Genomic DNA, 120961 nt, shown 5'->3' with positions numbered 1-120961 from the left:
TTAAAAAAACATTACCTCAACATGTTCCTATTGACAGTATTCTGGCAAAGCCTTACCATAAGACTACATATAAGAGAAAAGTCATCCTATCTCACAAAGGGAATATAATAGGGGTTAGATAAACACAATTTTGAATGATCTTCTCACTAAGGCACACTGATATCCACTGGAAACGCTCTTTCAACCACTAATCCTCTGCTCATACCACATGCAGATAATCAACCGTTTATACTCGCTTATTTGACCATGCTAGTGAAATCCCTGTTAACCATTCCCTGTTTTATTGATGATAAGGTTTAGTGGGTAGCCTTTATTATAAGTCTATTTTTATTTTACCTTTATTTAACTAGGTAAATCAGTTACGAGCAAATTCGTATTTACAATGACGGCCTAGGAACAGTGGGTTATGCCTTGTTCAGGGGCAGAACGACAGATTTGTACCTTGTCGGCTCAGGGAGGCTATAGTCTGATTCTATCAAGGAGACAAATGGGTATAGCACATATAAACACACACTTGAAAACGGATAGCATCGAAGTATCAGACTGTGAGAATGGTTAAATACTTCTGTCCTGTATTGGTTCTAAGAATAATTTAGTTCCTCGATAATGGCCCATGTTAATTGGATTAGTTGAGCTAATTGTTTAGCGCGTTAATCCGTCAATCGTTGCGGATCAGTCGTTAATATATACAAACCAAGGGTGTATCAATCGTTTTGTTTGTCCACTAATCTAACGTAGACCAAACATAACTGGTTTCGAGACATTTACATACATACATTTACATACATATTGAGAAACATTTAGGTCAATTGCATAGCATAGGACATGCAAAATGAAAGCTCGTCGGGGATTTGAACTCGGGACCTCACGCACCCAACACGATAAACATAACCTTAGACTACCGCGATGTTAAAAGTTGTAAAGAAGCAAACCGGTAGTCCAAATAAAAATCATAGTTAGAACGTTGTAATGTCACTTTGACGCGCGCTTAATCTGGACATCAATCACGGATCTGCGCAATTTCAGCGATTTAGGGAGGTCAAATTATCAAGGATATTCTCATTGTTCATGGGCTGTTTACAAAATAGGCTTTCAGATATCATATAAACACAGAGATGCAACATGCATTTTATATTATTGTAAAATTGTTGAGAATATTTTACTGGCAAAGGTTATGTTGTCAGATTGTCACACAGATAAGATTAGCATGTTGTAGAAATCTTCAAAATACTTTAGGTCAGTGCTAGTTAATAGAAGTGTTGCATGTTAATGAATGGCTTTATCCCGCTTTAGCCTACATGTCTAACACTTTGTATGGCTGTAGTTTAATCAGTCATGATTAATGGCACATAGGCTAACCAGTATTATAACAACAACATCATAAATGTAGGGGCCATCTTTTGAAATGCATAGGCTATATATATAGGATAACTGCTAATATGCATATGTTACAATTCCATCCCCGTGAATTCACAAAATTAGAATTTGATCCGTGAAGCTGTGTTCATTCCATGGGTCATTCACAAATCGCCAATTTAATGGGGCGTGGCTATCGAAGTGGCGACATAAGAAGACTCCCTGGGGCTGAGGTCACACCACCAGTGGCTTGTATCTTATAGTAGGGCCATACCTCCAGACTCATAGGCTAAATAAAACAATACTATCACTGGATAATCACATCGGACTACTAAAAGAGTCGTTTGGAGCTTATTTTTTTAAAACATTTTAGGCAGAGGATTCACACATTTGTTTACAATGAAATTCCACATGGATTTATTTCTATTGACATTTATTGTGAACGCGAACTGCTCTGCTGCTATATATTGGCTGTAAGTATTCCATTCGTATGTAGCTATAGGTCAAATCAAATCAAAGTGTATTGGTCGTGTAGACAGGTGTTATAGCAGGTGCAAAAACATGTGCAGTTGAATGTCTAGAAAATACAATACAAATACATAAATGGCCTAATAAAAAAACGAAAGAAATCAAGAAATGTCAGAACGAGTCCAATTAACAATCCAACGTAGATATATTAGAGTGAGCAGTGTCAGAATCAAGAATAGGACTATAGCCTAAATATAAATACGTGGTGTGTATAGACAGTATATAATTTGGAAAATAAAATTATATGTACAGTAGTAGGTGTATTATGATGAGAATACAGAATATAGCCTACAGTGAGTAAATAACAGTATATAAACAGTATATGAAGTTGCCAGTGTTCAATGTCGGGCTATCTATTCAGAGCAGAGGCCTATGCTACTCTGCTACCTTGTTTACATACTGTTTTACCCACTTCTTATGTATTATGTATATACTGTATTCTGGTCAAGGCTCATCCTATATAACTACTGCAGTACACACCAGTTATATTTATATACTGTCCATAATGTCCAATGCTCGTTCTAATGTTTCTATATTTCTTAATTATTATTTTATTTTGGGGGGGATTTGTGTGTATTGTGTTGTATTTTAGGTATTACTGCACTGTTGGAGCTAGAAACATACGCATCTCGCTACACCCGCAATAACATCTGCAAAATATGTGTAGCCTACGCTACCAATAAAATTGTATTCCATTTATTGAAAAAAAATCATGACTTGTATTTGTTAAGTTGATACACCTATATGCCATGTCAAATAGCTGATGAGTTTTGTATCTTTTCAGTGGACTTACTGTAAATGGGAGTTCTTTAGGCTGGAATCAAACTAATCATTGCAAGCTGCTCGACGCGTTGGCCCATGAGCAATTGCAACTTTGTCGGCGAAATATCGAGTTGATGCACAGTATTGTCCATGCCGCCAAGATTACCAAAAATACATGTCAGAACACCTTCGGTGACATGCGGTGGAACTGTTCCTCTGTTGAAAAAGCCCCTCGTTTTACACCAGATTTAGCAAAGGGTAAGCTAAAGAACATTTGGAAATGTAGGCCTATCTTGAAAATGTTATAATATATTGTGGCCAATTAAATTGTGTGATTTGGGATTTTCTGTGACTTGGATTAATTTAACTGTATTGCAGGCACCAGGGAGTCTGCGTTTGTGTTCTCACTAGCTGCTGCCGTAGTGAGTCACTCCATCGCCAGAGCCTGCTCTTCTGGAGAGCTCCCCAGCTGCTCGTGCGCCCCAGCCCCTGCTGAACAGGCCGGGCCCGACTTCAAATGGGGAGGATGTGGTGATAACCTGCACTATGGTCTCCAAATGGGATCTGCTTTTTCTGATGCACCGATGAGAAACAGCAGATCTGGCTCTCAGCCGTTCAGACTGATGAATTTGCACAATAATGCAGTTGGAAGACAGGTAATGGTTGAATTTTATTTTCACGATGACATGAACAGTTGCATACAGGTGCATAATTACTCACAAGTTATTGTGCCATTGTTTTTCATGGAACTCCTGTTTGGCTAACACTTAAACAACATATTATATTCTATAATTAATATTTGCAAAACGTGGCAACACATTTTAATATTATTTTTGCTCTACTTTCAGGCACTTATTGATGCCCAGGAGACCAATTGCAAATGCCATGGGGTGTCTGGGTCCTGCTCTGTCAAAACATGTTGGAAGGGCCTCCATGATATTAATCACATTGCCATGGATCTCAAATCCAAGTACCTGTCTGCCACCAAGGTGATCCATCGTCATGTTGGGACAAGGAAGCAGTTGGTCCCCAGAGAGTTGGATTTTCGACCAGTGAGAGAGAGTGATTTGGTCTATCTGATCAGCTCTTCGGATTACTGCACATACAATGAGAAGCATGGCTCTCTCGGCACACAGAACAGGTATGACTTTGTTTCTCTCAATGTAACAGTGGAAATTGTCATTTTTACTATACCTTTGACACTTCGAAGGTCAAACTTAAGTTGATTCTCTCCCCCATTCATATTTTTGAGTTATATAGTGAGGTTTATTGATTGGAACATCATTTTTTTGTCTCCAGACAGTGCAATAAGACATCCAACGACAGTGGGAGTTGCAATATAATGTGCTGTGGTCGCGGCTACAATGCCTTCACTGAGAGAATTGTGGAGAGATGCCAGTGCAAGTATCACTGGTGCTGCTACGTCACCTGCAAGAGGTGTGAAATGACAGTGGAGAGATATGTATGCAAATAAACTTTGCATAGAGACACTTGAGTAAACATGAAGCACTATTTTAACCACCATATCTTGTCAAGCTGTGCTGGCCCAGGTCACCTGACCCAACTCCCCGTGTAGTAGTACGTAGTCTGCAGGCTATAGTACAATAAAAAACAAGAGGAACAACTCACATACAATACCAAAGATAAACAGATGGATCTGGACTCCTCTGTTACCTGTTTTAAAGAGACTGGAGGAGGGCACTACTGTGAAAAATATTGTGTTACTTGAAGAGAAAATGTGATTGATTGGGAGCTGTTAGCTATTCATGCTTGATTAGTAACATGTTCCTCAATAGAAGATTAGTTGAATTGATTACAAAGGAGGTACCCTAAATGCAAACCGTCCAGTCAGCTTTAAGTTGTTCAACTGACACTGAAAAGCTTTTAACAATAAACATCTTACTCATTAACTAAATTGCCAAATGTGAGGCAGAATAGCTGATTGATCTAATTTGAATGTCCATTTTAGTCAAAAGGGGCTAATGCCATATACTCCTCAGTTTAGGTATATTCTGATCATAGGCATACATAATACATTTTAGCTGTATTTTTTGTTTTTATTAATACATTAGGCATGTTGATGTACATAAGTGCAATTTTATATGTATTTCTATTAAAAAACTACACAAAAAATGTTACATGTGTCTTGTTAAGTTTTAACCATCTGTGTATGAGACTGCCAATGGCAGGTGTTGCTAAACTTGTAAGCCTAATTTGCCTTTGGCAAACCAAATAGTAATAGTAGTATTTATGCAACAGAGGCTGTAGTAACATGACACAATAGCAAATCCACACTTTCATTCTTTCTATCAAATGTTAGGCTCATGCCGTTTATACCATCCACGGTGGCTAAAAGGTCGATAGTGGTACTTCAATCTCAGGGAAAGATTTAAGGCAAGTGCCACAGCTGCCTCATCATTATTTATTTTAAAGATTGATTACTATTATAAACAAGAAGATTACATGAATACTGTCAAACAAAATTATATGGAATTGGTCAGTGGTCGAAGGTTATCTTTCTGTGTTGGAGTATTTCATATATGATTGATGGTTGCAGCACATAGGTCCTATTTGGTGGAAATGTGTGGACAAGTATTTACAATAGGGCTGTTGTTAGTCTTTCACATGTTTTGAAACCCTCCCATGCAGCCATGGAGACTATTTACAAAATAAACAGGTGTTTAAATTCTTGCTGCCTCCAAAATTAGCTCATGTTTCCATTTAGCCTGCCGTGTTGAGGAGCTAACTACAGAAAAAAAACTCAACAGTGTGCAATCATTGATTCAAATTGAATAGAATTGTATAGACTGCAGTACGGTGGAAAGGGTAGACTTACTGCCTAATTAGCTTTGCCTACACTAGGGGAGGGGGATGCATTGACATTGAGAGGGACATGATGTACATTTGCTGCAATGAACTTCACTAGGCACTATTCCATTATACTGTTTCAAATGACTTACTAGTTTTTCATTGACTGGTTAAAAAAAATCACAATTCATCTTCATGGGACTTCCAGAGGACCACTGTCCCAGAGTAAAACATAGGCCAGGGAACCAGTAGATTAATTGCACTTGTAGAGCCTTGTTTATAGTGAGCCTCTTATTTCCTCCCAGATGACAGAAATGGAAAAAAAATGTTTTGATGTTTGTTTGAAAAGTGGGGTAGATCAAATAAAATTGTATTTGTCACATGCCTCGAATACAACCAGTGTAGACCTTACCGTGAAATGCTTACTTTATAAGCCCTTAACCAACAATGCAGTTCAAGAAATAGACTTTAAGAAAATATTTACTAAATAAACTAAAGTAAAAAATAAAATAAAAAGTAGCACAATAAAATAACAATAACGAGGCTATATACAGGGGGTACCGGTACCGAGTCAATGTGCAGGGGTACAGGGTAGTCGAGGTAATTTGTACATATAGGTAGGGTAAAGTGACTATGCATACAATAGATAATAAATAGCGAGTAGCAGCAGTGTAAAAACAGAGGGGTGGGGTCAAAGTAAATTGTCCGGGTGGCTATTTGATTAATTGTTCAGTCGTCTTATGACTTGGGGGTAGAAGCTGTTAAGGAGCCTTTTGGACCTAGACTTGGGGCTCCAGTACTGCTAGCCGGTATAGCGCCTTATTGTCGGATGCCGAGCAGTTGCCATACCAGGCGGTGATGCAACCGGTCAGGATGCTCTCGAAGGTGCAGCTGTATAATTTGAGGATCTGGGGACCCATGACAAATCTTTTCAGTCTCCTGAGGGGGAAAAGGTGTTGTCGTGCCCTCTTCGCGACTGTCTTGGTGTGTTTGGACCATGATAGTTTGTTGGTGATGTGTCTCTTCATTGTCTGTGATCAGGCCTACCACAGTTGTGTCATCAGAAAACTTAATGATGGTGTTGGAGTCATGTTTGGCAATGCAGTCTTGGGTGAACAGGGAGTACAGGATGGGACTTAGCATGCACCTCTGAGGGGCCTCCATGTTGAGGATCAGCAAGGAAGATGTGTTGTTGCCTACCCTTACCACCTGGATGTCCAGGATCCAGTTGCAGAGGGAGGTGTTTAGTCCCAGGGTCCTCAGCTTAGTGATGAGCTTTGTGGGCGCTATGGTGTTGAACGCTGAGCTGTATTCAATGAACAACATTCTCACATAGGTGTTCCTTTTGTCCAAGTGGGAAAGGACAGTGTGGAGTACGATTGAGATCACGTCATCTGTGGATCTGTTGGGGCGGTATGTGATTTGGAGTAGGTCTAGGGTTTCCAGGATGATGGTGTTGATGTGAGCCATGACCAGCCTTTCAAAGCACTTCATGGCTACAGATGTGAGTGCTACGGGGTGGTAGTCATTTAGGCAGGTTACCTGCTTTCTTGGGCACAGGGACTATGGTGGTCTGCTTGAAACATGTAGGTATTACAGACTCGGTCAGGGAGAGGTTGAAAATGTCAGTGAAGACACTTGCCAGATGGTCTGCGCACGCTCTGAGTACACATCCTGGTAATCCATCTGGCCCCTAACAATAGCCAACACTTAAATGTAGTCTATCTATTATTAGGCCGTATTCCCCAAGTAAGTCAAAATTGCCTGACAATAGGCAGATAGGTACAGAGTTTGAAAAGGCAGACTGTTTTTGAAGTGGATTATGTCTAAGCATCTTGTGGTACTTATAGGTCTGGTGCTTATTATTATATCCAGTCAGGATGTGTGTTCAATGTATTGTAAGTTAAATCAACTTTGAATGCATGATCGATACATTCATTCACGGTTTCATAATTTTTATACAGCATAGTGCATTCGGAAAGTTTTCAGACCACTTGATTTTTTCCACATTTTGTTACATTACAGCCTTATTCTAAAATGTATTAAATAAATGTTTTTCCTCGTAAATCTACACACCATAACGCATCATGTCAAAGCAAAAACAGTTTTTCTGAAAATTTTGCAAATATATATATACAAAACAGAAATACCTTATTTACATAAGTATTCAGACCCTTTGCTATGAGCCTCGAAATTGTGCTCAGGGGCATCCTGTTTCCATTGTTCATCTTTGAAATGTTTCTACAACTTGATTAGATTCCACCTGTGGTAAATTACATTGATTGACCATGATTTGGGAAAGCACACACTTGTCTATATAAGGTCCCTTCTTTTTTTCTGAGTTACCAGTTGTCTTGAAAGCACCATAAATCCAGAGAATGCCAGACTTTGATGACAACATTTAATGACAAATTTTGCCCACGAGAAGGACTACTGAGCTACCTTGCTGTTCAAGTGAGCAGAGCACAACGGAGAGTCCAAAAATGTCTTGTATGTTGCTGCATAAATTATGTATTATGCTAGTGAGACGTATACTGTAGCTAAGAAAGTAATACTAAGTGTATATTGTGTAGTAAGCTGTTAGTAGCCCATGTGCCTCACCCAAATAATTTGGTCCCTTTCCTCCTCATAACTTAGCCTACTGTTCTGACTTGGTGGTGCACATGTAGCCTATAGCCTGCTTTAGAGAAATGTCATTATCAAATATTGTAAGCGCTTTCATTCTCTAATTATATGCCACTCTTATTTATTCTATGGTTCTGACTTGGTGTACAGGGAGAATACTGTAAGAATGGGCCATGTTCTTAATTCTGTCATTTTACATTTTAAAAAGTGCTGAAGAAATAGTTTTATTGACTACATCTGTCTTAGCTCGCTCATTGATGTTTTAATCAAAATTATGGATTGCCTCTTATCTGTTTATCATTATTTTATGCCATAGTTTGTACATCTCAATCGTCAGTAGGAACAACATTTGTTCAAGCAAGTCAGCTATGTTTTTAAAAAAGGCAGTAAATGAGGCTGAATGAACTTTTTGGCTGCCAGACAATTAAGTCTCCGTTTATAGCCAATGTAGCGGTGGTTAGGATTCACTCCATGGTGCTGAAAAGAAAACTCTGCTGTTGAGACAGATTCATTTAGGCCCTAACAGTATGTGGGCACCGGTTGTCACAATTATAGTGCAATTCATGTATTGTGTAATGTTGTTTTATGTAGTGGCTTTGCTACATGCTAAAATCGCCACTGCAAGTGTGGCCTTAGAAATACGGACCAAAAACGAATTATGTCCATTAGAGGACACACATGCATTGCTGGGTCTCAGGAGGACGTTTGTCAAAACAGCCATTGAAAACACAGCAAACTTCTATACGCTCATAAATAAAGTGAGCGTAGAATAAATACGGAAGCCGATAGTGGTCATTACATCCAAAACGTTGTAAAAAAAATGGCAGCCGTAGAAAGCACTAGCATGTCATTAATGCAGTCAGAAGAACCGCTTAAACTATCTGATTTATTAGATCGAGGATGGAAACTATATGAGGAGGTGGACACCACAAATGATCCCATCGCAGCCACCCATATCCAGGTCAAAATCAAGCATGGGATAACGCAACTTGAAGTGGCAACGCGAATGGTGGCCCAACTCGACTTGTTCAGGTGACGTTACTAACGTCGTTAGCGCTACCTAGCAGCTACCAAACTACACAGACTGCTTCTCTAGCAATGACGACTAGCCAGATTCACAGGTATCAAATTGTGAAGACAGCTAGATAACAAACAGATTACACCGTAAAGTTGTTTGACCGTTTAGCTAGCTAGCTACTTTACTAGGCTGTCGTAAAGCTAACAACCTAGCTCCAGTAGCAAGCTCACCTAAGGTAAGGCCATGCAATGAAGGTGATGCTGCATGTCCAGTGCGTTCAAATGTGTGTATCAGGAACGTGTCCGTACTCATTCTGGAAACCAATTTTAAGGTGGAACGTCAGTTGAAGGCTCAACAGTTCGCAATGTTTCTCCACATCATAAGCTAGTTCTAATGAATAGTTATGATCATCAAGGTTAATCTTGTTTATGTTTGTTTTTCAGCCGAAATGAGGATTTGGAGGAGGTAGCAACCACAGATCTGAAGTATCTTATGTTGCCTGCCTTCCTGGGGGCTCTAACTATGAAGCAAGTGAACCTGGCAAAACGACTAGACCACGTTCAGATAGCTAGATGTTACTTTTTGGACTTCTTGAAAAGATGTAAGGAGTATAACATATCAAAGTTTGAACTACCCAAAACCATTGAAAACTCAGCTGACATACCAGAAGAAGAATCTGCAGATGGGCCCCCCAAACCTCCAGACTTAATTGCGATGGCAACAGTTAGAGCGGCAAAGATAGAAAGGTATATTAAACATCTACATTTCAATTACAATTTTAACAATTAGAACAATCATTGTTTTGATTGAGCACTGCACAAGTCAAATTTAGGCCAACTGACCTATGCTTGAAGGTCTAGTACCTGTCACGCACCTCTTAAAATATGTTATGTCCCCCACCTATTTAACAAATGAAATATCTGACTTATTCATTTCATAATGGCAATTAATCTGCACGCAAATTGTTCTAACTTATTTATTATACTCTGCAGATACAAACAGAGGAAGGACACAGAGGCCAAGCTATCAGAGATCAAGGCAGCAGTGGACAGTGGGCAGGCAGATGACGAGATAGTCCGAAACTTTTACCTCCTCAATGTGAGGAAATGGATTGCTGTATCCCTGGAGGAGATAGAGAGCATTGACCAGGAAATGGAAATTTTGACCAGGATGGATGTTCTAAAACAGGTACCTGGACTTGAAGATGTAACTAATGCCATTCATTCACCAATGTCTCATTGAAAGAGTATGGTTTTCTTATGCGCTGTATCTTTTCCATGTGCAGAGTTCAGCAGAGCCATTACACTCTAAAAGGCCTCCCATGAAACCCTTCATTCTCACCAGAGATGCTGTTCAGGCCCGGTAGGCACCTGCTCAAACTTATCATTTATTTTCTCCTTCTGCTAATTGCCGTTTTACTGCTCACAAAATAAGTACTCTGTCCAAACTCCCTTGTCAACAGTACATAGCTACTTGCTTAAAATATCACATGAAGTAAATAGTTGATTCATGTGTAATTAAAGGGATATCTAGTTTTTTTAAACACTTTAGACCTCATTGTATGTGTGTACATACATGCATACAATACCAGTCAAAAGTTTGGGCACCTACTCATTCAAGGGTTTTTCTTTATTTGTACTGTTTTCAACATTGTAGAATAATAGTGAAGACATCAAAACTATGAAATAACACATATGGAATCATGTAGTAACCAAAAATCCATATCTCAGACTGGTTATTTCATGAAGCTGCCAGTTAAGGCTTTGTGAGGCGTTTGTTTCTCAAACCAGACACTTTTATGTACTTGTCCTCTTGCTCACTTGTGCACCGGGGTCTCCTACTTTTTCTATTCAGGTTAGGGCCAGTTTGCGCTGTTCTGTGAAGGGAGTAGTACACAGCGGTGTATGAGATATTCAGTTTCTTGGCAATTTCGCACATGGAATAGCCATCATTTCTCAGAACAAGAATCGACTGACGAGTTTCAGAAGAAAGTGCTTTATTTCTGGCCATTTTGAGCCTGTAATCGAATCCACAAACACTGATGCTCCAGATACTCAACTAGTCTAAAGAAGGCCAGTTTTATTGCAGTTTTAATCAGCATGACAGTTTTCAGCTGTGCTAACATAATTGCAAAAGGGTTTTCTAATGATTAATTATCCCTTTAAAAGGATAAACTTGGATTTGCTTACACAACGTGCCATTGGAACACAGGAGTGATGGTTTCTGACAATGGTCCTCTGTATGCCTATGTAGATATTCCAAACAAAATCATCCGTTTCCAGCCACAATAGTAATTTACAACATTAACAATGTCTACATTGTATTTCGGCTCAATTTGATGTTATTTTAATGGACTAAAAATTTGCTTTTTTATCAAAAACAATAATTTCTAAGTGACCCCAAACTTTCGAACGTGTATATGTATATAAACTCACTGTCAACTGCATTTATTTTCAGCAAACTTAACTTGTGTAAATATTTGTATGAACATAACAAGATTCAACAACTGAGATATAAACTGAACAGGTTCCACAGACATGTGACTAACAGAAATTGAATAATGTGTCCCTGAACAAAGGGGGGGTCAAAATCAAAAGTAACAGTCAGTATCTGGTGTGGCCACCAGATGCATTAAGTACTGCATCTTCTCCTCATGGACTGCGCCAGATTTGCCAGTTATTGCTGTAAGACGTTACCCCACTCTTCCTCCAGGGCACCTGCAAGTTCCCAGACATTTCTGGGGGGAATGGCCCTAGCCCTCACCCTCCGATCCAACAGGTCCCAGACGTGTTCAATGGAATTGAGATCCGGGCTCTTCGCTGGCCATGGCAGAACACTGACATTCCTGTCTTGCTGGAAATCACGCACAGAACAAGCAGTATGGCTAGTGGCACTTTCATGCTGGAGGGTCATGTCAGGATGAGCTTGCAGGAAGGAGGAGGATGTCTTCCTTGTAACGCACAGTGTTGAAGTTGCCTGCAATGACAACAAGCTCAGTCCGATGATGCTGTGACGCACCGCCCCAGACCACGACAGACCCTCCACCTCCAAATCGATCTTTTGCTTCGGAGTTTAGGCGTCAGAGTAACGCTCATTCCCTTGACGATAAATGCGAATCTGACCATCACCCCGGTGAGACAAAACCACGACTCGTCAGCGAAGAGCACTTTTTGCCAGTCCTGTCTGATCCAGCGACGGTGGGATTGTGCCCATAGGCGACGTTGTTGCCTGTGATGTCTGGTGAGGACCTGCCTTACAACATGCCTTACAAGCCCTCAGTCCAGCCTCTCTCAGCCTATTGCGAACAGTTTGAGCACTGATGGGGAGGGATTGTGCGTTCCTGGTGTAACTCGAGCAGTTGTTGTTGCCATCCTGTACTTGTCCCATAGGTGTGATGTTCGGATATACGGATCCTGTGCAGGTGTTACATGTGGTCTGCCACTACGAGGACAATCAGCTGTCCGTCCTGTCTCCCTGTAGCGCTGTCTTAGGCGTCTCACAGTACGGACATTGTAATTTATTTCCCTGGCCACATCTGCATGCCTCCTTGCAGCATGCCTAAGGCACGTTCACGCAGATGAGTAGGGACCCTGGGCATCTTTCCTTTGGTGTTTTTCAGAGTCAGTAGAAAGGCCTCTTTAGTGTCCTATATTTTCATAACTTTAACCTTAATTGCCTACCGTCTGTAAGCTGTTAGTGTCTTAACGACCGTTCCACACTTTCATTGTTTATGGTTTATTAAACAAGCATGGGAAACAGTGTTTAAACCCTTTACTATGAAGATCTGTGAAGTTATTTGGATTTTTATGAGTTATCTTTGAAAGACAGGGTCCCGAAAAAGGGACTTTTCTTTTTTTGCTGTGTGTGTGTCTGACCATTGCCACTATATGGCTCATGCACACAACTAAGCCAGCCAAAGAAATCTCAGGATCTTTAACCAAAACAATTGTCTGGATGATGCTTCAACTTGAAAAGTAATTGGAAAATTAGGTCTAACATGCTAAAAAACAAAATATCCCTTTTAATGTGTAATTTTTCATCTCAGAGTATTTGGGGCAGGCTACCCCGGCCTACCTACTATGTCAGTGGATGACTGGTATGAACAGCACAGGAAGAAAAATGCCTTGCCAGACCAGGGGATCCCACGCAGCGCTGGTAGGGTTAAGAGATGTTCATAATAGTGTTCTATTTACAGTTAACTGTACATCAATTGTTTTCAGGAAAACTCAAATAAATGTTCATCAACCATGTTTTATATACACCCTGTCTCATTCACCAAATACAATTTGTCTCCCTTTCAGAGGACTTCGATGCAGAAGAGCGAGAACAAGAAGAGAAAGAGAAGCGGGTTGAAAACGACGATGAGGAGGCCTTGCAGAAAGCTAGAGACTGGGACAACTGGAAGGATACGCATCGGAGAGGCTATGGGAACCGTAAAAACATGGGCTAATCAAACAAAGCAACAGTGCCTGGTCTGCAGTGTTCATCTACTCTCTGTCCCTCTGTAATAAACAAAAACGTTGCTGGTGTCTATGGAAACATGGTCTTTAAGAAAAGGGAGTTTTATACAATCCCAGACAGAAACTGTTTGTCTGTTTATGGTCACATTTTATTCTGATGCTGCAAATCACGGCGTTAATTGTGGCCGTATCAGAGAAATGATTTATTGGCAGCCATTAATATTATCTGCAGGTTCCATATGAATACACAACCAGGTATTTCCACAAGGCGTCGTCTGTCGAGATGGTGCATTGCTATGTTTGAGAAGATTAGAATTTGAATTTGATGATCAATTGATTAACAGCTGTTCCCAAGCGGATTCATATTTCCTGAGAGTATCCAACAGTACTTAGACTTTTGTGAAGAACTTTACAGAGGTGGTAACAATCTATAGTTCCAAAAAACTGCTATTGTATATTGTCATCCACAATGTGTTTAGTGATGGAAAAGGTAGCTTGTGTCCTTATACAGTCTCCTGAGCATTTTGGTTTTGAGAAGAAAAAAAATTCCGATCGGGTGACAGTACAGAATGTCACCTTTTGCTTTGAGGGTGTTTTAATAGCTGTTTTACCGTTTAGAAATTAATTTGAAGTCTTAAGTATTTTTGACAGATTCACTTAGTTTATTCAAAAGTTGAGTATTTGGACCCATTTTTACATTTACATTTTAGTCATTTAGCAGACACACTTATCCGGCGCGACTTAGTGCATTCAACCACGTATCGCAGACAAAGTAAGTACATTTTTGTCAAAGTGTTGTTGTGCAGCTTTTGTTTTGCCCAATAATAACTGGATGGTGACTGGTTTAATTTTCTTTCTAGGTTTACAGATAATGTTTCTGAACATTTCTAAATTAATCCTGATAATGCCATGAATAAGAAAAATCATGAATAATAAGTGAGATGCTGATCAGAGGCTACAACAAAATATGCTAACCTCTCACCAGTAACGGGAGGTTAGCATTTTGGGGGTGTATGATCTTTGTAACCTCACTCATCATTATCCATAATGTCGAAGTATTCAGAAAGATCTATTCTTACAATAAAAGTGACTCCAAAATGGCACAACTCGATCCCGGTCCCTGAATTCACCATTCTGTTCCTATTGGGCAAAACAGCAAATGCATCCCAAGTTTTTAGTAGCTTCATGTAGCCATTGTGTGTGAGGAATATGGGACCAAATACTCAACTTTTGACTACTTTAATACACTATAAGTGAATTTGTCCAAATAGTTATGACTTTTTAAAATGGGGGACTAGATACATACATTTTTTAATTGTACAACAGACCCTCGCTGCTGGCATTCTGTACTGTCGCCTAATATGAAACATTCTCAACTAAAATACTGGAGTATAGAGCCACGTTTAAAATGATTTGCTTCACTGTCAGAATACATATGGAGTATGTACAATATTATTTCCTCTGATGTCCATTGTAACACTGAATAATGGGTTTGTAATACAGGTGTGATGCACTTAATTACAGAGATCCACTCCCTTTTCATCTTGTTTTGCTGAATAGTTTTTTGTTGTTAAATAACTTCCTTGTGACAACCAATTTTCTCTTTTCTCAAAATGTATGGCTGACTCATTTGATTTCTTTCCCACCTCTTACACATGTACAGTTTGAACAGGCACTGATTTTGACAGACTTGGTGGATTCCTTTGTCAGAGTTGATAATGAGTAGTGGTTGGTCTATTTTTTTCAGAATAGCAGGAATTCTGTGTGCAAAACCTGCATGGTTCCCATTGTAACAAATTATTTGAGTGTTTTGTACTTTTCTCATTGTTTCTTAAAGAAGTTGCTTGTGTCAAAAAATATGGATACAGTCCAGAATAAATATGATAAGCTGCAAGCAAATTGTTATTGGCACACTGATATTCACACGCACAAAATGTGCATGAATCAAAATCATATATATTGAACATGACTAATATTGCTCCCATGTAACTTGATATGTGTCTTTTGGTGAAAGCATCAGTTGTGATCTCAAAATGTATTTCCGTTTCAAAGCCAATTAAATCAATATATTGGACATGCTCGCTAAAAGTTTCCTTTATTTGCTACCCATTGGACAGCTGTGCTAAAGTGAAAGCTTCATGTCTCTTGATGTACAGTGATATTTAACCTCAGTCAGTAGCCCAATTTATACCTTGTTCTAACATGTATCCTTTGTCCTGAACTTGTCCACATTCTGATTGTGCCCACATTTCCAGACAGGTGCAGATTATTAAAAGACGCATTACGGTCTGATTGTGATCAGATCTTCCTGACCACCTTCGGAGGTAGACGGGTACACATTATGTCTGGATATCTAACAAGTGTAGACTCACTCTCTCTCTCCTGCACCACCTGTCTCTACCTCTGAATGCTCAACTATGAAAAGCCAACTGATGTTTACTCCTGAGGTGCTGACCCGTGGCACCCTCTGTGATTATTATTTGACCCTGCTGGTCATCTAATGAAAGTTTGAACAACAATTTGACCTTAATGGCCATGTACTCCTGTAATCTCCCTCTGGCACAGCCAGAAGAGGACTGACTACCCCTCAGAGCCTGGCTCCTCTCGGTTTCTTCCTAGGTTCCTGCATTTCTAGATAGTTTTTCCACTGTTCTTCTATACCTGCATTGCTGTCTCTTTGGGGTTTTAGGCTGGGTTTTTGTATAAGCACAACTGCTGATGTAAAAGGCTTTATAATCAATACATTTGATTGATTGATTGGACAGTGAAACCATTTAAATCCATATTTGAAAGGTGGCACCATAGACTTAAGTGTCTTAAAATAAATAAATATTATTTTGAAATAATATCTGTCAAATATGACCTTCTCCCATTCCTCCTCTGGATCATCCAGATGGTCAGTGGCAAACTTCAGACAGGCCTGGACATGCGCTGGCTTGAGCAGGGGGACCTTGCGTGCGCTGCAGGATTTTAATCCATGACGGCGTAGTGTGTTACTAATGGTTTTCTTTCAGACTGTGGTCCCAGCTCCCAGCTTTCAGACTGTGGTCCCACCTCTTCAGGTCATTGACCAGGTCCTGTCGTGTAGTTCTGGGATGATCCCTCACCTTCCTCATGATCATTGATGCCCCACAAGGTGAGATGGAGCCCCAGACCGAGGATGATTGACCATCATCTTGAACTTCCATTTTCTAATAATTGCGCCAACAGTTGTTGCCTTCTCACCAAGCTGCTTGCCTATTGTCCTGTAGCCCATCCCAGCCTTGTGCAGGTCTACAATTTAAACCTGATGTCCTTACACAGCTCTCTGGTCTTGGCCATTGTGGAGAGGTTGGAGTCTGTTTGATTGTGTGGACAGGTGTCTTTTATACAGGTAACAAGTTCAAACAGGTGCAGTTAATACAGGTAATGAGTGGAGAACAAGAGGGCTTCTTAAAGAAAAACTAACAGGTGTGTGAGAGCTGGAATTCTTATTGGTTGGTAGGTGATCAAATACTTATGTCATGCAATAAAATGCAAATTAATTATTTAAAAATCATACAATGTGATTTTCTGGATTTTTGTTTTAGAATCGGTCTCTCACAGTTGAAGTGTACATATGATAAAAATTACAGACCTTTACATGCTTTGTAAGTAGGGAAAACCTGCAAAATTGGAAGTGTATCAAATACCTGTTCTCCCCACTGTATGTATTTTTATGTATGTATGTATGTGTATATGTATATATTTATACGTGTGTGTATGTATGTCTATGTATGAATATGTACACTACCGTTCAATAGTTTGGGGTCACTTAAAAATGTCCTTGTTTTTGAAAGAAAAGCAAAAAAAATATTGTCCATTATAATAACATAAAATTGATCAGAAATACGTTGTAGAGATCGTTAATGTTGTAAATGATTATTGTAGCTGGAAACGGCAGATTTTTTATGGAATATCTACATAGGCGTAAAGAGGCCCATTATCAGCAATCAAGCCAAACCTGTGTTCCAATGGCACGTTGTGTTAGTTTGTCATTTTAAAAGGCTAATTGATCATTAGAAAACCCTTTTGCAATTATGTTAGCACAGCTAAAAACTGTTGTTCTGATTAAAGAAGCAATTAAACTGGCCTTCTTTAGACTAGTTGAGTATCTGGAGTATCAGCATTTGTGGGTTAGATTACAGGCTCAAAATGGACAGAAACAAAGACCTTTCTTCTGAAACTCGTCAGTCTATTATTGTTCAGAGAAATGAAGGCTATTCCATGCAAGAAATTGCCAAGAAACTGAAGATCTCATACAACGCTGTGTACTCCCTTCACAGAACAGGGCAAACTGGCTCTAACCAGAATAGAAAGAAGAGTGGGAGGCCCCGGTGCACAACTGAGTAAGAGGACAAGTACATTAGAGTGTCTGGTTTGAGAAACAGACTCCTCACAATTCCTCAACTGGCAGCTTCATAAATAGTACCCATTAAACAGCTGTCTCAATGTCAACAGTGAAGAGGAGGCTCCGGGATATTGGCCTTCTTGGCAGAGTTCCTCTATCCAGTGTCTGTGTTCTTTTTCCCATCTTAATCTTTTCTTTTTATTGGCCAGTCTGTGATATGGCTTTTTCTTTGCAACTCTGCAGCGGCAGGCATAAACAAGGCTAGTGTGTCATCCGTGGGCTTAGCTCCCTCTAGATGTGGATCTGTCTGAGGCTTCTTTAAGACTATTTAAGAGTATTCCTCTGAACCTTTTGACAGCAGGTGGGTATACAAGGAAAGGTTATGGAAGGAAATGGAAGGAAATGTCTTTGGAAATATCACACACACTGTGACGCACACAGCAAGCATTTATTTCTCAACCGTTATCTGTAAGATTTACTCCCTCTGCATGTGGTTAGACTTTCTTTGTTTGGATTTTGTACTTTTTACTCCGTATTGCGTCAAAAGGAGCCTCCACTTCCCTTGCAGCACAGTTTACAATAGATAGGACAGGCTTCTTTGTGTCCACACAGATTCTTTCCTTTGCTGAGGGTAGGCGAATTCTAAAGGGGCTTGTTGGATCCAATAAAAGCAGCTATTGTATGTAAATTATTCACACAAGAGCATATGACTGACTGTGCAGGGCAGTGGCTAGTGTGAGAGAAATCATTAGCAATGCAAACTCATGGTGTTTTGTCTCACATAGTCACTAATGGGAAAAAAACATTTCTTTACTAATGGCAACTCAATTATATCTTGGTGTGTTTGTGCACTACTTCTACTGAAGGTAATTTTATGCATTTAATAATTTGTTACAACTGTGAAATCTAAATTAAGTGTACAAAAAAACGTTTTTATTTCCCTTTTGTTGTCATGATTTACATGTTGGTGAATAGGTTTCTAAAATTCTATAACTATCCTTAAAAAGCTGTATTTGATGTATTAACATGATTTAAAAGCACCATTTGGGTTCTATTTCGTTTTTCATAACCAGTAACAGCCACACAATAGATTGCTTGTAAAATAGACTACATGACCAAAAGTATGTGGACACCTGCTTGTTGAACATCTCGTTCCAAAATCATGGGCACTAATATGGAGTTGGCCCTCCCTTTGCTGCTATAACAGCCTCCGCTCTTCTGGGAAGGCTTTCCACTAGATGTTGGAACATTACTGTGGGAACATGCTCCCATTTTGCCACAAGAGCATTAGTGAGGTCGGGCACTGATGTTGGGCGATGTGGCCTGGCTCGCAGTCGGCATTCCAATTCATCCCAACGATTGCCACAAAGTTAGAAGCACAGAATAATCTAGAATGTCATTGTATGCTGTAGCATTAAGATTTCTCTTCACTGGAACTAAGGGGCCTAGCCTGAACCACGAAAAACAGCCCCATACCATTATTCCTCCTCCACCAAACTTTACAGTGGCACTATGCATTTGGGCAGGTAGCATTCTTCTGGCATCCACCAAACCCAGATTAGTCTGTTGGACTGCCAGATGGTGAAGCGTTATTCATCACTCCAGAGAACATATTTCCACTGCTCCAAAGTCCAATGGTGGGGAGCTTTACACCACTCCAGCCGATGCTTGGCATTGCACATGGTGATCTTAGGCTTGTGTGCGGCTGCTCGGCCATGGAAACCCATTTCATGAAGCTCCTGACGAACAGTTATTGTGCTGACATTGCTTCCAGAGGCAGTTTGGAAATGAGTGTTGCACTCAAGGACAGACCATTTTTAAGCGTTACATGCTTCAGCACTCAGCGGTTTCGTTCTGTGAGCTTGTGTGTCTTACCACTTAACAGCTGAGCCGTTGTTGCTCCTAGACTTTTACACTTTACAATAACAACAGTTGACCGGGGCAGCTCTAGCAGGACAGGAATTTGACAAACTGACGTGTTAGAGAGGTGACATCCTGTGACGGGGCCATGTTGAAAGTCACTGTGCTCTTCAGTGAGGCCATTCTACTGCCAATGTTTATCTATGTAGATTGCATGGCTGGGCGCTCAATTTTATACAGCTGTCAACAACGGGTGTGGGTGAAATAGCCAAATCCACTCATTTGAAGGGGTGTCCACATATATATATAGTGTATCTGAGAAAATCAGGGCTGCACACTGTAAGAATAAAAAACATGCACATCTTGAATAATAGCTTTAAGTAAAGGTTTTATTTTGGAAATCATAATTAATACTCTAAGATGTACAATATTTCAATAGGGAATTATTTGAAATATTGATGTTTTCTCATTTATATATTGATTTGAATGAGTTAAAGTGAAATAGACCTGAACCCTTTTATTTGTAGGGACAATTTGCATTGTCATGTCATGGTTTTTGTTATTGCACTTCAAATATTATAGAACATTTAATGAAAGTCCTCACTACGACCACCGTCTGTGGTCAGTCTGGCTGTGGGAAGGCAACAGATATACCATGCAGGTTGGTGCCAGTGTCAACATGGCACAATGGTCACATGGGGGCAGTTACACCCTTGCCAGTGACTTTGAGAAAAAAGGTCACATGATGTCTTGTGCAAGACCAAAGACTTGCGCTCTTAAGCCGCACACCAACGTCAGGGCTGGTAGAGAGGCTTGGTTTTCCACTGGACGCACATCAATGTCCATGCTACACCGGCGGGTCAACGTTGTCCTCCACCCTGGGTGCCGCCTATGCCTCTTACACCTCCTGTTGAGCTTGGTAACCTCTCCATCTCTCCAAGTCTCTTCTTCTGGCATGGCAGGAATGACTGGAATGGAATTAAATAGATTTGAAATATAGCCAGCTGGAGAGAGCTCAGTTGCTGTTGGATTTGAAGAATATGGAATTAGTCTTGGGGGATTCTGCTTTTAAAGAATGGATGGCTTTATTGAGATTTCCCAATATCTCAGTCGCTGACCAGTGCTGGTCGGACAGTGTTGTTGACTGGTGAATCGGGTTATGTGAGATCTGTGTTTTTAGTAACAATCCGTGCAATTAGTATTTGTATAAAGAAATCTTGTGGAAATAATTAACGTATGTAAGGCACATTTTTTTATGCAAAATTATCAACAAATGATCAACGTTGTTGACCTATTAGCTTCTACAATGAAATCATTGTAATTCTATCCTTGTTTTTCAGACCTGGAATCGAAAATGAACTGGGCGTCCTTTTATGCCGTCATCAGCGGTGTAAACAGACACTCCACGGGCATCGGTCGCATCTGGCTCTCTGTCCTCTTCATCTTCCGCATCCTGGTCCTGGTGGTTGCAGCAGAGAGTGTGTGGGGCGACGAGAAGTCTGGCTTTACTTGTAATACCCAGCAGCCCGGCTGCAACAGCGTCTGTTATGACCACTTTTTCCCCATCTCACACATCCGTCTGTGGGCCCTGCAGCTCATCTTGGTGTCCACCCCGGCCCTGCTGGTGGCCATGCATGTTGCCCATCGCCGACACATCGACAAGAAACTCTATAAACTGTCTGGCCGGGCCAGCCCCAAGGACCTGGAGCAGATCAAGACCCAGAAGATGAAGATCACAGGTGCCCTCTGGTGGACATATATCATCAGCCTGTTCTTCCGCATCATCTTCGAAGTGACCTTCATGTATCTCTTCTACATGATCTACCCCGGCTACAAGATGATCCGGCTAGTCAAGTGTGACTCATACCCCTGCCCCAACACGGTGGACTGCTTTGTGTCCAGGCCCACAGAGAAGACTGTCTTCACTGTGTTCATGCTGGCTGTGTCAGGGATCTGTATCCTGCTCAACATCGCAGAGGTCGTCTTCCTGGCAGGGAAGGCTTGCGGTAGGCACTTAAGCAATGCTGGAGACTCAACCATGGGGGCATGGATCACCCAAAAGCTCTGCTCTTACTAGAACAAACTAAACGGACCATGGCAGTATAACTCTAATTGGTTACATAACATGCTCAAAGCTCAAGGTAAGGGCCTTAACAACACTCATTAATCTGCTTACTTCACCATGATGAGGTGTCGACACTTTTTCTATACTTGTTGAAATGACACTTCAAATGGATGTGTTTAAAAGGACAATATCAATTTGGATAAAGACACAAGCTCAACAGAAGAGGAGACTGTACGGTAAAAGTACGGTAAACTGATTTATTAACGTGCCCTTAACTTGCAATGCCTCAAATTCAGCTGAATTCAATATACCGTCTTCGGTATGCTCTGCAAGATTCAAGCAACTAAACCATCTCATCATCTATTCTATATCATGATTTAATTCCTGACAGCCTGTTTAATGCGGCATGCTTAGGACAAAGCCTGGGTATGGGTTCAATTGTCCATTGTAAATATTAACCCAAGAAAACTGTCCAAGTGGATAATTTAACCAACATCTGGTGGTTGTAGTGGAGTATTACTAATAACTATGAGGCCATTCCTAAGCACCACTAATAACTACCTCACTTTCATAGTGAAATATCAAGTGGGTGCTTCAAGACATCTGAATGGTGCTTTGAATTCTATGAATGAGACTGATTATGCAAGTGTATAGAGTAATATAGAATGTCAAAGTTTAAGTTACGATGGTAGAACCGAATGATCAGAGAACATGTTTAAATGTCTATCTCATTGTTTTTCTTACCAGTATATACAGGATTGCTGTATAAGGATAATAGATGTTTAGAATTTGTGGTACTGTAAAGTTTTTACTTCATAATATATATAGCATTTTAGTCCCTGTTTTGTTGTATACCATGCCTTCTTATATTGAATGTCTTACACTGGTTTTTATTGTTGTACCTAATAAAATTAGAAATTCCTAATAAAACACTTGAGTTTAATTATGTACAATAGCCACATGGAAATATTATAATGAGCTGGTAGTGAACACAACTATATGCGTATATGCTTGTGAGTGTATTCTGAATGCTTTATGTACAGATAACTGCCAAAATAAAGGAAACACCAACATAAATTGTCTTAATAGGGTGTTGGGCCACCACGATCCACCAGAACAGCTTCAATGTGCCTTGGTAAAGTTGGCATAGATTCTACAAGTGTCTGGAACTCTATTGGAGGGATGCAACACCATTCTTTCACAAGAAATTCCATCATTTGGTGTTTAGTTGATGGTGGTGGAAAACGTCATCTCAGGCACCGCTCCAGAATATTCCATAAGTGTTCAATAGGGTTGAGATCTGGTGAGACACACACACAAACACACCCTTTAAATCCCCTATGCTCCTTTGAGACCTCTCTTTCAGTCACAGAGATCTCTTCTTCTAGGATTGGTAGTCAAAACAATGGGAAACTAGGCATTTTTTTACATGACCTTGAGCATGATGGGATGTTAATTGCGTAAATAAACTCAGGAACCAGATGTGTGGAAGCACCTGCTTTCAATATACTTTGTATCCCACATTTACTCAAGTGTTTCCTTTATTTTGTATGTGGTCTTGCGTTACAAGGTGATGTTACCTTTATGTAATACTTCAGAAAGCCACAGGAGAGCAGCATTAACATATACAACCAAGCCAAAACATTAGGTACTAATGGTTTATAGATTCTCTAATGTTATGGTCATCAATTGACAGTGCCATTGAGTAAGAATTGAAGGGGGAAAAAGTTTAATTCATAGATTTATTTTTTAAACACCATCAAATAATGAAGTCTCGGGAAGATTTCTAAAAGACAGAGGTAGGCTGTAGTTCTCGTGAGCTGTCAGACCGCCTGTGAGGAAATGTCTGAGGCAGCCTCAGTGATTAAAGACTCCAGACAGGCTGGGTAGAGTGCATGGTCCCAGGTTATCAATAGCATAGCCTTGTGAGAGGTCAGCCTCTGAGCCTAAGAAATATTCACCGTTGGGACAGCTGGACCTAGCAGGGGCAAGTGTGAGGGCATTTCTCTTTTTCTAGAGCACGTAAATAGAGACCATATATAAAGTCTATGAGGTGGGAGGTCTGACAGAAGGAAGACATTTAATCACAATGATTTTCACTGTTCGCTATGTATAGCGCCACTAAATGTAGATGTTATCTGGAGTTATTGCTATCAGACACTTTGCTTTTAACAAGCTGGATAAATACAGCAAATGTTGGTCATATGAAGAGCTTCATTCCAAAATGGTATATATCCACTTTCAGAAATGTTGTCAAATTAGCTTTAATTGTCTAAAGAAATTCTGAAAGAAATGTGTTTTTTCACTGTCTAATCAAGGCATGGGGTTCAATAACAGACATGTATTTGTGTAAAATCTATCACTTGATGGTTTCATTTCAAAAAGATAAATAGTCATGTTTTTCGCAAAATACTATACATCCGCCTCACTCTCAGAGAAATAAGTACTGCTAGGTTTTACACAGTCAAATGTAACAAATACCTATATTTTGTGACTTCAATGTAATTATTATTTGATCTGTTTGTAAAACGTTTATATTTGACATTTTAGTAATTTAGCAGATGCTCTTATCCAATGTGATTTATAGTAAATGCAAAAAAAAAAAGGAAAACCTATTGATTAAAAATGGGAGAACAGTAATGTTTTACACACACGAACGTACCCATAAGCAATCATTTCTGATGAAAAAAACACAAATGTGAAAGAACTGTGGATATAACGTTTTGGAAATAAACTCTTCATATGGTTAGCATTCATACTGTGCCTTTCAAAGTGCAGATTTGCAATGTACCATATGTGCTATGTGTTCTCTGTTGACTTATCTGACTTTACAATTTGATCCTTAAAGGGGTATGATTTCATCACTACAATGAACCGAGGTCAGTTTAACCAAACATGGTTTTGTCTCTTTTATCGAAAGTAAATATAACTGCTTCTGTTTGGAAGGATGTCCTCTGCTGAATTTACACCCACCACAGACTGTGAGATTCCTGTCAGCCTGTCAACAATGACACAGTACGTGCCAGTCAATCCCAACCATAACAAAGAAGGGAGGGTCCACCTCTTTCCATTTTCTGATGCTCTCCCACCCCCACACAGCCGCAGGACTTGGAACACTTCACCTTTCAACTCCACCCCCCCACCACCACCACCCCCCCACACACACACATCCCCCTTTAGTGATAGCAAAGTCACTCCCTTCACAGTGAATTATATTTAGAGCCATACCACGCAAGACTTAAGCCCACCCCCATTGGACTACTTACACGCCACTCAGTCGTAAAGAAACACCACTTTAGCAATGGGCTTTATAATTCTCTACAGGGAGTGAGTGCTCTCATCCTAGCTAACTGACAGTGAAAAAGGGTTCTTACAGAGGTCCTATTGGTGGTTACTTTTACAGGACACATTTATGGGGCATAAGTAAGCAGATTCAACAAGAGCTAAAAACTTGCCGAAACCATTTGTAGAAAAGATAGCTTAACATTAGAAGTCTAGTGTCATCACTATCCAAGGACATGGAGACGCCACCACTGGATCTGCAATTTCACTGGAGATAAGCATCATGGGAAGGTGGGTCTTGACACACTGTGTCTATAAAAGTTTCAACTGAAGAAACATACATTGTAAAATCATGTTTATTAGTGGTCCCTGCAGTCATACTGCAAGAGGCCAGTAATTGTGTCATTTCACTGTATCATAATAAAGTGTCTATTACAACTCCAAAAGCAGGTTGGTCAATATTAGTCTCTGAATTTCTGAAATGGTTCAACTTCAAACTGTAATGAGGGAAGACAGCCATTTCAATGTAGTTGCAGTCCAGTCTACTAACCAGGCCAGTGTTGTTATAAAATATTATTTATTGTGTAATAAGAGCAGAATTTAACAGATGAAGTCAGAGATGATTAGATCATGGACTATGATGAATGTTAACAGACAAGTCTTAGATTGAGAAAAGTTATTGGCCATCCACATGTACACTGTCATGAAAGGCTATTAGGTAACAACAGCCTCGTTTTTTAAATCATTTTAAAATCCCTGTGGGGAAACTCATCTGGGAACCTGACCGCAACTTCCAGAGGCAAGTTTAACTTGCATCAGTGACTAGGTGTGTTTACTAAAGTATCCACTCAACCCCTGGGAATGTACCATTAATCTATATCTAGGGAGAGGAGAGTTGCAACCTGCCATATGTGTGTCAGTATGTGTCTTGGAGCTCCTCCATCTGATCTTCAGTGTACACTGCGTGGCAGTTAGCTACAGTGGCCAGGCCACCACCTGCTCCAGGGCATACTCTCTGGGTAGTGAGTACAGTCAGTACTTAGTCTTCATGCAATAGACATTCATACATGATACCTGTATTACTAAAATGACAGGCAGGGGACTATTCACTTTCGGGACTATTAACAGGATCAGTATGAGATACATATGCTGCTCTATAACCTTTTAAATGGGAGACAACCTATTTCAATGATCTATTCCTGATATGCTATTACACATACAACATATAAAGTAGCCTACAATTAAGTTCAACGAGTGTGATGAATATACAGGTAATTGCCAAAATGAAGGAAACACGAGTAAATGAGGGTTCTGGTAGCTCTGTTATGGTGTGGTTTTTTTCCTGGCATGGTTTAGGTCTGCTCAACCCCTTAGAGGGCAAGGTAAACACCAATAAATACACAGATATTCTGAATGATCGCCTTCAACCTATGGAGAATAATTTCTATTCTGATGGATTTCTGAAAACCTGGGAATTTGGGGAAAGTTACCAGAATTTTGCAACCTTGGATAGTGGTCTACTTGATGGGAGGTTTCTCCTCAAGGAAACAGGTGTTACTTTAAGGGTGGATATCCTGTTGTTGCCTGGGGTGTGTTCATTAAATCAAACATGCTAATAAAAACAGAGGAACTTTGAGGAAATGTATTTTTCTTAAGATAATGAAGGGAAAACCCCAAAATATGCATACACACCACCCAGAGCTTTTCTACATTTCACAAGCATGTGGCAATAACCCAGAAACATTACCAACATTACACTATTTTTCATGTTTTTCAGAACTTCTCACATTTTGGGGAAATGTTGAGGATTAGGGCTCCAGCTTGTGAAAAATAAATTGTGTGGAAATGACAAGGCCATAGGTTGGTGAGTCAAATCTGGACATTACTTTCTCTTCAGATAAATTATGGCAAATTATTACCAGGAAGCACCAATCTCACTTATTAGTTGGTCTCTGCATGGTGCATAGACCAAATTAAGGTATTGACAAATGTTTTCATGCTAGAAGAAACAGAACCACATAAACTTGAAGCAGAACCTCATATATGATAGTGAATCCGGTTAATTTACAGGAAACCCTCTGAAACAAATATAAAAAACTGCACCTCAGCCAAAAACTAGAAACAAATGATTGAGTTGGAAAGGTCTGAATAGCCACAGTAAAAATATTTGGCTCTATTTTCAAATGCATGAGTTTACAACCAAATACATTCAAATGAAAATGCATCACATAGATATTTATTATGCCACCCTAGGTGTAATGATAAAGTAATGGCGAGGCATTTTTCTCAAGCTCTCCAAGTTATTATGCAACAGTTTTCAATGCAATTGTGATGTTTGTCTCTTATGCAGTGCATTAGTTTGTATGTTTTTATTCTGATTGCAGGTTCCTGTTTTGGGTCTCTCTGTAGGACTGAGCCTATGAGTGAGCCACTATGGGGGACTGGAACTTGTTGGGCAAGCTGTTGGAGAGTGCCCAGGAGCACTCCACCGTAGTGGGCAAGGTCTGGCTGACCGTGCTCTTCATCTTCAGGATCCTGGTGTTGGGAGCTGCAGCTGAGAAGGTGTGGGGTGACGAGCAGTCTGGCTTCACCTGTGACACCAAGCAGCCTGGTTGTCAGAATGTCTGCTATGATAAGACTTTCCCCATCTCTCACATCCGCTTCTGGGTGTTGCAGATCATCTTCGTGTCCACGCCCACTCTGATCTACCTGGGCCACATCCTGCACCTGGTGCGCATGGAGGAGAAACAGAAGCAGAAGGAGAAAGACTTGGCTGCCATCCACAATGACAAGCAGCAGCTGCTGCCCGACACCAAGCCCAAGAAGCCACCAGTCCGGGACGATCAGGGCCGCATCCGCCTGCGAGGGGTCCTGCTGCGCACCTATGTCTTCAACATCATCTTCAAGACCCTGTTTGAGGTGGGATTTATCGTAGCTCAGTACCTGCTGTATGGGTTTGAGCTGAAGCCACTGTACACCTGTAACCGCTCACCCTGCCCCAACGTGGTGAACTGCTACATCTCCAGGCCCACAGAAAAGACAATCTTCATTCTCTTCATGCTGGCAGTGGCGTTCATCTCGCTGCTACTGAACCTCGTCGAGATGTATCACCTGGGGTTCACCAAGTGCCGCCAGGGCCTCCGGTATAGACGTGCCCAGGCCACATTTGAGGCAGTAGTGCCCTTTGTCCCGAACTATAACTACTTCCCCAGGCACCAACCAGCCCCTGAGCCATACCATGCAGACGAGTACATCTTGACTGAGCCTGACACTGCCTACCACCCCTACAGCAGCAAAGTGGCTTACAAGCAGAACAGAGATAACCTGGCCGTAGAGAGGAACAGTAAACCAGAAGGGGGTGACACCACAGAAAATAAAGGTTCCAGTTCTGCTCCAGGGTCGCCTGCAGAGAACCAACGGCGTCCGAGTCGATCCAGCAAGCACAGCAATAATAAGACCAGACTAGACGATCTAAAGATCTGAAGGACAGTTATGGCTTATTTCCACCACAGGGTTTTATACAGTGGCTTGGCCTACAGATCTAAACTTTTGTGTTTCCACCTGAGGTGGCGGAAAAAAATAGTTGGGCCTTGGACCTAATCTGACTTGGGACCAGAGTGGGACTGTCGGAGATGCATTAAAGCTGGAATTCTTAATGGTGAAACTGCCACGGCTGTTTGCAATATTACAACAAAGAAGTTACTGCAAACAAAAAAGTTTTTTCCCCTTCTGACATCATTGCACACATGATAGCACATCAGCATATGTATTGGAATGTTTTGGTGTATACACAACACAGGTATCAGTCAAAATGCAGCATTAGCCGATTTCCACACCCTAAACATCACCCTGTACCAAAGTAGAGTAGAGGCTTAGGATAATTTTGTTTACTTGCTCGAGGTAAACATTTTACTGCTGAAAACAGAACTTCTCCAACTGAAAAACATCAGATGATTGAGGCATTGACTCAATGCTGTGTCCTAGGTGCAGTGCTACAAACAGAGGTGGGCTCATGTTCTACTTTAGTTATGTTACTGTACAGAGCAATCCCGTGGCCAGCAGACAAGACCCAAGTACGGGGTAAAATGTACTCCCTGGACAAGTGCCATATCTCTATCTGGCTCGGGAGTCTGTATGCAAAGAGGCCAATCAAACTCCAAAGCTTCATTAATTAGTTAGGGCATAAAAATAGTAACTGTTAAGAGGTTTTCTCACATTAGCCAAACATTTGCCACGTAGAGTATAATATTCCAAAGTGTTCAAGGCAAGGTGTTTTATGAACCCTTATTATACTGATTATTCTGACTGGAAATAATGACAAAGCAAATGCTTGTCTGTTTCATATCACTGTGTAATCCTTCGGCAGACCACATACCAGAAAGAGTTTACATGCAGAATGCATTTCATTGATTTTACAACCATGAATAATGAATTGTATTTTTATGAAAGAATTTGTACAAGACATTCTCAATTCTATATGCATCCTTTAATTATAAAGACAGAAAATAAACATAGTACATATTCAACTTTTCTCAAGACATTCAGGACTGAAAATGCATTAAAACATACTATTTTGTCAAGACAATACAATCTAAGCAGGATTAAAATGAAGTAAATAAAAAACTATTCTATCACGATGTTAGGCTTATTTTGTTTAATGAATGGTTATGATTGTTACAATAAGAAATTATTAAATGAGGGGCAATATACAATAGATGTCCAAAAGTATGTGCACTCTTCCAGGAAGGCTTTCCACTAGATTTTGGAACATTGCTGCAGGGACTTGCTTCCATTCAGCCACAAGAGCATTAGTGAGGTCGGGCAATGATGTTAGGCCTGGCTCGTAGTCGGTGTCTGCCACAAAGTTGGAAGCACAGAATCGTCTAGAACATCATTGTATGCTGTAGCATTAAGATTTCCCTTCACTGGAACTAAGGGGCCTATTCCGAACCACGAAAAACGGCCTCAGACCATTATTACTCCTCCACCAAAGTTTACAGTTAGTACTACGCATTCAGGGAGGTAGCGTTTGAGGCATCCACCAAACCCAGACTTGTCCATCAGACTGCCAGGTGGTGAGTCCAATGGCTGCAAGCTTTACATCACTCCAGCCGACGCTCAGTATTGCGGATGGTGATCTTAGGCTTGTGTGCAGCTGCTTGGCCATGGAAACCCATTTCATGAAGCTACTGACAAACAGTTATTGTGCTGACGTTGCTTCCAGAGGCAGTTTGGAACTCAGTAGGGAATGTTGCAACAGAGTACAGACAATTTTGACATGCTTCAGCACTCGGTGGTCCTGTTCTGTGAGCTTGTGTGGCCTACCACTTCGCGGCTGAGTCGTTGCTGCGCCTAGATGTTTTCACTTCACAATAACAGCACTTAAAGTTGACCTTGGCAGCTCTAGCAGGGCATAAATCTGACAAACTGACTTGTTGGAAAGCTGGCATCCTATGACAGTGTCATGCTGAAAGTCACTGAGCTCTTCAGTAAGGCCATTCTACAGCCAATGTTTGTCTATGGAGATTGCATGGTTGTGTGCTCAATTTTATACACCGGTCAGCAACGAGTATGGCTGAAATAGCCCAATCCTCTAATTTGAAGGGGTACTCACATACTTTTGGACATGTAGTGTATATACATTAGCTATGAAGTAAAAATTTTGCCATTACTATGAGCTTCTCGATACTGTACATGTGAACATATGGCAGCAATAAATGGTTTTCCCCTCACTGGCCACATGGTAAACACAGATTTAAAGTGTTTAAGTTGAAAATGATTGCTTATATAGGGTCCTGTGTGGCTCAGTTGGTAGAATATGAAGCTTGCAACACCAGGGTTGTGGGTTCGATTCCTACCAGAGACCAGTACAAAAAAAGTAAGACGAACGTATGCACTCACTACTGTAAAGCCACTCTAGATAAGAGCGTCTGCTAAATAACGAACACGTAAATATCATCACTATCTGAACATTAAGCCTTTGAATGAAACAAAATTGAGGCTGGCGTTGGGGGTGAAATGCAGTGTCAATTAAATGGATTTGTGAACTACTATAATACAGCTGTTCTGTACACTTCATAAAAAACAAATGTATGAGTTTTAATACGAACAACAGACATGAAGTCTCAACTAGTTGTCGTTGACAGTGCCCAATGTACTTGGGCATTCAAAATAGATTACCTGAACTGATGGTGGTATACTACAGTCCTATTAAGGTTCTGTACATACACTAATTGTACAAAACATTAGGAACACCTGTTCTTTCCATAAAATAGACTGACCAGGTGAAAGCTATGATCCCTTACAGATTTCACCTGTTAAATTCACTTCAATCAGTGAAAATGAAGGGGAGGAGACAGGTTAATGAAGGATTTGTAAGCCTTGAGACAATGTGCCATTCTGGTGGTGAATGGGCAAGACAAAAGATTGAAGTGCCTTTGAACAGGTTATTTTAGTAGGTGCCAGGCCAACCGGTTTGAGTGTGTCAAGAACTGCAACGCTGTTGGGTTTTTCACACTCAACAGTTTTCCTTGTGTACCAAGAAAGCCAAAGACATTCAGCCAACTTGACACAACTGTGGGAAGCATTGGCGTCAACATGGGCCAGCTGTGGAACGCTTTCGACACCTTGTAGAGTCCATGCCCAGACAATTTGAGGCGGTTCTGGGGACAACGGTGGGGGAGGGGTGCAACTGAATATTAGGAAGTTGTTCCTAATGTTTTGTGCACTCAGTGTATAATGGTAATTCTATGGGGGAAATGCTCACTGAACTATTTGTGTAGGGGTGAATTAGAAAAAAAACATGGAACAAAAATGCATTGTAGTTATGGTTGTCATCCCTTGTGCTAGCGGCTTCCATGTTAGCAATGTACACTATATAAACTTGTTGTGCAATCTATCAGTGCGGCTGTCAGTCCATGTCTTCCTGTGCTGGGTGCTCATCATAGACATCCTTGACAGCCAGGATCCTGTTGAGCATAATTCCCAGCCTGCCCTTGTCCATGGGGACATCAGAGTACCAACGAGAACTCTCTGCCATACATGTGCCCTCCGGCTGCAGGTAGAATGCATTGCAGCTGCTCCGCACACCATCAGAGCTGTAAGAACACAAAAACAGACTCCACATGTGAATCTAAAAAAGAAGAACTTCTGTTTTATTTATTAATTCCAGACAATGTTCCCTCTAACATTTTGGGGCACCGAGCAAATTTTAGGTCTTGTGAGAGGAAACTTGAATGTTGTGAGAATTTTGTGCAACTTCCTGCACGTTTACAGTGAACACTGAGGCGGCAGGTAGCCTAGTGGTTAGAGCGTTGGACTAGTAACCGGAAGGTTGCAAGATCGAATCCCCGAGCTTGACAAGGTAAAAAAATCTGTCGTTCTGCCCCTAGGCCGTCATTGAAAATAAGAATTTGTTCTTAACTGACTTTCCTAGTTAAATAAAGGTCAAATAAAAGAGGCTGTACCACTTACAGTAGCCAATAGGCTACTGTGGCTATTTGGTCATAATGTAGGCCTACTAACAAAACCATTGGCACAAATCCCATAGAGTCCATGCCCAGGCTTTTGATTTCTACAATACAGTATATGTGGTGTTCAATGCAGTGCTCTGATTGCATGAGACAAAATAATATATTATGAAGGGCTTGAGATTAATGATTTTTTACTTGGTCTGTAACACCATGGGCCAAATAGTTGACTAAACTGCAAGAAACCACTTTACAAAATACAATTCATTATTATTACCAGAGAATTAGACAATTGGCTTATTTGCATATTCAAGCCGGTCTCAAAATAAAACACTGTCACTAATTATGACATAAGCTTTTTTACCTGACTGACTTTTTATAGACAGCTTGAAGTATAGCCTAAGCCTACATGTTTTGTGCTGACCTACACTTATCTAGAACTTGGCTAATAACTCACTAACTTGCAAATAATATCAACAAATGCACACATACACAGCTCCGTGCTCTGATCTGAAAAGCTCATTCACTCCCGGGTGATTGAAAAAACACTCGTGGGCTAACCCGCAAATAATTTTACTCCTTTGCGCTCTAGCTCTGCCTACAACAAAATCAGACTCAATCTTGCAAAATTAGAATTTTTTGGGTTTTGTTGCATATAATGTTGATTCAATAACAGTCTCATTTCTTCTGCACATCAGTCCTGGAGGTGGTGCGTGGCCACCTGCAGCTTCGAGGGAACATCTGAGTCAATGAATCCAACAAATTCCAAATCTTTGACAGCCAGGGACAGTCCAAGGCCTTGAACTGGCATTTTAAACCCTGCTTTGCATACCTGGACAGTCCACATTGCTTACCATTTGGAGAGGTAGAACTCAAAGAATTTGACGGGGCATCTGAGAGGGTTCATCCGGTTCTCTTGTTGCTCCAGCTCAGAAGGCTCATCTCGTTTCCTCTTTCCCAAGCCGACCTCTGTGTGTGTGAACAGAACAGAGTACAGGCTCACTTCACTGTCTGACCCCTGGGCCTTTAGTTTAACAATTGGCTTCAGTTACAGTTATTGCTATGTTAAACTGATGAAGAGGATGTCCGGACAGTTACGGGGATCAGTGTTGAGGTTTCTGATGAAAATAACTGTTTTTATAAAACCATGTCACTGTCATACTTATAAAAAGGTTAATAAAATGAATATTATTTTGCACTGGACAAGGTCTTTCCTACAAAGACCAGGGAACTTTAATGTCTTGAATTTGCCTAAGGTCAGAAACACACATGACTTATTCAACGTTGATGCATGTATGAACTTTACTATGGGCTTTATTTATTGTGCAGCTAGAGACGTTAGAGACTTTCAGTCAGATTCTCTAGTATCATGTTACACAGCTACTTTAAGCTTCCTGGTTTTCCCTTGGCAAACAGTGTTCTAAGACACATACCACAGTGTTCTACCATCGTACACCTCCTATGCTGAGAGCAGCTCTTCAAAAGAACTCCATTCGGTGGTATAAATAGCTGTCAGACACACTGAAAATAGCAGTATGACTGAACCAACCGGGGGGGAGAGACCAACATCCTTCTCCTACATCAACAGCTGCCTCACATATTTGTAATATTTAAGACAAGCACCCATAGAACACAACTGTCAACAGGTGACAGAATGTCACTAAAAGCTTTTTTAATTTTTTTTTTTTTTTTTTTTAAATATTGTATTTTGTCCATCAGCATAAAACTGCAAAAGTAGTGCCAAATGGATCAATTTCAAACTGACCTACAAAGCCACTGAGGAATCTAGCTAGTGACACAGATATGCAGATAATGATGGTCGGGCCGAGTTCAAAATAAACCTGTTAAAACACGTGATTATGTTTCAGTCAGAACATGCCAGTAAACATAAAAACACTGAGGAGAATAGAGGTGTGGGTCTAGGCAAGCCTGTGTTTTAAATAAACAACTGGCACCAGGTCAATTTCACAGACATTTGCAGTGTTATCTTCCAGGCAGTCCAACTCATAAGCAGCATGTTATTTGATTGGTGGAAGCCAATGCAATACAGATGGTTTTAACAGTTCAACTGTTTTTACTCATTTAGCTTCAGTGGAAGTTCTTTGGGGTCAGCAGCACTATGTTAAGGAGTGGTGGTCTCTCCCTATGAAAATTACCCATCATCTAATTGCACTTTAAAAACACACTTTAGTAATAACAACCTAGGTTCTAAGAGTTACTTTAAGACAAAATGTCATCCCATATCATTCCTCAGCAGATAAAAGCAAATGAGTCTACCACACATTGGCCAGGAATACATCCAAATTATATGTACAGCACATTGAGGATGTTTTGGAAAATAACCAACATTCTTACCACTCAACTGGACCTCATAACTCTAAACTATACTTATGTACTCAAAGATAACATTTGAGCTAGTTGCAGTTTGTGTAAAATGCCTCCATACCCTAGCCCTGGTCAGCCCCTTGGAATTCAGCTGAAAGATGGCACAACTCAAGATAGGTGACCCGCTTCCCCCCAGATTGGGGTCACGGTCCAAAGGAACTCGATGTCTCAGCGGTTACTGGGAATGACAACTAGCCCATCTTTCAATTGGCTACGAAGCATACTGACACTTCTCATTCACTAGGCTTCTTAGACCAAAATAATACACAGAAACCACACTAATTGTAAACTCTCACCTTTGCTGGTTCTCTTGAGATGTGATTTGGGGTGGTAGCAGACACTAGATGACTTGACCATGCCATGTGGTGTAGACCTCCTCTTGGCCTGGCGCGTGACTGTAGCGAAGGAGAGCTGGAGGTGCTGCTCCACGGTGGTCAGGCCAAAGGACTTGGTGTTGAAGAACATGAGGGTGTTGAGCAGGACGAAGGGTGAGTACACACCCAGCTGTTTACACTCCCACAGGTGCTCCTCCAGGACACGAGACACGAGACCACCTGCATCCCACACACACAAATACATTACATACACCCCAAATACAACACATACACAATGTGTGAAAAAGAAATAGGAATGTTATTATGAACCCACCGTTAGATGGCAGCCATTTGTTGACAATCTTATTCAGCTCCTGGGCAAAGGTGACATATAACTGGTCTGTGAATATATTCACCATCCGGTTGTTTTCGAGGAGATACTGGAAAATAGACAAGACAATTGCAAACAAATGTGTTGGTTGAACTCAATGTATAAACAAAATTGACATTGCTAAATAAACAATCACCTTTTCTAAAAAATGTAATTACTTAAGATTTGAATAAGGGTATTTAGACAAGTTGCATAGATGAACTACCTGACTGAAACACTGGGACTGACCTGTTGAATACCAAGACATAGGTAAAATATGCTGTCAGGCTTGTAGCACGGTCCTCTGGGATGAACAATGTCTTGGACAAACTGTGACAGGCCATGGTTCAGTTCCTCAGGACTACTCAACAGAAGGTCTAATGGTTTCTCTGTATAGGAGAAACATTTAAAAAAGGTGCTATCGTCAGGATTACATTGAAACTTTACTGCCCATTTTATTCATAGGAGATCAATCAAACTCATAGGAGAGCCATCAAAGAGCCATCTACCAGTTAAGAGATATCTATTAACTCAGCTTTCAGACTACAGCTGAAACATCTTACGTTTTCTGTCATCAGCGTCTGAGTGCTTGCTTTGGGACCATGCCCTCCAGGCTTTGACCCCAAGGGAGCTGTTCAAGCCAGCACCAAGAGGCTGACTGTCCAGGGGATCATGTAAGGTCATCTCTGGCATGGCCTGACGCTTGGGACCCTGTGGCACAAAGCCTATATTAGACATAGCACTGTTAAGACCTGTTAAAGGATAATTACTGTAGTTCTTTATATTTTCCTCAGAGTGCATCATTACATACATTCAGAGTCCAGTTTATTAGGTTCACTCATTTAGTATCGGGTTGTACACCCCTTTGCCTCCATAACAGTCTGAATTCTTTGGGGCATGGAAACGTTGATCAATTGGTATCGAGACCTAACGTGTGCCAGGAAAACATTCCTCATACCATTACACAACCAGCCTATACCGTTGAGTCCATGAGCCCCATCTTGCCTGGTACCATGCTGCTTTTGCCAAATCTGACTGCCATCAGCATGACACCAGAAAACGGGATTGGTCTGACCAGGCTGATCATGAGCCTACTGGAGCCGCCGCTTCTTGTTATTAGCTGATAGGAGTGGAACCCTGTGTGGTCATCTGCTGCAATAGCCCATCCATGACAAGGATTGATGAGTTGTGCGTTCTGAGATGCCGTTCTGCACACCACTGTTGTACTGCGATGTTATTTGCCTGTTTGTGGCCCACCTGTTAGATTGCACGATTCTAGCCATTCTCCTTCGACCTGTCTCATCAACAAGTTGTTTTCCCCACAGGACTGCCACTGACTGGATGTTTTTTGTTTGACGCGAAATTCTCAGTAAACCCTAGACACTGTCGTGCGTGAAAAGCTCAGGAGGCCGGCCTTTTCTGACACTGGAACCTTCGCATGGCACCAACAATCATACCACGCAAAAGCCGCTTTGGTCACTCGTTTTCAATCGAACACTAACTGAATGCCTCAATGCCTGCTTTATTTATTAAGCCACAGCCACGCGATTCACTATCTGTAGGAGCGAACCATTTTCGCGAACGGGGTGGTGTCCCTAATAAACGGTACCGAATCAATTCTTCAACATTTGCAACGATCATTTGGTGGTCTCTTAAGACCACCAAAACCCGAGAAACGGTAAGTCAACATTTTTCAGTAAATATGTCAAATACTCTTACATTTCTGAAGACACTGTCCATTGGTAAGCAGTCCATCTTGCAGGTTTGGTGACTGTTACATGAGCCGCGTGTTTGGGATCATTCCTGCCTGCCGCTAGGGATAGATTTGCTTTTCAACAACCATTTCACCTTTGGGACCCTGTTGCACCTGTCTATGAATGTAGAACATGACCTCTGGTCTCCGGTAAGTCTGACACCAAGTAATTTGTCATGTTTGTGCCAGCTATTTTCAGATTTCCAGCATACCATGTGATTCCTGTGTCTCTCTCACATAAGTCGAGAGTCAACTCTTTTCTGACACTAGTCAAAGTTAGGTCCATAAAAGACTGCCAAAACTAAAGGTTTGTCAATTAGGGAGAGGATAATCAAAGTCCTGCCTATGGGACAGTCAAAGCAAACAGAATGCACTGCTGTTTTAGGCTGTGTATAATTATACCTTCTGAACAGCGACGTTGGAGCTCTGCTCTGGTGAAGTAGCATGTGGCGGCATCCCACAGTCAAAGAGAAAATCAACATTGGGGTTCAGGTCCAGGGAAGCTACAGAGCACAAATTAAATGACAAAATATATATATATCTCAGACATCCCCGTTGTTGAGTGTGTGAGTGAAATTACAGTGAAAGTTTACACATCGCAGACTGCAAAGCAAATTACACCTTTCATATCATGAAGGTTTAACCTGCCTTTGGTGAGCTCATCTGCTGGGTCTTGACCTGGCTCAGTCAGTACATCATCCATATTGACAGCCATGGAGAGGATGTCATCTTGGGATGAAGACTCAAATAAGCTGTAGTCCCTCGGCAACGGGCCTGCTTTCTGATCACTGTCCAGATCTAAAGATAAACAATCATAAAGTTACAATTGTATATAGAACAGCAATAGAGAGTTGACTAAGAAGAGTAAGTGCAGGAGCATTACCAGACAGATCAGAGGAGCCCTTGCCTTTACTCTCCTCTGCTATCATGTCTGCCATGGCCAGAATGTCAGCCTCCAGTGGATCAGACGGGATCTGGAGTTTCAGCTCTTTTATATATTCCACAAGCTTATCGATATGATCCAGTGTGACAGGTAGGAACATGGGGACTGGGAGCTAAGAGAATAAAGAGCAAAACAATAAGCAGACAAATAGGGCAGTCACTCTAGAGAACTATACACTATTGCAGTATTGCTGAGCGATTAACAGAAATTGCATTTATTGTTTGGTTTTTAAACAACTAATTGGCCGACTCAATTAAATGATTAGAATTCCATTTAGTTATTTTTTGTGCGTGTGAGCTCTGATCACAGTTCCTCTAGAGATAAATCAGATCCAAGCCCAAACTGTGCAATACCGTAGGGAGTTGTAGTTTCCAACAGGCCAATATTCTACATAGTTTAGCGCAGAAAACGTTGACCATAATCCATTACGCGCCTACTTGGCCGGTCTGTTTCTCTTTTGCGCCTGCTACATAAAAGAGAGAAGAATGGGCGCCCGAGAGCAGTTGCTTCATGAGGTATCTCAACGTGCACATACATTATCTAAGTGATTGATAGTTGGTATTCAGCAGTCATAAAAGTAATTTACTTTGAAGAACTACTTAAAATTGTGATTGTCAGACAGCATAGGCAGCAGCTCTACCGAGATGAGATTAAAAAAAATAAGTTCATCAAATAAAACAATTGTAATATACACAACTGAAATATTTTATTAAAGTAATGTGAATAAATTGTTAATAAGTGACTCAGTAATGGTAAGTCACTACTATCATGGGACTTAATTGTTTTTATTATTATTGTGATACAGCACTCAACACACAATGCATAGTGCATTTAATGTTTTTAAAATGATAATAATTGAAACCCATGATTATATGTTAATAATCAAACAGAAACTGAACCGACCTCAAATCGCTCAGCACTAGTCTGCAGGCATCCATATCGAACAGATTTGGGTGGATACTAAGAGTTACTCTTGTCTAGACTCTAAATGAATGACGATAACCCTAGAGTCAATTTTGCACAAAACTCAACAAGACCTAGACAAAACCAACTCACCGGCAGAGGCAGGGCCATAGTTATGGGAGTGTATTGACAATACATATTCAAAGGCACAGGAACAAACACAGGCACAGGGACCGGCAACATCACAGGTGGAGAGAGCAAGAAATCATCTGAAACAGACACACAGGAAAACCATGAAGTTGTGTTTTTGCCATTGCTAATGATAATCGTTGTAGGCCTGATTTAACAAAAAATGCTCTCAATATATGAATAGGGATATTTTGTATAAATAGTATAATATTATACTATATAATATTACACTATACAGTAGAAGACTAAATAGAGAGAGACATGGGTTTACATTAACCATTACCTGTCTGGGAACTCTGGGACTTCATCTCAGGTTTACATGTGACACCGGTAGTAGTCATCATGGGTTTACACATGGAGGATTTGTTCCTTTGGGAGATAGGTGGAATGACGGGAGAAGCAGGCTTGGCTACAGCCCTAGTCAGTACTCTTCCTGTGGCCTAAAATAACAGAAACATTAAAAAATATATCAGAATTGGGATGGTCGCTCAGATTTGACTGAAATTAAGCCACATTTTTTTTCAAGCACAATAAATGTGTGGTGGTGAAAGCCATGATTAAATGCATTTAGTTCTCTTTCGGTGGTATTCCCCCCCCCCACCCCACACCATTTGGAGCATCGAGTCAAAAAGCACACTTACTTCACTTGTCTTTGTCGCAGCAGGGGAGGCATAGAATCTGGGGAATTACCTGTAAGCCCAGTAAACATATAGAGTTTTAATAGCCTATTACTGAGAGAGACAAACACAAGTTTACAATTTCACAAAGGCATTCACTGTAACACCAGACAATTACAAAGTGTGCTTATAAAAATCCTTCCCATGTATGGATTGGGTTCATGAAAAATAGTGCGCGTGTGTATGTGCATGCGTTTGTGTACATGTAGCACTGTTGAGCAGGCTCTCAGGCCCCTGCTTGGTGTCTAGGTTGGGCTGGTTCTGTTGGCTGTAGAAGAGCAGGAGGCACGGCTCGTCACAGTAGTGTTTGATCTCTCCCCTCCAGTGGATAGTCTCCAGGAGCTGCCCCTGACGCTTGCATTCATGGCACTTTGCTTCCTAGGAGAACAGACACGGCTCAGAACACCCATACATACATACAGCACACACCGTAGCATGTTAAAAGAGGACACTACTCACACAATTTGAACGCATATCATGCATATTCTTCTGATTCATTTTTTCCCCATGCATGAACATATTCTGCTACCATTCCTATATCAAGTCTAGAATACCACATACAAAATGTACTATGTACAGTGACAGAGTGAACTGAATGCAGCCCGTGTACAAGCAGGCATTTAAAACTTATCAGGGCCAGTTAGATGGCATTGTGATTGATTAGACATACTTTCAGGGACCACAGGAAGTATTTGCTTTTACAATCTTCGCTGCAGAAGTCCCACGTGTTGCCATCCTGTTCCTCTGTGACCGCTCGTGAGCAGGTCTGAGAACAGTATGTACAAGTTATACAGCACAGGCCCAGTTGTTTAGCAAAGTCTTGCTTGTATAGTAGTATGCAACCTTGGTAAAAAAATAAAATAAGAGACAAAACACTTATAAGCCTCTGCCTAGACACATAGGAAAGTGTTTCCATGTAAATAAACAATCTATTAAATCTAAAAAATGCACACAGAAACGCATGCATTATCCTAACCGTCACTGCAGAACGCCTTCTCCACCCCAGAGAACTTCATCTTCTCATGCAGAGGTTTCTCTTGCTTGCAGTGCTCACATACAGAAACCACACCATTCAGGCGCTTGTAGTCCTCACAGCACTCCTTACAGCAAAACTGATATATTGAGTCCTGAAAGCAAATGAAATAGAATGGTGCATGTACTTTTTATTTGAGTAGTCTTGATAAAATAAGTTCTCACTAAACCAGCTGCAAGACACATTTTTGCCACAATGTTGAGACTGGTAAATTAATAAACACGCATGTACAAGGAATTACCTGCCAATCTAAGATTTCTGGTTTCCCATTGAACATGTTATGACAGGAGACACAATTGAAGTAGAGGGCTCCATTGGGAGTGTTGCGCTGTGAAGAAGCAGTGAGCATATTTGTTAAATTGGGGAATAAACAAGAAAATGAGCAGCAATGCATTTTAGCCAAGGCAAACAAAACAACATCACAGGACCAGTATCAAAGACAGACTCAAGAATCGCTCAGAGGTTTCACAAGAACAAAACAACCCCTAATTCATAGGTTTTTAGGTAGAATAAAGGTGAAAGCTTTCAAAAAGGTGACCCTCTCCACATGAAAGCGCTTTAAGATGAGCTTTTATTTTAATGGGCTCCAGAAGTGAGGAGGAGCGCCCCACTGCAGCCGCTTGGTGTGCATTTTAACAAGCATTTTTCTGTTTACAGGCACCTACGGCCAAGCCTGTACATCACACTGTAAATATTAGCTGTTCCTTTTTTAATCACTTTCAGAATCCTTCAGCAAAAATCTCCTTTGAATGATTTTTATTTGAACAACTGAGGCATAAAAAAAATGTACGTTTAAAACAAATCCACATAAAATAACAAAATGTTGTATAACCATCTGGCAGACATGTTTTAATGCAAAAAAAACATACTTAGAGAAGACATGACTAAACACTGGATGATGCATTTGTAGACTTATTTTGTCTCAACTCTATTTAGGGTATGGGGCTATCCTACCTGAAATGTGCTCCAACAGCTAGGGCTACAGAAGACGTAAATGGTCTCATTTGCTTTACAGTAATATGGTTCAGAGGGGCTTCTTTTGCAGAAACTGCAAGTGTCACTGGGAACTGGAAAAGAAGCAAGATTAGTAATAATGAAGACTAATTCAAGCAGACATCACACCATTCAGATTGTGTAAACAAGCCAAGGAGAATAGAATGTACCTGTGTCCCCAGAAGCTTTCACTTTATGTGAAGCGATACAGCACAAAGAACAGAAGTGTTTGGTCATGCCATACTGATCCACCATAGACAGCATGTCAAAGATCTTACACAGAGTCTTACACCACTGGCACGAGAGCACCTTAGTGTTTTTCTGAAATCAAAAGACAATACAGCAACCATTGAGATCAACACCATATCATTTTCAGGTAGAAATATGCCTATAGTACATTCCTCCACCCACCATCTTATAGAGTCTGAGACAGGAGGAGTTACAGAACCTCCTCTGTTGGCCCTCATGCAGTAGGTACTCAGGCCGGGAGGTGAAGGTGTTGATGTAGGTACCACAGGTGTCACAGCAGCTGGTCTTCAGGCCCTTGGTGGCCCGGAAACGGTTGAAACAGGCATCACTGCACATGAGGTGAATCACATTGCCCATGGTTACCTCATGGTTGATCTGAGGCAGGAGAGGGAAGAAATGTAGGACAGGCTCAGAGATCATTTCAATCAAATCAAATCTAACTTAAAATATCACTTCCCTTGGTGTTTACATCAGTCCACCAAAATCTTGTAGCTGGCTGTGATTTATTCTGGTGCATGCTCATAGCATACGAAGACCCACAGCAGCACAAATGACAGAATTCCCTCCTCTATAATCACAGCATGCAGTACATCTAGTTAGAAACATACAAGTCAGTTTTCAATTGTGAAATTATCAACACGAAGACAGTGAAATGTGTTTAGGCATTCTTTGTCACTTCTGGGAAAAGCCCATGGTTTGACAAATCAACATCAACACAGGTGGTCAACTTTAAAGAATGTATACCATAATCACATCATTGTGTGGTTTTGCAGCGCTTGGCATTAAAAAGTGCTTACTTATTTTGAATACATTTTATTGTACTAATTTTCAAATGACTAACAGATGGTGGGGGGAAGCAAACCAGAATAGGTAAGGCTGGTGCCAGCTTTTCGATAAATTGTTGCAAGAGTAGAAGCCTCAGTCTTTAGAATAGCTTCAATAAAGTATGGTTCAATATAATGTACACACAAAAAAAGCCTACTGCATTTTCAAATCAAAGGCATTGTGGAAGTGTAGTCATCCTGTGTTAAATCATCATCCTATTGTCTACTGGAGTTCCCTCCTACTGAAACTCCCTGCCAGTAATGTGTTCAACATGAAGCCAATCGGCTGGGAGCAGATCATTCAAAATGTTATGGTCAAAGCTTTGGTACCTCACGCATGTGGTTGCACACACTGCATCTTTGGCCAGGGGTACTTGGTTTGGGGGGCTGTTTCGGACCCTTCTCCAGCCGGGACTCATATAGGGAAAGACAAGTGTTGTTGCAGAATTCTTGGAAGGATTGTGACTGGCCAACCTGTGCAAGCATGGTGTCCTTACTATTCCCCATGTCCCTAAAAGATACATTTTTGTTGAGATCAAAACAATGTACAAGGTTTACACTTACTTTACTGTGAAACTGGTTATGGATGCACTGTACTTACTGGAAAGAGAAGCTAAAAATACATTCATTGAATATCTATTGAGAAGCTTACCGTTTACAGAAAGCACAAGGCTTTTTCTTAGGGGCTTTCTTGCCAAAGGAGTTAAGGCAGGTGGAGCTGCAGAAGAGCTGAGGCTGACCCCTGCGCTGGTAGGCTGTCTGTCCGCTCTGCAGCATTCCACTGCAGTTGGCACAGAGGACTCTGGTAGGCTGACGAGGGGGTGGCAGCCGGGGTGGAGGGGGTCCACCAGACCTCTGGGTGTACCCAGGGGTAGAGGCAGGACAAGGCGGCTTGGGAGCAATGAGCCGGGGGGACAGGGTGTTGTGGCTCCTTTGGGAGGCCCTGGTGGAGCGTCGGAGGCCTGACCGTGCAGGGTCAAAGTCTGTGTCCCTCGGATCGTCAGCTGTATCGTCAGAGTCGCTGTCTGTTAGCTGGTCTGCAGAAGGATACAATGCATTTAGGGCAGCATGATAATCATAAATAGACATAGTCATACATAATGAGTTATTGAGACTAAACATAAGCAGCTTGTGAAGTAGTGATGTTAAACCTCCATCAGACGTAATGTTTTTCCTCACTTCTCCACGACGAGGACGGCCTCTCTTCCTCCCCTACAATAAATCAGAGTAAATGAGGTTAATTCACTTACTTTTAAAGAAAATGTCTGCAATGAATGGGAAGTAGTTTTTGTACCGTAGTATTTTGACCACTTTGAGAAACTTTTGGATCCTCAATGGCGACCTCAGTTTCAGTTTGTTCCTCAGCTGAAACAAACACAATCATCAGTAACTAAAGGCTGTTCATGACATACAGTGGGGCAAAAAAGTATTTAGTCAGCCACCAATTGTCCAAGTTCTCCCACTTAAAAAGATGAGGCCTGTAATTTATCATAGGTACACTTCAACTATGACAGACAAAATGAGGGGAAAAAATCCAGAAAAATCACATTGTTGGATTTTTAATGAATTTGCAAATTATGGTGGAAAATAAGTATTTGGTCAATAACAAAAGTTTCTCAATACTTTGTTATATACCCTTTGTTGGCAATGACCCTTGACCACTATCCACCCTTGTCTGATCAACACTCCACAACCAGCGCCTCATCGGCTTCCAGTGGTAGTTTTTTATTCAACGAGAGACTGGACGGATGGAAGGGCGGAGGAGGCCGCAGGCACGCGCATCGAAGAGATGACGCACTCGACGGGGTAAGAAGAAACGACTATCAGAGGTAGAGGAGACCGTTCACACGGTCCCAGAACCCACAGGACTGAGTGTTAATTTATCAAGCAAGTTATTGAGCCCTGCCCATGTCTCTTTGCTTAATAAAGGGTTATCTTTTGTGCCTATAACTCAGTGCAACGATTTTGATGTTAAGGTAGACATGTTTAAGTTTTTTTTTTTAGAAACATCCGTTTAAGGGAATATTTAGCTCCCCTAATTCTGACACTTCTATTGAACCAGTAGGTTGCTCTCCTGCACATACTCCGACTCCTTTTAGAAGCAAGAGTTATTTTATACCTCCAGTCAATCGCAATCACTCTATTGAGACATATTGCAGACTTGTGGAAAATGTTGGACTTCTCCTTAAGAATAAACAGGGATCCAAATCTTTCCATAATTACCCAAGAATGAAAAACAAGCTTTGCTTGATTTACAATCTGATACATCAGACCTTATTTGTCCCGCTGATAAGGGTGAGTCAGTTGTACTCATGGATATGACAGCTCATGTACATGAGTGTCATAGACAGCCTCTTGACAACACCTTTTACAAGAAACTTGTAAATGTATCTTGTCTGACCCTAGATGGGTATTTAAGTTCTGGTCAGAACTATTCAACACCCTAAAATTGCCACTTTCTATACTTTGCCGAAATTACACAAGAATGTTACACAACCTCCAGGACGCCCTATTGTAGCGGGCATTGATGCAGTAACGGCCCCTCTATCTACTTTTGTTGACTTTTTTATTAGACCACACGCAGAACAGCTCCCCTCTTTCGTAAAGGACACCAGCAGTATGATCTCTATCATTGAATCTCTTGATCCTCTCCCTGAGTATACCTTATTAGTTACTTTTGATGTTGAGTCATTACACACTAATATTCCAAACGAGGGCGGTATTGAAGCTATGGAACATTTTCTTCTGCAACGTGACCCTAATGAACTACCTTCCAGTGCATGCATTGTAACATTGGCTGAAATAGTACTCACGCATAACTATTTCATGTTTCTAAATGATTTCTTTATTCAGACGAAAGGTACTGCTATGGGATCCCCCATGGCTCCTAACTATGCTAATTTGTATGTGGGTTACATGGAGAAACAGTCTATTTTCCATCCTCTCAAAAATGTTTTCTTGCCTCACATCATGATTTGGAAACGGTATATTGATGATATTTTTGTTCTATGGAGGGGTGATGCAAAACAGCTCCAGGCGTTTCATGCTTTTCTTAACTTCTGTTCTGAGCATCTGAGATTTACTATGCAATCTGGTACACGTCAAATCAGTTTTCTTGATCTTCTGTGAAGATAATGTTCTATACACTGATCTTTACAGGAAGCCTACTGATCGTAACAGTTTGTTGAGGTCTGATAGTTGTCACCCACTTCCCTTAAAATAGTTTGCCCGACAGCCAATTCTGTCGATTCAAAAGATTTTGCAAAAAACAATCCGATTTCGACAGAAATATGGCTGAGACGCAAAGAAAGTTCAAGGAGAGGGGCTACAAGAATGATCAGATTAATATTGCCATTGAGAAAATTCAAAACAAAACACGACCCTTTTCAAGGTCAGTCTCGCAAAAAGACGCATTCTTGCGTTCTAACTACCCGTTATTCAAAGTGCTCTGAACAAATTAAGGGAATTGTTCACAAACATTGGCACATCCTAAAATCCGATGATAGTCTCTCTAATGTGTTTTTGGACCTTCCCTTGGTCGTATTCTCGCGAGGCAGAAATCTCAGAGACCAATTGGTAAACTTTGATTTACCACCCCAAGATATTCCTGAACAATGTCTATTTCCGCCTCTACTGGATGGAAATTACAAATGTAATGGCTGTGCTCAATACAATGGCACTTATAAATGTAGATCCTTCAAACACCCACAAACAGGGAAATCGATCCCAATAAAAGGTGTTATTACATGCTCCACTAAGGCAGTTATTTATCTTATAACTTGTCCTTGTGGTAAAACTTATGTGGGTAAAACAAAACGCAAATTAAAAGTACGTATCTCAGGGCATCGTAGCACCATTAGGTGTGAACACTTTACTTATCCAGTTGCGGCCCACTTCTTGGAGGCAGGCCACTCGATTTCGTCTCTGCGTTATATTGGCATCGAACATGTCACCCTCCCTAGGAGAGGGGGTGACCTTGATAATTTATTGTTAAAACGAGAGGCTGATTATTAACCAATGATATTAGGCCACTCCTGGCCATGATTACAGACACCGGTGTCTTTTGACACTATATAAACGAGTCATCCCGCAGTGTTTGTGATTATACCCTGATGAAGACAGCTTGGCTGTCGAAACGTTGGTATTACATTTTTGTATCTGAGCTCCTAGAGTGTGCGGCTCTCTTTTATTTTCAAGTTTCTACTCCGCTAGCCAGCACCTCGTCTTAATAGGTGTGCGTTTCTTTTTCTTCTAGAATGACAGAGGTCAAACATTTTCTGTAAGTCTTCACAAGGTTTTCACACACTTGCTGGTATTTTGGCCCATTCCTCCATGCAGATCTCTAGAGCAGTGATGTTTTGGGGCTGTTGCTGGGCAACACAGAAATTCTTTGGAGAGAGTTGAAAGTCCATGGGGGCGAGATCTGGAGACTGGCTAGGCCACTCCAGGACCTTGAAATGCTTCTTACGAAGCCACTCCTTCGTTGCCCGGACGGTGTGTTTGGGATCATTGTCATGCTGAAAGACCCAGCCACGTTTAATCTTCAATGCCCTTGCTGATGGTAGGCTTTGTTACTTTGGTCCCAGCTCTCTGCAGGTCATTTACTAGGTCCCCCCGTGTGGTTCTGGGATTTTTGCGCACCGTTCTTGTGATCATTTTGACCCCACGGGGTGAGATCTTGCGTGGAGCCCAAGATCGAGGGAGATTATCAGTGGTCTTGTATGTCTTCCATTTCCTAATTGCTCCCACAGTTGATTTCTTCATACCAAGCTGCTTACCTATTGCAGATTCAGTCTTCCCAGCCTGGTGCAGGTCTACAATTTTGTTTCTGGTGTCCTTTAACAACTCTTTGGTCTTGGCCATAGTGGAGTTTGGAGTGTGACTGTTTGAGGTTGTGGACAGGTGTCTTTTATACCGATAACAAGTTCAAACAGGTGCCATTAATACAGGTAACGAGTGGAGGACAGAGGAGCCTCTTAAAGAAGAAATTACAGGTCTGTGAGAGCCAGAAATCTTGCTTGTTTGTAGGTGACCAAATACTTTTTTCCCACCATAATTTGTAAATAAATTCATAAAAAATCCTACAATGTGATTTTCTGGATCTTTTCTATCTCATTTTGTCTGTCATAGTTGAAGTGTACCTATGTTGAAAATTACAGGCCTCATCTTTTTAAGTGGGAGAACTTGCACAATTGGTGGCTGACAATACTTTTTTGCCCCACTGTAGATATGCAAGCTGTATGTGAACTGTGATGGCTATTTGAAGAAGGGGTTGCAAATTATTTCTCAAAAACATGTAATGTAACCTAAATGAAGTTTTACATTTTACTTTATAATTCTCCAACTATTTCTGTGGCACAGACTTCTGTGTGTCACATTGAGACAAGAGTTAATAAAGTACTAGGAAGGAGAAAGATCCTACAAACAAAAGTTCCTTACTAGTACACATACCTTCACCTGGTGTCAATGGCTGGGCCCAGGATGATAGTGGGGACATACTGCCCCTCACTGGTTGTTCTCGCTCATTCTTTTTGTCTCCTGTGCCTGTGTCTTCTACTTTTGGCACCAATCCAAAGAATGATAAGGCTTCCTCTTTGCCTGGACCATCCTCAGAGTGTGAACCCTCTACGCTGACTATAGAAGGCATATTTGGATCAACATCATCTTGAGAAGGTGCAGAGGGATCTTCTAGTACTATGTCCATTCGCTCCTCTCCAGTCTCTGGCAACAGTGTCCCTGTTAAAGTCTGAGTTCCCTCTGTGACCTCCAGCCTGTCCGTCCCTGGCTCAGCACCCATTTCTGGCCAGGCTTCTGTGTGGCCCTGTCCACTCCACTCATCCTGACTGAGGCCTGTAGCTGGGCCTGAAGGTTCGGGAAGGTCTGAGGGCCCTGGAAGGTCTGAGGGCCCGGGAATGTCTGAGGGCCCGGGAATGTCTGAGGGCCCGGGAATGTCTGAGGGCCCGGGAATGTCTGAGGGCCCGGGAATGTCTGAGGGCCCAGGAACGACTGTGCGGCTGTAAAACTCCTCCACCTGGGCTTTGGACAGTTCCAATGAGTCTGGGTCCCCCAGGATGCTCAGGCTGTCCTGAGTTTTCTGCCTCTCTCTTTCAGATTGGGTGAGAAAGGTTGTCAGCTCATCAAGGTTCTGCTGCTGCTGCCCACTTTGTCCCTCTGTTCCCTGTGAGCAGGTCACCTCCATATCAGCCTGTAGGTCTACATCAGTCTGAGCAGGCAGCAGGCCCATATCGGCGTGCCCAGAAAACATGTCCATATCAGTCTGTGTGGATAGAAGGTCTAGGTGCACATTTTCAGTGGCCATCTGAAAAGAGCCAGAGGTTTCTGGATGCCCTGAGGGTTCCATACTCTGCACCTACATAAAGAAAACAAAAACACAATGGTTTGATTGCAGGTCTCAGATGTCATGTCAATCAAATGTGGTGGTCGCTGGATAAAATTACAGCCATAAGTAGTTTATTGTGGCTCCTCTATTCTAGACAATGAGGTCCCACCAGTGAATGCATCTACTTACCTAAGTACATTTGCTCATTTGCTAACTAAAGTTCGCTACTAGCTAGTTCCACCCATATCAATGTTGCTGCCTTTTGGCGCGCCTCACCTGGCGGCGTCTCCATTTCTGTAATTTAGAATGCTAGTTAGCAAGCTGGCTATCTGGAAATCTATCTAGCTACATGTTTGCCCATTATTTGCTACACATAATGCATATCAATACTAGCAATACGGTAGACATAGCTTGCTGCTCGCAAGAGAGGCGTATATTTATGACTCTGCAAAGAGACCGGTACTGGCTAAAGTTAGCTAGCTTAAAATAGGCTATCTGCTAATGTTACGAACCTAACGTTTCCTTACGCAATCTAGCCATCAAACTAATTCAATAGCTGGCTAATTACAATATAGTAACTTTATTACAAGATACTAATAATGATGATTAAACAAATAATTATAGACTTCAACAACATATAGTGAATTTACCTGAAAATATTAAATGTTACTGTAGCTAAAATGTTGCATACAAGCGCCACCAAACTGCAGTCTAGCGTGCGTGCCTTATTGGCTAGTTTCAAGCTACAACTTATTCTGCTATGGCGGCCTGAAAACAAACGTTAGAGGTGCATGCCGCCACCTACTGTACTGGAGTGTGTGGTCAATCACAGGTCACAGCCTTTAGAATAAAATAAAACATACATTACAATTAAACAATACCTATTCCTGTACTACCAAGAAAATAATAAAGAGCCCTACTAACTTCTAACAAACCCTCCCCCATCACCCAAATCCCTTCCACCCCCCTCCAACCTCAATTATCATCATCAATCTTTGTCTTTCTTCCACGTACTTACAATACAACAGCACATGCTTCACAATTTCATTATCCATGCACTCCAGACACAAACCGTTTACATGCTTGCCAACCAGATCACAGGAGGTTGGTGGCACCTTAATTGGGGAGAACGGGCTCGTGGTAATGGCTGGAGCGGAATGGTATCAAATACATCCAACACCTGGTTTCCATGTGTTTCATACCATTCCATTAGCTCCGTTCCAGACATTATTATGAGCCGTCCTCCCATCAGCAGCCTCCACTGGACCACAAGTTCAATGTACACTGAACAAAAATATAAACTCCCATGTTTCATGAGCTGGAATAAAAGATCCCAGAAATTTCCAAACGCAGAAAAGGCGTATTTCTCTGAAATTTTTTGCACAAATTTGTTTACATCCCTGTTAGTAAGCATTTCTCCTTTGCCAAAATAATCCATCCACCTGGCAGGTGTGGCATATCAAGAAGCTGATTAAACAGCATAATCATTACAATATGATCATTGACAATCAAAGGACACTCTAAAATGTGCAGTTTTGTCACACAACAAAATGCCACAGGAGCATGCAGTCATTCTAAAGACTGACTGCAGTAATGTCCCCCAGAGCTGTCGCCAGAGAATTTTATGTTTGTTTCTTTATAATAAACCATCTCCAATGTTGTTTTAGAGAATTTGGCAGTACGTACAACCGGCCTCACAACCGCAGACCACGCCAACCAAGGACCTCCACATCCTGCTTCTTCACCTGGGGGATCGTCTGAGACCAGCCACCAGGACAGCTGATGAAACTGAGGAGTATTTCTGTCAGTAATAAAGCCCTTGTGTGGGGAAAAACTCATTCGGATTTGCTGGGCCTGGCCCCCCAGTGACGTGGGCCTATGCCCTCCCAGGCCCACCCATGGCTGTGCCCCTGACCAGTCATATAATATCCAATAATTAGGGCCTAATGAATCTCTCGATTGACTGATTTCCTTATTTGAATGTTAAGTCAACTTTCCTATTCCAACTTTAGGTATTTTTAAACATAAATAATCAATCAAATTTAAGAGGGAATAAACTGTGTTCAATAGCGGATAAAAACAAAGAGGAGCGAGCTTTCAGGTCACGCGGCCCAACCACAACAGTACACTTCACTCTACCCTCGTTCTGAACAGCCCTACTTCTTCATTTCTCAAAGGAAAAACATCAACCAATTTCTAAAGACTGTTGACATCCAGTGGAAATGATAGGAACTGCAAGCAAGTGCCTTAGAAATCTAGATTCCCATAGAAAAGAGAGTGACCTCAAAAAACATTCCTGGATGGTTTGTCCTCGGGGTTTTGCCTGCCAAATAAGTTCTGTTATACTCACAGACATAATTTTAGCCGTTTTAGAAACTTTACCAATTATATGCATATACTAGCTTCTGGGCCTGAGTAGCAGGCAGTTTACTTTGGGAACACTTTTCATCCTGACGTGAAAATAGTGCCCCCTAGCCTTAAGAAGTTTTAAACAGGCAGTCCAATTCTGATATTTTTTTTCACTAATTGGTCTTTTGACCTAACTGATAAGCACTGATAAAGATCTGACGTGATCTGTCAAAACACAAAATTAGTGGGAACAAAAATCTGAATTGGGCTGCCTGTGTAGATGCAGGCTACCCAATGAAGCAAAACATATAAATTAGGTCTATACCTCGTTTAAAGGCCCAGTGCTGTCAAAATGTTGTTTTTCTTGTTTTTTTTGTATCATATTGTACAACAGCTGATGAAACGAATGCTGTAAAAGTGTGAAAACATTTAATACGTGTTATTTCCTGATTGAAAATGCAATTTACGCTTCACATAGGTGGAGTTTCAGCTTGCTTGGTGACATCACCAAGGAGGTAAATAAGTTTATAGACCAATAACAAAGGAAGTTCCAAACCTCACTGGCAATTAAAGCTAGTTTTCCTACTCAGACCACTCCCAGACAGTCCTAGCATAATTCTTGCTTTTGTTTCTTTTAGACCATTTTATTGGAAAACTATTACAGTAAGGTACTTAATTGTTACCCAGAAATTACTTGACATTCCTATATAAAACAGCTGCATTGGGCCTTAAAGCCCTTTTGTCTACTTGGTCTACAATTTAATTCCCTCCCACACCTGAATGGGCTGGGACCCAACAGAAGTCATAGAGATGGAAAGAGGTCTCATCTTTGTATCCATGCAATTATGGCATCTGCGATAGCATGGACAGGACATTTGACGATATCTTCATAGTAGTCCTTTCATCTTTTGTGTTTGAAAAGTGTAAGGCTTATATAGAGTACCACAGTATGAGTCATAATAACTATAAAACCTAGAGGTCAAACAAAGGGGATTTTAGAAACACTTAAAATAAGGACACTTAAAATAAGGTCTGTGTTTCGTGTAGGCTTAACCTGGCGTGATGTTTTGATAACTGTGTTAATACCTCTAGGACAAGGTGATTTATCAATAGATTTGCCTGCATTTACCCCCAAAGTTAAATAAATGCTAATTAGCTGCTAATGTGGCAATCACAAAAAACTGCAAATAAAATTATCTGGACAAGACTGACGAATCGAGGCAAAGGTAAGAATCTCTGGATTAACTATCTAATGTTAGCTAAATGTAATAATGAATAAATAGGCTACATTTCTTTAAATGGACAATTCTGTGAACTGTCTGTGCAAGTTTTAAATTGACACAATACCTGTTTAGCAAAAGTGTCAGCTAGAGATGACGTGGAGGAGCTTGTAGGGATTTGTAGTTTTGCATGATGTCTACGTTGACGCTAATTAGCATTTTCAAATCTGAGAGTAGAGCCATATTAGCAATATTAGTAGGTCACCTTGTCCAAGAGAGATTTACATGGTTATCAAAATGTCAGCCTACACGAAACACAGCCCTTATTTGAAGTGTTTCTAAAATCCCCTATGGGAAAAATGAATGGTGGAAAAACGACTGGAACCATATCCCTGTTTTGAGTCCTGAACCAAATCTTGTCATTTATATATTGTGGACACTAGATGGCGATAAAGCCATTTACAAACCATAGATCCCAATTTGAAGAAGACAACACTGCTTTCTGATCATTGGTTGTTGCTCCCAACCAACAGGAATCCCCACCCAGTTGACTACTTTAAAATGGGGGAAGCCCTCAATGGCAACTGCTAAAACAGATTATATCCTATTTGATTATACATATCTACAGCAGAAACGCACTGTCACACCCAGTCTTGCAATTCTCCATAATAGACCTAATGCCTCCAATAGTAGATCACTACTATTAGTTACCAGAGGATAAACTACACAGTACAGACAAAGAATCTGAGCATAATACAATTCTGATAGGTTAAGCTTCCACCACCCACTGAAGAGCAATTTCCATTGCCAACAGTTCAAATGAGTATGCAGACAGGCCATCTGTTAAGTCTTCTACAGTATTTCTGCACATCAAGTTCAGGAATATAAACTCCTGCTCCCGTGTGTCCACTATCAGGATCCTTGGAACCATCTGTAAAACCCAGTTCACCTATATCACTGATTTCTGACCAAACATTTTCAAACAAGGTTAAATCAACAACAGGGGTGGTGAGTAACCCCAGACGGACATCCCCAAGCTACAGCTTTCTCAGAAAATGTGCACCCAAGGGGGGCACTAAGACCGAGTTTGGGAAACTCTGCTCGAGAGGGATACATGTTAGGTCAAGTGTGTCAGACTCATTCCACAGAGGGCCTAGTGTCTGCAGGTTTTCACTCCTCCCTTATTAAAAAAACTTAAACCTGCAGACAGGAGGCCCTCCATGGAATGAGTTTGACACCTCATGCTATATGTAAGCATAGCCTACTACAGGGGTAGGCATTTTATGTTTTTTATTTCATAACCTGGAAGACGAGTTGTTGAATTTATTGAACTGATCAATTAGCTCAGTTGGTCAAGTGTGGTGCCTAGTTGGAACAAAATCCTGCGGAACTCCAGGGTTCAAATCCATCTTGGTTGTTCTGTTCATTCACTCGGCATATTTGCAAAACAACTCATTCATTCAAATAAACATATTTGATGTCTATGACAAACAGATTTTTTTATGATAACTTTATTTCATTTCAAGACGTTTGACATTCACATAGTGTCACTTGTGGTAGGCACAGGCAGATCATAAACAACATAACATTTCAACTGATTAATTTTCCTTCAGAACCCCCCCCCCCCCCACAAAAACAGACAGTACACAGACTGTAGACAGTCATCATATAAATGTGTTTAAATGAGAGTACTGTAATTAAGACCATTAATTGGAAACAATGCCATTACATTTACAAGTTATCTTAAGTCGGCCTAAATACATTTGTGCTACGAGTCATCTTAAAGCGTAAACAGCTTAAAGGTGAAATAAAAGGTCACATAATATAGTTTCACTGGTAATAAGAACACCATTATCCTATGTATTGCATCAAGTAGATAAAAATCTGACTACAGATGTCTACTGCATAACTGATAAAGCCCATAGACAATGTCTCTTTATTTCTAAATGTGAGTGTAGTCTACAACAATCTATCATGAGAACTGTGACATTTTAAATGGCAATTTCCCTGCAAATATTTAAGACTTTCATTTAGTTGACTTGTTCACAGGTAAATTTAACTTCCCACTCAAGAGTCACTACTAATGCAATGTAGAGTAAACTGCTAATTTTAAACAGTAACACTTGCTCTCCCATGAACATGCTCATTACTAGATCAATATTTTTTTTAACTGCAAAGTAGCTACATATCGACCATATTTTATGATATTGTGCTGTCAAGTAATGCTTTAAAGTGACATTTATATTAACCTTAGCATCTATTATAACAAGGAATATCATTTTAGAGGACTATAATATAACTGCAAGGTTTGATTTTACACACAGATGGCACTGAGGAAAAACGCTCAAATACAGTAAATACAAACCATGTAAAAGTTGCTCAGCTGTCCTTTTCCTGACTCATTTTGAAAATAAATATGTATAACTGCTCATGTAAAATAGAAATATCTATACTACACAAAGGACATTGGAGCAGATTTTTTTCCAATCAATATCTGACCAAAATCCTGCATTTTACAGTCCACCACATCAAACCTAGAAATAAAGTAACACATTCAGAGCCAACTGTGTTGCATTTGGAATAATTAGTTCTTGTCATAATTTATCCATGCCCATGCATCATTTCATGCTTAACAGCATTTCAAAAAAGTCTAACAATATATAAAGGAATGTGTAGCAGGATATACACTACCAGTTACGCACGTGAAAATGTTTTTTCTGCAGTCTCACAAATATAATCAAACATAACAATAATTTCCTGTTAGAAAACATTAGAAATATAACATTTACTCTGACAAATATTTAGTAATCCCTTTGCAACTCAATTAAATTTACAATATCAAACAAGATAATATAAATCATAAGACAGTTATGTATATTCTTCTGTATATCAAATGATATATACATGAACTTAATTTCCTTTAAAGACTCAGACATTAGTTAGAAACTAAATATTGCACAATGTCCTCATTTGTGGTTGCCTCAACAACAACTATACAATTAGTTTTTAGTTTGTGTCCTGAAAGTGATGACTTGGCAATGACAGCATGCTCTTGTTCCCTCAGTCATGATATTTGAAGGCAAAAAAGTAAGATGTCATAAAAAAACTGAAATGTAGAATTCCAACTATTCAGCACTCTCTTGGGCCTTTAGTAAGTAGTGGTCCCATTGTTTTCAAAAGCCCCCCTTCCATAAAATGACCAGAAATAAATTGGCCACATCCCTTCATTACAAAGTAAACCTAGAGATACAATAACAGTGGTGCCTCTTTCATCTCTCCATTCTAGGTTCCATTCATTGCATAATTATGGATGAGCAAAGTTAGGGTCTCATATACAATTATTCATCCCATCTACATGCACCGGTATCAAGCAATGATTGACTTCCATTGTTGGCTTCAAGTGACTACCCTGGAGGGTGCTCCCTATATATTCCACACAGGTCAGCTGATCACTCTCACCCCAATTTGAAAGACCGGTGTTTCTGAAAATTAGCTGAGAGATTTATGGCTGCATGAGAAAAACCACTCTGGCACTTTTAGAAGCAAGATGCTTGAGCAGGTTCGCTGGTGTGCAGATGACAGGACAAACTATGAATCTACAAGATACAACTGGAATTTATACAAGTATATTTCTACATTTGGTTACAGTGAACAGGGTTGGCTTAGGATCCTTTCCTGTTACTTGACCAGGTGGAGAAATAACAGTAGAAAATAGAGAGGATAGTGAACAGAGACTTAATGGCTTTGATAAGAGGGTTAAACCCACAGTGGATCCTTCACTTGTTTGTCTTAGCTTTCAACTGAGCACACTTGGCATGGTCCAGCCGGGCTTGAATGTCTACAGGCCTCTCAAAGAAGCGCACAAGGACAGGCTCGTTGAGCAGGGATGCCAGGATCTGCTCAAAAGCGAATGACCACTCGACCTCCTGTGGGATGGAGCCTGCCTCCTGAGTGATGGGACTGCTAGGGGTGTCAGAGCTGCTCTCAGGGGTGCTGGAAGCCTCCCCGTCAGGTAGAGCCCCCTCTAGGGCAGCCTGGATGGGGCTAGTGCTGAACTTCTGTGGACTGGTGGGCTCCTGGAGCCTGCGCCCTACTTCTTCCATTCTCAGCAGAAGACTGGTGACTCGAGCCACAGCACGGTACAGAGACTCTTCCTCTGGGTCACTATGGAACAGGTTGTAGAGTGTTTTGGAAAACTGGATAAACTGAGCCTGACAAACAAAAAATAAAAGAGATGGATTAAATGAAGACTTTTGCATAAAGGAATGACATGTGTATTCAATTGTTCAAAGTTGACCTGTTCAAAAGATAACTATATCATAGTCACCAGATTGACTTCATGTTAACCTAGATAGTGGTGTATTCACCTGGTTTATTCTGGGTAAATCCTTAATGCTCTCCTCTTTCTTTAGTATCTCATCTTGCCATTGTTTCAGGTAGGCCTGTAGATCAACTTTCCCTCTGCCTGTGGGAGTGAAACAGAAAGCGCAATGTGTTTTCTGACATTCTGTCAAAATTAGCAACATTGTGAAGCTTGGTAAAATATAAAGAGAACTGCCAATTAAAATACCTCTTTCAGGGCTTTTTCTGATCACGCCATCTTCTGGAAGGTCAGACACTACATAATAAGAATGGAATACATTCACATCAAAGGAAGTCATGCAGTAACTGTAAAGTACATTTTGCCATTCTAAACCATAACCAGTGAGCAATTATATCATATATACAGTTGAAGTCGGAAGTTTAGACACCTTAGCCAAATACATTTAAACTCAGTTTTTCACAATTCCTGACATTTCATCCTAATAAAAATTCCTTGTCTTAGGTCAGTTAGGATCACCACTTTATTTTAAGAATGTGAAATGTCAGAACAATAGAGATTTATTTCAGCTTTAATTTCTTTCATCACATCCCCAGAGGGTCAGAAGTTTACATACACTCAATTAGTATTTGGTAGCATTGCCTTTAAATTGTTTAACTTGGGGCCTGCCGGGTGGCGCAGTGGTCTAGGGCACTGCATCGTAGTGCTAGCTGTGCCACCAGAGACTCTGGGATCGTGCAGCCGGCCGTGACCAGGAGGTCCGTGGGGCAACTCACAATTGGCTTAGCGTCGTCTGGGTTTGGCCGGTAGGGATGTCCTTGTCTCATCGCGCACCAGCGACTCCTGTGGCGGGCCGGGCACAGTGCACGCTAACCAGGTCGCCAGGTGCACAGTGTTTCCTCCGACACATTAGTGCGGCTGGCTTCCGGGTTGGATGCGCGCTGTGTTAAGAAGCAATGCGGCTTGGTTGGGTCGTGTATCGGAGGACAAATTACTTTCAACCTTCGTCTCTCCCGAGCCCGTACGGGAGTTGTAGCGATGAGACAAGATAGTAGCTACTAACAATTGGATACCACGAAATTGGGGAGAAAACGGGGTAAAATTCAAAAAAAAGAAAAAAAAAGAAACAAGTTTTAATGACTCCAATCTAAGTGTATGTAAACTTCCGACTTCAACTGTAAACCTTTGGTACGTTTTGCTGTCGACTAACCAACCGGTCAACAAACGGTAAAGTGTTTTCGAAACGTGACCAACAGAAAATAATATGCATACATACAAGGAATGGTCATTTTTCATTAAGAGCTTAATGAAAACATGCAGCAATAGCAAGCCTATGTCTTACAGTGAAAAGGATATAGGCTATTATTAAACATGCAACTGGTGTAATGAACCAGCTAATAAAACATGCAAAATGCAATTAGCGACAAAACACTGTTCTAAACAGAGCACTTAATGCGAGCGGCTCCATATGTCACAGAGATGAAAATCTCAGTTAAACGTAGAAAAAGGGGGAATCTAATAACGACGATGGGTTGCTAATATGACGAGGATTGTGACCTTGGCTTCTGGACAACAAAATATGAATACCAATAGAACAAATGCTGGTTAATGGCATTAGCAAGTATTTCTTAAAGAATTGCCTCCACATTTCTATGGTTGGATTTTGGATAGGCTGCTGTGAAGCAAGTTAAGACATTCCTCATTATTTGTATTAAAGTAAAACTTTAATGTTTCAAACAATTATAATGTCACAAGCTCACATTGTAAAGTTCAGGGTGACACGTTGCTAGCCTACCTACCGTTGACTATAGCCTATGCACTCGAATGGGAGGCGCGCTTTAATTAGGAGTTGAGATTGAGAAATAAAAATTGTAGCTTTTTAATTGTGGCTTTTTTTTAACCCCCCCTATTTATGCCCAATTTCGTCATATCCAATTACGATCTTGTCTCATCGCTGCAACTCCCCAACGGGCTCGGGAGAGGAAAAGGTCAAATCATGTGTCCTCCGAAACATGACTTGCCAAACCACGCTCCTTAACACCCGCAACAATGTGTCGGAAAAAACACCGTTCAACTGTGGCGCCCAACCCACCCCAAGTAGTCGCAATGAGCCGGGTAAAGCCCCCCCCCCCCCCCCGGCCAAACCACCCCCTAAAACCGGACGACGCTGGGCCAATTGTGCGCAGCCCTATGGGATTCCCCGGCACTGCCGGTTGTGAAACAGCCTGGGATCGAACCCGGGTCTGTAGTTTAATTTTTTTTTTTTCACCAGGTAGGCAAGTTGAGAACAAGTTCTCATTTACAACTGCGACCTGGCCAAGATAAAGCAAAGCATTTTGAAAAAAAACAACAGAGTTACACATGGGATAAACAAACGTACAGTCAATAACACAATAGAACAATCTGTATACAGTGTGTGCAAAATGTTATAAGGAGGCAAGGCAATAAATAGGCCAAAAATGGCAAAGTAATTACAATTTAGCAATTTACACTGGAGTGATGGATAGTGCAGATGAGGATGTGCAAGTAGAAATACTGGTGTGCAAAAAAGCAGAAAAACAAAAAGTATGGCGATGAGGTAGGTAGTTGGTTGGATGGGTTATTTACAGATGGGCTGTGTACAGCTGCAGCGATTGGCAGGCTGCTCTGACACCTGACACTTAAAGTTAGTGAGGGAGATATAAAAGTCTCCAGCTTCAGTGATTTTTGCAATTTGTTCCAGTCATTGGCCGCAGAGAACTGGAAGGCTTTAGGGATGACCAGTGAAATATGCGTGCTACGGGTGAGTGTTGCTATGGTGACCAGTGAGCTGAGATAAGGTGAAGCTTTATCGAGCCAAGACTTCATCCTTGAGAGCAATTTCCAAACGCCTGAAGGTACCACGTTCATCTGTATAAACAATAGTACGCAAGTATAAACAACGTGAGACCACATATCCCTCATATTGCTCATGGAGGAGACCTGTTTTGTCTCATAGAGAAGAAAGTACTTTGGTGCGAAAAGTGCAAATCAATCCCAGAACAACAGCAAAGGACCCTGTGAAGATGCTGGAGGAAACATGTACAAAAGTATCTATATCAACAGTAAAACGAGTCCTATATCGACATAACTTGAATGGCTGCTCAGCAAGGAAGAAGCCACTGCTCCAAAACCTACATAAAAAAGCCAGACTACGATTTGCAACTGCAAATATCGTACTTTTTGGAGAAATGTCCTCTGGTCTGATGAAAGAAAAATAGAACTGCTTGGCCATAATGAACATCGTTATGTTTGGAGGAAAAAAGGGAGGCTTGCAAGGCGAACAACACCATCCCAACTGTGAAGCACGGGGGTGGCAGCATCATGTTGTGGGGGCACTTTGCTGCAGGAGGGACTGGTGCAGTTCACAAAATAGATGGCATCATGAGAAGGAAAATTATGTGGATATATTGAAGCAACATCTCAAGACATCAGTCAGGAAGTTAAAGCTTGGTCGTAAATGTGTCTTCGAAATGGACAATGACCCCAATCATACTTCCAGAGTTGTGGCAAAATGACTTAAGGACAACAAAGTCAAGGTATTGGAGTGGACATCACAAAGCCCTGACCTCAATCCTATAGAAAATTTTGGGCAGTACTGAAAAATTGTGTGTGAGCAAGGAGGCCTACAAACCTGACTCAGTTACACCAGCTCTGTCAGCAGGAATGGGCCAAAATTCACCAACTTATTGTGGGAAGCTTGTGGAAGGCTACCTGAAATGTTTGACCCAAGTTAAACAATTTAATGGCAATGCTACCAAATACTAATTGAGTGTATGTAAACTTCTGACCCACTGGGAATGTGATGAAAGAAATAAAAGCTGAAATAAATCTCTACTATTATTCTGACATTTCACATTCTTAAAATAAAGTGGTGATCCTAACTGACTTCAAACAGGGAATTTGAACTAGGATTAAATGTCAGGAATTCTGAAAAACTGAGTTTAAATGTATTTGGCTAAGGTGTATGCAAACTTCCGACTTCAACTGTAGGTCTGTAACAGTTTGGTTCTAGAGTGTCTCCCCTTTGAAGAGGGGGATGACTGCGGCCGCTTTCCAATCTTTAGGAATCTCAGACGCTACGAAAGAGGTTGAACAAACGAGTAATAGGGGTTGCAAAAATGGCGGCGGATCATTTTAGGAAGAGAGGGTCCAGATTGTCTAGCCGAGCTGATTTGTAGGGATCCAGATTTTGCAGCTCTTTCAGAACATCAGCTGTCTGGATTTGGGTGAAGGAGAAGCGAGGAGGGCTTGGGCCAGTTGTTGCGGGGGGTACAAAGCTGTTGGCCGGGGTTGGGGTAGCCAGGTGGAAAACATGGCCAGCCGTAGAGAAATGCCTATTGAAATTGTCGATTATCGTGGATTTCTCAGTGGTGACAGTGTTTCCTAGTCTCAGTGCAGTGGGCAGCGGTACTCTTATTCTCCATGAACTTTTGGAATTAGTGCCACAGGATGCATATTTCTGTTTAAAAAATCTAGTCTTTGCTTTCCCAACTGACTGTGTGTACTTGTTCCTGACTACCATGAAAAGTTGCATATCGATGCTAGTGCAGTACACCACAGGGTGTTTTTGTGCTGGTCAAGGGCAATCAAGTCTGGAGTCAACCAAGGGCTATATCTGTTCTTAGTTTTACATTTTTTGAAAGGGGCATGCTTATTTAAGATGGTGAGGAAAGCACTTTTAAAAGAATAACCAGGCATCCTCTACTGGACGGATGAGGTCAATATCCTTCCAGGATACCCGGGCCAGGTCAATTAGAAAGGCCTGCTCGCAGAAGTGTTTTAGGGAGCGTTTGACAGTGATGAGGTGTGGTCATTGAACCGCGGACCCATAACGGATGCAGCCAATGAGGCAGTGATCACCGAGATCCTGGTTGAAAACAGCAGAGGTGTATTTAGAGGGCAAGTTGGTCAGGATGATATCTATGAGGGTGCCCATGTTTATGGATTTGGGATTGTACCTGGTAGGTTCCTTGATAATTTGTGTGAGATTGAGGGCATCTAGCTTAGATTGTAGGACGGACGGGGTTTTAAGCATATCCCAATTTAGGTCACCTAGCAGTACGAACTCTGACGATAGATGGGGGACAATCAATTCACATACGGTGTCAAGGGCACAGCTGGGAGCTGAGGGGGGTCTATAACAAGCGGCAACAGTGAGTGACTTTGTAGTGATGCCTCAAGCACTGCAATGCAGTGAGTTAGACCGCGGCGCCACACGGGAGGCGTCAAAACAGTTAACACGTGATTGCATTTAGAACCTTTAAGCAATTTGTTACGTAATGACTGGCCTTAAAAAACACATTTCATTCCAGTACCCTCTTTTTAAAGAGCTGCTCTCACCCTGGATGACAGGTGATAGGCTATTCTGCTCCTCAAACTAGACTGTATGCTGTGCACGTGTGATAAACAACACAAGAGATCCATATAGCACATTGGGGAGCTATGAAACAACAGAAGACCATTCATTTTCAATGAAGGAAGCAAAGTGGGCAGGGGACCGTTGGGAAATGTGAGCATAGAGTGTGAACAGGGCAGGACCAAAGTTGGGAAAAGTTCACTATAGTTTCCAGCCCCTACTGGATTGGCTATTGAAACCTAGCACTAGCTCACCTGCTTGTTAGCACCAACATGAGTGCGAAGCAAGCTTGGCTATCCGAATTTCGCATTAAAAAGGATCTTGGCCGTAAGATAAATTTGTGTTAGCCGTCATGTAATACCACTAAATTATGCAAATTAACCTATAGACCGATAAGCATCACCGGTCAAATGTATTTTCGGCAGCTAACCAATTGTACACAACAAAAGACCCACATTTAAGACATTGTTAAAAGACAGACAGATGAGCATCTACCAAAGAGAAAAGCACAGAGATGACTAGAGTGAAATGGTTATAGCAGAGAAAGAAAAGAGCAAAGCAAGCTGACCAGTCAATCGACTCAAGTGGGATATGTCGTCAGTCATTGGAACAAAGTGAGGCAGTCTTTGGGCCTTTGATTGGAAAGGACTCCCTGTGAAAGCTGGAAGAAGACATTGTCTGTGAGAGCATACAACATTACAGTAGGGACAGACGTAAGGAACAGTTAACAAAGAGATTAGTTGGTGAGTAGAAGAGTAGCACAAAATATACAGTACAGTTGAAATTAGAAAGGCACAGTGTGCAAGAAAATTGTATTGGGATTTGTTTCTTATTATACAGTGCTTTCAGAAAACATTCACACCCCTTGACATTTTCCAAAATGTGTTGTGTTACAGTCTGAATTTAAAATTGATTAAATTTAGATTTTTGGTCACTGGCCTACCCATAATGTCAAAGTAGAATTATGTTTTTAGAAATGTTTACAAATTAATAAAAAAATGAAAAGCTGAAAAGTCTTGAGTAAATAAGTATTCAACCCCTTTGTTGCTGCATGCCTAAATAAGTTCAGGAGTAAAAATTTGCTCCGTGTGAAACAAGTGTTTAACATGATTTGAATGTTTGGGGCAATACAATACTTTACTGAGTACCATATTTTCAAGCATAGTGGTGGCTGCATCATGTTATGGGAATGCTTGTAATTGTTAAGGACTGGGGAGTTTATCAGGATAAAAAAGGAATGGAGCTACGCACAGGCAAAATCCTAGAGGAAAAGCTGGTTCAGTCTGTTTTCCACCAGACACTGGGAGATGAATTCACTTTTCAGCAGGACAATAACCTAATACACAAGGCTAAATCTACACTGGAGTTGAATACCAAGAATACATTGAATGTTCCTGAGTAATTCATTTTTTACATCTACTTGAAAATCTATGACAAGACCTGAAAATTGTCTAGCAATGATCAACAACCAATTTGACAGAGCTTGACATTTTCAAAATAATAAATGGGCAATTGTTGCAGAATCCAGGTGTGGAAAGCACTTAGAGACTTACCCAGAAAGACTAACAGCTGTAATCGCTGCAAAAGGTGCTTCTATTGACTCAGGGGTGTGAATAATTATGAAAAAGAGTTGTCATTTATTTTCAATAAATGCACAAAAATGTATAAAAACATGTTTTCACCGTCACTATGAGTTGTGTCGATGGGTGAGAAAAAACATATACGGAATACATTTTGAATTCAGGCTGTACCAACAAAATGTGGAATAAGTAACGGGGTATGAATACTTTGTGAAGGCACTTAAGAAGGAATACAGAACAAAAGTATCATAGACAGAATGACAAGTGGTTAATAGAGAAGGTGCTGATGAAGTTATAGGTGATCTTACTTACCTGGTGGCTGATGAAGCTTGAACAGGAATGTCAGTTTGTTGGTGAAAGTGCCGCTGTACAAAATATCTGTAGTAAGGACAAAATAGGGAAGGGGTAAATTAGCATGAAAGGTTTCATGAGGTTGACGCTGGATTAGATGTGACATACAGTTCCCACAGATAATGTTAGAAGCAGAGGGTGGGAACAGCGTTCATAGACTTGTAGATATGCATCAGCAGGCTGGTGTAACCTTACCCAAGGCACAGCAGAACTCTTTGAAGTTGACGAGGCCATCCTGGTTCTCATCCAGCAGGCGGAAGGCCCAGAGGAAGAGGGTGTCCTTGCCGCTGCAGAGGGACCAGGGCTCCAGGAGGGAGAAGAGCAGGCTGAACTGATGGAAGCCCAGCTGGTATTGCTCCAGATAGGCCAGGCTGGGGTCGTGGTGCAGCAGCACTGGGCTGTTCATTGTCCAGTAGCAGCTGAGGAAATGTTGCCTCTGGAATCACATTGAAATATTCAATCTCCAGCAGTTAACTTTGTGTCTATTTTCAACATATTTACATTTTTCATGTCAACTCTGTGTCTATGAGAAGGAATATTAATGCATGTAGGTATGCAGTAGTATATTATTACTATTTGAAAAGAGTGATTGAGATATTGCACCAACCTTGAACAATACATAAAGTTCATCAAGCTGGGAAGCACTGAACTTTACTTCTTGTGACACTACCCGCAGCTGGGGAAAAAGTACATCTCAAATAATCCTACATCAAATTGTAGTAAACAATGCCAAAAAGATGCTAGGGAAGTTTGTGGATGAGCAACTCACCACATTTTGCTTGGTTGTATCCTCTAACGTTTGGATAACATATAGTTTGTTTCTTTTCCGCATGCTCTCTACTTCCTCTGATTTCATGTCTCCATATTTCTGTCAGCAAATTAAAAAAGTCTAATCAATGACAAGCCTGACATTGAGACATGGGGTGAGTTCTAGCAACACTGACTGTTACAGTACCTCATAGGCTTCTTTGATGAGATCACTGACATCCACCTTGGAGATGGATGATGCTTTGTCATTGTTCCCTACAGAGTTTTGCTGCACTGTTTGTGGAAGAGGACTGTCCTTATTGGTCACATTATCAAAAAACCTGCCAGGGCAAACAGAGCAGCAGTTCAGTAACATGAATTAAATGGACATTCCTATAGAATTACCTCATTATTTTGGAATTTATGTTACTTCACAACCCAACCATAACCTAATACGGTACTTTGAAATAACCAATTCAGTTGACCTTCAGACCTGGCCCTCTCTGTGTTGACACTCACTTGTTGAGGATGGTGACCGCCTCAGCGTCGTCATGGGAGCTGATCAGGCCCTCCATGTTGTAGTCGAGCACAGCCAGGCCCAGCTGCAGGATGGCTTTGATGCCGTCGTAGAAGAAGCAGTCGACCACGTTGACCGCGCTCTCTATTGGCAGGACGCTGATAAACAGGGTGAGGAACCAGGACAGGGACACGGAGGAGAAGAAGGTCAGGTCTGTCATGTGCTCCGTCAGCTGGGTGAGGTGCATTCGGATCAGTTCCTCAAACACCGCCTGGTCCACCAGTGCACCTGAGGAAACACAAGTTTGTAAACAGGATTTTTAGCAGTTAAGGGGGAAAGTGTAATTCAGTATCAAACACACATACAGTACAAATATCTAATGTCATGCTACAGCTAAAAATGATATTGTTGTTCAGTTGCGTCACTCACCGATGATCCTGCGGTTAAAGTAGTCAGGCAGCATCCTCTCACAGACGGCCACCAGCAGCCAGAAAGCCTCCTCCTCTTTTGCATAGAGCAAAAGGACTGAGGTCAGGATGTTCATGGCCTTCACAAGAGAAAAAGCACGAGCAATATCAAGGTGCCCATTAGCTTTTTTAAATTAAAAATGTGTTATAGGGGTTTCTAGCTTGGTACCTGGCAATAGCCGATTTTGGGGTTCCTGTAGGCGTATGCGGTGAGGACTCTGCGCAGGGCAGAGATGCCTGTGTCGCTCTGGAAGGCAGGGTGCTCTGGTAGGGAGCGGTGCAGGTCTCTCTCTATCTCGTCAGTGGCCAGGGTGCTGGTCCCCAGAGACTGATCCACCAGCTCACTGTAGTACCCCGGGTTAGTGGCCATGTCGTTGACTGCACCTATAGTACAAAGGCAAAACACCCCACTCCATATTTAACTAAACACATTCAGCGTCCTACAGCCATCTACGGCATTAAACATTAGAGAAACCACACTTTAACACGCCAGTAAAGGAAACATACATGCCATTTAACAGTTAATGAGCCATATCAAACAGAACCTGAGAAAAGCATCCAGAGCTCTCCCCTTAAGGCCTCAGGGATGCCACGCACAATCAGGTCTCGTGTCTTCTTGGTACAGAACATACTGGTGCCACGGCCATATTCAGAGAAGTGGATGTTCCATGACTGCTCCTTCATCTTCTCCTTCAGCTGTCAGGCACAGAGATGAAACAGGAGAATAAGAAATGAGCCGTCAAGGCTGGGACACCTCTACAGTACAGGGAGAGCACCTTTCAAAAAAAACTCCACCCTATTATCATTCTCACACTGGAAAAATTCTGTTCTCCTAGAGAAAATATTGTGAACAAAAATATAAAAACGCAAGATGCAACATTTTCAAAGATTTCACTGAGTTAGTTTATATAAGGAAATCAGTAAATTTAAATCAATTCAATAGGCCCTAATCTATGGATTTGACATGATGGGAAACACAGATATGCATCTGTTGGTGACAGATGCCTTAAAAAAAAGGTAGAGGCGTGGATCAGAAAACCAGCCACTATCTGGTGTGACCACCATTTGCATCATGCAGCGCGACACATCTCCTCTTCAATGGCTGTGTGAAGACAATGGGCCTCAGGATCTCGTCACGGTATCTCTGTGCATTCAAATTGCCATTGATAAAATGCAAGTGTGTTAATTGTCCGTAGCTTATGCCTGCCCTTACCATAACCCCTCTGCCACGATGGGGCAATCTATTCACAATTATGACATCGGGAAAGCACTCCCCCACATGACGCCATACACGTGGTCTGTGGTCGTGAGGCCAGTTGGACAGTGACAAATTCTCTAAAATGACGTTGGAGGCGGCTTATGGTAGAGAAATTAACATTCAATTCTCTGGCAACAGCTCTGGTGGACATTCCTGCAATCAGCATGCCAATTGCACACTCCCTCAAAACATGAAACATCTGTGGCATTGTGTTGTGTGACACAACTGTACACTTTAGAGTGACTTGTTATTGTTCCCAGCACAAGGTACAACTGTGTAATGATCATGCTGTTTAATCAGCTTCTTGATATGCCATACCTGTCAGGTGGATGGATTATTTTGTCAAAGGAGAAATGCTACCTAACAGGGATGTAAACAAATGTGTACACATTTGAGAGAAATAAGCTTTTTGTGTGTATGGAAAATGTAGGGGATCTTTTATTTCAGCTCATGAAATAAGGGAGCAACACTTTACATGTTGTGCTTTATATTTTAGTGAAATGTTTATATTTCTTCATACTATTAGCAAAAGTAATATTTTAGAGAAAAAGACCACTTATATCCACCATTTTGGGGTCCAGATTTTCGGTGTCCTGGGGATGGAACACGGTCATGAGGGCCTCAGTGCTGACAGCCTTGCTGCTGTCTTTCTGTCCCACCATCAAAGCCACCTCCTCTGGGTTGTCCTCAAAGTGATTGATGAGGTTTTGGCACTCCCCTCTGATGACCTGCAAGGCACAGTGAACACACAATTCTGTTTGTTTTCAACAGCAGCAAATATAGTCTGGCAGATAAGGAGGTGAATTAAAGACAGTTGGAAGGTTGATGGCAAAGGTCAAAACAGTAAGTTACCTCAGTTGATGCAGAGTGCTGAGGACTGGCCGTCATCCCACACCTCCTGCGGATTGCATTGGCGAGGCGCTCAAAGTCTCGGACTTCAGAGAACCGTAGAGCCCTCTTACCCCGCACACACACAATCAAAGCCCTGCTGCTACGGTCCGGCTTCTCCACACCAATCACCTGTAAGGATAGGAGTTGGTTTCAACAACACTGGACAAACCACTGAGCAACAGAACAAATGTGATCAGTAATTAGTTATGTTTCATGGAAGCGTCTTGCCTCTCTCATGGGGATGATGACGTGGCACTGGCTGCCATCCTGGCTGGCGAAACACAGGTAGCTCTCGGAAAGACAGATCTTCCCCAGCGTGTTGAAGTGGCTGAAGGGCACCCACAGGAAGCTCTCATACACCTCCAGCAGGTTCTCCTCTTTAGGCAGCCTGAAGAAGGCCCGGAACTGCTCGTTCCTAGCATGCGTTTCTAAGCCTCTGGAAGAGAGGAAAGTGACTGAGAAGAGCATGGAAGAACTAAACAGAATTATGACTATCGTCTCAATTCACCATGGTGCCCTGATGTAACTGTCAAATAGGAATTATGTGGAAGAGCGCAGGGACAGTACGTCAGTACAGTACAGTACCTCTTGGTGATCTGCAGAGGGTCTGAGAGGGAGGGCTCTTCCTGGAAAGTCTCCTTATCAAACAGGCGTTTGATGGAGTAGTCAGCCAGCTGCTCCATGATCAGGAACGTCTCATTGAGATGAAGGAACATGGAGAAGAAGTGGTCCTCCCCATTGGCCAACACATGGATGCTCTCCGTCAGGATGACATTGGACGTTTTCTCCAGCCTCCAGATCTCATTCCAGGAGATAACCAGCTTCACTGAAAAGGAAACAGATTATTTTCAATGAGTAATTCACTGCCATTCTGTCATGACATGGAATGATAATAATATTGTATCCAAATACAATGGATAAGTGACAATTTAGTGACAGTTAGCCAACAGTGAGGGGTTGCTCAGGTCTCTGGTCTCACTCTCGGAGCCCAGCAGGTAGGAGTAGAAGGACAGGAAGTTGGTGCTGAGGTAGAGCCAGCCCTGGCAGGGCACGCGACCCCTCCAGTAGCTGCAGGAGTAGTAGGTGACCAGCTTCTCCTTCTGAGGGAGGTCAAACCATTTCTCAAACCTTAGCAGCGCCTCACGGAACTTCTCAGGGTCATCCTCCTGCACGCATGACACCTTTCCTTCCTCAGCAATCAGACCCTTTACAGAAAGAAGAGGTCAACATCCCTCTAATGGCCACTGAGATAGCTAATATAATTGAGCAGTCTAAACAAGTCAGCATGCCATCTCCATTCTGTAATATGTATCAAGACATATAGATTAGCATAATATGGTTTGTTTATTCATATTGTTATTAAACCTACTATCCTTTGCTTTCAACAAACAGTCAAATGTTTCCATATCATAAAGCAGTAGTGAAATAACAATCACCACCAACTACTTTCAAAGAGTAAGTACTTGCCACTTATCATCAGTAGGCTTCACTACATGAATAAATCATTAAGTCTGGAGGAGGCCTCCATCTCCTGTGAGAGTGGCAGAGATCATCAATAGTATTGTTGATGTCTGTGTCTAACCACATGTTTAATAAGCTTTAGTGATTACTTACTCTGATCTTGCCCTGCACAAAGCTGGTGATGTCATCGCTGGAGTCAAACACAGACAGGGTTCTCATGATGTTCTTCTCCAGCCACTCCCAGTGTTGGCTGATCTCCTCCTTGGTGCCACCTAACCACAGGGAAAACAGTCACAAATTATAGGAAACTGTTGACACTATCCATGACTAAGCCATCTATTTTGTTACAAAATGGGAAATGTGTCTAGACTAAAATATAATCCTAAAGGTTATTACATGATTGTAGCCTGTTATTACAAGACTAAAGCCTATATATAATGTTTACGTTCAAATCAAATGACATTTCATTGGTCGCCTACACATATTTTTCAGATATTATCGCGGGTGTAGCGAAATGCTTATCTTCCTAGCTCCAACAGTGCAGTAATACCTAGCCATACAAAACATGCAAATCCCAAAGGGAAAAAGAAAGGAATTAAGAAATACAGAAATAATAGAACGAGCAATGTCAGAGTCTGGAATATAAATATGTATATGACGATGTGTATAGATATTATGGACAGTATATGAACAAAAATGGTGTGTACAGCAGTAGTTCTATAGGATGAGCCTTGACTAGAATACAGTACATACATATGAAGTGGGTAAAACACTTAATGTGTGTTGTCTACTCTGACTGAAGAGTATAGTTGAGAAAGTGTAGAGAGACTCTCACCACACGCTATTGACCAGTAGACCTGGGAGTCCGGTGTCTGGTGTAGAATGCGAAACGGTGCAACTTTAGACGTAGAGTCCAGCATCGTATCCAGAGTTCCAACCAGGAGACCTGTCCCAAAAATATGTAGCAATCATTTCCATTAGCAGTCAGACATTTTAACAGGCATAATAAGACATTTCAAAATCATGAGGCAATTTCATGTCTATTGATTTACAGTATCTAGCAAACAAAACAGCCCTTTCACCTGGGTTGGATCAGCATGCCATTATAATGTAACATGGAACAGTCAAAACTCAATGGATATTGTGCTGCTTATCATCATATTCAAGTGTCCTGCCTGTCGGTGGCTCAAACCAACAGTGTTGTGTTACCTATCTACCCCTGTAGTGGCCTTCATAAATTATTAACAAGGTCAGAGCTATACTGCTATCCCAGACTGCATCAGCAGCATCTATGGCTGCTGTGCTTGGGGATCATGACACAGCTGTAAAGTGGTCTTAACCTCAAACCCAGGCTAATTGCTAACAAGAGCCGGCTGGTGGATGAGACTACAGTGGCCTACACTACAGTTGTGAACTGATTACAGACTTTGTTTTGCCCCATACTGTAAATCATCCATCATAAAAGTTTGGCAGACACTCTGACAGAACTTGTGCATCTGCAGTCTGCAAGGGCATAATTAGGAGCAGGCATCACTGGATAATAGCCTGCCCTCTGCCCTGTGGCCATTTAAGATTTAAATCTGGATACTTCAGGATAAAAAGTTAAAGTTGCAGGGGGCTTCCGAAAAGGCGTTGAACAGGAGGAGAGCAGCCATTGGTGGACCTCCATCCATTATTAGCCCAGTCAGAGAATATATCTATTGTGCCCCAAAAATTGTGTTCTCAGTGTCCATCTAATTGACAAATACATGTACCATGACAATCAGTAGGCTATAACCACTGGAACACCGTTGGCTTCAACAGAATAGAAGGCCACCATTGCTATTTTTAGCATTAGAGATGAGAGAAAATGTGAACGTTAGCTATGCTGTTTCAGTCAAGTGGATAACTGTGATCAACAGCTGAGAATTGGCTTATTGGAGCCTGTGAGTGACCATGTGCAAAACAACCTACTATTATTGGGAAACTGACAGCTGACATTCATTGACTGCAATTGAGCAACAAGGTACCCTACTCACTCTTGGTGTAATGTATACAATGAATGACTCCTGACTTGCACGGTGAAGGAGGATCAATATGTAATCAAAAAGGGCAATATTGAACTCAAAGATCAACAAACATTTTTTATAATGTAGAATATGATCATTCCACTTCAAATGCAGGGAATTAGTAGACCAGACTGACACTATTGAAAGGATGAGCATTGACCTGGCTCTACTCATGCTTGAGTAGATACAGTACATTCTCATACAGAAGTGCACATCAGTATAGCCCATTGCTCCACTCATAAACTAAAGCAAATGTCGGCAACCCAATATTTGACACACACTACCATGTCATAGCGTGTGTGCAAACAACATTGGGGTAATCATCAGTCCAAACCATTACTAAAAGGAGAGTTTCTATTGGACAAATTCAGGTAAGTCCCTTCCTGTTTCGTTACGTTTAAGAAACTTTTGCAACAGATTTGGCGTAATGAATACGCACCAGACATTAAGTGTTGTGACTGCGGTTTGTAAACAGAGACAGTTTTGTTGAAGCTCAGTCAGTGTTAACAAAATAACCAATCTGCATCGTAGGTAAGCTACTGTAAACTGTTACATTGTAGATACACTACAAGACCAAAAGTATATGGACATCTGCTCGTCGAACATCTCATTCCAAAATCATGGACATTAATAATGGAGTTCGCCCCCCCTCCATTCAGCCACAAGAGCATTTAGTGAGGTCAGGCACTGATGTTGGGTGATTAGGCCTGGCTCGCAGTCAGCATTCCAATTCATCCCAAAGGTGTTCAATGGGGTTGAGGTCAGGGCTCTGTGCAGGTCGGTCAAGTTCTTTCACACCGATCTCGACAAATCATTTCTGTATGGACCTCGCTTTATGCACGAGGGCATTGTCATGCTGAAACAGGAAAGGGCTTTCCCCAAACTGTCACAAAGTTGGAAACACAGTATTGTCTAGAATGTCATTGTATGCTGTCAGCAGTCCTGTTCTGTAGCCTAACACTTCGCAGCTGAGCAGTTGCTGCTCCTAGATGTTTCCACTTCACAAGAACAGCCCTTACAGTTGACCGGGGCAGCTCTAGCAGGGGAGAAATTTGGCACATTGACTTGTTGGAAAGATGGCATCCTATGACGGTGCTACATTGAAAGTCACTGAGTTATTCAGCAAAGGCCATTCCACTGCAAATGTTTGTCTATTGAGAATACATGGCTATGTGTTCGACTTTATACACCTGTCAGCAATGGGTGTGCCTGAAATAGCCGAATCCACTAATTTGAAGGGTTGTCCACATACTTTATATTGTGTACCTGTTGCAATCAAAGCTAACATGTGAAGTTCAGGCTCAAGCTGTCAATTTGTCACGCGCATCTAGAGAACTGTCTGCCTCCCTCCCCTATACATGTCATAATCTGGAGGACATTAGAAAATATAACGGAAATATGAGCTCTCGTTTGATGGCGTGAGCACTTCGCTAGACGGTCATAGCGGTACCACTGGGTTTTACCAGAACAGCAAAGAACAGAACGCATACCTGTCAAACCGCCTCCTCCTTCTCCATATCCTCGCCTCCTTTGTAATACGAAATAATCGTTGCCTTTTTCCGTCACCCATAACTTGAATGCATTTTTCAGCAATATCTCTTCAGGTTTAAGCCACATATTTCAATTCACATATGTTTATTGCTTCCAGAGGCAGTTTCAATTACCATTATTTATTGAATCCAATGTGCATGTCAAGATGTTCATTTCTATTGCAACCGACATCCATGGACATTTATCTGTTTGTGTCAGCACTGAGCAGACCCTTTCCCACGTCGACAAAAACCTTGCTTAAGTCAACAATACAAGGGCTTTTGGGGATTGTAGTTTATTGACATGAGTGGCTGCATGCTGCAGAACGAGCTCGCTTGATACTGTAGACTTGCTTTCCCATAGTCCTTCTCGGTCGAAAAGTATCACATTTCATAACTTCAGTGCAAAGCAGTGTTAAAAATACTGTAACATAATTTGAGGGTCAAAGCGCAATGACGTATCCTTTAATATGTATTCTGTCTATAGTCAAGTGCCGCTGATATAATTGACTCACACATTTGCTCAGTATACAGTCTGTACTATGAATAATATGACTTCTAATAATAATGTCCCTCATTGGGGAGGAGACTGTGGATCTGTCTCCGTCCGTCCGTACGTCACATGCGATATCAGACAGCACTGGCCCGATTTTGACGAAACTTGGGTGAATGAAGCTTCTTGCGGTCATTTACAAAATAGCAGTGATTGACCAGATGGTGGCGTTATAACAAGATATTAAAAATGCAAACGTTGAAAGGTCACGCCCCTTACCCACCTGAAGTCATGAAATTCGGTAGCCAACATAAGTCCCTCTCCTCAGTCCTCACAAGGAATACATTTGGCTCAGGGACCGACAAGGTCCGCCATTATGGGTTTTTCGCCATTTTTAATTCATGAAACAGTTCAAACGAAACTAAAGATATGTATAACTAACCCAAGATAGACCAGAGCCTGTCGTTTCCAACGTAGTCAAATAATCATAGTGGGCAGAACAAACAAGGAGGTGGGCAGAGCCAAGCAGGAGCTACTGAGATCCTATTGGCGCGTTCTAACATTTATTTGCATATTTTCGTTAGGGAACGCCTACTCTGAGAAGTGCGCGTGTGCAATAACTAAATTCAACCTTGCGCTCCTAAATAACACAATAAAAAATAAAAATAAACATTGGCAAAGGGTAAAGTCCGCTATGTTTGTCACAAATTCTAGTTTGGGAAACAGAAAACTTTGTTCTGACAAAATGTTAAATCGATGAGAAAATGTGCAGAATTTCGGCAAAAATCCATCTCGCTCCATCTTCTCCCACTTGCTAGGCGCTGGGCTTCCTCTCATCACCATATTTGGTAGTGAGTGGAAACGCCAACCTTCACATTTATACATCTGGTGAAATATCTGATTCATTGTTCGATCTGTGACGCTCTTCTTCTGTCACCGAATAGAGAGAAATAGTAATAGCGTATTTTGGAGGCACTAACTCCGCCATGGTTCGTTCGTTGGACAAAGCCTATGAGGAGATTTAATGGTGTTTTTGTAAAGTTTTAGTATAAACGCCGAAAACAAGGTCTGTGGTAATCACATGGTTTGAAAGAATCTTCATCAGCTGTCACTTTTTGTGAAATCATTTATTATTTTATTTTTTATTTAACCTTTATTTAACTAGGTAAGTCAGTTATGAACAAATTCTTATTGACAATGACGTCCTACCAAAAGGCAAAAGCCCTCCTGCGGGAACAGAGGCTGGGATTAAAAATAAATGAAATACAAATATAGGACAAAACCCACATCATGACAAGAGAGAAAGGTCATGTTAACTGGCTGCTATTATCTCATAGAACTAAACGTATAAAATCACCTAAGCCTGGGTCAAGCCTGGGTCAGACCTTATTTTCAGTGTTTATTCCAAAACCTTATTCTTTTCCCATAGGGATGGCTGAAAGAACCAAATCGAGTGAATTTATTTCCAGGTTCTCGGACTACAATCTGGCAAGCTCTATATAGAGATCAATAGTAATGTTGTCTTTTTGTAGGTGTAAAGGACGTCACCTGCTTGCTTAGCAAGTGCCACTTGTTTTTTATTTTAAAATGTTTTATATCACCTTTATTTAACCAGGTAGGCAAGTTGAGAACAAGTTCTCATTTACAATTGCGACCTGGCTAAGATAAAGCAAAGCAGTTCGACACATACAACGACACAGAGTTACACATGGAGTAAAACAAGCATACAGTCAATAATACAGTAGAAACAAGTCTATATACGATGTGAGCAAATGAGGTGAGATAAGGGAGGTAAAGGCAAAAAAAGGCCATGGTGGCAAAGTAAATACAATATAGCAAGTAAAACACTGGAATGGTAGATTTGCAGTGGAAGAATGTGCAAAGTAGAAATACAAATAATGGGGTGCAAAGGAGCAAAATAAATAAAATAAAATAAATACAGTAGGGAAAGAGGTAGTTGTGTGGGCTAAATTATAGGTGGGCTATATACAGGTGCAGTAATCTATGAGCTGCTCTGACAGCTGGTGCTTAAAGCTAGTGAGGGAGATAAGTGTTTCCAGTTTCAGAGATTTTTGTAGTTCGTTCCAGTCATTGGCAGCAGAGAACTGGAAGGAGAGGCGGCCAAAGAAATAATTAGTTTTAGGGGTGACCAGAAAGATGTACCTGCTGGAGCGCGTGCTTCGGGTGGGTGATGCTATGGTGACCAGCGAGCTGAGATAAAGGGGGACTTTACCAAGCAGGGTCTTGTAGATGACATGGAGCCAGTGGGTTTGGCGACGAGTATGAAGCGAGGGCCAGCCAACGAGAGCGTACAGGTCGCAATGGTGGGTAGTATATGGGGCTTTGGTGACAAAACGGATGGCACTGTGATAGACTGTATACAATTTGTTGAGTAGGGTATTGGAGGCTATTTTGTAAATGACATCGCCGAAGTCGAGGATTGGTAGGATGGTCAGTTCTACAAGTGTATGTTTGGCAGCATGAGTGAAGGATGCTTTGTTGCGAAATAGGAAGCCAATTCTAGATTTAACTTTGGATTGGAGATGTTTGATGTGGGTCTGGAAGGAGAGTTTACAGTCTAACCAAACATCTAGGTATTTGTAGTTCACGTATTCTAAGTCAGAGCCGTCCAGAGTAGTGATGTTGGACAGGCGGGCAGGTGCAGGCAGCGATCGGTTCAAGAGCATGCATTTAGTTTTACTTGTATTTAAGAGCAATTGGAGGCCACGGAAGGAGAGTTGTATGGCATTGAAGCTTGCCTGGAGGGTTGTTAACACAGTGTCCAAAGAAGGGCCAGAAGTATATAGAATGGTGTCGTCTGCGTAGAGGTGGATCAGAGACTCACCAGCTGCAAGAGCGATAATCATTGATGTATACAGAGAAGAGAGTCGGTCCAAGAATTGAACCCTGTGGCACCCCCCATAGAGACTGCCATAGATCCGGACAGCAGACCCTCCGATTTGACACATTGAACTCTATCAGAGAAGTAGTTGGTGAACCAGGCGAGGCAATCATTTGAGAAACCAAGGCTGTCGAGTCTGCCGATGAGGATGTGGTGATTGACAGAGTCGAAAGCCTTGGCCAGATCAATGAATACGGCTGCACAGTAATGTTTCTTATCGATGGCGGTTAAGATATCGTTTAGGACCTTGAGCGTGGCTGAGGTGCACTCATGACCAGCTCTGAAACCAGTTTGCATAGCAGAGAGGGTATGGTGGGATTCTAAATGGTCGGTAATCTGTTTGTTGACTTGGCTTTCGAAGACCTTAGAAAGACAGGGTAGGATAGATATAGGTCTGTAGCAGTTTGGGTCAAGAGTGTCCCCCCCTTTGAAGAGGGGGATGACTGCAGCTGCTTTCCAATCTTTGCTTGGTTAGAGCCTGTAAGTAAGCATTTCACTATAAGGCCTACACAAGTTGCATTCGGTGCACGTGACAAATTTCTCCCAATTCATCCCATACCTGGCGCGAACTCTGGACCTCTGCCGCACAAACACACAATACCGCCCTCCGAAAGCGTTTAGCCGTTTGAGCCATGTCAAAATCTAGCTAATGAGGCGAAGCAAGTGGGACACTTCAGGCTGAGGAGTAAGTGTCATACAACCCATGTGCTATATTCACCCCTCAAATTTACTCAACATCAACCCCAGCGTTGATCTCTACACAACTGAAGATCTGGGTCACGGCACCACAATAAAGGACATCACGTTGCTTGCTTAGCGAGTACCATGTCTTCCCAATTCGGACCATAGCTGGTGCGAACTCAGGACCATGTGACTGCCCTCCTCAAGCGTATTAGCTGATGCACCACTTTAAAAGCTTGCTAGTGAAGTTTTTTGTGAATTTTGAAGCATTTATGTGAATGGACTGGACCCTGGCCAATTGGACTGGACCCTTTACTGCTAACACGGAGCCCCGCCTATCCATCATGACTGGTCTTCCGACGTAACCGTCCGAGGTGGTTTCAACAGGCTCTTTCGTTGCGACGTCACCGGATGCCCATCTGTTTAGCCCCGGCATGCTAGCTGTCTAAATCGGCGTGTCTCCAGCTCGCCTAGCGTAGTAGCGACTATTGCATTGGCTCCCTGACTCATCTAGTGCTACTCATTGGACCCTATGATCACTCGGCTACATATGCCTCTCCCTAATGTCAATATGCCTTGTCTATTGCTGTTTTGGTTTAGGTATTGTCTTATTTCACTGTACAGCCCATAGCCCTGCCCAATATGCCTTAGATAGCCCTTTTGTTCCACCCCCCACACATGTGGTGACGTCACCTGGCTTAACTGGTGCCTCGAGAGACGAAACCTCTCTCATCGTCACTCAATGCCGAAGTTTACCTCCACTGTACTCACATCCTACCATATGCTTGTCTGTACATTATACCTTGAATCTATTCTTCCGCGCCTAGAAATCTGCTCCTTTTACTCTCTGTTCCGAATGCACTAGACAACCAGTTCTTATAGCCTTTAGCCATACCCTTATCCTAACCCTCCTCTGGTGATGTAGAGATTAACCCAGGCCCTGCAGCCCCCAGCACCACTCCCATTCCCCAGACACTCTCATTTGTTGACTTCTGTAACCGGAAAAGCCTTGGTTTCATGCATGTTAACAACAGAAGCCTTCTCCTTGTTTCATTCACTGCTTTAGCACACTCCACCAACCCTGATGTCCAAGCCATGTCTGAATCCTGGCTTAGGAAGGCCACCAAAAATCCTGAAATGTCCATCCCCAACTATAACATCGTCCGACAAGATATAACTGCCAAAGGGGGCGAAGTAGCAATCTACTGCAGAGATAGCCTGCAGAGTTCGGGTCATACTATCCAGGTCTGCGCCCAAACAATTCAAACTTCTACTTTTAAAAATCCACCTTTCCAGAAACAAGTCTCTCATCGTTGCCGCTTGTTATAGACCCCCTTCAGCCCCCAGCTGTGCCCTGGACACTATATGTGAATTGATTGACCCCATCTATCTTCAGACTTCGTACTGTTAGGTGACCTAAACTGGGATATGCTTAACACCACGGCCGTCCTACGATCTAAGCTAGATACCCTCAATCTCACACAAATGATTAAAGGAACCTACCAGGTACAACCCTAAATCCGTAACCATGGGCACCCTCTTAGATATCATCCTGACCAACTTGCCCTCTAAATACACCTCTGCTGTCGTCAACCAGGATCTCAGTGATCACTGCATTATTGCCTGCGTGTGTGATGGGTCCGCTGTCAAACGACCACCCCTCATCACTGTCAAACGCTCCCTAAAACACTTCAGCGAGCAGGCCTTTCTAATCAACCTGGCCCGGGTATCCAGGGAGGATATTGACTTGATCCCATCACTAGAGGATGCCTGGTTGCTCTTTAAAAGTGCTTTCCTCACCATCTTATATAAGCATGCCCCTTTCAAAAAATGCAGATCTAGAACAGATATACAGTGAGTGAAAAAAGTATTTTATCCCCACTGACAAAGAAATGATCAGTCTATAATTTTAATGGTAAATTTATTTGAACAGTGAGAGACAGAATAAAAACAAAAAAATCCAGAAAAACACGTCAAAAATGTTAGAAATTGATTTGCATTTTAATGAGGAAATAAGTATTTGACCCCCTCTCAATCAGAAAGATTTCTGGCTCCCAGATGCCTTTTATACAGGTAACAAGCTGAGATTAGGGGCACACTTTTAAAGGGAGTGCTCCTAATCTCAGCTTGTTACCCGTGTCATGATGTTGCCCTCTTTGGGTATAGCAAGCCCCGTCCCCCTCTCCCTGCCTCCCCCTTTCCTCCTTCAACTAGGCTGCTGTGGTCAGAGAGACGTTGTAAATTCCTGAGGATCTCCTCATGGACACACAGTATAGAGAGAGTAAATTTTCATAGAGAACAAAGGAATTTCTTCCACCTCACAGAACTTGAGGTACAAACAAATGTCATGTTCCCGGAGAAAGTATAAAAGATCGGTGAAGAATCCAGCTACGAACTGGTCCGTTTGTTACAACTTGGGGAAGCTCATGGGAGATGGTGTGGCCACATGACCATAATGCTGTTCATATAATAGCCTCAGATATGAGGTTTACATCTAATTGTTGTATAAGATGAATGAGTGAGTATGATGCTGTTTGTAAAATTGTGTAATATGATTTTGGACTGTTTGATGAAGGAAAATACAATTCCCTTTTGTTTTGAACTAAATCAGAGGACCGCCCCTGAGCCCAGTTAAGGTCAGGCATCCTGGGAAAGCCCCTTTTCTGCAATTCCGAATAAAACCCAAATTTGAGAAATTATCACCAGACCATGTTTTTCTCCATTAGGAGAGGACGAAGGTTGTAGACCATTGCTGAATCTTTTAACCATACCACATCATTAAACTCTTAGACTATCGATACCGACAGAATAAGAACAAGTCTTTGATATTAATTACTAGTCTGCAGCTAGGAATTTGGGATCTGGGATCGTGCAGATAACCAACAATTTACGACATTTGGAATGAGACTAATGTGAGATAAAGTAAATAAATCATTAATTCGAAGACTAATTGATCAGATAAAATATCTGAAAAGTTATTTTAGGAAATGCTAACTTTGTAATCTGAATATTTTTCCTTGGTGCCCCGACTTCCTAGTTAATTACAGTTACATGATTAATCTCTTGACATGATTAATCGAAGAATCTTTGATAAAAACTATAAGTCTTCAACTAAATGATAGTAAAGACACGACACCTGTATAAAAGACACCTGTCCACAGAAGCAATTAATCAATCAGATTACAAACTCTCCACCATGGCCAAGACCAAAGAGCTCTCCAAGGATGTCAGAGACAAGATTGTAGACCTACACAAGGCTGGAATGGGCTACAAGGCCCAAGCAGCTTTGTGAGAAGGTGACAACAGTTGGTGCGATTATTCGCAAATGGAAGAAACACAAAATAACTGTCAATCTCCTCGGCCTGGGGCTCCATGCAAGATCTCACCTCGTGGAGTTGTAATGATCATGAGAATGGTGAGGAATCAGCCCAGAACTAGACTGGAGGATCTTGTCAATGATCTCAAGGCAGCTGGGACCATAGTCACCAAGAGTCGCCGTGAAGGACTGATATCCTGATATCCTGCAGCACCTGCAAGGTCCCCTGCTCAAGAAAGCACATATACATGCCCGTCTGAAGTTTGCCAATGAACATCTGAATGATTCAGAGGACAACTGGGAGAAAGTGTTGTGGTCAGATGAGACCAAAATGGAGCTCTTTGGCATCAACTCAACGTGCCGTGTTTGGAGGAGGAGGAAAGCTGCATATGACCCCAAGAACACCATCCCCACCATCAAACATGGAGGTGGAAACATAAGGCTTTGGGGGTGTTTCTCTGCTAAGTGGACAGGACAACTTCACGCAACAAAGGGACGATGGACGGGGCCATGTACCGTCAAATCTTGGGTGAGAACCTCCTTCCCTCAGCCAGTGCATTGAAAATGGGTCATGGATGGGTGTTCCAGCATGACAATGACCCGAAACACACGGCCAAGGCAACAAAGGAGTGGCTCAAGAAGAAGCACATTAAGGTCCTGGAGTGGCCGAGCCAGTCTCCAGACCTTAATCCCATAGAAAATCTGTGGAGGGAGCTGAAGGTTTGAGTTTGAAACGTCAGCCTCGAAACCTTAATGACTTGAAGATCTGCAAAGAAGAGTGGGACAAAATCCCTCCTGAGGTGTGCAAACCTGGTGGCCAACTACAAGAAACGTCTGACCTCTGCCAACGAGGGTTTAGCCACCAAGTACTATGTGATGTTATGCAGAGGTGTCAAATACTTATTTCCCTCATTAAAATGCAAATCAATTTGTAACATTTTTGACGTGCGTTTTCTGGATTTTTTGTTGTTATTTTGTCTCTCACTGTTTAAATAAACCTACCATTAAAGTTATAGACTGATCATTTCTTTGTCAGTGGGCAAACGTACAAAATCAGCAGGGGATCAAATAGTTTTTTTCCTCACTGTAGCTCTTGGTTCACCCTAGACTTGACTGCCCTTGACCAGCATAAAAACATCCTGTGGCGTTCTGCATTCGCATCGAATTGCCCCCACGATTTTTAACTTTTCAGGGAAGTCAGGAACCAATATACTCAGTCAGTTAGGAAACACAAGGCTAGCTTTTTCAAACAGAAATTTGCATCCTGTAGCACTACTTCCAAAACGTTTTGGGACACTGTAAAGTCCATGGAGAATAAGAGCACCTCCTCCCAGCTGTCCACTGCATTGAGGCTAGGAAACACTGTAAACACCGATAAATGTACGATAATCTAAAATTTCAATAAGCATTTGTTATACGGCTGGCCATGCTTTCCACCTGGCTACCCCTACCCCGGCCAACAGCTTAGCACCCCCTGCAGCTACTTGCCCAAGCCCCCTCGCTTCTCCTTCACCCAAATCCAGACAGCTGATGTCCTGAAAGAGCCATGCAAAATCTGGTTCCCTACAAATCAGCTGGGCTAGACAATCTGGACCCTCTCTTTCTAAAATAATCCGCCAAAATTGTTGCAACCGACTATTACTAGCCTGTTCAACCTCTCGTATCATCTGAGATCCCCAAAGATTGGGAAGCTGCAGCAGTCATCCCCTTCTTCAAAGGGGGATACACTCTAGACCCAAACCGTTATAGACCTATATCCATCCTGCCCTGCCTTTCTAAAATCTTCGAAAGCCACGTTAACAGACAGATCACCGACCATTTTGAATCCCACTGTGCCTTTTCTGCTGTGCAATCCGGATTCCGAGCCGGTCACGGGTGCACCTCAGCCTCGCTCAAGGTACTAAACGATATCATAACCGCCATCGATAAAAGACAGTACTGTGCAGCCGTCTTCATCGACCTTGCCAAGGCTTTTGACTCTGTCAATCAGCATATTCTTATCGGCAGACTCAGTAGCCTCGGTTTTTCTAATGACTGCCTTGCCTGGTTCACCAACTACTTTGCAGACAGAGTTCAGTGTGTCAAATCGGAGTGCATGTTGTCCGGTCCTCTGGCAATCTCTATGGGGGTGCCACAGGGTTCAATTCTCGGGCCGACTCTTTTCTCTGTATACATCAATGATGTTGCTCTTGCTGCGGGCGATTCCATGATCCACCTTTACGCAGACGACACCATTCTGTATAGGCCTGTCCCTTCCTTGGACACTGTGCTATCTAACCTCCAAACAAGCTTCAATGCCATACAACACTCCTTCTGTGGCCTCCAACTGCTCTTAAACGCTAGTAAAACCAAATGCATGCTTTTCTGACTGCACCCGCACGCCCGACTAGCATCACCACCCTGGATGGTTCCGACCTTGAATATGTGGACATCTATAAGTACCTAGGTGTCTGGCTAGACTGCAAACTCCTTCCAGACTCATATCAAACATCTCCAATCCAAAATCAAATCTAGAGTCGGTTTTCTATTTCGCAACAAAGCCTCCTTCACTCACGCCGCAAAACTTACCCTAGTAAAATTGACTATCCTACCGATCCTCGACTTCGGCGATGTCATCTACAAAATGGCTTCCAATACTCTACTCAGCAAACTGGATGTAGTTTATCACAGTGCCATCCGTTTTGTTACTAAAGCACCTTATACCACCCACCACTGCGACCTGTATGCTTTAGTCGGCTGGCCCTCGCTACATGTTCGTCGCCAGACCCACTGGCTCCAGGTCATCTACAAGTCTATGCTAGGTAAAGCTCCGCCTTATCTCAGTTCACTGGTCACGATGGCAACACCCACCCGTAGCATGCGCTCCAGAAGTTGTATCTCACTGATCATTCCTAAAGCCAAAACCTCATTTGGCCGCCTTTCCTTCCAGTTCTCTGCTGCCTGCAACTGGAACGAATTGCAAAAATCTCTGAAGTTGGAGACTTATCTCCCTCACCAACTTTAAACATCTGCTATCTGAGCAGCTAACCGATCGCTGCAACTGTACATAGTCCATCGGTATATAGCCCACCCAATTTACCTGCCTCATCCCCATAGTGTTTTTATTTTATTTACTTTTCTTCTCTTTTGCACACCAGTATCTCTACCTGCACATGTTCATCTGATCATTTATCACTCCAGTGTTAATCTGCTAAATTGTAATTATTCTCTCCTATGGCCTATTTATTGCCTACCTCCTCATGCCTTTTGCACACAATGTATATAGATTATTTTTTTCTACTGTTATTGACTTGTTTATTGTTTGTTTACTCCATGTGTAACTCTGTGTTGTTGTCTGTTCACACTGCTATGCTTTATCTTGGCCAGGTCGCAGTTGCAAATGAAAACTTCCGGCGCCGACAGAGATGGCCGCCTCGCTTCGCGTTCCTAGGAAACTATGCAGTTTTTTTTTTATGTGTTATTTCTTACATTAGTACCTCAGGTCATCTTAGGTTTCATTACATACAGCCGAGAAGAACTACTGTATATAAGATCAGCGTCAACTCACCATCAGTACGACCAAGAATATGTTTTTCACGACGCGGATCCTGTGTTCTGCCTTACAAAAAGGACAACGGAATGGATCGCATGCAGCGACCCCAAAAAACGACTCCGAAAAAGAGGGAAACGTAGCGGTCTTCTGGTTAGACTACGGAGACGGGCACATCGTGCCCCACTTCCTAGCATTCTTCTTGCCAATGTCCAGTCTCTTGACAACAAGGTTGATGAAATCCGAGCAAGGGTAGCATTCCAGAGGGACATCAGAGACTGTAACGTTCTGTGCTTCACGGAAACATGGCTCACTGGAGAGACGCTATCCGATGCGGTGCAGCCAACGGGTTTCTCCACGCATCGCGCCGACAGAAACAAACACCTTTCTGGTAAGAAGAGGGGTGGGGGTGTATGCCTTATGGCTAACGAGGCATGGTGCGATGAAAGAAACATACAGGAACTCAAATCCTTCTGGTCACCTGATTTAGAATTCCTCACAATCAAATATAGACCGCATTACCTACCAAGAGAATTCTCTTCGATTATAATCACAGTCGTATATATCCCCCCAAGCAGACACATCGATGGCTCTGAACGAACTTTATTTAACTCTTTGCAAACTGGAAACCATTTATCCGGAGGCTGCATTCATCATTGTTGGGGATTTTAACAAGGCTAATCTGAAAACAAGACTCCCTAAATTTTATCAGCATATCGATTGCGCTACCAGGGGCGGAAAAACCTTGGATCACTGTTACTCTAACTTCCGCGACGCATATAAGGCCCTGCCCCGCCCCCTTTCGGAAAAGCTGACCACAACTCCATTTTGCTGATACCTGCCTACAGACAAAAGCTAAAAAAGAAGCTCCCACGCTGAGGTCTGTCCAACGCTGGTCCGACCAAGCTGACTCCACACTCCAAGACTGCTTCCATCACGTGGACTGGGACATGTTTTGTATTGCGTCAAATAACAACATTGACGAATACGCTGATTCGGTGTGCAAGTTCATTAGAACGTGCGTTGAAGATGTCGTTCCCATAGCAACGATTAAAACATTCCCTAACCAGAAACCTTGGATTGATGGCAGCATTCGTGTGAAACTGAAAGCACGAACCACTGCTTTCAATCAGGGCAAGGTGTCTGGTAACATGACTGAATACAAACAAAGCAGCTATTCCCTCCGTAAGGCTATCAAACAAGCTAAGCGTCAGTACAGAGACAAAGTAGAATCCCAATTCAACGGCTCAGACACAAGAGGCATGTGGCAGGGTCTACAGTCAATCACGGACTACAGGAAGAAATCCAGCCCAGTCACGGACCAGGATGTCTTGCTCCCAGGCAGACTAAATAACTTTTTTGCCCGCTTTGAGGACAATACAGTGCCACTGACACTGCCTGCAAATGAAAAATGCGGTCTCTCCTTCACTGCAGCCGAGGTGAGTAAAACATTTAAACGTGTTAACCCTCGCAAGGCTGCAGGCCCAGATGGCATCCCCAGCCGCGCCCTCAGAGCATGCGCAGACCAGCTGGCTGGTGTGTTTACGGACATATTCAATCAATCCCTATACCAGTCTGCTGTTCCCACATGCTTCAAGAGGGCCACCATCGTTCCTGTTCCCAAGAAAGCTAAGGTAACTGAGCTAAACGACTACCGCCCCGTAGCATTCACTTCCGTCATCATGAAGTGCTTTGAGAGACTAGTCAAGGACCATATCACCTCCACCCTACCTGACTCCCTAGACCCACTCCAATTTGCTTACCGCTCAAATAGGTCCACAGACGATGCAATCTCAACCACACTGCACACTGCCCTAACCCATCTGGACAAGAGGAATACCTATGTGAGAATGTTGTTCATCGACTACAGCTCGGCATTCAACACCATAGTACCCTCCAAGCTCGTCATCAAGCTCGAGACCCTGGGTCTCGACCCCGCCCTGTGCAACTGGGTACTGGACTTCCTGAGGTGGTGAGGGTAGGTAACAACATCTCCTCCCCGCTGATCCTCAACACTGGGGCCCCACAAGGGTGCGTTCTGAGCCCTCTCCTGTACTCCCTGTTCACCCACGACTGCGTGGCCACGCACGCCTCCAACTCAATCATCAAGTTTGCGGACGACACAACAGTGGTAGGCTTGATTACCAACAACGACGAGACGGCCTACAGGGAGGAGGTGAGGGCCCTCGGAGTGTGGTGTCAGGAAAATAACCTCACACTCAACGTCAACAAAACTAAGGAGATGATTGTGGACTTCAGGAAACAGCAGAGGGAACACCCCCTATCCACATCGATGGAACAGTAGTGGAGTGAGTAGTAAGTTTTAAGTTCCTCGGCATACACATCACAGACAAACTGAATTGGTCCACTCACACAGACAGCATCGTGAAGAAGGCGCAGCAGCGCCTCTTCAACCTCAGGAGGCTGAAGAAATTTGGCTTGTCACCAAAAGCACTCACAAACTTCTACAGAGGCACAATCGAGAGCATCCTGGCGGGCTGTATCACCGCCTGGTACGGCAACTGCTCCGCCCTCAACCGTAAGGCTCTCCAGAGGGTAGTGAGGTCTGCACAACGCATCATCGGGGGCAAACTACCTGCCCTCCAGGACACCTACACCACCCGATGTTACAGGAAGGCCATAAAGATCATCAAGGACATCTACCACCCGAGCCACTGCCTGTTCACCCCGCTATCATCCAGAAGGCGAGGTCAGTACAGGTGCATCAAAGCTGGGACCGAGAGACTGAAAAACAGCTTCTATCTCAAGGCCATCAGACTGTTAAACAGCCACCACTAACATTGAGTGGCTGCTGCCTACACACTGACACTGACTCAACTCCAGCCACTTTAATAATGGGAATGGATGGGAAATGTTGTAAATATATCACTAGCCACTTTAAACAATGCTACCTTATATAATGTTACTTACCCTACATTATTCATCTCATATGCATACCTATATACTGTACTCTATATCATCGACTGCATCCTTATGTAATACATGTATCACTAGCCACTTTAACTATGCCACTTTGTTTACATACTCATCTCACATGTATATACTGTACTCGATACCATCTACTGTATCTTGCCTATGCTGCTCTGTACCATCACTCACTCATATATCCTTATGTACATATTCTTTATCCCCTTACACTGTGTATAAGACAGTAGATTAGGAATTGTTAGTTAGATTACTTGTTGGTTATTACTGCATTGTCGGAACTAGAAGCACAAGCATTTCGCTACACTCGCATTAACATCTGCTAACCATGTGTATGTGACAAATAAAATTTGATTTGATTTGAAACTTGTTCTCAACTAGCCTACCTGGTTCAAAAAAGGTGAAAAAAAAGCTGATGAAGATCAAAGGTTAGTGATTAATTTTATCTCTATTTGTGCTTTTTGTGACTCCTCTCTTGGCTGGAAAAATGGCAGGGGGCAGCCGAGCGGAAATGGAGGAAAACTCGCCTCCCTGCGGACCTGGCATCCTTTCACTCCCTCCTCTCTACATTTTCCTCCTCTGTCTCTGCTGCTAAAGCCACTTTCTACCACTCTAAATTCCAAGCATCTGCCTCTAACCCTAGGAAGCTCTTTGCCACCTTCTCCTCCCTCCTGAATCCTCCTCCCCCTCCCCCCCCTCCTCCCTCTCTGCAGATGACTTCGTCAACCATTTTGAAAAGAAGGTCGACGACATCCGATCCTCGTTTGCTAAGTCAAACGACACCGCTGGTTCTGCTCACACTGCCCTACCCTGTGCTCTGACCTCTTTCTCCCCTCTCTCTCCAGATGAAATCTCGCTTCTTGTGACGGCCGGCCGCCCAACAACCTGCCCGCTTGAGCCTATCCCCTCCTCTCTTCTCCAGACCATTTCCGGAGACCTTCTCCCTTACCTCACCTCGCTCATCAACTCATCCCTGACCGCCGGCTACGTCCCTTCCGTCTTCAAGAGAGCGAGAGTTGCACCCCTTCTGAAAAAACCTACACTCGATCCCTCCGATGTCAACAACTACAGACCAGTATCCCTTCTTTCTTTTCTCTCCAAAACTCTTGAACGTGCCGTCCTTGGCCAGCTCTCCCGCTATCTCTCTCAGAATGACCTTCTTGATCCAAATCAGTCAGGTTTCAAGACTAGTCATTCAACTGAGACTGCTCTTCTCTGTATCACGGAGGCGCTCCGCACTGCTAAAGCTAACTCTCTCTCCTCTGCTCTCATCCTTCTAGACCTATCGGCTGCCTTCGATACTGTGAACCATCAGATCCTCCTCTCCACCCTCTCCGAGTTGGGCATCTCCGGCGCGGCCCACGCTTGGATTGCGTCCTACCTGACAGGTCGCTCCTACCAGGTGGCGTGGCGAGAATCTGTCTCCTCACCACGCGCTCTCACCACTGGTGTCCCCCAGGGCTCTGTTCTAGGCCCTCTCCTATTCTCGCTATACACCAAGTCACTTGGCTCTGTCATAACCTCACATGGTCTCTCCTATCATTGCTATGCAGACGACACACAATTAATCTTCTCCTTTCCCCCTTCTGATGACCAGGTGGCGAATCGCATCTCTGCATGTCTGGCAGACATATCAGTGTGGATGACGGATCACCACCTCAAGCTGAACCTCGGCAAGACGGAGCTGCTCTTCCTCCCGGGGAAGGACTGCCCGTTCTATGATCTCGCCATCACGGTTGACAACTCCATTGTGTCCTCCTCCCAGAGCGCTAAGAACCTTGGCGTGATCCTGGACAACACCCTGTCGTTCTCAACTAACATCAAGGCGGTGGCCCGTTCCTGTAGGTTCATGCTCTACAACATCCGCAGAGTACAACCCTGCCTCACACAGGAAGCGGCGCAGGTCCTAATCCAGGCACTTGTCATCTCCCGTCTGGATTACTGCAACTCGCTGTTGGCTGGGCTCCCTGCCTGTGCCATTAAACCCCTACAACTCATCCAGAACGCCGCAGCCCGTCTGGTGTTCAACCTTCCCAAGTTCTCTCACGTCACCCCGCTCCTCCGCTCTCTCCACTGGCTTCCAGTTGAAGCTCGCATCCGCTACAAGACCATGGTGCTTGCCTACGGAGCTGTGAGGGGAACGGCACCGCAGTACCTCCAGGCTCTGATCAGGCCCTACACCCAAACAAGGGCACTGCGTTCATCCACCTCTGGCCTGCTCGCCTCCCTACCACTGAGGAAGTACAGTTCCTGCTCAGCCCAGTCAAAACTGTTCGCTGCTCTGGCCCCCCAATGGTGGAACAAACTCCCTCACGACGCCAGGACAGCGGAGTCAATCACCACTTTCCGGAGACACCTGAAACCCCACCTCTTTAAGGAATACCTAGGATAGGATAAATTAATCCTTCTCACCCCCCCCCCCCTTAAATGATTTAGATGCACTATTGTAAAGTGGCTGTTCCACTGGATGTCATAAGGTGAATTCACCAATTTTTAAGTCGCTCTGGATAAGAGCGTCTGCCAAATGACTTAAATGTAAATGTTTGTGGAGCTTTCGCTGTAAAGCATTTTTGAAATCATACACTGTGGCTGGATTAACGAGAATTGTATCTTTAAAATGGTGCCTAATAATTGTATGTTTGAGAAATTTGATTTATGAGATTTCTGTTGATTTGTATTTGGCGCCCTGCAATTTCATTGGCTGTTGGCGAGGGGTTCCACTAGCGTAACGGGGTTCCTGTCCCGTAACCTGTCCCGTTCCCAGACAGGTTAACCCAAAACCCTATTCTTTCCCCATTAATTTTCCTCATAGCCTACCTCTGCTTCCTTCAGCCATGCATAGCTAATTTCAGGGTTTTAGAACTACAAGCTGGGGAACTCTGTATACAACTTTATATGTGTATACAACACAACTTTATATGTGTATACAACTTTATATGTGGCATCTATGGACAAAGGTCTCTCAACGAAATATTTACCTAAAACAACATGACCAATAAAGTCACATGGTCATGATCTGGCAAAAATGCATATAAATCAGTCAAAGATATTCATGTTGATGCAAGAAGACTCATATCAACCACATGGTGGCACTACTTTTTAAATGACTTATTTAACTCTTATTCTACCAGGTAAGTTGACTGAACACATTCTCATTGACAGCAACGACCTGAGGAATAGTTAAAGGGGAGATGAATGAGCCAATGGTAAACTGGGGATGATTAGGTGACGGTGAGGGCCAGATTGGGAAATTCGGCATGACACCGGGGTTAACACCCCTACTCTTACAATAAGTGCCATGGGATCTTTAGTGACTACAGAGAGTCAGGACACCTGTTTAATGTCCCATCCAAACGACAGCACCCTACACAGGGCAATGTCCCCAATCACTTGCCTGGGACAATGGGATATTTTTTTTAGACCAGAGGAAAGGGTGCCTCTGACTGGCCCTCCAACACCACTTCTAGCAGCATCTGGTCTCCTATCCAGAAACTGAGCAGGATCAACCCTGCGTCGCTTCAGAAGCAAGCCAGCAGTGAGATGCAGGATGATATGCTGTTGGCACATGTTAATATCTCTTGATCTGTTCGACTCAATGCTGAAATTTGGTACACATCCCCAGGGATACGAGTCTACCAAACCAACGTGATCTCAGACACCACTGGCATGACAAAACCTGGGTGACTGACTTGCCTTCGAGATCAGTCATTTACAAGATTACACTGATTGGCCCAAGGAGGGCACTGCATCATTCGTAGGAGATAACATGTTTACCTTTGCATGCATTTTACTTATAGGTTCTTTACATGGTTGTGTTCATTGCAGCCTACAGCGAGGACCCATCAAACGTGATTAGTCTTTCCTGCTCTGTCTATTTGCAAAACTTCTCACCAACTGAGATGAGCATGGCCTTTTATGCAAAATAATTGTGTCACTAGTGATTGAAGATCAGAAAATGCTTTTAATCCATATACACACACACAAAATGAACAAATGATCAAAAAGCAATATTTTAATATGAAAATATATTTGCAATATTCTAAAAGTATTTTATGAAGTTTACCAGTTATCAAATTTCCCACATGCAGTGCCTTCAGAAAGTATTCACACCCATTTACTTTTTCCACTTTTGTTGTTAAAGCCTAAATTAAATTAAAAATTGTGTCACTGGCAGCAACACAATACCCCATAATTTCAAATTAGAAATGTGTATAAAAAAATGGCCTCCCGGGTGGTTAAGGGCACTGTACTGCAGCGCCAGCTGTGCCATCAGAGTCCCTGGGTTCGCGCCCAGGCTTTGTCGTAACCGGCCGCGACCGGGAGGTCCGTGGGGCGACGCACAATTGGCCTAGCGTCGTCCGGGTTAGGGAGGGCTTGGTCGGTAGGGATGTCCTTGTCTCATCGCGCACCAGCGACTCCTGTGGCGGGCCGGGCGCAGTGCGCGCTAGCCAAGGTTGCCAGGTGCACGGTGTTTCCTCCAACACATTGGTGTGGCTGGCTTCCGGGTTGGATACGCGCTGTGTTAAGAAGCAGTGCGGCTTGGTTGGGTTGTGTACCGGCGGACGCATGACTATCAACCTTCGTCTCTCCTGAGCCCGTACGGGAGTTGTAGCGATGAGACAAGATAGTAGCTACTAACAATTGGATACCACGTAATTGGGGAGAAAAATGGGTAAAAATTCAACAAAAAATAAAATACAACTAAATATGAAAAGCTGAAATGTTAGCTGAAGTTAATGAGTAAACATGTGCTTAAGGCACATAATAAGTTGCATGGACCATGCGCAATAAGTATTTTAATAAAAAAAAATGTTAATACCTAATCTCTACCTGTACCCCACACATACAATTAAAGACAGTGCTCAACATGTTAAAGAATTTGGAAATATTGTACAATCCAGGTGTGCAACACTGAGACTTATCCAGAAAGACTCACAGCTGTAATCACTGCCAAAGGTGATTGTACTGACTCAGGGGTGTGAATACCTATTTAGATATTTCTGTGTTTCATTTTCAATAAATGTGCAAACATTTCTAAAAACATGATTTCACTTTGTCATCATGGGGTATTGTGTGTAGATGGATGAGAAAAAAAATCTAATGTAAAATCTAATAGAATTCAGGCTGTAACAAAAACATGTGGAATGAGTCAAGGAGTATGAAGGCACTGTAACTAAGTAAAATAAAATATAGAATACCCTTTTTGTCCTTTATATAAGAAAAATACTATAATATACATTTACTCTGGAAAGGCTGAACAAGGTTAAGACGAGTGAAAAAAAACAGATACACATATTGAAAGTGTAATGAATTCATTAATGTAAAGTGCATGCACAATCTACTTGAAAATACAGTAAAATCATAGCATTTCCCTATCAAAGTAGGATGGCATGGAATTATATCTTGCACCGGTGAATCATTTTAAAGGCACACACCCACAAAGCACAGGTAGTTACTCAAACATATTTAAAAATATCTACATGAAGCCAGGGGGTTCAAAGAGATGCTCTTACTGCCATACTGTGAAGGACTATTTCCAAGTTTAAAAATACCATTCCTAACATATGCGCACTAGGCCCGAGCTTGTTTTCCCCGGGTTTCCCTGGCTAAACTAGTTGAACTATGCTAGTTTTCATCCTCATTGCCAAACTTCATTTATACTGCACCCTCCACTTCAAAACTCCTCTGCTAGTTTAACAATTAGGTAACTCATGAATTTGCTGTAAAGAAACGTAAAAATGATTTATAGTCTTGACTGGTTCGAGAAATCTGTCGTAAAACCACAGTTGAAGGATATCATTGCTACTTGTTTACGTGTTGCTGTGCCAACCTTACCTTGCTACCCGAGAACTTTACGGTTTTTACTTTTTAATGACCTTTATATTTTTGATTTTTCCCTCAACTTTTTTTTCATTCAACTTTTTCACTCCGGACGCTTTATCTGGACATGGTTCGTCAGGACCCCCAACACCCGAAGCTAAGTAGTAACATTAACATGATGCCTTCTAATTGCAGTCGCTGTACTCATAATATAGAGGAGAACGATTGCCATACGGCGAGGATAGCTGTGCTACAAGCCCAGCTTCAGACGCAAGCGTTAGGCAAGGGTAGTTTCAGTGTAGGAAAGGATGAAACAGCGTCTGTACCACCAGTAAGTAAAGAAAGTAACACGGTCCCCGCAGCCGGACAACTTTCTCAGTTTCTGGTGGGAAATGCTGTAGGAATGCTCAACCGGTGTCGCTCATTCAGCCGACAGAAACTTTCAACTGGTTTTCCCCCATCAAGCAACGAGTTGGAGTCAGAGGCTGAGCTTTCTCTTGTCTCTACTCCTCCCGTTACGGGGTCTGAGACGCCAAAGCTTCCCACCATTAGCTCTGACAAATTGAAAACTCTAGTCATTGGCGACTCCATTACCCGCAGTATTAGACTTAAAACGAATCATCCAGCGATCATACTGTTTACCAGGGGGCAGGGCTACCGACGTTAAGGCTAATCTGAAGATGGTGCTGGCTAAAGCTAAAACTGGCGAGTATAGAGATATTGTTATCCACGTCGGCACCAACGATGTTAGGATGAAACAGTCAGAGATCACCAAGCGCAACATAGCTTCAGCGTGTAAATCAGCTAGAAAGATGTGTCGGCGTCGAGTAATTGTCTCTGGCCCCCTCCCAGTTAGGGGGAGTGATGAGCTCTACAGCAGTCTCAAAACTCAATCGCTGGTTGAAAACTGTTTTCTGCCCCTCCCAAAAGATTTGTAGATAATTGGCCCTCTTTCTGGGACTCACCCACAAACAGCACCAAGCCTGACCTGCTGTGGAGTGACGGACTCCATCCGAGCTGGAGGGGTGATCTCATCTTATCAACCAACATAGACAGGGCTCTAACTCCTCTAGCTCCACAATGAAATAGGGTGCAGGCCAGGTAGCAGGCTGTTAGCCAGCCTGCCAGCATAGTGGAGTCTGCCACTAGCACAGTCAGTGTAGTCAGCTCAGCTATACCCATTGAGACCGTGTCTGTGCCTCAACCTTGGTCGGACAAAACTAAACATGGCCGTGTTCGCCTTAGCAATCTCACTAGGATAAAGACCTCCTCCATTCCTGTCATTATTGAAAGAGATCATGATACCTCACATCTTAAAACAGGGCTACTTAATGTTAGATCACTTACTTCAAAGGCAATTATAGTCAATTAACTAATCACTGATCATAATCTTGATGTGATTGGCCTGACTGAAACATGGCTTAAGCCTGATGAATTTACTGTGTTAAATGAGGCCTCACTTCCTGGCTACACTAGTGACCATATCCCCTGTGCATCCCGCAAAGGTGGAGGTGTTACTAACATTTACGATAGCAAATTTAAATTTACAAAAAAAAAAAAAGACGTTTTCATCTTTTGAGCTTCTAGTCATGAAATCTATGCAGCCTACTCAATCACTTTTTATAGTTACTGTTTACAGGCCTCATGGGCCATATACAGCATTCCTCATCGAGTTCCCTGAATTCCTATTGGACCTTGTAGTCATAGCAGATAATATTCTAATCTTTGGTGACTTTAATATTCACATGAAAAAGTCCACAGACACACTCAAAAAGGCTTTCGGAGCCATCATCGACTCAGTGGGTTTTGTCCAACATGTCTCTGGACCTACTCACTGTCACAGTCATACTCTGGACCTAGTTTTGTCCCATGGAATAAATGTTGAGGAAAAACATTAAGATCCACATAATCCTTGACTATCGGACCACCATTTTATGACGTTTGCAATTGCAACAAATAATCTGCTCAGACCCCAACCAAGGAACATCAAAAGTCGTGCTATAAATTCACAGACAACACAAAGATTCCTTGATGTCCTTCCAGACTCCCTCTGTCTACCCAAGGACGCCAGAGGACAAAAATCCACCTAACTGAGGAACTCAACGTAACCTTGCGCAATACCCTAGATGCAGTTGCACCCCTAAAAACATTTCTCATAAGAAACTAGCTCCTTGGTACACAGAAAATACCCGAGCTCTGAAGCAAGCTTCCAGAAAATTGGAACGGAAATGGTGCCACACCAAACTGGAAGTCTTCCGACTAGCTTGGAAAGACAGTACCGTGCAGTATCAAAGAGCCCTTACTATTTTTCCAACTTAATTGAGGAAAATAAGAACAATCTGAAATTCCTTTTTGATACTGTCGCAAAGCTATCTAAAAAGCAGCATTCCCCAAGAGAGGATGGCTTTCACGTTAGTAGTAGAAATTCATGAACTTCTTTGAGGAAAAGTTCATGATTATTAGAAAGCAAATTATGGACTCTTTAAATTTGCGTATTCCTTCAAAGCTCAGTTGTCCTAAGTCTGAACAACTCTGCCAGGACCTAGGATCAAGAGAGACACTCATGTGTTTTAGTACAATATCTCTTGACACAATGATGAAAATAATCATGGCCTCTAAACCTTCAAGCTGCATACTGGACCCTATTCCAACTAAACTACTGAAAGTGCTGCTTCCTGTGCTTGGCCCTCTTATATTGAACATAATAAACGGCTCTCTATCCACCGGATGTGTACCAAACTCACTAAAAGTGGCAGTAATAAAGCCTCTCTTGAAAAAGCCAAACCTTGACCCAGAAAATATAAAAAAACTATCGGCCTATATCGAATCTTCCATTCCTCTCAAAAATCTTAGAAAAGGCTGTTGCGCAGCAACTCACTGCCTTCCTGAAGACAAACAATGTATACGAAATGCTTCAGTCTGGTTTTAGACCCCATCATAGCACTGAGACGGCACTTGTGAAGGTGGTAAATGACCTTTTAATGGCATCAGACCGAGGCTTTGCATCGGTCTTTAGTGCTGCTTTTGATACCATCGATCACCACATTCTTTTGGAGAGATTGGAAACTGAAATTAGTCTACACGGACAAGTTCTGGCCTGGTTTAGATCTTATCTGTCGGAAAGATATCAGTTTGTCTCTGTGAGTGGTTTGTCCTCTGACAAATCAACTGTAAATTTTGGTGTTCCTCAAGGTTCTATTTTAGGACCACCATTGTTTTCACTATATATTTTACCTCTTGGGGATGTCATTCAAAAACATAATGTTAACTTTCACTGCTATGTGGATGACACACAGCTGTACATTTCAATGAAACATGGTGAAGCCCCAAAATTGCCCTCGCTAGAAGCATCTGATTCAGACATAAGGAAGTGGATGGCTGCAAACGTTCTACTTTTAAACTCGGACAAAACAGAAGATGCTTGTTCTAGGTCCCAAGAAACAAAGATATCTTCTGTTGAATCTGACAATTAATCTTAATGGTTGTACAGTCGTCTCAAAACTGTGAAGGACCGCTGCGTTACTCTGGACCCTGATCTTTCTTTTAAAGAACATATTAAGATTGTTTCAAGGACAGCTTTTTTCCATCTACGTAACATTGCAAAAATTAGAAACTTTGTCCAAAAATGATGCAGAAAAATTAATCCATGCTTTTGCGCAGCAACTCACTGCCTTCCTGATGACAAACAATGTATACGAAATGCTTCAGTCTGGTTTTAGACCCCATCATAGCACTGATATCAGCTGATGTAAGAAGGGCTATATGAATAAATTTGATTTGATACTTAACGCAGATCCAAGTTCAATTTTGGGATTCACCGGCCTCTTTGGCATAGGATTAGCTGTTTCTGACTGGTCTTGGAACTGTGACAACGGGCAGCTCGATGGGATATGTAATGATCTTGACCCTTCATCTTTTTTTTAAATGACAGATTTTTGATTAAATCTGTCTATTAATATAATGAGTATTCTAAGAATGATACGAGTTAATTACAACAAGAAAACTTCTAATTCGTCATCACTCAATACACCCACACTATTCTGTTGTTGGTGTGGGCATATTGAGTATGTTAAAAAGCTGTGGGTGTTAAATTAGCAAATTGAAACCATTTAAAATCAGTAACTGATGAAGTGATACATTGACTGACGTAATTAAGCATCAAAAACATTCAAATCATATTATAAAAAGTACAATTAAATCAGAATGAAACTGGACAGTACCATCTCCAAACTCAGACAAGTGCATCGAAGGATTGCCTCATCAATTTCATGTAAATTGATATGCATATATCGGTCAAGCCCTCTTTCCCTATGAATAATATCAGACCCACATTCCTGGTTTCCCTTGCTTCATGACCACAGGAAACATCTTCGAATGTAATTGATTGTGGCCCAAGTCCCATTAGCCAAGGTCTAGTGCTTAGAGTGAGCATCCCATTCATGTCAGGGGTTCCCGTTGGTTTCGTGAGTTTCCCTCAAAGGCGAGGTTGTCATAATGGGGCTGGAAGATGTCCACCTGGATTGATCCTGGGCCAGGATGTTGCCCCAATGCTGAAACACGAACATGATTACCAGTCAGTCAAGCCCCACATGTGCTGCTAGAAAACCGTACAAAAAAAACAACAACCAGCTGGTCAATAATTACTTTGGCACAATCACTCATACAGATGTCAATGGATAGGCAAGCTAAAGAGAGATGGAAAGGAAGCCCTTTAATCCCAGACAGTAAGAACAATGCTGATTGTTTGATCAGGAAGACTTTGTAGTGGAGTTGTTTATATCTACTTGAAGCAATCAAACTAAGTAAACAAAAATACAATCAGAAAAGTTAAATAAAGGGAATATCTAACCACTATAATTCAAATATGGGTGGCAAAGTTCACATGGTATGTCTTGAGCAAGGGCTTCAGCACATATTATCGAGCTAACGTGAAAGCCAGCATCTCCCAAAGAACCCACAGATGTACCACTACCAACTGAACTAAAATACTCCCCCTTATCTCTATAGACATTGCTAATGATGTGAAAAAGCTATCAAAAACAATTATTGTGAAGTTAAAAGACTAAAAGACTCAAAGTAAATTGTGTGTCTTACTCTCATACACGTGGGTCTCATCTGCTGGTCTGCTGTGCTCCTCTGTGCATTGTACAGAAGCATAGCCTGCGGAGGCTGTCTCACTGCGGGTGTCCTCTGGGACTAGAACCCTGGGGTAGGACGTCATGTCTGGATGCATGGTCAACTGATGACTGGGCTGGTCCTCTTCCGGCTGCTGTTCAGGGTAATTAAGTTGGATTGATGAATATCATCACTTTCATTAAAAAAAACACCACGGGTGTTTCAACTTGCAACCCTTGAAAACAGCAATCTAGCATGTGAGCCTATTCTTCTTAAACAATAATCACTAGCAGTGTAAATCGTATTTTCAATCTAAAACAGTCTTTAATCAAGAATTTCAGTGAATGACAGGCAAAGGTTATTTCAAAGTACTAGGTCATGATGCAAGGTATAGTTGCCTACCTCTACTCCCAAGGCCTTGAGTATGTCACATTTACACATGGGGCAGGTCCTGTGCTCCATTAGCCAGGGCTCAATGCAGGTCTTGTGGAAGAAATGACTGGAAGGTTAAACCAAAATAAACACAAGAATAATGATGACAATCACAAAATGAAGGTAATTGGAATAGCAGACCAGGTAGGGCTACTCTACTCCATTTGTCAATATTAAACAAGGTAAAAGCCACTGCAGTTCAGTACATACTTGCAGGTGAGAATGGTCAGCACGTCGCCAGACTTGTAAGCGTCAATGCATACTGCACAGGTGTCAGCGTCAGGCCCAGTCTCCTGAAAGACAGTTTTAAAAATAGATTGTCGTGGCACTGAGCATACATTGGGGGTGTGAACATTTAAAACTAGTGTTGCACGGTATACCAGTACCATAGTACCAAACCGTCATGATACCAACATTTTAGAATACCATAGTACAGTTTCATATGACTACCGACATTTTCATCCCTACTGATCTAAAGAACCTGCTGGTACCTGTTATAAAATGTTTAGTCAGTTTTGTTTATAAATTCAGTTGAATTGAAGCAACAGCTACTAGTCTCTTGTATGCAGAGGTACAATATCCACTCAACTTTTATGTGCATATCACTTGTGGCAGTTGTAATCAGTGCTGCATGGTCAATCTGCATTGGCAGTGCAGCATTTACAGTGATACGGCCTCTGCAGAAGTCAGGGAATTCATACTTTTTGCGCTTCACGGAGCAGTGCGGAGCTGTTGTGAAGTAGTCAAGGAAATGAGTTTGTTTATAATTGACCGCCCGCCCCCACCTACCAATCACGTCAATGCGAGCCCTCTACATTTTTACAAAAGCTGGGCGGGGCACGACGATGTGGTACGGAGCTCAATTTGGCCTCTGCATGCCTCCGGAGGCTTCGTATTTGCGTCACACCATCCATACAGCGCCTCCGACCACATTTTCGGATTAAGCATACATTTGCTTTCATTCACCTGTTTCTCTCAGTCCCCTCTTCACGAGCATCTATCTACACACACACTTTTTTCAGGACCCTGTCTTTCAAAGACAATTTGTTAAATCCAAATAACTAAACAGATCTTCATTGTAAAGGGTTTAAACACTGTTTCCCATTCTTGTTCAATGAACCATGGGTAGCAGGGTAGCCTAAGAATGTTGGACTAGTAACCGGAAGGTTGCAAGTTCAAACCCCCGAGCTGATGTGGGAGCGAGATATACATATAGGGAGAAACATAATACTGTACCACAAGAGAAAGATACACTTAGAGTGCATTTGCCATTCTGGTAAAATGCATTGTCTATTGTATAGGACAGGATGCCAAAGTAAGGCCATGAGAGCATAGGACAGCTGGACATACCAAGGTCAGAGGGACATACAAAGGAGGGGGTCAGCCAAATGACCAACTGATGGACTATAGACATAGGGCATATATTTTTAGGATATGAAGAGAAGAGACACAGTCTACTAGTCCTAATAAGGACAGACATACCAAAGACCACATCAAGCTGAACATAAGGGGCCCATAGGATAAGATGGGCATGTATTATTTTTGGGACATGAAGAGTTCCTGTCACCATTATAACTTGATTGAAAGCAGATATGGGCGTTATTGGGCGTGAACAAGCAGGAAGCACAGATTGGGACATAATGGTGGCAGATGGACTGAGGGAAGTAACTTAATTTGCATGTGGGATGGACTCATATGTTGTATGTGTATAAATCAGAGCCAGTGCTCTGGAAAAGTGTGTTCCGCGGACCATCTTGGCTTCTGATACGTTTGTATTAAAAGCCTATATTGAATTCACAAGTTCTTGTAAGTGTTTTGTAACGATCCTCCACGACACTGACCAGGTACAAATCTGTCGTTCTGCCCCTGAACAGGCTGTTAACCCACTGTTCCTCGGCCGTCATTGAAAATAAGAATTTGTTCTTAACTGACTTGCCTAGTTAAATAAAAGGTTACATTTTTTTAAATAAATAAACAATTACTGAACATGCACCTGTGGAACGGTCGTGAAGACACTAACAACTTACAGACGGTAGGCAATTAAGGTCACTGTTTTGAAAACTTAATAGAAAGGCCTCTAGTGTCCTGACTCTGAAAAACGCCAAAAGAAAGATGCCTAGGGTCCCAGCTCTTCTGTGTGAACGTGCCTTAGGCATGCTGTAAGGAGGCATGAGGACTGCAGATGTGGCCAGGGCAATAAATTACTATGTCCGTACTGTGAGACTCCTAAGTAAGCGCTACAGGGATACGAGATGAGACTGCTGATCGTCCTCGCAGTGGCAGACCACGTATAACACCACCTGCACAGGATGGGTACATCAGAACATCCGAACATCACACCTGTAGGACAGTTATAGGATGGCAACAACAACTGCCCAAGTTAAACCAGGAAAGCACAATCCCTCCATCAGCGCTCAGACTGTCCGCAATAGGCTGAGAGAGTCTGGACTGAGGGCTTGTAGGCCTGTTGTAAGGCAGGTCCTCACCAGACATCACCGGCAACAACGTCGCCTATGGGCACAAACCCACCGTCGTTGGACCAGACAGGATTGGCAAAAAGTGCTCTTCACTGATGAGTCGCAGTTTTGTCTCACCAGGGGTGATGGTCAGATTCGTGTTTATCGTCAGAGGAATGAGCGTTACACCGAGGTCTGTACTCTGGAGCGGGATCGATATGGAGGCGGATGGTCCGTCATGGTCTGGGGCGGTATGTCACAGCATCATCGGACTGAGCTTGTTGTCATTGCAGGCAATCACAACGCTTTGTGTTACAGGGAAGATATCCTTCTCCCTCATGTGGTACCCTTCCTGCAGGCTCATCCTGACATAACCGTCCAGCATGAAAATGCCACCAGCCATAAGGCTTGTTATGTGCATGATTTCCTGCAAGACCAGAATGGCTGTGTTCTGCCATAGCCAGCGAAGAGCCCAGATCTCAATCCCATTGAGCACGTCTGGGACCTGCTGGATCGGAGGGTGAGGGCTTGGGCCACTCCCCCCAGAAATGTCCAGGTGCCTAGGTAGAAGAGTGGGGTAACAACTCACAGCAAGGACTTGCAAATCTGATGCAGTCCATGAGGAGGAGATGCACTGCAGTACTTAATGCAGCTGGTGACCACATCAGATACTGACTTACTTTTAACCGCCCACCCTTTGTTCAGGGACACATTATTCCATTTCTGTGGAACTTTTTCAGTTTGTGTCTCAGTTGTTGAATCTTTTTATGGGCATACAAATATTTACACGTTAAAGTTTGCTGAAAATAAACACAGTTGACAGTGAGAGGATGTTTCTTTTTTTGCTGAGTTTATAAACTCAATGTAAGCTGATGTATATTCCTTCCTCCCATTCATCCAGCCAAATCACAGGTAGGCTTTGCAAATATGAGAAAATCAGCCATTATATGCAGTATTCTATTATACACTGAACAGTGTGAAGTTTAATTCAATGTGTTGTATTATGTAGAAGTGTGAATTTCAGAGACAAGTCTTTGGAGAATGCTTAGAAAACGTGAACAAGCGTCTGGGGGAGGGGCCAACAGGATGCTAGGCCACAAATGTTTCCCCACTGTGGTATCGCGATACTACTCGGTATCATGATATTTGGCTTGGTATCATATAATTTGTAAAATGTTGACAAGCCTAGTTTAGACAAAATTGGGATGTTAACGTTAAGATTTTTTTCCCCCACTGTCTATCAGAGTACGCATCTATTTGCCCAGTTCCCGTATTTCATAGCGAGTGAGTCATGCACAAAACCAGTCATGGTTGACAAATTTCGAATATTCCCACATGCCGGGTTGTGACAAAAACTCATTCATTCTTATGTTTAATAAATGTATCGTATAGTGTGTGTATCAGGCTTACGATGAGGGCAAAAAACAACATTTGAGAGTGCCCTGACACTGATGCTAGCTGGTATGCAGCTGGAGGTTGAATGTTTGAAGAGGTACAGGACTATAAAAAGTTGGGGAATCACTGTTTTACACTATACAATTTGTTCATTTTAGTATACTCATTAAGTATGTAGTATGGGTATTCGAACACAGCTCTGGTCTTCCTTTTCTGCACTTGACCATATTACCGGACTGTAATCAAGAAGGGACTAGATCAGAGCCTGTACAACTTGTAAAATTCGTGTTAAACTTATTTATGAAAAACAGACATATCCCTCCCCATCTTCACAACAACTTTGTCAATATACAGTTGAAGTCGGAAGTTTACATACACCTGAGCTAAATATATTTAAACGTCATTTTTCACAATTCCTGACATTTAAATTCCCTGTTTTAGGTCAGTTAGGATCACCACTTTATTTTAAGAATGTGAAATGGCAGAATAATAGGAGAGAGAATGATTTATTTCATGACATTGCCAGTGGCTCAGAAGTTCACATACCAAGTACTAATTGGGTGTAGCTATCCCTTTAAAATTGTTTAACTTGGGTCAAACATTCCACAAGCTTCCCACAATAAGTTGGGTGAATTTTGGCCCATTCCACCTGACAGAGCTGGTGTAACTGAGTCAGGTTTGTAGGCCTCCTTGCTCGCTCACGCTTTTTCAGTTCTGCCAACAAATTTTCAATAGGATTGAGGTCAGGGCTTTGTGATGTCCACTCCAATACCTTGACTTTGTTGTCCTTAAGCCATTTTGCCACAACTTTGGAAGTATGCTTGGGGTCATTGTCCATTTTGAAGATCCATTTGCGACCAAGCTTCAACTTCCTGACTGATGTCTTGAGATGTTGCTTCAATATATCCACAATTTTCCTGCTTCATGATGCCATTTATTTTGTGAAGTGCACCAGTCCTTCCAGCAGCAAAGCACCCCCACGACATAATGCTGCCACCCCGGTGCTTCACAGTTGGGATGGTGTTGTTCGGCTTGCAAGCTTCCCCCTTTTTCCTCCTAACATAACGATGGTCGTTATGGCCAAACAGTTCTATTTTTGTTTCATCAGACCAGAGGACATTTCTCCAAAAAATACGATCTTTGTCCCCATGTGCAGTTGCAAACCGTAGTCTGGCTTTTTTTTTAATGGTGGTTTTGGAGCAGTGGCTTTTCCTTGCTGAGCGGCCTTTCAGGTTATGTCGATATAGGACTCGTTTTACTGTGGATATAGATACTTTGTACCCGTTTCTTCCATCTTCACAAGGTCCTTTGCTGTTGTTCCGGGATTGATTTGCACTTTAAGCACCTTCCCACCCCCAACACAGGGGGGGGGGGGTGAAGGAGTGGAAAAGATGGTTTGTAGGTAGCAGGGTCGGATGGAAAGATGTTGGATGGGTGGGGTTGGGGGAGTAGGCTCACATTTTTATTATTTTCTTTGACATACTAAATGTTCTGTAATCAATACTTTGTGTTTATGTACATTTAAAATGTTTTTCTTTTGGAGAGGCAGCCCAGAGGTTAATACAACCTAAATATGAAATTATAGTCAAAGAATCATAAATCACAGTAAAACTTGTATATGCGATGTGTTCCCAGTTTGAAACATCCATATTTGCATATGATCCTGAAAGTCATGCATAATAACCAAAAACACATCTGGACTTTACTTGAACGGTTACCTTATCTCCTCGTTTCACGGTCCGGACTTGCAGCTGACCAATGGCTTTCTTGGCCTCTGCCTTCAGCTGTTTCTGTTGGAGTAGAGAGAAGAACGTGTTCAGTGTTTAAATTACATTATTAATCTGCTTCCTCTGACAATTGGAGACATCTGGTTTTCAGTAACAGTGTCTTAAACCTACCTTCGGTTTCCCCTGAAAACCGGATGTGGGGACCCTGCTCAGCAGTTTATTTTATGCCTGCTACATTAGGTTAAGCAACAGACGAATAAAAAAAAAAAAAAAAAAAAATCACAATTTAAAATGTCTAGAATGTAACACCAACACAGCCAACATTTTGCGCCAACAATTAATTGTTAATTTCCTGTAATGTGACCATACATGATTGAAATAGGAGTGAGCAGGAGAACGGTAAGCAATGAGGTCACGTTAGAGACCTTTTATTCCGTTTGAACATGGGTGATCTGGGAGGAGAGCGTTTATTATAGCAGTCCTACGGTGTGTCATTAAGCCTCTTCTCTAAAACCATGTATTAGAAACATTACATCAGCTTGTATATAGGACAGAAAAACATCAGATTTACATACATCAGGGGTTTATAAGTATTAGGCGTAATCATGGACAGAGAGACCAGCTCAATTCTATATAATTTGGGATATACCACACACAATTAAGGACTCTTTATGCTGCTTATGCAGCCTCCCCCATGGCAACAAGACATATACTCTGAACGTCAGTGGCGAAAGGGCCACTGGTACACTGGACAAGTGTGCTCTTCACGGATGAATCCCGGCTTCAACTGTACCGGGCAGATGTCAGAAAGTGTGCATGGCACCGTGTGGGTGAGCAGGTTGCTGATGTCAACGTTGTGAACAGAGTGCCCCATTGTGGTGGTGGGGTTATGGTATAGGCATGCATAAGCTACGGACAACGAACACAATTGCATTTTATCAATCGCAATTTGAATGCACAGAGCTACCGTGATGAGATCCTGAATGCCCATTGTCGTCCACTCATCCACCGCCATCACCTCATGTTTCAGCATGCTAATGCATGACCATGTCTCAGGGATCCATACACAATTCCTGGAACCTGAAAATGTCCCAGTTCTTTAAGGCCTGCATAATTACCAGACATGTCACGTTTTGAGTATGTTTGGGATGCTCTGGGTTGACGTGTACGACAGCGTGATCCAGTTCCCACCAATTTCACAGCTATTGGAGAGTGGGATAACATTCCACAGGCCACAATCAACAGCCTGATCAACTCTATGTGAAAGGGATTTATCACGCTGCATACGGGTCACACCAGATACTGACTGGTTTTCTAATCCACGCCCCTAGTTTTAAAAAATATTTAAAAAATTTAAAAGGTATCTGTGACCAACAGATGCATATCTGTATTGCCAGTCATGTGAAATCAACAGATTTAAATTTATTTAACTAGGCAAGTGAGTTAAGAACAAATTCTTATTTAGAAAAAAAAAGGCAAAAGGCCTCCTGCAGGAATGGGGGCTGGGATAAAAAAAATAAAAAAATAAAAATAGGACAACACTACATAGAGACCTAAGACAACAATTTGGGCATAACAAAATGTAAATTGTTCTTCAATCCTGAAAAGAGTAAATACAGTGAATACTGTTACATGTTCACTTGTAGATTTTAGAGAGGCATGTTGCTGTCATTCTAGCTCACAGGGCGAGTATGGAGCTTGTGTTTTGCATACGATTACAGCCTGAACAATGGTGCCCTAAGAGCGTAAGGTCCTAGCTCAGTGGGTGAAGTCAGATCTGCTCTAACTTCTCAGCTAACCACTTCTCTGTATCAGACTACTTACCCAGTCTTCCTGCAGAAAGCCTTAGAGAATCAGCCACATTTGAACAGAGGCTGCCTTAGACCACTGGGTGTTTTTGGACAAGGAAAAAGTGGGTTACTGTTAATAAGTTAGAGTATGCAAGATCGTTTGAAATCAGTCAGTCTTCAAGGTCACCCCCTATATGCAGGAGTAAAAAACAGTGAGAACATTACTGTAAACTTGCAAATCATGGGCCTGTCCATGTGAATGGTTTTAAACTGGCATAGCAGAACAAATCCAATCAGATGAAATCCTGTTTGCCCAGCAGAAGTTTTTACAGAAACGCTCCCTTGAGTGGAGCTAAGCATTCTGCTTATAGTAAACACTTCACCATATAGGCCTGACAGTTCAGGGGAATTCCAAGGTAACAGCATTACACCTTTTAAACTGTATGCTAAACAAAAACCATTGATTTACAGTGGCATGTACTCATGGATGCAAAGGGAAGCCAAGCTTCCCCCAAAATGTACCAAGAAACATAAAATAATAAAATCTGATGAATATTACAGCGTTTTCCTTCATTTTGCAGGAGGCCGAATGCATCTCACCAGCGAAAGCATCTGAGCAAGCGAAACAGAGCACCTCTTCCTCAGTGTCTTCCTGATGCTGTCTGGACAAAAAGAATGACCTTGTCGCCCACCATTGCATTCAATGCAAGGGAAATCAGCAAGCATTTTGCCTCCCTTGATAACATATAAAAATAAAGTCCATCAGCGTTACGCTACATTGAGTGAACTGTAAATGGAGGGCAACAACCCAGCAGCAGGACAGCTACCTCCGCCTTTGTGCAAGGAGGAGTAGGAGGAGCACTGCCAGAGCCCTGCAAAATGACCTCTAGCAGGCCACAAATGTGCATGTGTCTGCTCAAACGGTCAGAAACAGACTCCATGAGGGTGGTATGAGGGCCCGACGTCCACAGGTGAGGGTTGTGCTTACAGCCCAACACCGTGCAGGACGTTTGGCATTTGCCAGGGAACACCAAGATTGGCAAATTCGCCACTGGCGCCCTGTGCTCTTCACAGATGAAAGCAGGTTCACACTGTGCACGTGACAGACGTGACAGTCTGGAGACGCCGTGGAGAACGTTCTGCTGCCTGCAACATCCTCCAGCATGACCGGTTTGGCGGTGGGTCAGTCATGGTGTGGGGTGGCATTTCTTTGGGGGACCGCACAGCCCTCCATGTGCTCGCCAGAGGTAGCCTGACTGCCATTAGGTACCGAGATGAGATCCTCAGACCCCTTGTGAGACCATATGCTGGTGCGGTTGGCCCTGGGTTCCTCCTAATGCAAGACAATGCTAGACCTCATGTGGCTGGAGTGTGTAAGCAGTTCCTGCAAGAGGAAGGCATTGATGCTATGGACTGGCCTGCCCGTTCCCCAGACCTGAATCCAACTAAGCACATCTGGGACATCATGTCTCGCTCAATCTACCAACGCCACGTTGCACCGCAGACTGTCCAGGAGTTGGCGGATGCTTTAGCCCAGGTCTGGGAGGAGATCCATCAGGAGACCATCCGCCACATCAGGAGCATGCCCAGGCGTTGTAGGGAGGTCATACAGGAACGTGGAGGCCACACACCACTGTGCCTCAGTTTGACTTGTTTTAATGACATTACATCAAAGTTGGATGAGCCTGTAGTGTGGTTTTCCACTTTAATTTTGAGTGTGACTCCAAATCCTGACCTCCATGGGTTGATAAATTTGATTTCCATTGATAATTTGTGTGTGATTTTGTTGTCAGCACATTCAACTATGTAAAGAAAAAAGTATTTCATAAGAATATTTCATTCATTCAGATCTAGGATGTGTTATTTTAGTGTTCACTTTATTTTTTTTTAGCAGTGTATATAAAAGTGGACAAGCAGTAGTGACTAATGTGTTATGGGTTAAATGGAATGATTTGTGTGGAAACGTATGTAGCCGGAGCCTAAGTACATACGGTGCATGCGTTCGGGACAGAATGTTTGCATAAGGGTGTACGTTGCAGTCTGGCAGGACCAATATCACTATATTATATGGAGTCCCAAAAACCAAGGTGTTAATGTTACAGGGAATTGGGAGAGCGGAAAAGAATGTGACGTAGATCTGTGGCAACTTTTAGTGAAGTTCAACGAAGGTACAACTTGAAAGATTAGCCACAGATCCCTGTATACAGGAGGCCACATCGCAGGAAGGGTAGTTCACTGTAGTACTCCTGCAGAGTGTGATTAAGAAATGTGACTCAAGAGTTTGAAGGTTGGATACTCCTCCAATGGCACTCATCTCGCCCTCATTCCTATCCCCCAGCAGTGGGATCGAGGGACGATAACAGGAAAGTGTCAGAAGGTGGCTGCTCATCAACCGTTGTGACCCAAAGTTTACACTGTAACGAGGGTGTGCACAAAGGGGTGGGGTGTAGATCGGCAGGTAGGGTTGTTGTCCTTGATGATCTTTTTGTCCTTCCTGTGACATCGGGTGGTGTAGGTGTCCTGGAGGGCAGGTAGTTTGCCCCTGGTGATGCGTTGTGCAGACCTCACTACCCTCTGGAGATCCTTACGGTTGTGGAAGGTGCAGTTGCCGTACAAGGCGGTGATACAGCCCGACAGGATGCTCTCGATTGTGCATCTGTAAAAGTTTGAGTACTTTTGGTGACAAGCCAAATTTCTTCAGCCTCCTGAGGTTGAAGAGGCACTGTTGCACCTTCACCACGCTGTCTGTGTGGCTGGACTATCAGTTTATCAGTGATGTGTATGCCGAGGAACTTCAAGCTTTCCACCTTCTCCACTGCTGTCCTGTTGATGTGGATGGGGGAGTGCTCCCTCTGCTGTTTCCCGAGGTCCACGATCATCTCCTTTGTTTTGTTGATGTTGAGTGAGAGGTTATTTTCCTGACACCACACTCCGAGTGCCCTCCTCCATGTAGGCCGTCCCGTCGTTGTTGGTAATCAAGCCTACCACTTGTAGTGTGGTCTACAAACTTGATGATTGAGTTGGAGGCATTCATGGCCACACAGTCATGGGTGAACAGGGCGTAAATGCTCAAATTCCATCTACGTTGTTGTCAAGAGACTGGACATTGGCGAGTAGTATACTCAGGAACGGGGGGGTCTACGGAGCCTGACCAGAAGACCGCTCCGTCTGCGACTCTGTTTTGGGTCGCCTACTGGGATCCGATACATTGTCCTGGGTGGTGGTCCAAACAGAGGATCCGCTTTGAGAAAGTCGTAATGTTGGTAAGTTGACGTTGCTCTTAAATCCAATAGTTCCTCCCGGCTGTATGTGATGAGACTTAAGATTTCCTGGGGTAATAGTGTAAGAAATAATACATAAATAACACTTGTATTCAAGACAAACTTAATTTCTTTGCCACATTTTTCAGTTTTACTTTAGTGGGTGTGTGCTACACCACTGCTTATGACCAAGACATTTTAAGATGTCAAATTATATCCAGCTTAGGTCTTTTTTTTTAATGGTATTGAAAATTCTACTACCATGCTGTGTTGTCATGTGTTGCTGCCATGCCATCATCTTAGTTCTCACTTTATGTAGTGTTGTGTTTTCTTGTCGTGATGTGTTTTGTCCTATATTTTTATTTAAATTTATTCATATTTTTAATCCCAGCCCCCACCCCGGCAGGAGGTCTTTTGGTAGGCCATCATTGTAAATAAGAATTTGTTCTTAACTGACATACCTAGTTAAATAAAAGGTTCAATTAATTTTTTACACCCCCCAAGCATCATGAAACCTGGTGTCGGTCACTAAATTAAAATTCTGGTTTTGACACAACATAATATTACAGTGAGCTCCAAAAGCATTGGGACAGTTACATATTTTTTGTTGTTGTTTTGGCTCCAGCACTTATTATATAAGTTTATTAAGTGTATTATTTAAATGACTGAAGTTAAAGTGCAGACTGTCAGCTTTAATTTGAGTGTATTTTCATCACAGTTTAGAAATTACAGCACATTTTTTACATAGTCCCCCGACATTTTAGGGGACCAAAAAAATTGGGAGAAATTAACTTGTGTATTAAAGTAGTAAAAAGTTAAGTATTTGTTCCCATATTCCTAGCAGGCAATAACTACATTAAGCATGTGACTGTACAAACTTGAATGCATTTGCTGTTTGTTTTGGTTGCATTTCAGATTTTGTGCCGAATAGAAATGAATGGTAAATAACGTAGTGTCATTTTGGAGTCACTTGTATTGAAAATAAGAATATAATGTTTCAGACTCGTACATTAATGTGGATGATACCATGATTATGGATAGTCCTGAAATAATCGTGAATAATGATGAGGGAGAAAGTTAGCGGCACAAATATCCTACCCCCAAGACATGCCAACCTTACACCATTACAATAACGGGGGAGGATAGAATTTTTTTTTAATTTTTTTTTGGGGGGGGGGGGTATTCATGCCTCTAACGCATTTCAATCCCAAAGTGCTGAAGTAAAGAGCCAAAACAACAAAAAATGTGTCACTGAGCCAATACTTTGAGTTCACTGTATGTTTAGTGTAGAAAAGAAAAAACACTTCCAGTGGAATTTCCCGTCATATTGTTCTACTGATCAAAGGAGATACAGTGCCTTGCGAAAGTATTCGGCCCCCTTGAACTTTGCGACCTTTTGCCACATTTCAGGCTTCAAACATAAAGATATAAAACTGTATTTTTTTGTGAAGAATCAACAACAAGTGGGACACAATCATGAAGTGGAACGACATTTATTGGATATTTCAAACTTTTTTAACAAATCAAAAACTGAATAATTGGGCGTGCAAAATTATTCAGCCCCCTTAAGTTTATACTTTGTAGCGCCACCTTTTGCTGCAAGTCGCTTGGGGTATGTCTCTATCAGTTTTGCACATCGAGAGACTGAAATGTTTTCCCATTCCTCCTTGCAAAACAGCTCGAGCTCAGTGAGGTTGGATGGAGAGCATTTGTGAACAGCAGTTTTCAGTTCTTTCCACAGATTCTCGATTGGATTCAGGTCTGGACTTTGACTTGGCCATTCTAACACCTGGATATGTTTATTTTTGAACCATTCCATTGTAGATTTTGCTTTATGTTTTGGATCATTGTCTTGTTAGAAGACAAATCTCCGTCCCAGTCTCAGGTCTTTTGCAGACTCCATCAGGTTTTCTTCCAGAATGGTCCTGTATTTGGCTACATCCATCTTCCCATCAATTTTAACCATCTTCCCTGTCCCTACTGAAGAAAAGCAGGCCCAAACCATGATGCTGCCACCACCATGTTTGACAGTGGGGATAGTGTCTTCAGGGTTATGGGCTGTGTTGCTTTTACGCCAAACATAACGTTTTGCATTGTTGCCAAAAAGTTCAATTTTGGTTTCATCTGACCAGAGCACCTTCTTCCACATGTTTGGTGTGTCTCCCAGGTGGCTTGTGGCAAACTTTAAACAACACTTTTTATGGATATCTTTAAGAAATGGCTTTCTTCTTGCCACTCTTCCATAAAGGCCAGATTTGTGCAATATACGACTGATTGTTGTCCTATGGACAGATTCTCCCACCTCAGCTGTAGATCTCTGCAGTTCATCCAGAGTGATCATGGGCCTCTTGGCTGCATCTCTGATCAGTCTTCTCCTTGTATGAGCTGAAAGTTTAGAGGGACGGCCAGGTCTTGGTAGATTTGCAGTGGTCTGATACTCCTTCCATTTCAATATTATCGCTTGCACAGTGCTCCTTGGGATGTTTAAAGCTTGGGAAATCTTTTTGTATCCAAATCCGGCTTTAAACTTCTTCACAACAGTATCTCGGACCTGCCTGGTGTGTTCCTTGTTCTTCATGATGCTCTCTGCGCTTTTAACGGACCTCTGAGACTATCACAGTGCAGGTGCATTTATACGGAGACTTGATTACACACAGGTGGATTGTATTTATCATCATTAGTCATTTAGGTCAACATTGGATCATTCAGAGATCCTCACTGAACTTCTGGAGAGAGTTTGCTGCACTGAAAGTAAAGGGGCTGAATAATTTTGCACGCCCAATTTTTCAGTTTTTGATTTGTTAAAAAAGTTTGAGATATCCAATAAATGTCGTTCCACTTCATGATTGTGTCCCACTTGTTGTTGATTCTTCACAAAAAAATACAGTTTTATATCTTTATGTTTGAAGCCTGAGATGTGGCAAAAGGTCGCAAAGTTCAAGGGGGCCGAATACTTTTGCAAGGCACTGTATAGGTGCAGCATTCTATTTCAGCATAAACCACTGATTGGTGTCACTGTCAAACAAGTAATTGTGTATTTACTGACTGTTCAGATTTAGACATTAAAACATACGGTAACCTCATGGTCAGTCGACTTCCCTGTTTAACAATCACAAAACCAACTATGTTTCCCTGTCTCCTAGAGGCAATACAATAGAGATGAACATGACTGGTGAAAACAATCATTGGAATGCAGTAGTTTACTTGGGCAGGAGGTCAACGGCGCTGAAACCAGGAACCTTAAATTGTCTACTGCTCGTGTTCCTGCACTTATTACAGAATATAGGCTTAAAACTACTGCAGTTCCTGCACCTAAATATAAACAGTACCTGCACACAAAATGAGTACCAGACCTATTTCAGTACAAGTCAAGCATTGTGGGAATATGTAAAACTGGTTTGTCCAGTTCTGGTTTACAAAGGGTAAATAATTGTCATCATTGTTTCACATACTGGAGTCTGACCTGTTGAAGGTTTTGTAGACGAACGACGTTGAGGCGGCGGGCCGAGTAGAATATGAAGTAGCAAACAGTTACTGCTGTTATCATGAAGAAGGAGATGGAGACGAAGAAGACCGAATAGTGGCTCATCCAGACACCATGCTGCTTGACCACCTCAATGGTCATCGAGACTGGAATCCCTTGCCTGATCAGCTCAACAATTTCCATGCCCCGTCTGTGACTAATCATGATGGCAACCATATCTCCTGTTCCTGTAACCAGATGGGAAACAAAGTATGAGGAAACATAAATACAGGCTGGGCCTTAAATATGCTATCAGGTGCTCAAAGAAATTCCAGTATCTAGGCCTAATGTGTCAGTCTATTACAAATATTTAACAAACAATGTAAGAACATGGTGTTCTTTAATGTGAAAACATACCTACTGCAAAGCAAGTAGAACAATAGAAGGATCCATTACATGGTAGTGACGGGGATAATATCAATATAGTTACATATCAGGACATTTTTTTTTTTTACGATACATTGCAGCGTTTCGACAATGTCTCAATATTATTTGTGCCAGTTGGCTGTACCTGCATCAAAACTCAGGTATTTTTCCATCACAGATGGTTCTGTATCATTTTAAATAGGGAGCCAATTTGTTTTCAGCACTTTTATTTCCATGATGGATCAAAACTAGTTCTCTCATGCTCCCTCTGCAGCAAACATATGGTGAGCAATATGTTTGGAATGTTGAATCGCAATACATATCAGCACCTAAGTATTGTGATATTGTATCGGGAGGTCCCTGATACTTCAAATCAAAAATCAAAATCAAATCAAATGTTATTTGTTGCATACACGTTTAGCAGATATAGCTGAATACCTGTGTTCCTAGCTCTAACAGTGCAATAAAATCTAAAAGAATGGCATTAAGAAATATATAAATATTCCCAGCCCTATTACATGGAGACTCATATCTCCCTCACTAACTTTAAGCATCCGCTGTCAGAGCAGCTTACCGATTATTGCACCTGTACACAGCCCATCTGTAAATAGCCCATCCAACTACCTCATCCCCATGTTATTTATTTTGTTCCTTTGCACCCCAGTATCTCTACTTGCACATCTATCACTCCAGTGTTAATGCTAAATTATAATTATTTCACCACTATGGCCTATTTATTGCCTTACCTCCCTACATTTGCACACACTCTATACAGATTTTTTCTCTTGTGTTATTGACTGTACATTTGTTTATACCATGTGTAACTCAGTTTTTTTGTCACAGTGCTTTATCTTGGCCAGGTCGCAGTTGTAAATGAGAACTTATTCTCAACTGGCCTACCTGGTTAAATAAAGGTGAAATATATATATTTTTAAAAACATGTGACTCATGTCAACACAAATATTTCCTAAATTAGCTAATGGAGTCAGGGCATAGCTCAATGACTTAATATTACAAGGCTTATCTTTTCATTTTAAACTAGCTTCATTACGCCTTCACATGGAATGGACAATCTGAGGCAATTACTATAGTTTTTCAGCAAGTCAATGTCACTTAAGTGTCTAAACTCCATAAAGAATGGAAGAACAGGCAGAATGGAAGTTTATGCCACACAAGATATGTGTAGGTAGGCCTACAGTGGGGTTCTTCAGAATTAGAGCTGAGCAGAGGGAACAGGTTTTGCAAATACTTCCCAGATGTTGGCCTATATTAAGTATACTCAAAAGCAATTCAGAGAACATTATAATTTAACAATTATAGACGATGGTTTTCAAATTAACTTATCTTGACCATTCGGCAATGAGAGCTTTTTCATACAATAATATAGTAGGCTACTGGGGTGATTTAAGTGCACGGGGTAGCCTAAATTAAAGAGTGGGGTGCAATTGCGGCACAAAATTCTGGGCGTTCCACTTAGGACAGGTCGGAGGCGGGGGTTACAGTTGGCAGTGTTATTAATGCACAATAACATTGGATGCCAGCTGCGGATAAAAACCACAAAAGGGGCGGGGCGATAACAGTAGCTAGCCGTACACAGTAGACAGTGTCCTTCACCAGTGTGTGTTCGCTTAGCCAGATAGTTTAAGGACGACTCCGCTAGCACACGGTGTCGTTAACTATCAAGCCAGCTAGTACACGTTAGATCCTAACCTCCTCTCTGCTGTGCTAGCGTAAAGTGGGGACGATCGCCCCACCTGTTTAGGACAGTGACATAATACTTTTATTTCACTTTTTCCCAGGAACGCCCCGAATTGCGGGCTGCAGTTACACACTATTGAAATTGAGAAAAACTGAGCACATCTTGCTGTAAATTGCAAACTACATAACGTTACCTGGGTGCGACATTTGGATGACTGTATTGTTTGTACCAAGACCATTGAAAATTACAGCAGCAACAGCTCCTTTACTGGCTGCAACATTGATCTTCTGTGAAAAAGTACATTCGTAGCCGCGTTGAATTATGGCGATCCACCCCTTTGACCCACTAGGCACATCATAAAAAGTATCACTTTCGCAACTGTAAACCGGATCAGGTAAATAAACGTCCCCCATCACCGTAACTTTAGGAGAATCTTGTCCATATAGCGTTGGTCCGCTTTCCCCTTGTCGCGATATGGTTTCGTTGTTTGCAGGATCAATAAACGACACGTTCAGGTAGGCTGTGTAGTAAGTCGCTACTGCAAAATGTAAACTCGACACCTGAAGACTTAAAGCCACAAACAGCCATGAAAATATATACCGTTTCGCTAAAGGTTCCATAATCATTTTTTACGGCGTGGGTTACCAGTGCCGTTCCGCGTTGAACAGTCGATAAAAGATATGGGACAAACAAAACGAAGAAAAGTTTTAGCTCGTCTAACTAACGGCATTAGTATATTAAGCGGCGGGCTGACAGGTGAACTAGTTCCAGATTCCTCCCTTCGTGACGTCAATGAGGTCAAATTGAGAGTAGTACGCTCCCATTTCATTCTTAAAGGAGAAGCACACGTTTAACCAAACCTCAAGGATTAGTTGTTGTTTTTTACATGGCGACATAATACAAACAAATTCAACAGAGCCACATCACAATAACGTTTACAATGCAATGCTTGCTGTTGGGTTACAAACCTATGTTCCTGCAAGGACTAATTGATTGTCATGTGCAGACAATGAACAGTGCAACAATGTTGCTAAGGCCCAATCAATCATTCAAATTGTATTTGTCACATGCTTCATCAACAACAGGTGTAGACTAACGAAATAATAGAAAAATAATAACATGAGGAATAAATACACAATGAGTAACAATATACACTGGGTAATTGAGGTAGAGATGGCCTGGACTCTGGGGTAAACATAAACGTAAATCCAGAACACTCAAACTAGTATGGTATGTAATTCATTTGTGGATGTCCATTATCCATTTTGTATAATATTTAACACATTTTTGCTCAATGTATATGTTAGGAATTCCAATTCGTTGTGGCTAACACTAACGTTAGCTAAGGGGCTAACATTAGCTGGGGTTAATGTTAGGAGTTGGTAAAGAGTTAAGGTTAGCTAAAATGGTAAGTCGTTTCTAATTGGATAATATGCTAAAGTTGTCAAACACGCCGTGTTTATTAAGTTGCTAGACGTTCGGTCCAAGACGTATAGAAGCCAACGTACTGAACGATGAAATGCAACCACAACTCATCCCCAGGCTGGTCTTCCGATTTAGAAAAAAAAGTGAACACTTGGTCAATTGATGTACCAATTAATTTGCGCTCATGTACAGTATGTCATTCCTTAATCAAAATAGACATACTGTATCATAAAATCAAGTGCCATTTGCACGTAATGCATTTGCTCCTAAAAAAATCACTTTAAACAAATACCAGAAAACACCATTGCCTATTTCAGATACAAATGTGGCATACAGTATAACTTACTAAAGTTAGCAGAATCATACCTAGCACAGGAGGCTGCTGAGGGGAGAACGGTTCATAATAATAGCTCGAATGGAATGATATTAAACACATGGAAACCATTTGTTTGTTTAATACCATTTCATGAATTCCGTTCCAACCATTATGAAGAGTCCGTTCTCCCCACATAAGATACCACTGGCCGCCTGTATTACCTAGCCTACATACACAGTATTAAAGACCCAGTACAGTCACACTAAACAAACACAGAAATGCAACATGTAAAGTGTTGTTCTCATGTTTCATGAGATGAGGTAAAAGTTCCCAGGAATTTACCATTAGCAGAAAAAGCTTCTCTAAAATCAAATCGGGTCAAATTTGACTGTTCACATACACATGTTTAGCAGCTATCATTGCAGGTGTAGCGAAATAGTTGTTTCTCTCGCTCCAATAGTAGTATCTAACAAGTTCACAACAATACACACACATCTAAGGAATGGAATTAAGAATATATAAATATGGGTGAGTATAGACTAACAGTAGAATAGAATACAGTATATACAAACGATGAGTAATGCAAAATATGTAAACATTAATGTGACTAGTGTTCCATTTATTAAAGTGGATTGAGTGTAGTTTGTATATACACATACCAGCAGCCTCTGATGGCAATTCAACAGTCTGATGGTCTTGAGATTGAAAAACAGCTGTCTCAGCTTTGATGCCCCAATACTGACCTTGTCTTTTGGATGATAGCGGGGTGAACAGGGAGTGGCTTGGGTGGTTGTTGTCCTTGATCTTTTTGGCCTTCCTGGTACATCGTGTGCTGTAGGTGTCCTGGAGGGCAGGTAGTGATGGGTATGCCGAGGAACATGAAGCTTTCCAACTTCTCCACTGCAGTCCTTTCGATGTGGATAAGGGTGTGCTACCTCTGCTGTTTCCTAAAGTCCACAATCATCTCCTTCGTTATGTTGACATTGAATGAGAGGTTATTTTCCTGGTACCACACTCCCAGAGCCCTCACCACCTCCCTGTAGGCCGTCTCGTCGTTGTTTAGTAATCAAGCCCACTACTGTTGTCATCTGCAAGCTTGATGATGAAGTTGGAGTCATGCGTGGCAATGCAGTCATGGGTGAACAGGGAGTACAAGAGGGGGCTGAGCATGCACCCTTGTGTTGAGGATCAGCGAAGCGGAGGTGTTGTTTCCAACCTTCACCACCTGGGGGGCGGCCCGTCAGGAAGTCCAGAAACCAGTTGCACAGGGTGGGGTTCAGACCCAGGGCCTCAAGCAAGAGCTTGGATGGTACTATGGTGTTGAATGCTGAGCTGTAGTTAATGAATAGCAATCTTACATGAGTGTTCCTTTTGTCCAGGTGGGAAAGGGCAGTGTTGAGTGCAATAGAGATAAAAGCATCTGTGAATCTGTTGGGGCAGTATGCAAATTAGTGGGTCTAGAGTTTCTGGGATAATGGTGTTGATGTGAGGCATGACTAGCCTTTCAAAGCACTCCATGGCTACAGATGTGAGTGCTACGGGTCAGTAGTCATTTAGGCAGGTAGTGTTAGTGTTAGTGTTCTTGGGCACAGGGACGATGGTGGTCTGCTTGAAACATGTTGGTATTACAGACAGTCAGGGACAGGTTGAAAACGTCAGTGAAGACACTTGCCAGTTGGTCAGCGCATGCTCAGAGTACACATCCTGGTAATCCGTCTGGCCCTGCGGCTTTGTGAATGTTGACCTGTTCAAAAGGTCTTACTCACATCGCTACGGAGAGCATGATCAGTCGTCCAGAATGGCTGGTGCTCGCATTGCATGTTTCAGTGTTACTTTCCTCGAAGCGAGAGCATAGAAGTCATTTAGCTCGTCTGGTAGGTTCGTGTCACTGGGCAGTTCGTGGCTGTGCTCCCTTTTGTAGTCTAATAGTTTGCAAGCCCTGCCACATCTGATGATCAACAGAGCCGGTGTAGTACGATTCAATCTCAGTCCTGTATTGACGCTTTGCCTGTTTGATGGTTTGTCGCAGGGCATAGCGAGATTTCTTATAGGCTTCCAGGTTAGTCCCGCACCTTGAAAGTGGCAGCTCTACCCTTTTAGCTCAGTGTGGATGTTGCCTGTAATCCATGGCTTCTGGTTGGGGTATACAGTAGGGCAGAAAAGTATTTAGTCAGCCACCAATTTTGCAAGTTCTCCCACTTAAAAAGATGAGGCCTGTAATTTATCATAGGTACACTTCAACTATGACAGACAAAATGAGAAAAAAATATACATTGTAGGATTTATGAATTTATTTGCAAATAAATTTGGTCACCTACAAACAAGCAAGATTTCTGGCTCTCGCAGACATGTAACTTTTTCTTTAAGAGGAGCCTCTGTCCTCCACTCGTTACCTGTATTAATGGCACCTGTTTGAACTTGGTATCAGTATAAAAGACACCTGTCCACAACCTCACAGTCACACTCCACTATGGCCAAGACCAAAGAGCTGTCAACGGACACCAGAAACAAAATTGTAGACCTGCACCAGGCTGGGAAGACTGAATCTGCAATAGGTAAGGAGCTTGGTTTGAAGAAATCAACTGTGGGAGCAATTATTAGGAAATGGAAGACATACAAGACCACTGATAATCTCCCTCGATCTGGGGCTCCACGCAAGATCTCACCCCGTGGGGTCAAAATGATCACAAGAACGGTGAGCAAAAATCCCAGAACCACACGGGGGGACCTAGTGAATGACCTGCAGAGAGCTGGGACCAAAGTAACAAAGCCTACCATCAGTAACACACTACGCCACCAGGGACTCAAATCCTGCAGTGCCAGACGTGTCCCCCTGCTTAAACCAGTACATGTCCAGGCCCGTCTGAAGTTTGCGAGAGCATTTGGATGATCCAGAAGAAGATTGGGAGAATGTCATATGGTCAGATGAAACCAAAATATAACTTTTTGGTAAAAAAACAACTCGTCGTGTTTGGAGGACAAATAATGCTGAGTTGCATCCAAAGAACACCATACCTACTGTGAAGCATGGGGGTGGGAACATCATGCTTTGGGGCTGTTTTTCTGCAAAGGGACCAGGACGACTGATCCGTGTAAAGGAAAGAATGAATGGGGCCATGTATCGTGAGATTGAGTGAATACCTCCTTCCATCAGCAAGGGCATTGAAGATGAAACGTGGCTGGGTCTTTCAGCATGACAATGATCCCAAACACACCACCCGGGCCACAAAGGAGTGGCTTCGTAAGAAGCATTAAGGTCCTGGAGTGGCCTAGCCAGTCTCCAGATCTCAACCCCATAGAAAATCTTTGGAGGGAGTTGAAAGTCCGTGTTGCCCAGCAACAGCCCCAAAACCTCACTGCTCTAGAGGAGATCTGCATGGAGGAATGGGCCAAAATACCAGCAACAGTGTGAGAACCTTGTGAAGACTTACAGAACACATTTGACCTCTGTTATATACCCTTTGTTGGCAATGACAAAGTATTGAGAAACTTGTTATTGACCAAATACTTATTTTCCACCATAATTTGCAAATTAATTAATTAAAAATCCTACAATGTGATTTTCTGGATTTTTTTTTCTCTCATTTTGTCTGTCATAGTTGAAGTGTACCTATGATGCAAATTACAGGCCACATCTTTAAGTGGGAGAACTTGCACAATTGGTGGCTGACTAAATTCTTTTGCCCCACTGTATATGTACGGTCACTGTGGGGACGACATCATCGATAGTGGAGTCAAGCACTGTCTTCCTGATCGTCTGCCTGGGGCGTTGTACTGTAGGCAGTAAACTGACACCTGCCTTCTCTGTAACCTAAACCAAGTATGCATCAGTCGTCTCTTATCTTAGTGGACCTTGCTCACGAGCTTTGCATTTGTTTTGTCCAAGTTTACCTGTGAATGCACGCCTGGAAAAAGAATACAGCATATTGTTGATTTGACACATGATTTTGTTTGATATTGCAGTGTTGTAATCCAACACATCTTGATCTGTCTTCATTAGTTTCAGCCAGTGTGCTATTGAAAGTGTGTAAGAGGAAATGTTCTAGCAGGATTTAAAATTAGCGGTGTCAAACACATGA

The 120961-nt window shown here is 42.2% G+C and overlaps 7 protein-coding genes across 12 annotated transcripts; 4 read left to right on the top strand and 3 right to left on the bottom strand.

Moving 5' to 3' along the window:
• The first annotated feature begins 1629 nt into the window (after positions 1-1629).
• On the top strand, positions 1630-4627 carry LOC135549176 (protein Wnt-11-like). The gene is made up of 5 exons (XM_064979216.1): positions 1630-1829; positions 2669-2904; positions 3025-3302; positions 3495-3787; positions 3946-4627. Exons 1-5 carry the CDS (start codon positions 1756-1758, stop codon positions 4118-4120), a joined length of 1056 nt encoding a protein of 351 aa, XP_064835288.1. The 5' UTR covers positions 1630-1755; the 3' UTR covers positions 4121-4627.
• A 4248-nt stretch (positions 4628-8875) lies between these two features.
• Positions 8876-15631, top strand: LOC135550514 (immunoglobulin-binding protein 1-like). The gene is made up of 6 exons (XM_064981416.1): positions 8876-9111; positions 9541-9843; positions 10090-10285; positions 10383-10459; positions 13143-13252; positions 13399-15631. Exons 1-6 carry the CDS (start codon positions 8900-8902, stop codon positions 13545-13547), a joined length of 1047 nt encoding a protein of 348 aa, XP_064837488.1. The 5' UTR covers positions 8876-8899; the 3' UTR covers positions 13548-15631.
• A 3056-nt stretch (positions 15632-18687) lies between these two features.
• Positions 18688-22781, top strand: LOC135550512 (gap junction beta-1 protein-like). 4 transcript variants are annotated; one of them, XM_064981415.1, is made up of 2 exons: positions 18688-18792; positions 21127-22781. In XM_064981415.1, exon 2 carries the CDS (start codon positions 21141-21143, stop codon positions 21861-21863), a length of 723 nt encoding a protein of 240 aa, XP_064837487.1. In that variant the 5' UTR covers positions 18688-18792; positions 21127-21140; the 3' UTR covers positions 21864-22781. The 4 variants fall into 4 exon arrangements, with proteins under 4 accessions (XP_064837487.1, XP_064837484.1, XP_064837486.1 ...); XM_064981412.1 differs by lacking the exon at positions 18688-18792 and adding an exon at positions 20568-20705; XM_064981414.1 differs by lacking the exon at positions 18688-18792 and adding an exon at positions 20594-21020.
• Positions 22782-25163: 2382 nt separating this feature from the next.
• gja2 (gap junction protein, alpha 2) lies at positions 25164-28875 on the top strand. Its single transcript, XM_064981410.1, has 2 exons — positions 25164-25424; positions 27518-28875. The coding sequence occupies exon 2, from the start codon at positions 27567-27569 to the stop codon at positions 28614-28616; it is 1050 nt and encodes a 349-aa protein (XP_064837482.1). The 5' UTR covers positions 25164-25424; positions 27518-27566; the 3' UTR covers positions 28617-28875.
• A 722-nt stretch (positions 28876-29597) lies between these two features.
• Positions 29598-50305, bottom strand: LOC135550511 (zinc finger MYM-type protein 3-like). Its single transcript, XM_064981411.1, is given in 26 exon segments — positions 29598-32230; positions 33457-33571; positions 35284-35541; positions 35636-35741; positions 35921-36060; positions 36235-36382; positions 37827-37927; positions 38073-38222; positions 38332-38479; positions 39424-39539; positions 39743-39899; positions 40101-40132; positions 40135-40149; positions 40349-40514; positions 40807-40979; positions 41113-41263; positions 41411-41497; positions 42124-42236; positions 42333-42483; positions 42574-42786; positions 43566-43746; positions 43888-44272; positions 44387-44447; positions 44530-44600; positions 48687-49605; positions 50226-50305. Coding segments are annotated over 25 exon segments (4335 nt in total). The 5' UTR covers positions 49597-49605; positions 50226-50305; the 3' UTR covers positions 29598-32043.
• A 4332-nt stretch (positions 50306-54637) lies between these two features.
• LOC135550509 (TBC1 domain family member 8B-like) lies at positions 54638-74666 on the bottom strand. Of its 3 annotated transcripts, none has more exons than XM_064981409.1 (21): positions 74468-74666; positions 70950-71060; positions 70268-70386; positions 69633-69858; positions 69239-69479; positions 68882-69089; positions 68615-68782; positions 68329-68490; positions 67050-67200; positions 66674-66888; positions 66467-66584; positions 66040-66325; positions 65729-65861; positions 65543-65641; positions 65381-65449; positions 64969-65209; positions 64735-64800; positions 63411-63503; positions 57715-57762; positions 57512-57609; positions 54638-57355 (listed from the first exon to the last, which is right to left on the bottom strand). In XM_064981409.1, exons 1-21 carry the CDS (start codon positions 74475-74477, stop codon positions 56921-56923), a joined length of 3297 nt encoding a protein of 1098 aa, XP_064837481.1. In that variant the 5' UTR covers positions 74478-74666; the 3' UTR covers positions 54638-56920. The 3 variants fall into 3 exon arrangements, with proteins under 3 accessions (XP_064837481.1, XP_064837479.1, XP_064837480.1); XM_064981407.1 differs by lacking the exon at positions 74468-74666 and adding an exon at positions 73653-73957; XM_064981408.1 differs by lacking the exons at positions 63411-63503; positions 74468-74666 and adding an exon at positions 73653-73956.
• A 16833-nt stretch (positions 74667-91499) lies between these two features.
• LOC135550508 (E3 ubiquitin-protein ligase RNF128-like) lies at positions 91500-115906 on the bottom strand. The gene is made up of 7 exons (XM_064981405.1): positions 115335-115906; positions 113017-113264; positions 104495-104566; positions 99136-99218; positions 98896-98992; positions 98473-98647; positions 91500-97928 (listed from the first exon to the last, which is right to left on the bottom strand). Exons 1-7 carry the CDS (start codon positions 115765-115767, stop codon positions 97816-97818), a joined length of 1221 nt encoding a protein of 406 aa, XP_064837477.1. The 5' UTR covers positions 115768-115906; the 3' UTR covers positions 91500-97815.
• Positions 115907-120961: the final 5055 nt, after the last annotated feature.

The sequence above is a fragment of the Oncorhynchus masou genome, chromosome 12, assembly GCF_036934945.1.
Source record: "Oncorhynchus masou masou isolate Uvic2021 chromosome 12, UVic_Omas_1.1, whole genome shotgun sequence".
In the NCBI taxonomy this organism is placed as follows: domain Eukaryota; kingdom Metazoa; phylum Chordata; class Actinopteri; order Salmoniformes; family Salmonidae; genus Oncorhynchus; species Oncorhynchus masou.
Note: the sequence above shows the minus strand (reverse complement) of the source record. Positions and strands in the feature narration are given on the sequence as shown.

Excerpts from the sequence above, each read along its gene's own strand:
- LOC135550509 (XM_064981407.1), bottom strand. The coding sequence starts at position 73,779 with ATGTGGCTTAAACCTGAAGAGATATTGCTGAAAAATGCATTCAAGTTA. Across the intron at positions 66,889-67,049 it reads GCTCTGGATGCTTTTCTCAG|GTGCAGTCAACGACATGGCC; the intron begins GTTCTGTTTGAT and ends TTTGTACTATAG. Across the intron at positions 57,356-57,511 it reads ATTTACCCAGAATAAACCAG|GCTCAGTTTATCCAGTTTTC; the intron begins GTGAATACACCA and ends TTTGTTTGTCAG.
- gja2 (XM_064981410.1), top strand. The coding sequence starts at position 27,567 with ATGGGGGACTGGAACTTGTTGGGCAAGCTGTTGGAGAGTGCCCAGGAG.
- LOC135550512 (XM_064981412.1), top strand. The coding sequence starts at position 20,678 with ATGCCTCTTACACCTCCTGTTGAGCTTG. Across the intron at positions 20,706-21,126 it reads TACACCTCCTGTTGAGCTTG|ACCTGGAATCGAAAATGAAC; the intron begins GTAACCTCTCCA and ends CTTGTTTTTCAG.
- LOC135549176 (XM_064979216.1), top strand. The coding sequence starts at position 1,756 with ATGAAATTCCACATGGATTTATTTCTATTGACATTTATTGTGAACGCG. Across the intron at positions 2,905-3,024 it reads TACACCAGATTTAGCAAAGG|GCACCAGGGAGTCTGCGTTT; the intron begins GTAAGCTAAAGA and ends ACTGTATTGCAG. Across the intron at positions 3,303-3,494 it reads ATAATGCAGTTGGAAGACAG|GCACTTATTGATGCCCAGGA; the intron begins GTAATGGTTGAA and ends CTCTACTTTCAG.
- LOC135550508 (XM_064981405.1), bottom strand. The coding sequence starts at position 115,767 with ATGATTATGGAACCTTTAGCGAAACGGTATATATTTTCATGGCTGTTT. Across the intron at positions 99,219-104,494 it reads CCGTGAAACGAGGAGATAAG|GAGACTGGGCCTGACGCTGA; the intron begins GTAACCGTTCAA and ends ACTGTCTTTCAG. Across the intron at positions 98,993-99,135 it reads CTGACCATTCTCACCTGCAA|TCATTTCTTCCACAAGACCT; the intron begins GTATGTACTGAA and ends TTAACCTTCCAG.
- LOC135550514 (XM_064981416.1), top strand. The coding sequence starts at position 8,900 with ATGGCAGCCGTAGAAAGCACTAGCATGTCATTAATGCAGTCAGAAGAA. Across the intron at positions 9,112-9,540 it reads GCCCAACTCGACTTGTTCAG|CCGAAATGAGGATTTGGAGG; the intron begins GTGACGTTACTA and ends TTTGTTTTTCAG. Across the intron at positions 10,286-10,382 it reads GGATGGATGTTCTAAAACAG|AGTTCAGCAGAGCCATTACA; the intron begins GTACCTGGACTT and ends TTCCATGTGCAG.